Source organism: Chiroxiphia lanceolata, chromosome 3 (genome assembly GCF_009829145.1).
Source record: "Chiroxiphia lanceolata isolate bChiLan1 chromosome 3, bChiLan1.pri, whole genome shotgun sequence".
NCBI lineage: Eukaryota > Metazoa > Chordata > Aves > Passeriformes > Pipridae > Chiroxiphia > Chiroxiphia lanceolata.
Window position 1 is genome coordinate 96,794,720 of NC_045639.1, and position 144,179 is coordinate 96,938,898.

The window sequence follows — 144,179 nt, forward strand, 5'->3', positions numbered from 1 at the left end:
GAGGAAAAGATGCTGCCATTGTGCTCAGGAATATGCAAAGCTCAGGGCTTCTTCAGAGCTCAAGCTGTAACAGGCTTCAAACATGTGAGATGGCTTTTTAAATGACAGAAGTAACTGATCAGGAGAACACATAGATGGTAACATAGGAAAAAAAAAACTTAGCATGGACTGATGCAAAGCCTGTATCCTTTCTGCTAAGAATGTGAGTTACTGGAAAGCTACATTAAGAGTATGTATTGCTTGAGAGTGTGATGGCCACAGAAAAAATACTGATTGGATTGTTTTCAGAGGCATATAAATACATCAATAATCTCTGTTTTAAACTGTAATTTGAGCAGCAGTCTGGCTCCTAGTAAAGTCAGGAGAGTTATGAAGAATTTAAGTAAATGTAGCACCATTTGATATTTAGTATACCTCAAGCTACCAAAAGAATCCCACTGATGTCAAATGAGCTGGAACAGGCCCAAGTATTTTCAGCATTCCCAGAAGGAAACAAGGGGTTAGTCTTAAAAGTATGAAATCAGATATGTAGAAGGAGTGATCCCAAACATATCAAATACAATCTTCGGCTGCGAAATCTTAGGCAGCTTGTTCAGGTTCACATTTGTAACAATCCGATGGCTGACACAAAACCAATTAGAATAAGAGACTGATGTTTTGAATTTTTGGCTTAACTGGGGCCTTAACTTTGACATCAAATATGACAGAAGGAAACTGGGAAAATTAAAATACAATATGCACTAAAGGGAATACAAGGCTGAGAGCGAGTAATAGCCTGAGACAGATTTTAAAGGTAATGGGTAGATCTAGTTTCTACAAAAAATTACCACCACAGAATGTGTAGGACAAATCAAACCTAGTATTTTAACAGACATCACCTCTGCTTAAAAATAGTTCATTTTGGCCCAAATTTCTGCAGTTGCTAAAATATTACAGAATGGCACCTATTTAAGTGCCTTGATGCTTTAGTAATCAAAAATGTCTCCCAAGCAGCTAGAACTATCAATCTGTGACAATACTTTTCCATCCAGGTGCTTTATTTATTTCCCTCAATAGCATTATCTAAATTTATTGTGAAGCATAAACTCACACGTAGTTGGCATGAAAATTAGAGTCTAAAATTATTTAAAACCCTCAGAGAAAAGGATTTGACTAGCATTTGCCTTTGGAAAATAAACTTAAGTGTCTGAAAGTATAAAAGGACTGCAAATATTGTGAAAATACAGTGTTCAGAAACTCAGAATTCTAATAATGTTTGATGTGAGACCACATATCGGATTTGACAAAATAACAATTTTCATTTAGAAGAATACTGTGAAAATTTAGGCTGCCAAAGCCAGTTAACTAGCCTTTTTTTTTTTCCCTCCACAACTAACTATGTGGAATAGTGGTTAGCATTGCTCAAATGTTTAGAGGGAGGCCACAGGAAGGTTAGGTTTAATTGCCCTGGACCGTCTCAAACATAGTCCTCGAGCATTCAGCAAGTCAGACACTAATAGGCCACACATAGCACAGGAATAGCACAAGACTGGACAAGGATACATAGGTGGAAAAGGAGAAGAGTGGAGAAGAAAGTCTTTGCTTCAAAATGTCTAAAACCATAAAATTATTTTTACTATGATTATAATTTTTGTGAATGGAATTAATTGTATTCAAGCAGTTCTTGGATACACTCCATATACTTAAAATGCCCTTCAGGCTCATATGAGGACGATGTCCTCAGGTTTGACAAGCAAGCAGCTCCTTGTTCTTCAGCTGGACAGCTCTTCCATGTACGGTTAGCTCCTCTAGGCACTGCCCAGCTTGCTTTCTCTGCCTGTAACGGAGACTCCAGTATAAAACAACTTCTCAAGCTGAAGGCTAGAAATATGCATAAGCATGTTAGAAGTATTTGCCTCTTCCAGGAAGTTAAATGGAATGTGACCTTTGCCAGGTAAAAGGGCTCAAGAACTGTTGAAGAGAACTGCAAAGTGTTGAAGAGAACTGCTACGTAAAAGCTTTATAAAGGCAGACGCAAAGGCTCATCTTAGCAATGCAGATGGCAGAATTCCTCTGCAGTCTACAATTATCACAATTTTTAGTTTTACTGTTAAAAAAAGATTTAGGTTAAGAATTACAGGATGGATCGCAGATATAGAAGAAGATGTGGATATCAATCTAGTGTAAGGATTAGCATGCATTAGTTATACACTCCTCACATTTAAGGAACTATTTGCACTTCATTTTAAATGAAATTAACTAAAAATCTTTTCCAAAGAATGAAACTTTTTATTTATTTTTCTTACATTAGTTATGGCATGGGAAAAGCCCAAAAGGTTTTCTTTGCAGTATTTCTAATTCAATTAAGAGCAAAAACCAATTAAAATCTCAAATGGTTTCCCATGAACTTTTAGACTGAAGTGTTGGATAAATTTAGATTCCCAATAAAACCTAATTTAATTTCAAAATGTTCTGGCCAAGTTTTTTTAGAAATAGATGCTTATAGGTAGGATGCTATGTCTATATTTTTAGGCAACACAGAAGAAGGATCTAAATTTCAAAAGTTCTGTGCATCTAAGAATCCTAAAATAAATCAACTGAAATAAACTGAAATAAATCAGCTGAAGTTCAGTTTCCTGCACATCAGACAATTTTTTAAAAGATGTATTGCAAACACGAACAACTCTTTTTGTCTTCCTTATGAACCTATAGGCATAGGCTATATATAGAACTGATAGAAATGTACAAAATATGGATTTAAGTCTCTAAATTTTGATTCAATTTGTAAAAATCTTGTTTAAACATTTGTACAGACATAATTAGAGTTACTGTAGAAATTTATTGAGCTTTCAAGGGAAAAATGCAGTCATTTTTCAGGCAGATGCCAGCACTAAATCAAGAATTTCTGTCTGCCATCCTACTCCCAATTTATTGAGGCCAACAGAACAGAACATCACTGAGGAAGACATTCAGTCAGATTTGGCTTATCCTTATCCAAACAGATCCAAAATAACAACTCAGTGTGTGTGTGTGTGTACACAAATACAGGAAAAGTGAAATTAAACAGTTAATCAAGAAAGACCGGCCTGAGGAGTTTTTGTGAAAGGTTCAATAAACAGGAATGTTTGCCCTGATATGCGAAGGGAGAGTGAGATTACATGTGTACTTGTTGCTGAAGACATGGAGACATCAGGGAACTTCACACCTACATCTAACGGAAATATTTTTTGGTCAGCAATGGTCTGCAAGGAAAAAAAAGAATGGAGGTAAAAATTTTGCAGTTACAGCTATTAGCAATGTAACTTTTAAAATTATGAGTTAAATTACTAGTAAATTAACAGTTGGTGTTTTTTTTTAAAGATATCATAAAGAATAGAATCTGAACACTGTCTAATTATGGTTTTGGCCATGTATTTAGAGTATTGCAAACAAACATAAAGGGAAAAAAATATGTAAACTGCCAAACACACATTAGGAATCACAGAATCACAGAATGGGCCACGTTGAAAGGGACCACAGTGGGTGGTGTCTGATTAGCTGTGCTTCAACAATAAAAACAGTTGTTTTACGTGCTGAAGGTAACTGCTTATAAAAGCAAGATGATGAATTGAACCTGCTCAACACCAGAAGTACTTCACCTGTAACCTCTGTACCTTTTATTAACTATCCTCTTGAGGGAATCCCATGGCTCCATAACTAATTTTTTCTTTTCTAGAACAGATTCCTACTGATTTGGTGCTACAGACATCTATTCTCCTAGCCCCCACTAAAAGCTGGATGTCAGATACCTCATAAATGGTCGACAAACACATTAAATACTTTGTGCCACAGGCACCATCTTCTTCAATATCTTCTCTTTCTTCTGGATCTGAGTCAGGTATCCAGTAGCAAAGGAACACATACATGGATTTTCTTTGATGGAAAACCTCTCTTACCAGAACATGTCTCATGGATGACTCTGTATCTCTAGGTTTTTGTTCCTAGACCTACTGCAGAGAACCTGCAATACCACTACCTGTTCTTTACAGATCTCTTAGTTTACCCAAACATGCAGGCTGCCTTTTACTGTAAAGTGTTTTTGCTGTAAAAACACCTTTGGAATTAAGCCTAAGCCCACTGAGCTGATCCAGCCTGTGTCAATGACATTTGGAATCTGGCAGTAGATTTCTCTAGTGCTCCAAGAAGGTTTGTTTTTGACAACCAATGGCTTTTCTTGCATTAGGCTCATTTGCTGAATCTTCTCTCTCCTATATGATATCTAAACAAAGTAAGACGTATTCCAGTTATGAGATAGGCTTCCCATTTAATATTTTCCCCCTCAAAATGCAGCTTGGATTTAGTAATTAGTCAGTGATATCCTGCAGAGTCTACAGACTATCATGAATACTTAAACAATCCACATATTTCCCCAAACTCAGCTAAGGCAATTCAAGAAACTGAATTTATATAAAAAAAAAAAAAGATTTTTCCATGCAAGTTCATAAATTCTGAGAGTTTCATGGAAGAAGACACTTGAGATGAGTAAAGAAGCTTTAACAACTCTACACAAAGGCAAGTATTGGCTGAAAAAGTAGTCAGCATTCTGGAAATGACTAATGAAGTATTACGGCACAATTCTGCTAGTGGATGCTTCAGCTTACACTGCACAGCTAAAGAGCAGCAACATGGTATCATAAATGCAGGAGTCATTCTTTGTGAATATGTGACATATCCAGCTTCTGAACATTATAAATCCTGTTCACTGAGTCTTGATAGTGGATTATTTAGTGTTTTCTGGATTAAGAAGCAATAGATGCAGTCTGTCAAAGATAGGTAAATGCAGAACCCGCTTTCTCACCTCAAACTGGCAGATGCTACAACAGTCCTTCTAAAGGCATATATTAACACTTCCAGTGCAGCTACATAAAGGTTATATAACACATCCCTGCTGGTTGGAAAGTATTTTCTAAAAAAATACCTGCAAGCAGCATGGATTTGTTTGATGATTGTATCTATGTGAAGACAGATCACACACACACATCTGTCTGGTCTATGAGGAAAAGTCTAGGAAGGATTTTCATTGAGAGGTAGTAAACACGTTTGACTATGGTTTCAGTCTCTTCCGTCTCATTTTAAGTTTGTTTATCAAACATGTGTGGGCCCAGTCTGAAAGAAATCCAGAAATTTTTGTCAATGAGTAGAATGGAATGATTTCCTAATGATGCTAAATCTTCATCTACACTAGGCTTAGCCTTGCCATTCAGATGAGATAACTTGAGGTTAAACATTATCTGATAGATTAGTGGATCATAACAACAGATCAACTGTAACTTGCTTGCTGGAAATATCATACATACTAATTTTCTGGTACTTACAGCACTGCTAGAAGAAACAAGGATTTAACAAAATACATTTTCAAGTGGGGAAAAGCTGAAACTGAAGGAGCATAATTATCATTTTGTCCTTAACTCCAAATAAGAGGCAAATTCAGCATATTCAGCATTGAGAAGGAAACTAAACTGGTTCTCAAAAACTCCAAGTCTCATTCTCACCTCTGCTCTGATTTGTCACATCAACTTTAAAGTTGTATCTGTAAAATGAAGTTGATTTAGAAATATATTCAAAATTAAGCTGAAATATGAGAATGATAGTGCTATACATTACTATTACATACATCCTACAGAAATACCTTCCCTTTCTTACTTATATATCCCTTACTTATTTATACTTTACCTTATAAATTTACTCTGTTTACTCTGCAGTTTACTCAATGTTGCTCTTTCCTTAAAGATTAAACATTATAAAAGTCTTAAATGAGAAGAAGCAGGCAGAATTCAAGCTTACTTATGTACCAGGCAGAAATTTCTCTATCTTGTCTTCCACCTGTGGAACAAGCTCCTACAGGAATCAAGGATAAGCCTATATATGTTCTGAGGGACTATTCATGCATTTTATTAAAAAAAACCTTTAAATTCTTCAAAGATGAGGGCAATATGAGACAAGCTGTCAGAGAAGCTGAACTGCTTAACTGTTAGAATTTAAAAAAAGGTCTTTGTATGCCTAACAATGACAAACATTAGAGACCAGACCTAAAATAGTTACTAAGAAAACCTGCAATATCTACAGTGATTTTTAAAACCAAGTATAAAGGCAATTTCATCTGCCATATCTGTGAAAAAATATCTGTATTTAGTAAAAGTAAGGAACTCCAACTCAGAGACGGTTTGAAGTAAATTTAGAGCACATTTATTAAAGAAAGAGACCATAAATTTTATTTTAATAAAAATCAGCATTTTTTCAGCATGTCTAGTTATAAGTTGTTTACAGTTTTTTCTCTCATGTAAAAAATAAATCCACACAGCAAGACTGAATTGAAACTAGACACAAATTGGATTACTTTTTATATGGCAACTCGCTCAAAAATAAAACTCTCATCAATTGATTATCACTTACTGTTTATTTAAGAAATAAGTTTAGGGGAAAGTTATGATCATTCAATGCATTCCATTTTTTTTTGTTAGAACAGTCTTGGTTGAGAATCTCATTTTAATAAAATCTGAAAAGTTAAAATATATTTTTGAGTATGAATATATTACTACCTCAACATTTTATGCTGTACAAATTTAGTTGTTACTTATGGCAACATAATTGGCTGGAAAGATGCCAGTTTGTCCTCCTATTGTTCCTTCCCACCAATCAAACTGGGAATTTGTTTTAGTTGTGACTGTAATTTTGTCTCCAGCTTTGAAAGTCAAGTCACCTGGCTGTTGTCCTTCAAATGAATAAAGTGCTGTCACTTCCACTGGATCACTCCAAGAGTTATCTGAAATGAAAGAAATTAAATAAGAAGAAAATTACTAAAAGGAAATGACTAGTGTCTGCACATACACTAAGTTCTTAAATACAGTATTCTTAAACAGTAATAGAAAGCAGTGACAAAGACACCAAAATAATCTGAGCATATAAACCACTAATGAAAAAACCCTTCCATTTTCACTATATTCTTAAGTAAGTGAAATTTGAATTCCAACCTATTGGCACCATCTATTTAATAAAGTAGTACTCTATACAAAATAAAGATCAGCCATTTTTTCTGTATGCCTCATACAGTCAGAGACAGTGAAAAGTGTGTTGAAGAAAGCATGAGTGCTTCCTGAACGATTGCTAATGGAACCCCTGCTCAGATTTTAGTTTTAGTATGTGTTGTGACAGTTTCTTCACAGAAAAGCAGAGAAATTGATTTTTTACTCGAAACTCAGCATACAGGATGGCAAAACACAAAATATCCACACCACTTTCCCTTCTCTTTCCATAGGGTTTGCAGTGCCTGGGATTTTCGTGTATCTTGCATGTTAAACAAAACACACAAAATGTGCCAGTGGAAAAAACTGATTATAGTTTGATGTATTGGAAGTGAGTTAGTTTGCATAGTGGTATTTTAGACCGCATATACAAGTGGCTTTTTTTCTGTTTACACCTGGTTTTACATATTTCCTTCAGTCCTTAGCTGGTGTTGGAATCATGCCATGAGTCTTCCGATCTAGTTTTAAAATCATCAAAATCTTGGATATCATTATCTAGCCTCGATTCCTGTTGAAAATTTTTAGCCAATGTCTCAATGTTTATTACTACTGAACTTTTAATCTAAGTGAATATCCTCAATTTACTAATACTTCTGTTTTCTCTCAATTTCTTTAACTGTCTGAACTATATGCGGTAGTTGCCTTTGTTTAACGTTGATTTAGAAAACAGTTAAATCTCTTGCATGAATGCATCTAGAAGTGAAAAACTGAAGGTGCAATGAAAGACTAGTTAAGAGGAAATAATGATGTTTACACAGTCAGGTGGAGAGATTTCAGGATGTACTTCTCATATGGACATGATGGCTGCACAAATGCTCAAGCATGCAAGATTAAAGGCTTTTAGCATTAGCTACACCTGCTTGCTGTCAAAACTGTTGCAAAATAGGAAACCCAAGCTCTTATTAATCTACACATTGCAAGCACAGAGTTAGAAAGGATGGTGAGAGAAGCATTGATACATTTTTTTTTGCAGTCTGTCTTCAACAACTGATACCCACAGATCTTTTCTTCTTGCTTTTATCATTTCAAAAGAAAGAGGAAAAATTCTTTCCCCCCAAGGCTCACAAACAAAAACAGCATCTAAAAGAAGACAGAGAAGAAAATTGGGCTACAAAGGTATGCATAAAGAGCAGAGGTTTTTTCCCCCAGCATCTGTCAATATATATGTTCATTCTACAGGTCAGTTCTTTCCTTTCAAGATCTGGATTTGATGCAATCATCAAGGACTAATACAAAATTATTTGGCCATGCGCTGGAAGATAGTTGGTTGCAGAGAAGTCAAATGCTGTCTTTCTTGATCACACAATCTCCCTCTCCTGATATCTGTATTCATGATCTAAAATCACACAACACTATTTCTTTTAATGTGAAAATGTTTATGAGGTCCATATCTTCACCAGTTACTCCTACCAAAAAAGGCAGCATTACAGCTTTTCTAAATAGCTCTTTTACTTTCACACTTGAAAGACTGACAGACTGAGTATTCAGCAATTACATGATATTCCTCCAAGAATTCAAGCATTTGACGCAGTTGGGATGATATGATGTGGTCCTATGCAATGTGTGGTTTGAACATAGATATTTTGATTGAGAAAATCATAGCAAAACCCACAGAAGTAAAAGACTGACTTTTTATTCCTAGTATTAAATAACAGTCAGAAAATACTGTGGCTTGGGACTCTCTAGGTGTTAAGGCATGGAAACAGTTATTACTCAGTTGCGTGTAAGAAGGAAGAGGGTGTGTTCTACCTCTCTGCCACATTTAGGCAGCACACGCGGATAAAAGTACATTTATATGTTACGACGAAGGCAACAAATTCCTATACTTTGAGTTCTTAACCATATGTGTTTCCATCACCTAAATGTTCAAATGAATCATCACTCAAAGAGAATTAGAGTTATTATGTATTTATAACTGCCCAAAATCCGTTAATAAACTTGGAAAACATAAATATTTGACAGAGCAAAAGAAGAAACGAAAGTGCTAAAAGTGATGTGAGAGCTTCTTTTCCTTACATTCAAAAAAAGAGCTGTCAAGACCACTATAATATGCTGGACGTAGCAATGGCAGCAACTAATAGTTACCTCCTCCATGGCTGAACTTGCATTAAGACTATAACTCCTTTTCCACAAACTCCCGAGTATTCTGAAATTAGCTTAGTAAAAGTAGGAAGAAAAATGAAGGGAAACTAGACACAACTTAAAGCATGAAAAGATGGAAAAAAAGAAGCATGTGTGAGATATTAAACTGTAGGAGAGCATTCAGTGCACCACAACTATTCCTCCAACTATTGTTTGCTCTGTCATATGAACAAGATTATTTTACGTGTTTCTCTTCTCACTTTTTGTCCCTGTACATGTGTATCTTTCAAAACATACAAAAACATCAAAGCACTGCAGCTGAATATGAACATTCAGTTCCGTGTCCTTGCCCCATTTGCTACCTGCTGTCATTTAAAAGTATTTTACAGCTTTATTCCTGTCAGATATTTCATAACCATTTCTACTTAATTTTCCCTAGCAGCTTTTCCTGTATTATAGTTTCATTTCATTTCATTTTATGTTATTTCTCACAAAGATTCTAATTTCTGTGCTTAAATTCTGTAGTTTTGTAGCATAAAGCAGATAGAATGCATATTTATCACCTCCAGATTGCAGCATCCCATGTCTCATATTTATACGGATCATCCAAACAAACAGGTATCTTAAATGAATGCACTGTTACAAAATCTACTATAGATTATGAGGGGGAGCTATTTCATGTTCTCATTTCCCAATTTCAGTTGCATATAAAAGCGTTTTAAATAAAATTGTTTTATTCAACGTGAAGATTGCTGAATGCATATACAGAAAACACATTTGCAGCTCACACAAGATGGTGCTACAGTCCTACATACAGCATATGATACTGAAATCATTGAGATTTATGAGTATGCACACTGCAATAAAAACAAACTACACTGTGGGAAATCCTTAATTATTGGTATTTGAATACACACATCACACTTCCAAAAACACGGTGGTCAAACCAGAAATATAGAAATTTTGGTTGAAGATCAATTAGTGCAGCAGCCAGCATATATATATATACTTTAGCATACATGGGTATGGCATATGCTCGACAACAACCTACTCTGATCACAATATCCTTTCATTTTTATTCATCTTTAGATAATGTAATGATTTGAAGTTTTTGCTAAGGATTACTTCTATGGATAAAAGACTTGGTGGGGCAGAAATTAGAGTGAATTTACAGCCTCTTGGGTGTGCTGTAGTACCAGCCTCAGGGTGAACGAAAGAGCGACAAAACTATCTTTAATTATGGTACATTTGCTGCAGAACAAAAGCATTTTTTAAAAAGTTACAGATACACTGTCTACATTTCTATGAATAAGTTCAAGAGTGCCAGAGTCTTTGACTGTAAGGCCAACTGGCATAGACTGGCCACACAGATGCTAGCAAGCACTCACCACCCAGAGAGGAGAGCCACAATCAAACTGCCTACTGGTTTCTATTCTGGAGTAACAACTAAATCACATATAAGAATTATTTAGAAAACTGCAAGGTGAGAATAATGCCAAGGAGTTTTCTAACAACACAACCACATAGGTAAATGAGTTATAGTGCTTGGGCCCATGCCTTCACACTGCTTAATTTACTAGGAGATATAGTAGCCACTACTTTCACATTCTAATGTGAACATATAAAATATTAGTAAAGCCATAGGCTGTTTCTAAAACTGGTTTTCAGAGAAGATTAGGAATTTTACATAATTTTGGCTTGATCTTTTTGTACTTTCAAACCCCAAATTTGTGTTGGAACACAGAATAGTGGAGTCCAGCTGTGGGTCCCAAATTTAATTTTACTAGCATAGATGTATATATTCCCTAGCCACCAAATGCTTGATGCTGAACAGCTTGCAGGATATACGCTGATTTTGGCCATGGACACAGCAGTAAAACTGAAATAAGTTTCATGTACTTGAGGTTAGTGGTGAGATTGCTAAACATCCACTTTGTAAAATTTGCTAATTGTCAGTAATTTGAGAACTAGCATGATTTTGTGGGTCATTCATGTGTGCACCTATGTCATGGTTTAATGCCAGCTGGCAACTAAGCGCCACACAGTTTATTCCCTGCCCCCTCAGTGGAATGCAGCAGAAAACTGGAAGGTTAAAACTAAGAAAACTCATGAACTTATGGGTTGAGATAAGAACAGTTAAATAATTGAAATAAAATAACAATAATTTAATAAAAAATTAATGAAAAGGAAAATAACAAAAAGAGAGAGAAATAAAATCCGAGAAAAACAAGTGATGCAAATGAACAGCAATTGCTCACCACCAACCAAATGATGCTAAGCCCATTCCCAGGCAGTGGCCCCCCAGGCAGCTTTCCCCTGAGCTTATATACTGAGCATGACACCGTATGGTGTGGAATACCCCTTCGGTAGTTGGGGTCAGCTATGTGTCCAACTGTGTCCCCTCCCAACTTCTTGTGCACCCCCAGCCCACTTGCTGATAAAACAGCATGAGAGGCTGAAAAGTCCTCAACTTAGGGTAACCCCTACTCTGCAACACCTAAAACATCAGTATATTACCAACATCATTCTCATCTTAAATCCAAAACACAACACTGCACCAGCTACTAAGAGGAAAATTACCCCAGACAAAACCAGGACAAACTATGATAGCAACTATAACTGAACTACCATAAACTATTACAGTTGATTTTGGGTTCATCTAAATCATATTAAGAAGCTTGCAAAAAACCAGCCCTGCAACTCAGTTGTCACCACCAATGGGCCATCTGATCAAGGGTACTGATCACTGACAGGGTGTCCCTGTTGCTGACTGTCCATATATTATGCATGTTCTGCTAAATACCTCCTTCAGTAAATGGACTGTGGGTCCAGTTTCTTTTGAAGTTGAAAGGTTATAACATTTCTTTTATTGGAACAAAACATATCATATGAAAATGTGTCTATGTAGATATACTGAATAGTGTCTCTATCTTACTCAAAATTTTTGTGCAACCTTTAGAATGCATGGGTATAGTAACTGCTATTTAAAACTCCATCTGAATGAGCAACACATTTTATATTCTGACTCCTACTTTCTTTGTGTTTTTTAAAGTAGACAGAAGTGACTGGAATTGCCACAAAATGTTTCAAGTCTGATGAGTCTCTAGCATCAGAACTGACAGAAGTTGTACAGTGCTGGCATAAAAGCTCCACCAAAAATTGTCAACTTACAGAAAAGCTCTAATAGAATTCTCATCATTTAAATGGAGACCTAGAAAACTAAGCAACTCCATGGACCCTGTTTGTGCAGAAGTAAGAGAAAAGCAACAAACAGACCAAATGATGGAAAACAACCAATGGATTAGGTAGATGCAAACACCTATGCTTTTGAAAACAAACATATCAAGTATCAGAAAACATATCAATGTATCAGAACATATCAAGTATATCAAAACATATCAAGTATCAGAAAGGTTTAGAATATTAGTACACTGCTCAGAGGCATTGAAAGGATCAGGTACTGCTCATAGGTTGAGGATGACAGATGTTACTAGCAGTGAACAGACAAATCTTAGTTTTTTTACCCATTATGGGACGCTGGGCTTTTGTTTGGAAAGGATTAGTATTGAGTTTATAATCACAGTTCAGGAAAGAATCCAAAGTAGGCTGAAGAACTAGGTTAATTACTGGGCCCATTGCAAATCTCTGAGTAAAAAATGATAGTCGGTGCCAGCGAAAATGAAGACTTCATAGGAAATTTTAATGGCCACCCTTGGAAAATGGTCTGGACAACACCACCTGTTAAGATATGCCTATGAGTGTAAATACTGTGTGTTTATACATATATTGGTTATACTAAAATGGCCAAAAGACGTTTGCCCTAAATTAGCACATTAAAAAGGAAGACTATTGTCAGGCCCCAACTACCAGTGATGCCCAGTGACAGAGGCAATGGGCACATACAGAAACAAGTAAGGTGCCATCTGAACATCATGTTTGCTGAGCTCTAACTAGTAGTTATAATGAAAGGACTTATTTAACTGCTGGTCTAGTAAGGAGGGTAAGTATGTGTTGTGATGATACAACTGGGCTGAGAGTAGAAATTCAAATATATAATAAAAAGCTCTAGCAGTTCCCTGAGAAAGCTAGAATGACTGTCCTTTTTTTGTAAAAACAGATCAGTTTAGCCTAGGACTGACAGAGCGACTGGGGTTACTGTTATGATTAAGGCAAGGATGAGAGTTTAATAAAATAAGGGTCTGAAGAGAAAGATTCATTGGTGGACAAGCAATACCAGAAATGAGATGAGGCATTAAATGGCAAGAGTAAGGATCTTACAGATACGTCTGCATTTGCTGTGTTCCTCAACAGATAGAGCTAGATTTGAAAACTAAAAGATAACACTGGATCCTTCCAGGAGAAGTGAAGGATAGAAAAGAGCAACAATTATCTTACTGCTCATTGAGAGGCATACAAGTTACTGCATTACAGTCAAAGCCAGCTTTAAGGGTGGAACTAGAATATGAGTACAGAATCCAGATAGCAACAGTTATTCAGCACTCACTGTTACTAGGGGTCTGAACTGGACCAGTTCTTTCAGTGACTACACTGCCCTTCCTTCTTTATATTGCCTTCACTAAACCTTGAGATAACGGGTGGATCTGTCAGAGAATGCTTTTGGATCTGTGAGAGCTCAACAAGCCTTGAGGTTTATTGAACTACATTTCAGGAAGGGTAGGGACTGCAGGCACCAGAAAGATACATTTTCTGCTGGATCCAGCATACTACGCAATAAAATGTGAAAGGCAAGGGGTGGGCAAAGAAAATGGCATATAGTAAATTCTGAAGGCATCAAGGTAACTAATGACAGAGATAGCTTCTGAAGTAGTGCTAGGGCTCCTGATAGTAGGAAGTGAAGATATAAAATTCTGATTTGAGGAATGCAGAAGCATTGGGCCACAATCGTGCCTAAAGGCAGGTGGAGAAACAGCTTAAGTTCAACTTTGAAGTAGGCAGGTGAACTAAGTTAAATCTGTAATGCTAATAAGACTGAAATGAAAGCTGGATCTGCCAGGGAGTGCTTTATGTTCTGTTTGAGCTCAAAGACATACTTAACATGAGAGCCAGTGGAGGAATGTGAAGGATGGACAAAATGATAGGGAAGGAAATTAACTGTGATGTAAGAACTGAATCTAGATGAGAGTAAAGGAATATTGAATTTGCAAAGGTCACAGAGAAGGATGTTGCAACAATTGAATCATAACAGGACAAAAGCGTAGACACAAGTGGAGACAAGGAAAAGGCTGCACCTTTAAAATAGTATTCAGAGAACATCTATAGGACTCATTGCTCCTATAGCAAAAGTGAGAACTTCTAAAGAAATTCAAGTTGAAGAACACACAAGCTCTGCAATGGTCAGCAACAGGAAGTTTCAGATTCTATTTGGCCATTTTTAGCTTGAATTCATAATTAGTTAAGAGAAGAGTACCAAAGTCAGGGAGAAACAGAAATATTTCTTTGCAGCAAATGTTATCTAGCAAATTAAAGGGACAAAGGATAGCTATCTGGGAAATCTTAGAAAAAGAGAGGGTTGATATGGAAGCCTTCTCAGTGAGACACTCAAAATATACATGTAAATGTAATTACAGACACAGCTCAGCAACAGAATTCAGGGATCACAGATATTACCAAAGAAAACAGAAGATGAAAATTAATCTATCAGGTTGCATACAGGAGGATGGAATGTAATTTCTAATATGTGATTATAAAGAAGTCAGCAGAGACTTGGTAGTAACAGTAACATTTACATCAGTGAATGGAGCAGTACTGTTATGTTCCCTTTTCCATATTAACTCGATGTCTCCAAATCAGAGTACCTTCATTCCTATTGATTACTGGGGAAAGTCTCTGGCACATGCTAACTTCCCACTTACTAAGGACAGTCATACTAAAATCATCAAAATCATGGATACCTGGGACAGAGAGAGAGAGAGGGGGAGGGGGGATAAAACAATGAAAATCTTCTGCATCTGTGAAAGCTATATAGTATAGAGAAGATATGAGATGAGGATGAATAGAACCATTATATCTGTATCAGAATCCTCCTGAAATATACACTATGGACTGGTCTGAGGGGACAGACCCTGGCTAGAACCTGAAGAACAGTCTGGTAATGCAAGGCCTCCATACAGGTGAGACTGGCAGCACATAACAAAATGACATTCTCTGAGATCTATGTCAGAGTCTGGTGTGTAGCCAGACAATAAACCACCTTTTTGGCCACTCCTCTTTTTACCCCCATTAGTCATCTTGGAAGGCTATTTCAGAGCTGTACTCTCCCTGTTGCTAAGATGGCTCCCTTAACGTCTAGTGTCAAGTAATTCAGTACTAGTATAAATCCTTTTTTCGTTTGTTTGTTTGCCAACACTGTCCTTTGGCTGAAACTTTTCTTTCTTGACATTTATCTTCCTTAAGTTTTGTAAACATTCAGACTGTTACACTAAAAATCAGTGACTCCTTGCTCCACTCATTGAACTTATTGTTCTCCACATCTATTCAGATGAACCTATTGTTTCCTGAAAATGAGTAAACAGAATATTATCATTGGGTAAAAGGCCTTTAGGTAACTGACCTCTCACAGTACCATTAAATAAGAGTTGTTTAAATGGAAATGTGAAAGAATTGAAGGAACAGAGAACTCATTTTGTGGAGATCACGGATTTATTTCTGAATGTGAAAATAGTAATTAAAAAAAATTGGGATGAATCAGCACAGCACTCTGTCAGAACGTTTTTTGTTGATGAGGAGATAGTCATGAATGAAGAAATCAGCAAATGTAAAATGGAAGGGGAAGGAGAGCAGAAAACACTGGAAGAACTGGAAGCCACAGAAAGCTGAGGTACAAGAACAGAAGAGATATTAGTGACGTAGCAGAGACATTCTTTCAGCTGAAGATTGAGCTGAATGCAGAATATGTAATAAAGCTAGACAACAGCTAGCTAAGGGGTCAAATCTATTTAGCAGAATCTTAATGAAGTTACAAAAACTAACAACAAAGATGGAGAAAAATAAAGGGGATGTGTACACAATTCACTGCAATATAAGAAAGATATTAAGCTCTTAGAGAGCATCCAAAGGAGGGTAATGAAGATGGTGAAGGACCTTGAGGGGACGCTGTATGAGGAGTGACTGAGGTCACTTGGTCTGCTCAGCCTGGAGAAGAGGAGACTGAGGGCAGACCTCATTGCAGTGACAACTTCCTTGTGAGGGGAGAGAAGGGGCGGGCACTGATCTCCTCTCTATGGTGACCAGTGACAGGACCCGAGGGAATGGACTAAAGCTGAGTCAGGGGAGGTTTAGGTTGGATATCAGAAGGATCTTCACCCAGAGGGTGGTTGAGCACTGGAGCAGGCTCCCCACAGAAGTGGTCACAGGACCTAACAGAGTTCAAGCCTGACAGAGTTCAAGAAGCATTTAGACAATGCTCTCAGGCACACGGTGTGACCCTTAGGGATGGTCCTGTGCAGGGCTAAGGGTTGGACTCAATGATCCTTGTGGGTCCCTTCCAACTCAGAATGTTCAGTGATTCTGTGTAAAGAAACTTAAATATATATAGAGAGATCTTGAATACGAATGGATGTATTCCGTATCCCAGAACTGTAAACCCAGGGCCATATTAGAATACAACATAATACAATATTGAACATAGATGTTACTCATTAAATTGATGAGTGTTAATCCAACAAAAAGTCATTGGTTCTACAAACTGCTTTAATATTAGTCGGTTCTGAAAGGAGAGAAATCTCTGTGTACAACAATGGAACCTATTCCAAGGTTACAAAAAAATAACAACAAAAAAAGGAAGCTAGCAAACAGAAAACTAGAGAGGTGCAAAGTTAGGAGGGAAAATAAATATGTCTTCGTGATTAGTGCCTTTATCTGTTCCCTGACTGTAAGAAGAAATATGAGCACATGATGTAAAAGGTGCAGCTGTTTCAAAGAGTCTAAGGAAACAGGCCTAAAACTGACCTGTTGATATTAATTTAGAAAATAGTTAAGAAAAGCATTAATCAAGTTGAAGCCAAAGTATTAATTGTGTACTGGACCACCAATACAGAGAAATTGGATGGTGTGTTGTTCAATACAATGCTAATTCTTCATCTCTCTTTTCTCCGAAGAATTATAAAGTTGAAAGTACTAATAGCCTCAGTGATACAGCACCTTTTTCAAGAATGAGGCAAATCCAACGTCTGGGTTATGTATAATCACTCATACTGGGGAGTATCGACCTTTTACTATATCTAAACTTACCTTCTTGGTTTCCATTACATTTTAAGTCTATTTCTGAACTATTTTGTAGAAGAGCAGCTATGAAAATAACTTATGAACATAAAGTAATGCCCTACAGAGATTTGATTTCTTAGGTGAATTGCATCAGGGATACTCAAAGAAGCACTGGAAGGGAACTGAGAGGGGGTGTGTGGCAACAAGATATAATAAACAGTTTAGTGCTCGGTTTTTGAGGAAACCACTAATTATTTAACAGACCAATTTTCTGAAAGCTGCTCAGTTTAATGTTAAGGATCTCACACCTTAGGTCACTATTACATTTTATAATTGTCTTAAAGCATTTTAAATCGGGAATGAATACTAGGAAATTATAGGAATAAATGAAAAGTTTAAATTCAAAATACGTGAACTGACAGTGGTCTTGATCGTAATAAGTCTATGAGTCACACTATGAATTAGAACAAAGGAACAAGTGAAGACACACTTTGTTGATATTCTAAAAGCAATCTTAGAAATTTTTCAGTATCTGAAAGCATACATGTATGCTAAACTTGTCTCCTTAGAAACAAAGCAAGGGAAATTATTTCATTTACATTACCTTAAGAGTCAAACATGCATAGAATACCTCTGAAAACACATATGAAGATACTCATATGTAAAGAAATAAAGCTACAAAAGTACATAATTTTACATTTATTGCTACATGCACACACACAAAAAAATAATCTTTTTCTACAACTAATTTTTCCACTCATGAGTTTAGAAAGCAATGGAAAATTATGAAAACTACAATTGAAAACAGTATTCTGAAATAGTAAATACATGTCTTGCAATGGATGTGACTACCAGTTTGAGTATCTCCTCAAATCTATAAACCTCTTGCACATATGTAATTCCTTTATTAAAAAGGACTAGATCAGTTACCTCCTGGAATGAAATGGAAAATAAAAGAAAAAAAATTCCAAAGTGATATTATGAAATATTGAAAGAGCACTGCCTCAAAATATCCCCTTTATGATCACATGCAATAGTACAAACATGACAGATACAGAGTCTCATTCCATGTGACTTTTAGAAAATTGACATCTTGGAGACAGGGACTTCATTAGGTCTTAAACATTTTTAATGTTTAATGGATGCAGAAGTTTAATATAATTAATAGACCACAGTCTGATGATATTTAATTCCAAGGCCTTACTATTTTTAAGTAGTTTCTAACAAATATTGTTTAGGTAATGTCAGCTTTGGCTCAAAGTTAGGGCTCAGAGCCACAAAGGTGATGATGTTGAGTTCATGTTCACAGCTAGGATGCACAAAAGTCAAATTACCGAATTACCTAAGTTACAATGTCATGATAAGCAGAAACAAAATATTCACTTAGTAGGCCCTTATTGGTCTGTTCTCAGGCTTTATCATTCATTATGCCTGGCAACAGGCCTAAAGCAGCAGCATCTTTGGAAAGTGGCAAATGATCTGTTCAAAGACTTAAGATAGAAATGAAGTAAGGAAAGTTAGAGAAAGGATGAAGGAAAGTCCCATACGAGTTATTACACAGAGAACAAAAGGGCAATAAACTAAAAGACATCATAGCTTTCTTCTCTCATGACAAGAAAAAACATCAGCCAGTGGGGCCTAAGGAAAAGGGAGTAAAGAAGAACCATATTGTAGTATATTACACAGTGTGACCCTGAATAAACTAACATTTCAGCTCTTATATGGCAACAAAATATTACACATTCTAATGGCTACTTAGAAAAAAAAGTCTTCAAACAACTCTCATTTAGAAAGAAAAATAGTAGCCTATCTCTATCCTAAATACTAGAAGTCATGAAAATAATTTCAGTTCTTGAATCACACCAGTACAGACATGAGCTCTTTTCTCCACCTAATGTGCTCATTTTCCATATTCTTAGCTCTCACCTCTCAGCTTTTAGCTTAAGAGAAAAGGGGTTTATCTTAGTTTCTAGAGCAGAACAGATGTATATCTACTTACAAATTTCATTTCAGTTTCTGGACAAATCACAAACCAAGTGAAAACAAACATAAGTGAAATATCAAATGTTCTATTCAGATTAAACTACTAATTTCCTTAATGGCTTTTTAAATTTTTTTTTTTTAAAGTAGACTCACCTCAAAAACCCCTCAGCATACACAAAACAACAACCTCAGATCTCACTGAACAGATGTTTGGGAAGGCCTAAATATGCACAGTAGATTTGACATTTTACATCTACAGGTACTAATCTGCTATAATCAGATATATTCTGTACAGATACTGGAAGTATGTCATATGCCACCATTGATCCAAATAACCTCCAATAATGCTCATCTGATCAAAGGTCAGGAGACATGATATTCAGCAAATCACACTCAGAACAAATAATCTCTTGCCTTAGCTTGTTTTTTTGTCAAATATGGTTTGTTTGGGTTAGTAAACAAAACCACTTTTCTCTACTTTCTGGAAAATAAAAAAGCTTCTTAAGAAACTCAAAATATTTAAATTCAACATCGAAATCTGAAAATAATCAATTCTTCATGTCTAAGAAACAAGGATGGACTTTTGGGGTTAAGTGAGTTTCACTATCACTGTGGTAAAACAGTATTTCTTAAATGCCTCATAAAGGCCTATTTTGCTATCAGTTACAAAAACCTGCTCTGAAAAGGGATAGAAAGCATGAGTTGCATTGCTCTATACTACTGTCACTTATGGGCAAAGAATTGTTCTATACCCAGAACACATGATGCCTGTTTTGTTACAGCAGCTGTAGATTTAAGCAATTTCAAAATCAAAGAATCATAGAATGGCTTGGGTTGGAAGTTCATACAGTTCCAACCCCCCTGCCATGAGCAGGGACACCTTCCACGTAGATCAGGTTTGTTCAGGTCCCCACCCAACCTGGCCTTGAATGCTTTCAGGGGCAGGGCATCCACAACTTCTCTGGGCAACCTGTGCCAGTGCCTCATCACCCTCACAGTAAAGACTTTCTTCTAAATATCTAATACAAACCTATCCTCTCTTAGTTTGAAGTCATCCCCCCCAGCAGTCATTCCTACTTGCCCTTGTAAAAAGTCCTTCTTTATCTCTCTTGTAGGTCCCCTTTGAGTACTGACAGACAGTTAGGTCACCCCAAAGCCTTCCCTTCTCCAGGCTGAACAACTCCAACTCTCTCAGCCTTTCCCCATAGGAGAGGTGCTCCACCCCTCTAATCAAATTGGTGGCCTCCTCTGGACTTGCTCCAACAGGCTGATGCCCTTCTTGTGCTGGAAACCCTAGAGCTGGATGCAGCACTCCAGGTGGGGTCTCACAAGAGCAGACTAGAGGGGCAGAATCCCCTTCCTTGACCTGCTGGCCATGCTGCTTTCGATGCAGTCCAGGACATGTCTGGCTTTCTGGGCTGTGAGTGCACATTGCCAGCTCATATCCATCCTCTCACCCACCAGGACCCCCAAGTCCTTCTCAGCAGGGCCGCTCTCGATCTGTTCATCCTCCAGCCTGTATTGATACCGGGGGTTGTCCTGACCCTAGTGCAGCACCTTGCACTTGGTCTTGTTAAATCTCATGAGGTTCCCCTGGGCCCACTTCTCAAGTTCGTCCAGGTCCCTCTGGATGGCATCCCATCCTTCAGGTGTGTCAACTGCACCACTCAGCGTGGTGTCATCTGCTAATTTGCTAAGGGTCCACTCGATCCCTTCGTCTAGGTCATTAATGAAGACATTAAATAACAGTTGTCCCAATATGGACTCCCAAGGGACACCACTTGTCATTGATGTCCATCAGGACTCTGGATGTGACAATCCAACCAAATCTTATTCATCAAACAGTCCACCCATCAAATCCATGTCTCCAATTTAGAGAGAAGGATGTTATGTGGGATCACGTCAAAAGTTTCACAGAAGTTGAGAGAAATGACATCTGTAGCCCTTCCTTTGTCCACTGATGAAATCACTCCATCATAGAAGGCCACTGGGTTGGTCAGGCAGGACTTGCCCTTGGTGATGCCATGCTGACTTTCTTGAATCACCTCCCTGTTCTCCATGTACCTTAGCATAGCTTGCAGGAGGATCTGTTCCATGATCTTCCCAGGCACGGAGGTGAGGCTGAAAGGTCTGTAGTTACTGGGGTCCTCCTTCTCACCCTATTTAAAGAAGGGTACAATGTTTCCCTTTATTCAGTGGAATATGTGTTCAAAGTACATGGATGATATCAAGGAAGGCCCGTATCATTCCAGGAACTACACTCTTTAGTATGCCTTGGTACTAAACGTATACCCCACTTCTTGAAAGGAGAGCAAAATGAAATGTTAAGCCCTCTTCCTCTTCCATGGGGACTGTCTCAGCCAACCCTATTTTCTGAATTAGTTGCCAAGATAGATGTTATATATTACTTCAACTGGGTACTTTGTCCAGGTTTCCAGTGTTACAAAGCCTTCCAGTTGATTTTCAGAATAACTTAATAACTACATTCTCCCTTAACAAAGAAATGGTGGCTGGAAAAAAACTGTTCAACGCAAAGTTAGCCAGAGATGTACCATACCAAGGTACACCACCCTCAATTTTGCTCCACAGCCTCAACAGATGAGAAATTCATCATCAGCTGAAAATTTGTATGCATGGAATGGAGGTATTATACACACTTTTAATATAAGAGGTTCACAAAACCCAGAAAATGGCTCAAGTATTTTTGACCTCTTCTATATAAGCCGGAAATGGATCCTTTCAAAGCAGATTCCAAGTCACCAACTCATGCCGCTACTGAACAGTGTCATGTCTAGCAAACAAAACTGATGGTTGAAACAGACTCGACTATATTTAAAGTTTAAGTTACTGTGCAAATTTAGCTCATTCAGTATAAAACGTATTTCGCTGGTTTTGAGTTTCTGGCCTAGTAGAGAACATGCTGGCTCATCATCTTCATGTGCTGATGGAATGCTTTCTATCTTTGTTTCAGCACACTCAGCTTTTGCATTAAAGAAGTGCCTTTTTTGTTAAGCATCTGTGGATGTATTTGATATTTAGGATACAAAACTCCCCACCTCCTGCTTGCAAGAGTCAATTCCATAACAGTACTTTTGCTGATTACTTTTTGGATTTTTCTGACTTTTCAAAAAATAATTACATTTTAATTCAAACTGAAATGGTCAAATAAACTGTATCAATGTCAAGGGTTTTATTATGTTCAAGACTACATTAATGCAAATAATGCCTGTGATGAAATCACACTGCAAAAGCTGAGGTGTATAACCTTCATGTTCTGAAAAGTAAAGTACAGTGACAAGAACTGAGCTCTGTTTTATTCAGGTCAAACTGATGATTTAGGAATGATTTGCAGATCTTTTATGTTGACAAGCTTCTCCATGTTTCCTCTACATACACCAAGTTAGCATCTCAACCTGAATACACTGTCTCTGCATTTTGATTCTCAAATCTCTGTACTGTCAGATTCAAATGGTATTATTGGCACATAAGCTAGTTCACTTGATAGAAGTCTTAGCTTTTACTCTAGTCTAGGAAACAATCTACAACCTCAAAAAAAAAAAAAAGTAGTAAATGCAACAATTCTATATAGTTTCTGCCCGTTTTCTAGGGAAGTGTTTTGTGATTGAAATTTTATAATTTCAGCCTTGCACAGAGAAATACTTCTCTGGACTGGTTAGAAAAATGGCTAAAAATAATAAAATTATATGAGACAAAGAGGTATTTCATATGGAAACATACCAAATAATATTATTGTAAAAGGCCTCATCTGAAGGTCTGTTCACAGTCCTCATCATCAATATTTTAAACTGGTTGAGGAAGTAGATGACCAAGAACATAAAACCTGTTTTCAAGGGGACATCAAAATGAGCTTCAGAGAAAGAAAGAGGTTATTTCACAGCTTCACAGATGAAAGAGGTTACTACTACGAGACAAAGAAATCAGACAGAAAAGTATTTTAGCTAAAGAACAGGAAAGCATGAGAAAAAAAAATGATTTAATCTTTCTAAGAAAAAATATAGATGAAAAGCAGGAAGAAGTTTCAAGTAATTATGGGAGATTCAGAAACTGCTTTCTGTAACAGGAACTAGTGAGTATCTGCTAACTGTCTTACTAAGAAGTCTAGCACTTTAATGATAACATTTATATTATATGAACACCTGCAATATATAGAAAACTCTTTGTTAACTTTGGTTGTGCTACAGGGCTCAAGGGCTGCTGGTATCTATGTTAGGATTTATTCTTGCCACAGTTACTTATTTTCATTGCTTTTATGTTACTCCAACACCAGTACAGCCATTATTAACTCTACCTATACCACAGGCTCCATCAAGTAATAACTTCAAAAGGTATTCAATAGATGTTCCTCTCCTCTGCCAAATGGTGACCCAAGTAATTGTACTTCCACTTACAGTGTCCCACGGTGCAATCCTGTAATCATTCTATCACAGCCTAAACTGTAAGGAGAAAGGTAGATACCCCTGTTCATCACAGAACAACCTCAGTAAGAATTAGAAACAGCACAAACCCATGAACTAGAGCCTAAACTGATCAGTGAAAACTCTGCAACCTGCAACTTCCACCACCAGGAGGATGAAGCATCTTGGACTGTCATCATCACCTACGGTTCATGTTACACTTCCCAGCTGAGCAGAGCCAAATACTCACTACATTTGCAGAATACTCACTACATTGGCCTGGCCAAAAAGTACAGTTATGAAAAAAGTATTGAAATGAAACAACGAATAGTTCTGGAATTTTCAGTTGAAATTTAAAAATGGTATTAACAGTATTTTTCATACTTCTATGAACATGATGAAATGCTATGTATGCTTTTAAGTCAAGTGGATGTGTAGATGCTCTTCCAAAAGAAAAAGCTTACAGTAACTACATTTGTGAAAAAAAAATATCCCTTAGTTCAAGCATGAGGAAATTCAAGCTTCCAGATGGCATTCAGCCACTAACTCAAATTTGCCCAACATGCAACAAATGTGAAGACAGATTTTTCCCCCAACAGTACCTCCAAACTTTCTCTACTGTCCCATACCCAGCTGTACCACTAATCTCAAATCCTTCCTCATCCTTCTGTAGTTGTTGACAAACAGCAGAATTGGCAGGAGTAGAGAAGACACAGTCTGAACCTTACGGCAGGGACTAATACATAAAATTGTGTACCAGAGCTAGTTTTTCCATTCCATTTTTCCTCGCAGAGGAGTTTTCTATTTTTCTTATTTTTAATCTTCTTTTGACACCTTCCTTGCTAAAGAGCAAAGGAGTTTCTAAAAGTACAAACATGCACCACTGAGGGAAAAGGGGGAAGAGGCGTTCAACTCTCATAGTACATGGAAAAATTAATACTTCACTTCCTTTCCATGGGAGTAATTTTCAGTTGAGGTTGCCTAATATGGTAATAAGATTGCTAATAAGAAAGAGAAACCCAACGGAATGTAACCAGAGAAGCCTTGATGCAATCCTTGCTAGACCTCCCCATGAACTGGTAAGAAGTTTCTTGAAACCTTGTCTTTTTGTAAAAGTGAGAACCATTATTGCACCATTTCTAGAACAGTTATTTCTCATACTAACTTTGCTTACACTAGTGTTTGCCTTACTGATTTCTTTTTGCATGGCCTTCTATTTCTTAATCAGGAACTAACAGTTTTTCCAGAAAAGGTGAATGATCTTCTTGGTTTAATCAGCAATATCCAGCTGGAGGATCTGCAAGACGTAACACTGAACCAGCATAGCTATGGTAGATGTAGGACTCCAGGTCCCATCATGACAGAGAACACATCACTTTTTGGGGAACCGTGGCACTTAATTCTACTGCTCGTGGAAAAATATATTTAAAGTGGGTGCTCAACTGGGGTAAAAAATAATCAATTTCCAAAGAAAGGAAAGTATTATCAGAATCTTCCCTTAGCATTTAGTATAAATTAGATGTTTTGTCTCTGCTATCAAGATGGATCGCTAAAGCATCACTCTACCCTTTACTGCAAAAAGATCGCCATTCCTTAGAACACTATTAGCTTTTGTCTCATGTCAATCATGCACAAGGCATTTTACCACAGTCTGGATAGAAATTCTGTGTATCTATCACTTCCTTGAGGTAGTCAACATTTTTGTTTGGCTTCTATTACTATTAATGAAGCACAAGCTCCCATACTCCCAAAGGCTTTTCTAGATAAATAGATAGGAAAGTAATTTAAACTTGCTTTTGTCCTACTACTTCAACAACACAAAGAAAATACTAATACAGTATACAGCTTTGAAAAAGCTTTTTAAGCATATATTTTACAAATACAGTAAAGCATTAATCTCTCTGTGTTACAATGGCTTCAGACAAGATTTTAACCTGTACCATTTAACATTTGTATGTTACTGTGAAGAATTTCATATTTTAATGCTATGAATCAGAATTATTGCTTTAATGGTGTTTTACACTTAAAAAATAAGCATAGATTGCATTGAAATTTTCTATGCTTTAGCTCTAATTTCCAAATTTTTATTCCAAGCCATTAAAAAATGCCAAGAAAAAATAGTCACTCATGCCAGAGTATCTGTTTCATATTTAGCACAACAGCTCTCTGCCCACGCATGTACACATCAGGAAGACCCTAGTTTCATTCTAGCATGTCTGACCTCAATCTCTCTGTGCCGTGTTGTATTTTGAGTTAGCTGATTATATGCATCAAGTTCTTTGTTTCAGTATGGCCAGTGAAGTCCTGCATGCTACATATATCCTCCCAGCTTGCCACAACATAAGCCATAAGCAGCTTGATTATCTGACTTATCACATTCATGATAGTAATAGTACGATCCTAGTAAAAGTGAATCAGGGATAAAAATAGCCTCAAAAATAATTTCCTGGGATTTCCTAGGTTTGGTTAGTATTAAGAAAGAGCTCATAATAGCAAGAAAATGAATACTGTGGGGAACCACCAGATGGATGTTTTATTTTTCTGGTAACTAAATATAAACATGTCACAAGTCTTGCCACGAAAAACACAAAAACAGACGAAGCTTAGTTAAAATGCTTAAAACAAAACAAAAACTCCCATACTTTAGTTTACAAAATTAGTAGACGATGTCATGAAGGATTATGGCAGAAACATGGCAGAAATATCTCACTTTGTAAAAATTTTGTAAAACAAATACCTATTTGTCACACTGAGCTGTCTTACTGATTGTACAGTTTATAATCTGCTAGAGTTCCTCATCAAATTATAGTATAGAAGGAACGGATTACTGCACAGCTTAATGAGGGTGCTTCCTTACAATGTGAAACAGTTCTACTTGATCCTACAGCAAATCTCTTCCTTTCTTGGAAAAGGAGTAATTAATAAACAGAAGAATAAAAAGTGGCCCTTTTTCCAGTTTCAAATACACAGCACATATCCAGAGTACCTAAAGGAATATGCACATATCTGATTTTATCATGTTTCCATGGATGATTTAATTTCCAATTTAAAAGCAAAATGGATTCTTCCCTTCACGGTGAACCATGGAGTCTTCTCCCATCCTTAAAAACAATAGGTTCTGGATTCCAGGTCTATGCAGATATCAGGTTCAAAAAACCCACTTAGTAATCTTACTTAAAGTCTTTTAATTCAGTTTAACTACAATTCAAGTTGGCAAAGGAAACTTCAGAATGATTACATCATTTTAAATAATCTTGATCCAGAAGAGACTGAAAGAAGAAAATGCTGAAACGTTGACAATATCCCAGAAAGGTAGACTTTAAGGATATGCTTTCTGACAACACAGAAAAACAAAAATTCAGGTAATATACTGGGAAGAAGTTAGCCTGAGACCACAGAGACAGCTGAATTTTATTGGCTTCAGATGAAATATTTTTACTTTCCTGTTGTGGTGTTTAGTCTTAATGAAAATAAAAATGCCCAAGTCAAACGTCACTCATCAAGAGGAGATTTGGACACACATTTTTCTTATAGCACACTTGTCAAAATTTTTTTGTCAGTGGGTATTTCTAAACATGGAACTGCACAGCTGATACAAATAATTGTATGCTAGATTTCCAGTTAAATTTGAGTTGTTCTAAAATAGGTTTTGTTAAACCTAAGTTGAGAAGCATATTAAAAAAATAAAGTGACTGCCTCAATGCATATTTAGCAAAGCAAGCCTATTTTAAAGTTGCAAGCACACACAATGATGCTTGCTTTCATAAGTTCTAACTAAAAATTCCATTGTTTCATTACACGGTGTTAAACAAGCTCAGCAGTACACATAATTAGAGGTATTAATTAATGCAGAGACTGCTAGAATGGTGTCCACGTTCCAGGTCATATTTTGTTTTTCAATTTTGAGCAATATTATCCTAGTGGGTAGTAGCTCTAAAAATAACAAGATAATAAGTCAGATGGAAACTGAACTGCAGAACAGGCATGCAAATAAAATAAGTGAAACAGGAGGTGAATTCACAAGTAAAAATTATATTATTGTCCTCAGAGAGCTGTAAACCAGATTTTTTTTTAAAGCTTTTTACCTCAGAAGCAGTCTATGAATTCTTAGTCCATATAATTGTGTTGGCTTATTTAACACATTTTTGACTGGCCACAAAAACGTACGAAGAAAAGCAAATTCATATACAGACCCTCAAGTTTCCTTGACAAAATATATTTCAGACGGCATGAAAATCTGTCTTGGAATTCTCTCAGGAAATAGATTTTCACAGATTCACTGAACCATCTGGCATTCATAGATTACTGAAAGAAACACAGATCATCTCGGAAATTGTGGAGAACTGGGCCAGACTTGGTTACTGGAGAACTGTAACAATGAAAAGCAGCATCTCTGAGATAGATTTAGCTAACACAAACTGCATTTACCCCCTCATGGTACCACCAAATCAAAAAGGGTTGATATTGTGTTTTAACATAGATTAGTAACGTGCAAGAAGGTTAAAATAAATGAATAAATAAATAATAAAAAAGATAAGGACTGGAGTTTAGTCCAAATTCATTAGAGCTTTTAGGAGCCCAAATCTTACTGATCTCAGGGAGTTCACAACTCAGAATTTGCTATTTTTAACACTACTTAAAATTTGAGAGGAAAGAGAAAATGACTTATGACAAGGAGCTCATCAATCTGTTTATCATCAAGAGAAAGATCAAGGAAGACCAAAAAGTGATTTGATTACAGCACAAATGTCTCAAAGGGAAACAAGAAGGGAACAAAAAAAAGCCCCTCTGGGTAGGGAAGTGCTCTTTAATATAGTGAAGAAAGCCACAACAAACATTGTCTAAAAGCTGCAGACAAATTCATATGGGAAAGCATAAATTTTTAATAATGAGTTTCACAAATCACTCAGATTATCATTGAAGGAAGAAGTGGTGCTTTAGCTTCTTAAAAACAGTGACAAATTTGTCATCTGCTTCTGTGTCTTCATCAGTATGCTTGATACAGCTCTGCTTTCAGTATGCATGAATACAAATATATGCCTAATGGGACAATAAGAATCTGTTAATATTTTATTTTATTTCAAAGTTAAAGGTTTCTGCAGGAAAAAACCTAGATACAATTAATATTTTAGTTTTTTTTTCTTTAATTTTACTGTAATCAATTTTGGGTGTGCTGATTTTATGCACAATAGCTAAAGAGTTCAATGTCTGCAGATATATAATTTATTCAGTTCAAAAATCAAAACAAGAGGGTATATATTTTTTTGCTCAAGATAAAATTTAAAAATATTTAGCTCAAGTACTTGTGGGAGATAAGAAAGCCAGTGTTTCTGAGAAAAATCTAGAAAAAAAAAAATCCTTGAACACTTAGGCTTCACAGCCACAAGTTCTTATGGGGTTTTTAAGCAAATCATATGACTGCTTAAAAAATGCATACAGCATCATTATTTTCTCCAAATTATGATAAAATACTTACACTGTTACCAAAAGAAATGATTTTGTGTTTAGTATGAGCATTTTGTCTTACAGTATTGTAAGAATTCAAACCCATATCGACTTTTGAGAATTGTGAATGAACAGTGAAAGAACACTGATTGGAAGGAAAAACTTTCTTGCATTTTCATCCCCACTTCTGTCTCAAGTCTATTTCCTGATTGTTTCAGCATCTTGGCAATTTTAAGTGATTCTTTTCCAAACATGTGAAACAGTCCTTTTCTGATTAGCTGAGTTGAAGAAAAAGTGAAAAAAAAAATCTGATATCTGATTTGAACAAATTGCCTGTTAACGATTCAGTTCTCACAAACATTCACCTCAACCCAGCTCCTATTTTTGCTAGCAGATCACTACTCTTGCTCCTACCACTTCAGCTGGGAAACCACATCACTGTCACATTTTCAGAATTGTTCATTATTCATCAAACTGTTAAGAGGATAGGCAAGTAAGTCAAGTAACCACTTATCTACATGTTTCATTACTTGCTGCTCCATGGCAGAAACCCAAGCACAAAAAAACTAGAAATCATAACAATAATGAAGAACTAATATTTAGAATTAGATAGTCTAGTGTAACAAACTATGAACCTAATGTGTCTAAAAAAATTGTCCTAGTAAAATAAACTTCTCCCTAGTCTACAATGTCCAGGTAGTCGCTCAAGAATCAGGAGTCATTTGTCTTACAGACATGGTGCAGAACTCCAAAGAAATCATGTGCCCAGAAAAATAAAAGCTAGATTGTGGTAGTAAAGCTTGGAAGGACCAGTCAGCCCTTTCAGTAGATTTTACAACAGTAGATTTTTACAACAAAGAGGGGACAACTAGAAAAATGAAGACGCAAATCCCTAATTCTAGTAAGGGAGGAGGCATGAACTTTCCTACTCATAAGCAAGTCTAGTTTCTTTATTTAAACAGCCTCCAGAAAAATCTCTACTACTATAGAAACTTCATACATCACTGAATCACAATAACTGTATCAGCTATTAGTTTGTTGTGGGTTTTTGTTGTGGTCGTTTTGGGTTTTTATTTCCCAGAATTGTAAAAGGTCTCTCCAATTTTTAAATTGCATTTAAATAAAATCTGTGGCATTCCCAAGTTTCTGGAAACATTTAAGGCATTACTGAACCTTGTTTTACAACTAAATGCATTACCTTAAGCACTATTCAGTTACAAGAAAACAATCTCCTTGCATCTGAGTTCAAGTATCACATTATCAATTTAGAAAACCATGTTTTTCATTTATCATTCTTTTTACATTTGAAATAGGTTATATTACATTACTTATCTAGATAATTCAGGTCCACAGAAAATAATTAAAAATGTTTCATTCACAAGTCTAGCTCTTCTTCCGTCTAATGAGAAGAACTAATGTTTCAACCTTTCTACTACTTGTATAACTGTTGCAAAACCAAATCTTGGTAACACAATGCCAACTTCCCCAATCAAAGGCAAGTTCTTATTACTTGCAACCTGGACAAGCTTGTTGCTCAACATCAAAACCTATCCCTGCATCAGCCATTATACCTAAAATGTAGCTTCCTAAAGATTAGATTCATTCACTCTTCTATTAGTCACCTAAATGTATTTTTTAAACTAGAAAGACACAAAAATTTTGAATATTTTTTTTTTCAGCTCACTGTAGAAAAACAGCTGTTGCAGCACTACTCCTGCAATAAAGATGGACTAGTACATGCTACAGCTGCTTGGTAGCTCTGATGAAATAATTTGGACTACAAACAGTCAGAAACATTATTGACAGGAGGTATGGCCTCAAGGCTCCTTCTATTGCATCCCCCAGCATTAGTACACCCTTCGTTTCTGATGTGAAAGGGACTGAAACTCTTTTCCAGGCTCCCATCAACATGCACGTAGGCTATAGTGTTGAAACACTCATGAAAACTGACTTCAGCCTTGATTGCTCCCTGTGATAAGAAAACTTTAGCCTTCAGAAACATACAGTACTCCTGTGGATTCAGACAGCATTTGAACTGTTACCTATGGAAATATAATCTGCAAAAGAAAGCAAATTATACCATGCAATCATTTACACAAGATCCTACTGCCTCTTGCATTTCTCAAAGATAAGCTTGTGTATTTCTAGAAATTGTTATAAATCCTCAGCATTAGACTGATTAAGTCTATATTTTGATTTCAAAGAATCTTGAAAGCCATCAACAGATGGCTTTGTAAGATTTTTACCTTGTCACTTGAACCTGAATAGAAGAACACTCCCTTCAATATAGCAAACGCGTGCAAGCTTTAGAAACCTGTTCTCAGTTGGTCAGGGCTTTTTTAAGACTGAGAAAGCTTAGTTTCAATGGCCAGAAGGCAAATTCTTCTTTCTTTCTGGATGATAGCTAGTGAGTACAGACCACTAGAGCATCATTGTTCTCCTGGTAAAAGTCCTACCACACAATAACAAATCTTGATTCTCAGAAGTCACATCAAAAGCTCAGCTTAAGATCCTCCTACTTTGGTCGCCTCAATAGACGCACATATCAACCACATGTGTGGAGAGAAGATATGAAAAGGAACGTAAAGACAATGCCACATACAATTTATCTTAATTTTTAGTGAAAACCTCTAATTACTCTCTGCCTGAAACAGACTTTCCATTGTGATCTATTATCAAGCTTGATTTTAGCTCTATTTGCAAAAGTAAAAAAGTGATATTTTGATTAATTTTATTTTCAAGGAGGCACGCAATATGCGAAAATGTGAGTACATATTCATATATATAAACATATCATAGAATCATAGAATCAGCCAGGTTGGAAGGGACCTCCAAGATCATCAAGTCCAACCCTTGATCCACTCACCGTGGTTACTAGACCATGGCACTAAGTGCCACATCCAGTCTCATCTTAAAAACCTCCAGGGACGGAGAATCCACCACTTCCCTGGGCAGCCACTCTGTCCCCAGCCCATAGTGCTGCATGGGGTTGTTGTGGCCAAAGTGCAGGACCCGGCACTTGGCCTTGTTGCACTTCATCCTGCTGGAATCAGCCCAAGTCTCCAGCATGTCCAGGTCCCTCTGCAGAGCCCTCCTGCCTTCCAGCCGATCAACACTCCCCTGCAACTTAGTGTCATCTGCAAATTTGCTAATGGTGGACTCAATCCCCTCATCCAGATCATCAATAAAGATATTAAACAGAACTGGGCCCAACATTGATCCCTGGGGGACACCACTGGTGACCGGACACCAACTGGATGCAGCCCCGTTCACCACCACTCTCTGGGACCGGCCCTCCAGCCAGTTCCTAACCCAGCACAGAGTGCCCCTGTCCAAGCCATGGGATGCCAGCTTTTTCAGGAGTGTGCTGTGGGAGACAGTGTCAAAGGCTTTGCTGAAGTCCAGATAGATCACAGCCACAGCCTTCCCCTCATCCACCAGGGGGGTCACCTGATCATAAAAGGAGATCAGGTTGTTCAGACAGGACCTGCCCTTCTTAGACCCGTGCTGGCTGGGTCTGATCCCTTGACCATTCTGTAGGTGCTGTGTGATATGTAACATGGAATGCTTCGGTCTTGGTTTTGATCCTAGCAGAAGCCACTAACACATTTATTTATCAATATATTTCATGGGAGAAACAATTTATTTCACTGACTTCGAAACAGCTAACAGTCTTTTACCTGTAAATGAACCTAACTAATTATTTTGTAATAAAACTTCTCCTAAGTTTTCAGACGATGACCCCACCATTCAAGAGTTACATTGCAAATATGACAGAGTCAAATTCTCCTATTAGAGTTGAAACTACTTTAAATGTAAGAAAATCAGAATAGAACAACAAACAAGTAGTATCTTTAGTATAATGCAGAATTATTTCAATATAAAAATCTCAACAAGCAATGTAAATCTGTGCTTATGTCAGCATAATCAGATACGATCCGTGGAAGGACTTTTAATATTAAAAGAGAAATTACAGGACATTGCATAAGGACTTGGACAAAAGCTTATTATGCAAGATTTCTTTTTTATTTCTAGTAGGTGGTAACATACAACAATTTTACTACTTCCAGTGCATTTTTCAAGCTCACAGAATAAAACAAAAGAAGTTTTGCTGTTCAGAAAAAGAACATCGTTGTTGGAATCTAAAGCCAGGGAATAAGATGTATATGGAATATTTTCAGGAGAGCATACAAGACCTGAATCTCATTTTAACACATAGACAATAATGAAAAATACTTTTAGGTATCTTTCAAAGTACTTTTAGGACTTCTCAGATTCCACGCTGCATTAGTAACATTAGTGTAAGCTTAGTACTTACCTTCAGATGCATTGGGAAGTTCAGGATAAAGTTTGTTTGTATTCTTTTTAGCTGGAAGAGAAAATAAAGCAGCAACTTACATGGTATGCTAACATATATTATTATATTTTGTATACTACTTTTCTAATATAAGCTCAATAGTTATTAAATGATTGCAGTTATATAAGGAGCTGTGCAGAACTAAAAAATAAGGACTTTACCTTATATCCTTGACTAGAAAAATAAGTTAACAGGAGATGCACAGTAAAGCCTCACTTTCAATGAAAGCACTTTGCCAGACAAACTGCCAAAGAGCCAAATTCTGCCTCTTCTGCTCTACTGTAAGACACCTACCAATTAAAAGATATTGAGAAACTCTGATTTCTAGAAACCAGAAGTTTCTAGAACTAGGACTAGTGGTTTCTAGAAGGACTGTTCTTTTTACTAAGAAGTTTCATTGTGGTGCTTCTACATATTCAAGAAACATGAATATTTCCTTTGAACTATTATATGAATCTGTAACTATAAAAACACTAAAGTAAATCTGTCAGAGAGAAAAGGTTTGTTAATATAAAGCAAACAGACAAACCCTTTATAGTTTATCACTCATGGCACTATCCTAACATGCTTTAAGTGTTTGTCCAAGAAAGAGTATTAAAAAACATTTTTATAGAGGCAGCTATTATAATAAATGCATAATATCAATAAGCTTTAGTGCTCTAATTTTATAATGAGAATTAATTAATCATTATAAAAATATTTTAACCTGGTGGCGTAGGTCTAACAGTGGGTTTAGGTGGCTCTGGTCTAGATGATGGTCTAGCAGGTGGGTCATTTACCTAAAATACACAAATTTTTACAAAATGTTGCATCACATCTGGATGTAGATTGTGACTTCAGGGCCTAGAAGTATGTCAAGTTACACTGAAAAAAAATTTAAAATCGCTCTTTCTCCACTGAACTGGTAGGAATTCAAGAAGCGTACAAAAAACTACTGACATACACATGACACTGAAGCAATTCACTACAGTTTTAATGAAGCTGAAAGTAAATGATTGTCTATCAGTAATATCAACATCTACAAGAAATCATCTTCTACACTCCTAGTATTACATTATAAATGTGATTGTTTGAATGGAAGACACAAAAAGCAGAAAAATTAAGAGTATCCACATCAACCTGCAATTAACTTGATTAGGAATATTTGATGAAACATTTCTATTCGTCACCTCAGATTTGATAATGTACAATTATAAAACAAGGATTTACTTTGTTATTCTGGAGGATGCAAAGGAAACCCAGCAACATTCTTGTCCACAAGAGCCTATCAAGGGAATATTCGAACAAATGTATTATGTGCAGCATCTGCAACGTGCTACACCTTTAATCATCCAGTAGAGAAGCTAAGAATGCCACATGAACATCAACATTAACACCGACTAGCAACAGTTCAGGAACAGAAAAAGCCTATGTGAAAAAGAACTGCACAAACCCTTCTTTGTTCTCTTACAGATTTTCCTGGATTATTTTTTTGCTCTTCGTTTTCATACACTTCAGTGAAGGATGCTAGAGTTTCATAAAGATCATCTGCTTGAGCAGGAAAAGGCACATCACCAAGCAGGATGGCACTAGCACGAATATCCTGCCCATAAAACCTGATATAAAAAAAAGAAGATGTCAGGTATTTGATAATTATTACATTTCAAATTCTAGATAAAATTACCTTGTGCAAATGCTTTCCCTCTCCATCCCTGGCTCTGAATTTTTCCTGCTGATCATATATTGAGAAATGACAGAATTGGTACAATGCTGTAAATTTGGAATACTGACCACAACCCTCATTCCCCATTCCCCTGCACTGCTTGGGAGGACGGTGTAGTGAAGCTGTGAGTGAAGTTGAGCCCAGTAAGATGGAAGGTGTGGGGAGAAAGGTGTTGCTTTTTAGATTTGTTCTTATTTCTTATTATTCTATCCTTTTATTAACTGACAATAAATTAAACTAATTTCCCCATGTTGAAGGGGTTTTTTTGACGGGTAAGTGATCTCACTGCCTTTATCTCAGCTCTTGAGTTTGTCATCATACTTTTTCTTGTCCCATCCTATTGAGGAACAGGAGTGACAAAGCACCTTGATTGGCATGTGGTGTCTAGCAAAGGTCAACCTGCCACAGATAACCTCTAAACATTCAGCATCATCTCAATACCCATTGCAAGATGTCTAAATTGAAGAAACCCTTGTACCCCAAAAAACTCTAAACCAACCATAGTATGTTCGTATAAAAAACTCTTTTTCCAAATTGAATGTGTCCTAGTTAATTTTGTCACTATGCCTTCACTGAATCACAGAATATTCTGAGTTGGAAGGGACCCACAAGAATCACTGAGTCCAGTTCTCAAGTGAATGGCTCATGCAGAGATCAAACCCACAACCTTGTAGTTATAGCATTATGATCTAACCAGCTGAGCTAATCTCAGGGTCTTCTAGATTTGGAGAGAACTTACTTGCGATTTGTTTCTTTCCTTTCAATTAAACAGGTTCCTTCTAGAGATACACCTGCAAACAGTCCTCGAGATTTGCAGTATGTATAGACAGCCGCAGAGCTTCTTAGAGCAACATCCCCTTCTAAGTTTCTAGAAGAAAAATTTTGGTTGATATTCTTCAATATGGCTTTGTAGCATGAACAGCAGTCTTTTTCTTTACATTCTTTATTTTACTTTAATCCTATTTTCAGAAGGGACCCAGTAAAAAGTAATTAATTGGTTTGATAAGGTTTCCTCTGAAGCACAGAACAATGGTGCCTCATGTGAATGCTTCCCATTAGGCTTCCTCTGAAAAGTATTAACCCACATTTTAATCACATTTTAAAATTACTAGATTATGTTTGGATTGGTGACTGGAACTCTACTCAATATATTCAAATCCTTCTAGATTTTATGGTCAGTACAAAGTAATTCAAGTAAGGCTTCATGAGACCTCAACAGATCTGGAAGATTATAGTATTTGTCCTACCCAGGATCACATTTTAGGTTTGAAGACACTTCAGGCAGTCACCTCAGAATGGATACAACATCAAATTGAGAGCAGGTTGTCTGGACTTTTTGTAGCCAGTTTCTTATGAATTCTAAAGATATAATTACACTGTGAGCAACCTGTATCGGTGCTCAATTTTGTTCATGTCAAATTTTTTTTCTCATATCCAGACAGAAACTTATGACTACCACCTCTCATTGTCTTGCCATGCACCTCAGTAAAGAACTGTGGTCCATCTTCTTGGTGATTCCCTGTTGGGAATGCAGTCCTTTAGAAGATTTCATGGTCTTCTCTCATCTAGGTTAAACAAGCCTCATTGTTCACATGCTGCATGTCCCAGGCTATTTAGGTAGCTGTTCACTGTACACACTCTAGTTTATAAACTACTTTCTACAGGGCTGAAACTGAACACAATATTCTAGTCACAGTCTATGAAATGTGAAGCAAAGGGGAACAGTCACTCCCCTTATCTACTTGGTACAGTCCTGTTGATGCAGCCCCCTACACTGTTCACTGTCTTTTCCGTCAGGAATCAACTGCTGGCTCAGCCCACTGCCTACGAGGACCCCAGCACCTTCTCAACAGAGCAGCTGCCCAGCCTGCTGCCCATAACTGCAGGGGTTCATCCAATTGGGGCTGCAGAACTTAGCACTTGTCCTTAATTTCATGAGGTTTCCTACTGGATCCTTCCTCCCCACTCTCTAGGTCCATTGCTCTGAATGGCAGCCCCACTCTGAACTGTATTGGCTGCACCTCCTGATTTGGTGTCATCCACAAACTTGAAGAGGATATTTTGCATCTGCTCCTCCAGGTCATTGATAAAACTACCAAGCAGGAGAGGTCCCAGAAGAGTCTCCTGAGGAATTCCACAGAAACCTGGCTTCAGACTACAACATGACTCATTTACTCTTCAAACCTGATGATCTGGTTCTTCACCTGTTTGAGATAGCAATTGGTCAGTGACTGTTTGCTAGTCTGCCCCACCCTGACCTATGTCCCAGCTTGGACACAGACATGTTGCAGGACAGTGTACTGAATGTCTTTGCAGGGCAGATGACATTCATTGCCCTCCCCTGACCCACAGATCTCTCTCTCTTCTGTGAAATAGGTATCATCCTTTTATTTTGTCAGAAAAGATAAAAAGAAAGACATAAGGAGGCACATGTCCCATAAAGAGAGCTTGAGGCAACTGGGCTTGGTAAGCCTGGAGAAGAGAAGATTTAGGAGGAACCTAATGGTAGGCTTCAAGTATCTATGAAGAGGTAATCAAGAACATGAAGCCAGGCTCTTTATAGCAGTGTATGGTAGAAGAATAAAATGTTATGGACTTATATAGAAATAAGAAATGCTTCAACTGGATATAAAGCAAAATTTTTCCCCATGACAACAGCTGACCAGAAGAGCAGGCTGCCCAGAGAGACCAAGCAGTCTCCATCTTTGGAGATTTTCAAGACCCAACTGGAAAAAAGGACTGAGCAACATGATCTAAAGTCATAACAGACCTTGCTTTAAGCAGGTTTGGAGTAGTGATCTGGTTTCCAATTTCAATTATTCTATGATTATTTCATCTTATCCTTCAAAGTAAGCTGGCTTAATCACTTAAAGGTTTAAAAGAAATTTTTTGGTGTAGTTTTTATTTACTGTCAGGCAGATCAGTGGTGACAGAGAGCACAGACCCGCACAACAATGAAAATAATAGTTCTATCAGGCACAGTAGCATCTGTGTTCTTCATTGAGCCTAGCCAAGCAGTCTCCTGCAAAGAGAGTAAATCTCAGAACACTTTCCTTCTACCAGTAAATGACTTAATCAGGAATGAAAAAGAAAAAAGAGAAAAAAGTGATTGGCAAGAACAATATGGTCCAGTCAACATACAGGTTGCCCAGTTTGTTCTGTAACATAGCAAAAAAAGCCATATCAATGTTTATATGTAGCTTTTAAAATTATCTTCCATATACCCCATATTAGGAAAGTATTTTACCCACCTCCCCAGAGGTCCAATTGCCACAGTAAGATTTCCTCCAAGTGTAAGATTCCCTCCTTTGGCAAAAGCTTCCACTGCTCTTTCGTGATTCAGTATTATCACTAAGTCTGAAACCTATAAAATATCAAATAGTATGTATTTGCACTATGTTTTTGTATTATGTTTTACTATGTACTATTTTGTACTATGCTTTTTAAGAAGAAAGAATAGCACAGGAGAAGCACTTCCTTTCTTGTAAAGGATTCTTTTGAAACAGCTTTCACAACAAAGTTGATTCTTTTTCTGCAAGGTATTTTGAAACAAAAATTCCTCCCAACTAACTTTTTAATCAAATTTGACTGATTTTTTTCAAAGTGCTGATATGGTCAGTATGATATAAACAACAGTTATAACAGAAACTCTATTTTAATTCAAAATTTCCTAATTAACAATTTCTTATTTTCTATGGCTTATGCAAACAATTATGAAGGCATTTTCAGATGCAAATAATTTTGATCCTTCCATAATTAAACTAATAAAAGCAAGACAGAAATTACTAACAAAAATTACTGTCCAAAGAATAAAAAGCAAAAAGGATACAGGTCTTCTCGCTATGGATAAAATTTTATTTTCTTGACAGGGGTTTTATATATAATATGTGCGTGTGTGTGTGTATGTGTGTGTGTGTGTGCATGTATGAATTATTAACTAACTTTTTAAGACTTGAACATTAGATGTAGTCAGTTCCTTCAAGAACCTATTAAATTAAATAACTGAAGATGTAGCAATGTATTTTCAAAAGATGTAAAATGGAAAAAAAAAATCACTATTTTTAAAAGACTTTATTTTGCCTGAATTCTGACATAAGATGCATGTATCAAAGTACTCCTACTACTATTTAAGCTGATGCCTATTACCATCAGTACTGTAAAACTGTAACTCTTCAATTTAATAAATTTTAATGTCTCCTATGAAGATCCCTCTATTGTACCTGAAAGCTCAGTAAACACACTAAATGTTGTAAAAACCCCCACAAAACTACAGCACTGTCAGCCTGTTCAATACAGCAGATTACACTTCAATAGCTAACAGTGATGGATTATCTTTTCAACAGGTATCTTGACTACCCAAGGACTACTGCACCTGATCTTTCATTTGGTGGACTTGACTGAAAGCCAGGTTCAGAAAAAACTTTTAACTTACCCCAAATTCCAAACAGTGACAGCAGGGAATACAAGAGGAAATACCAGATTATTTGCAAAACAAGGTTGGCCCTGAAGTATTACACACAGCATAAGAGAGGTCTTTGTTATTAGCCCCTGTGGTAGCCTCCACCCCATCCCAAATAAAAATCATCCAGGGATAGAGAAAGAATGTCATTCAGGATACCTCTACTTCCTTTTACCCATTAAGAGGATGATTCCACTGCTAAAGCTAAGTGAATCCATAGTGAGAAAACCTTCAAGGAAAGCATTTATATAAATTTTAAAATTGGTCTTTAATTGAGGTACCAATTTGTTCACTGTGACTTCCGAAGTCTGTGATTTCCTTCGTGTTATTTAAAACATCCATAACTACCACTACAACTATGTTAACTGTAATCTCCCCCACAGGAATAAAATTCTCCCAGTTTCTAAAACATTTAAGTTTACATGTGACTAAAAGAGTGCTGAAATTGGACTCTAGGCTCCTTGGTCACTCAGGTATTTCTGAATAGTATATATTTTCTAGAAGAAATAAATAAGACTGTGTTATAATAATATCAGTAAGGAAAGAGCATTTTGTAAGCTGACTAAAATTTCAAATGAAGAGCACAATATTACCCAGAAAAAAACCCTCTCACAAATAGCTTCTGTATTGAAATTGCTTAAGTGTCAACAGTAAATGGCTACATTATTTAAAATATCAGATGGGGATGGTTAAAGGAAATTTTTTACAGATTAATCAAAGCATATGAATAGTCTGTTTCATTGTCTTAAAAGGAAAAAAACCCCAACCTTAAATCCCACAAAAAAACAAACTCTGGGGCTCAAACTGAATGTTTTATAATGCATTCAGATCATGTAGTCATGAAAATCAAAGAAAATCCCTCACAAAATTTAATGATTTTGTATTCACAGCATCCTTTAAAAAGTGCACTGCAATAACAGCTGAGATCACACAGTGAACAAGGAGGATACAATAAAATACTGATCTGTTGCTCATTATGTGAGTGCTGGCTGAGTGGCTGCCAGGACAGGGATAGCTGGTTAGTTGTAGGAGATGTGCTGGGGGCTGACGTGGACCATCCAGATCAGCTATATGTGGATTCTTCTGAGGAGCAGAATGCCCACTGCAAGAGATCTTGTTGGCAACATATTGTTACTCTGATGTTCTTTGGGAATAAGCAGAACAGAAGCTAAACAGAAAAAAAAGAGAAGGACGAGCCTGGAGACTAGTGTGGGAAAGAGAAGGAAAGATGAAAACAAACAAGTGTGAAGGAGCTGTGAGAAAGAAGAAACGGGAAGAAGAGGCAGAGCGCTGTCAGGACTAAGCACACCAGGATTTCTCTGAACATGTTGAGAGTCCTTTACTTAACCATTTCTGCTGTCTGGAAATTGGCTCCTCTTCTGTAGCAATCCAGAAGGGGCACCACTAGTTTTGGTGCTTTCAAACTGAAGGGTCATGGTCAGTAGCCACAAGTGTGAGTGGGAAATGCGAGAAGTACAGTAACATTAGCTAGTCTCCATTTTACTACACCTTCAGTTCCTTTCACTGTTTCTTGCCAGATGGAGTCTTTGTGCTCTTTAACAAAGCATTTTATACAGTATTATGTATAGGATACTGTTTTAACTAACTCCAATGTGAACACTGACAGGAAGCTTTCCATACGTGAAAGTTTCTAGAAGTGAGAAATCAAGGAAACAAGTGCTATGCCACTTCTTTTCATCTAAATGTCTTCAAACAATTAGACTGATAGGATCAAATCCCCTATTTTGTTTGTCTTGCATAAGTGAATTTTATAACTTTTTTTCGTACAGAAAAGTAGATTCTACTATTTCACTAGCATTTAGATCTTTGTCAATGCATTTTAATTTCTTGCAAAAAAAGTTACCAACAAGTATTTCAAATGCAAAATCATACCTCAATTCCAATTTCAAATCCACCACCAAGGCCAGCAATTCCTATTGCAGAAGGAGCAGACCAGGCTGTCATTCAAAACAAGATAAATTTACAGAATTTTAACCACATGTCACAAGAAATACTCATTTTATTATTGCAGTTAAAAAACAGTAACAAATTCTCTGTTTAAAACTATGTTCAAAACTACAACAACAGAATCATGTAACTATAATGCCTCATCCCACAGGAAAGAATTTAAGAAATACAAACACTCATAATCCAAACCAATCTTTGTTACAAATTATTTATCACACAGTTGTTCCCAATCAGATATAATTAATTTTTCTAATGAGTTTTAAACTATGCACTATTTTATTTTATCCTTTTACACTAAGATACTGAAAGCATTTACATCTGGTCAGAAGAGGTACAAAAATTTGAAAACAGCTTTCAAACGAAGCACTGTTACCTACTGGCCTGACTCCTCACACATTTCCCACTTTATGCTATGAAAAGAAATAATGAAGAAAAATATTTTTATTTCTTTTAATTCTCCTGTGAACTACAAAAGGAAAATATCCACTTACTTCCATTAGGAAGACGAGCTAATACAATTCCACTTCCTCCCCGAGCAGTCACCAAAAATCCAGCTTTGATAACAGACAAAACTGCAAGGCCTTTGGCTTTAGCTATTACGTGAGCTGAAACAGCAAAATCATTTATTCAAAACCTTGGAAGAGAAGTTGTAAGAGAAGGGGAAACCAAAACTCTACATTTAACAATTCTGGACACATAAGAGTCAAATAATCGAAGCAAGAGCTTAAAGAAAACTGAAGAAAGTTGAACTGATAATGACACCTTCATTCCAAAGTGAACCACGAAGTCAGCTGCAGGTCATATTAGCCTGTGACAATCTGTATACTGCCACAACTCCTTCACCTATACTGATTAGCTCATAAAGAATTAGTTTCCTTAGTGCCACACACATAGTGTGTCAGTACCCTTAGCAAGATAAACAGAAAAAAGGCAGTGAATAGCTGCGAAGAATCTCGTCTCCACAAATTTCTGAAGAAGTGTAAATTTAAATCACAGCAACACACAACAGCCTAATCAGCTTATATCATTAGGCAGTGTTAGTGGCAAGTACAGTGTCAGCATCCTGCAAGTCTTACTGCAGACCTTCCGGAAAATAACAGTTATGAATTCAAAGCCACAAACAGCAACTCCAGATGGAGGAAGACACTAGGAGAAACACAGAGTAACAACTGCAAAAATAAAGAGGACAGCAGCAAATAAGAGTCAAATCAGCATCAAATGAGAACAGTGCCCCAATCTCTTCACTTCAACTTATTGTCATCTAGCTAATTTTAATAAATACAGATATTCAAGAACTAGAGTTACTATTCTAGGTCCTCTCTTAAGAACATATATTTACAGGGTGGGCATGAGACAGTCCATCCATTCATCCTTCCAGTGCAGGAACCCTGTGGTTGTAAACATTCTAAAGATCTCTCCCAGTAAGTAACATCTGCTAAGAATACAGCAAACTGAAACCCTTTACTTCCAAAATATTTTCAAAGAAGCTATGGCACCTGAAATCTTCATTCATCTCTAAGTTGTGGTCAGTGAAAGCAGAGAGAATTGATAAAGAGAGCATGACTGCAACACAGGGGAGCGGTGAAGGTTTTAGCTGAATCAAAACATTTTCTTTACTCACGAGGTATGATTTTATCTGGTCCATTTCTAGAAGTTATTTCTGTAAATTCTCGCAATATTTTAGCTGCCTTTTTAGCTTCTGACTTCAGGTTGGAAGGTATAGGGTTGTTCACTGTAAAACATGAAAGAAATAAATTATATCTATGGTAAGTTCAGGATATCTCATACAAAAACCCCAGTATAATTTGTATGGGAAAACTGATTCTTTACAAATAAAGAGGAAACCATAGAGACACGGAAACAGGAAGCATAAGAAATGATCTTCTGCATCAGACCCACATTTTGCCTCTGACAATTTTAACGGAAGGCACCACTTAAAAAAACCCACAAGCCCAGCTCTTTCTTCCAATCTATTTCTCTTGTACTTGCTCAGAATCCACACTGGTAACCACAGGGGGGTTGGAGATACATCCTCAGTTGTTCCTGTCTCTGTTTATGGGCGTATTGCATATGAATTTGTCTAATACCTTTTCAAACCTATTGATACTCTGCCTTCAGAATTCTTGCTGCACCAGTTGACCACCTGCTACTTAAAAAAATATGTGATCTATTTTAAATTAATTTACTAGTTACAGTTAATGCCTGCTAGCTCAAGTCTCTCAGGTTCTGGTGAACACCTAATGCATTCAACTTGTCCACTACCTTCATGCCTTTATATATAGCCATGGCCCCCAGCCTTCTCCACTTTTTCAGGAGTCTCAGCCTTAGTCTCTCCTCAAGGTAGTTGCTCCATCACTGATCACTCTAATTGCTCTTCTCTGTACTACCATGAACTCTGCTGTCCTTCAAATTGGCAACTATTGACTGGTGAACTCTAAATTGTTCACATCTCTTCAGGACACTTTTCTTACAGAGCTAAACTTGCAGCATGTTTTGTAAGCGAATAAAATTCTGTTTCAGACCAAGAAATTTCCTTTAGAAATCTACTTCCTGTGGAAGTAGATTATCAATATTTTCTTTCTAATGTGATCCAACATAAGCTCGTTGTACATTTCAAATGAGGAAAAAGTACATACTAGAGATAAATTATGTTTACTTTATAAAGCTGCAGTCAACAGTAACAGATGCAAAAAATCTTGGTATTTACCACCCAAATCCATGAAATCATAAATTCTATGGAAGTGCATTGATCCCACTCAGATCTACCAGATATGCTGTCATTAGTCAACGACTGAAAAGAGACAAGTATTATAAAATATTAATATTCTGCAACAGTATAAATACAATTTTATGTATGAATAGTATGTTTCACCTGTAGATTTCCAAAAAGACACCTTAGTGCAGATAAAAAGATATGAGTTAGTCTTGATTGTTACATGTACTAAAATCCCTAAAAGCTATCACTTCAATTATTCTTATTTTCCTCTCTGGACATATCAATACTCACTATTTCCAAGTTTATCAGCAGCAAACTGCCCAGGTAACACATGAATATATTGCCAGACCAAAGACATACCTAGTCTCATGTCATGTCTCTGAAAAAAACTAGAGACAGCATTTACATAAAATTCTACTGTTCTTAAATTCATAAAAACATAGAAAAGACCATGTATAAAGAAAAAGTATTCTGTCAAAAGTGGCCTAGTTTTTCAATTGGCGTTCCCTGAACATTCATTCATCTCTTCACTCTTCATGGGCAACATTCCCATCCAAAAGAGGACTAAATAGATTTTGAGATTAAATCAATGTTGCTTGGAGAGCAATTCAGTTCAGACTTGAAGCACAAAGCAGCAAGTCAGCCAAGTTTCTGTTCAGGCTCCACTGACTAGAATAGGAAGTACACCTCCACTTTCCAAAATGAAGAATATTCCTCTAGTATGTTTTTCAGGCAAGAAGGAAGACTCCCAGAACAAGAGAGATTTTGACATCTGAATCTCTGGACTACCGTTCCCTGTGAAGTCTTGTAGCAACATTTGGCTTTGGCAAAAATGCAGCAGGTGTAACATTGGAGAGTTTGAAGTGACAGCAGACATCACAAGGCTATCCAGAAATATCAGCCTCTCTGGGAGCAAAAGGAAGTAGATGCATAGAAAGCAACAGACTCTAAACCATGGTGCTGTACCAGAGAAGAAATACTAATTCTATCTCCCGATCATCCCTTCTCAGAAAATTAAGATGATAGCCAAGTCCCTGAGTGTGAAAGGATAGGAGAAGGTGAAGCTCTGCGTGCTCGGGACCTTCTGAAAAAGCTCTTGGCATGTGAAATTTTCTGTGACTGTTATGGCACTAAAATTGTCAGAATGCTTGCAGGAGTTTTGAACATACATTTCTTCTGTGATTTGAAGGCTTCACCAGGCTGGAATCTGGTTACACAGCAAGTAGAGAGGCCAGTGTAGCCCAAACAAAACATGAACAGACAATTGATTTTGGTAGATTAAGCTGAGTTGGAACAAATGTTTCCATTGCTTCTGTTGTTTGTACTTCACAACTGCATTTTCAAGGTCAGAGGGTAAACATTACCAGTATAAGAGAAAAATAAGAAGATTTTTGCTTTTGTATGGAGATACATTGAGTCAGTCCCAAAAAGCATATGGAAACAGCACTCTTCTCAAGAAGGTACGAAAAATAAACTTAGCATATTATAATTTGTAATTAATAATTAACATTGTAATACACAGAGCATGTCCAGTTACAAAATCAGATGAACACTTCTATATGTAGTTTTTCAGTTAAGATACTTTGCAAGTCTAGAGGTCTGGATTTTGGGAAGGGTCACCTACCCAGTCTATCCAAAATACACATATCATGGTACTTAATTATTCTTATGTTTCAATAACATTAAAGTGGAAGATATGCTTCATTCTAACTGTGGTAAAATGGACAGTTATGTGCCTGACCATGCAGGACTTCTAGCAAAGTGATCAAGACAATGAAAATAAGATGTGTACATTAGAGACAAAAAAACTTTAGGGAGATAAAAACATTGTGAAGATAAAAAACACGATGGAGTAAAAGCAAGCATTATCAAGCTTTTAGATTAGAGAAATAAAATAAACTTCTGTGCTTTTCTCTCACTCTTCTTTCCTGTCTTTGCATGCATTCCTTCCTCCCTTTTGCTTCTTTTTGGCTAATCTCAGAATCCGGAGAAAGATCTCCAACTAATTCTTTCTACTACTAAAAAAATAAAAAAAGCAAAAGCTCTCATTTCGTACGGATTAAAGAGAAATCCCTTAGCTAAGTCCATTGAGAAAACATGAGATGTTTTCAGACCTAAAGGTCTGCAAACAGGAAGAATAGTGGCGGGGAAAAAAAATCACTTCACAGTTTTCATACGCTTTTCCGATTCAGAATTGGTTCAGAAGTATTTGATGGTTACCAGACAACACCGTGGCCATGCCTCTGGGCACGGAGAAGTTAACTGAAGACAACTCAAAGCTAAACTTCAGGAGTCAGCAAAAGTAATGCGGTTACTACTTCACTGTCCTTTCACCTCTCGAAACGTAATTGGTTTCAAAATCAGGTTTCGGTTGCATCTTGGGTCAGGATGGAGGATGTTTAAGTAAGACTTTCAAGTGTTTACTTTGAAAGTTTCACAAGGTACCGAGGATGACTTCATGATTTTCCTACCTGGCTTATTTTTATCCTAGTGTTCCTATACTGGAAAAAATCAGGAAGATTTTTTTTACAACAAGGATGGTATTTTTATGAACTGGTTGCCCAGGGAGGTGGTAGATGCTCCATCCATGAAAACATTCAAGGTCAGGCTGGATGGGTCTCTGGGCAACCTGCTCTAGTTGAAGATGTCCCTGCCCATTGCACGAAGAGTTGGACTAGATGTCCTTTTCCCTTCCAACACAAACCATGACTTACCTGCACTATGATTCCAAATATTGTATTCCAAAATACAAACTTTGGACAGCAAAACAGCATTACCTAAGAAAACTGAAAAGTAGGTATATCCACTCCAATCCCTCTAAAAGGGTGGGGTTTTTTTTGTTAGTGGATTTTTTTGGGGGTTTTTTTTGGGTTTTTTTTGGTGCCACACAGTGTGGGGTACCTTTATTACCACGGTACAGAGAAGATGGAGAGAGATTCCTCATCTAGCTGTACACCACAACAGCAAGCACAAGAATAGCTTAACTTCGCATCCTTAAACTAACAGCAGAAACTTCACTTTCTCCCTGTATCATTTGTTTCCTACATCAATATTGCTTCTGCAGTCTCTGGGTAGCTACAGGAATTCACTCCTCCAGTGTCCTTTGCTTTTTCCCTTCCTGCCACAGACTGAAGCAATGCAGGGTTATTTTTCTGGACTATGACACAGCAGGTGGATTTGACATTATTCTGTCAGTTACTTTGCATGCAGGCACACTTCAGTGCTTTCAGAAGTGGGCTAAGAAATGGGTGATATTTCTAAAGCACAGTAGAGATACAGAGAGGGGAAAAAAGGAAGGAAAAAATAAAGAGGTTGAACACGCTACCAACTGAAGAGCTCAAAGCTACACATTGTAGAGAAAGGTTGCAAGTAAGATAACTTACATCCACATTTTAATTTAGACAGTAGCAGGTATGAAAATTAGAGTGACTTTATTTGGCAAGCAAGCATGGCACAGAAAGGTTTTAATAACAAGGGGCAGGATCAACAAGCCAACTGATTAAACACTTTCATGCTGAAAACCAACACAGTTACTCAAAGTGGCTACTATATGATTCTTTCCACAGTGGCTCATTTAAAGTTTCTTTATTTACTTTCATAATGTTGTGTAGATACTAAGGAACTGGTAGGAGGCCTACAGGGGTCTTGACTTGTTTAAAAAAACCCTCAAACAAGTCCACATCCTGACCTTAATTATGTATAATACAATGCCTGATAAAGCCTGGCTGGACTTGCATTTTGCTAGGATTGTTAGAGCCACAGCAAAAGAAATATAATATTTTTTACCACTGAGGAGAGGGGGAAGTTTGGTTCTCTGTCTTGGGCTATGCCACACTCAAGATTTTGTTGACAGAATTCAAGATTAAATAAGAACAACGGTCAACACTAAAAAGGCAAAGTTTAATGGTTTACTATATAGTACAGGTGAGGCCTCACTCTTACTATTAAAATTTAGATCAATCAATTTCATAAACCTTTGTCTAAAGGCAAAGAAAATTATGGGTTTTTTTAGTAAAAAAACCCTAGTAAATGGAAAATAGCACAAATATGTCAAAGACAATGCATAATTAGTTATTCACTTAAAAAAAAAACAAAACTACATGGGGCTTTGCACTATGAAATAGTGACATCTGCCCCAAAATACAGTAGAAATAAAATAAATAAAGATTACGGTGAAGGTTGAGAAGTAAATTCTTGCTTCTGCTTATTTTAATCACTGTATAAACAGACAAAACTGTAAGTGAGATTTCTGTGACATCAAAAATGGTTTCAGCTTCTGTTCATCTGTCATATTGTCCTCTTCCCCCTCAAGCTTACCTTATGATTTGAACTGTAAAATTAGTTCCTTAAAAACTAATTTAATACTGGAAGTCTATTGGAAAGGTATTATAGACATATCTGCTTTTTAACAAAAATACTGTATGAAATACTTAGACATAAGCCAAATTTCTGTGTTCACTTTACCCTGTCAATAACATAAGGAATCATCGTGCAGCACTGTCTTCACTATTAGCTTTTAAGTATGCATTTATAATTGTCTGCTTTGTATTCAAGCAATGCTCAGGAAAGAAGTAACCAGGAGCAATAAGACAATAATATCTATCAAGGGGATACACTGACTGATGGATTTGGAATGCCGTGACCAGCGAACGCTCAGCTGGGAGCAAGCTTCATTTGCACTCCTGCTTGTTGTTGAAAGGAGAAGATATTGAGCATATGTGAGTCAGCAACACAAACCCCATGGGGGAATATCACACCAAAATTGATTAACTGCTTAATTCGTAAGCTGATGAGGTAAGTGCGTCAGCCTCTAATTTACATTCTGACTAACAGTAATAGCGTGTTGGCTGAACATTTGGTGAAATTATCTGAGCAAGGTGCAATAAAGAATAAATAAAGCCTTTTTACTTAAAAGCTATAACTAATTCTGATATAATCAAAATTCTGCTGAATATGAACAGATGAAATAAAGCATGGTTGCATTATGAAAACCCAAACATCAAAAGTACAGTTTCGAAGAATTGATGACAAAGGGGAGACAAAGCTTTGCATGCAGACTTCATACATTTGTTGCCCCTGTACATATGAGCTCTGAAATATTTGGTGCTGGAAGGTGGTTTTGTGGGGGTTTTTTTGGTTACGAAAAGAACAAAAAAACCAATGACAAATAGCTCTGTGAGCCTCAGTCAGTAACTCAGTCTTCACTTTCACTTCACTAAAAAGTTCAGAAACAGCACAACAATACATTGAAGTATAGATGCTTTGGAAATACTGTTACATGAGCTACGTAAATGCTAAAAAGCTTGTATGAACAGAGAACATTCAAAATTATGATCATGAACATTCATCAATGTGAAAATTAGCATAGTCAAGAAAAGTTGAAGAACAACATCGTACGGGAAAGAGAAACCTGAAAAACAAGAATTTGCAGCATTGGAAAAGAGCCTAAACAAGAGATTTCAATTTGGCATTACGATCAAAGAGATTAATGTAATTTTGGTTTCACAAATGTGTAACAACATGATACTGTGGCAGCCAGCTCCAGCCTTGGGCTTCATCTGGTACTTGGAATTCCTTAAACAGCCTGCGAGATGTGCACTGTAAGCATTTTGCCTAGTCCAAGAAAAAGTGATGCAATACAGAGCAGTGGATGACAGGCAGCAGACTATGCTAAACACGTCTCTGTCAGTACCTCTCCATTTACTACTTCCAACACCTGAAGACAATGATAGACAGTAAAGAAGCCAGTTCAATGAAATGTCAAGAAAACACATCTGGATTTCAAGGAAATAGTGACACAAGTTGAAAAGGAACCTGGAAGAAAAGGATGTAATGAAATGAAGGTAATAACCACACTCTTTAGTTGAAATCCAGCAGACTACTGCTGTCAGAGTCTGAGCTCCTTGCTCCTGGTTTTGGAATCAACAGCAACAAGCAGATACTGTTTCCTCAAGACTCTAAGGACCAGAAACAGGAAAGGCTCAGAATGTACACTTTGATCGTTCTGCTGGAAAGGGCTAATGGTACAGCAAAAAGGAATATAGGAAAGCAGTGGAAGGGAATGACAAAGCATTACTGACACAGCAGTTCACGTCTTGGCTGTGTTATACAATTCTGCCATAGGCACCTGGAACAGCAAGTGAAACAGGAGACAACAGAAAATACATCAGTGTAAGGCAATGGAAGCAGACCAGAAAAGTAGAAAACACGGTCTCTGTACAGTGAAGCTCTGCACTAATCTCATGTATTTCTACCATGATTTTTATCACTTGGATTCCTGAAGTTTTACCAACTTTCATCCTGTTCCTCAACAACACTGGTGTGAGAAGTTAGCGATGCATCAGTGACACAGGAGTTATGGTAGGATACAAGTACTACAGCAGGCACTTCATGGCGTTGCAGATGCCAGCTGAGCTGCACTGGAAGACTCTAATGTGTGCTTTCACAACCTTGATGGTTTTTACACTATGAATTAATGTAACTACACTTTCCTGCTTCCCCACCCTGGATAACAAGCTGTTTACTGGATCGCACTACACTAAGCTGGTGCTGGTAGTGGTGAGGGAGGGAGAACAGACCAGAAAGGCCTGTAAAACCTGCAGCCTTTAGCATACAGAAATCTAGGAGCTGGAAGTATTTTAAGGTTTACCTAAGACAGATGGAAATATATTCTGTCCAAACACTACACTGGAAGTGAAATAGTGCTTAAAAATAAAGCCAAAAATTAAAAAAAACCACTCTTATCCATGTTAAAACCAGTCTGTTTCTCCTTGTTTTACCTGCAATAACCTGCTAAAGTTAGCTGTTGATGACAGCCTGTGTACAGGAAAAACCTCACGAAGATACTCAAACATGAAAAAGGAATGACACATAACAGAAGAGAGCACCTTCTCTAAAAGGAAAGCAGCCCAACAGTCCTTATTTCAAAAAGGGGAATCTCACAGACATTTCTATCAATATAAAAACCTGAGATATTTACGGTATTTCGAAGCATTTTTTAATGAAGGAAGAGGGTTATAATAAGAAATTATTATTGAATTTATGAAGCTTATATTTCAAAAATTACATATATTTTTATATTTAAATCATAGTAATGGGGGGGAGAAATGAAAAATGTAATTTTAAAGATTAGTACTTCTGAAAACCTTTATGGAAACTTACATTGCATCTGCATCTTTATTGCAAGACAGCTAAGAAGTCAGACAATGACAAGAAACTCAGCCATCTACATTTAGATTTTGGTGTACAAATACACAGTATGAAATCAAATCAAAACCTAAAAAATCACAAGTCTTTATGAAAGAGAAAACCATTTCAAACATGGAAGGCTTTTTATTCATAGAAATGAAGTAACGGAGATGGAGAGCAGATGAACAGATTTCTTCCTTTATTCGCACCTCTGAAAGTCTGTGGTTTTGAGGTTTAGGGGGTTTTTTTGTGTGTGTGTTTTGATTTTTTTTTAAATATATTACTATGAGTTACAAAAATCAAAATACCTGTAAAAATAACTCATAGGAAACATGTATTATTGGAAGCATATAACTGTGGTGACTCTAAAGCAAACTGCCTCACCCCAACCTGCACTTTCACTGCCTCTACCATTGGCCTGTACTCCAAGGCAAATAACTCTTTGCAACCTTTATTAAGGAATCATAGCCTTTATTATAGAATCATTGAATGGTTTCCATTGGCAGGGACTTGAAAGATCACCCTGTTCCAAGCCCCCTGCCCTCCTCCGGATTCGCTTCAACAGGTCCACATTTGTCTTGTGCTAAGACTTTCAGCAGTCCTGAAAATCCTCCTTAGCAGTGCTGTTCTTAATGAGTTCTTCTCCCAGTCTGTACTTGTGTCTGGGATTGCCCTGATCCAGGTGTAGCACCTTGCACTTGGACCTGTTGAACGTCATTGAGTTCTCATGGTCCCACTTCTGAAGTTTGTCCAGGTCGCTCTCGATGGCATCCCGTCCTTCTGTTGGATCAACGGCACTGCTCAGCTTCGCGTCATGGGCAAACTTGCTGAGGGTAAGCACCTAACTTCGGTTTAAGGCTTTCTGCTGTGACTTTTTTAAAGGAGTAAACTTCTTCATGGTCAAGTTAAGTTTTTAGGCTGTTGTCCTCTAGGCATAGGTATTTTATAAACTCGGGCTTACAGAGATAGAAACTGATATGTTAGCTGATGACCTTTTTGAAAGCAAAGCAAAATTTATTTGAAATGCCATAACTAAATAAAATAACACAGACAAAATAAGCTTAGCCTCTACACAGGCTATCTGATATAAATTAAATTGTATGAAATGTGATAAAAGTATTTATGTCTGTTAGCTGTGTCATGTATAGTATCTAAAAGCATACAAGATTTTTGGTCAGCTCTAGTGTTTACAAACTGCCTTTTCAAATTTTGCTACCAATTATGTATGCACTTCTAGACCATGGGAGCTCAATATTTTTTACATGGAATATCAATTTTGTTAGTGCTAAAATAACCCTACAACATGTGAAAAACCCATGCCCCAGTTTCACTGTGTGCATATTTTTATTACTTTTCTCCACAAAGAGGAAAGGACTTAACTGATTCAAACACAAAGTTTATGTCTTTGTGACTTCATGTGATATCAGTCCTCAGTCCCACTTTGAATTAACTATTTCCTTGAGAAAAGTCAAGGAAAAAAACCCACCCTGTAACAGTCTCACCTGCATTATCAAAAGCATTTGACAAGTTGGGTTCCCAGCAGTTTTTGTACTCAAGTCAGCTTGGAGAAAATTCCAATTAGGGACAATGTTAATTTCCTCTCATATCCTTTTCTGATGAGAGGTGGAATACATAAGGGTAAAATGATAGTGACAAAGCTGAACAATGCATTTTAAAGAAAAATATGTTTCCTTTGTATATGCAAGATGTTTCAACTAGGTGCTGCCTCCTTATTTCTAAAACAGTGGCATGTGAAGACAGGCGCCAACTGCCTGAGGCACAGAGGATTCGTTCCAAAAAGCACACAGACATCTGTTCAACTGCACAGGAGAGAGAGCAGTGGAACACCTCTAGCTAAAAGTCTTCAAAAATCCTTGTAACTTTTAGCAATTACAATATCTAAAATCCTGTGTCCACAGTTCTACAAGCCTTTGCTCCAGGAGAAAGGATAAACACAAGAGGCATGGGAAAGAAATTGCTCTGTTTGTACAAAGATACCCAGAAAACAGCATTTTCAATAATATAGAGACAGTGGTGTGCTCTAGAACAAGCATCAAAGGCAAAGTTATCCTGGGGGTTGTCTGAGACTAGCATGTGAACTCTTTCAAGAATTTTTACTATGAAAATTGCCCACTTTTGCTCAAAACATGTCACCACAACTATCCACCCTGCCACCCATCCCGTAGGAAACCAAGTACCTGAAATCCTTTTAGCAAGTCTTTCATATACACTTATTGTACCATGTTTGATTTGTAAACAGCTGGCACCAAAGGGGTGCTGCCCATCAAGCATGATAAGTAGCATGACTGAAGCTAAGCCAGAGCTACAAAGTCAGTTCTACCTGTCTCTTCTCATGTTAATACAAGAGTCGGCATGATATGTGAAATTTAGACACGGGGTAAGGCAAAAATCCCAAAGGGTATCCCAGCTTTGGCTTGCTAGCTCTATTTTAATCACCAAGAATACACTTCAAGGCAATCCAAGCAGATAAACAAGTACATTAATCTTTGTAGATAAAAGCTTTAACTAAAACAAAGCTGTTCTTTTTAGATGAAAATCCTAAACAAACATCTTGTTTATCTTCTCACCAGGTACAGAGAGAACAAAAATGCAACAGACTACAACCCCGATGTGCACTACACAATACCCCTGTATGCTACCACAATAATCTACATGAAAATACATTAGCCACCTTAAAAAATTACAGATGCCAGATATTTCCTGCTGAAAATATTTGACACTCCTGTCAGTAAAGTTGTCACCATCATTCTGACTCTCACATTTCCCCGCTTTCTACATGTCCCATCGCTATGTGCGTGCATCAAATCCAAGAAGTTACTAATTCCCAAAATGAATGAATTCCTACAATTAATCACACAAGAAACATTTCTTCAAACTAAAAGGAATAAACATGTAAAAAGTGCAGGGGCTTGATATTTATTAAGAGTTTGAAGAGTCCAAGTTCTACCTCAGCTCTTGAGTTACCTTGTTCGCAATAGTGTTTCTCTCCCACCAAGTCATGCAGCTTATCCTTCATAGCAGTCCTGCATGAAAGGCTCTTTTAGAGCAATGTAATGGTTATTTCAAATCCCTCGAAAATATAAAGTGTTCATTACATCAGAAATATTAATTCTTAATGAAGAGAAACTGTTGCAAAGAACAACAGTGAATTCTGCTATGGTTAATTTCAAAAGCAGGAAGTTGACATTAACTGAAGAAGGCACAAACTGTGACTTTCTTCCACTACTGAGGGACGAAAATCACAGAATCACAGACTCATTTAGGTTGGAAAAGACCTTTGAGATCATTGAGTCCAACCTCTGACTCATCACCACTTTGTCAACTAGACCATGGGACTAAATGCCACATCCAGTCATTTCCTGAATGCCTCCAGAGATGGTGATTCCACCACCTCCCTGGGCAGCCTGTTCCAATGCTTGACAACCCTTTCAGTGAAGAATGTAAGACAACAATCCTCCCCACTTCCCTCCCTAAGACATGGAACCATGAAATACTTTGCCTCAAAATTACTGCTAGGCATGTACCTACATGTAACATACACAGACACAAATACCGGGATGGTTTTTCAAAGCGCTCTTATATACACCCTCACTTTCCCAGACCCTAAAATGCATAGAAGATAGTGCTGGGGAATCTGCTTCCAACATCAACAGATCCTGGGACTCCAGTTGCCAGCAAGCAGGCACTCTACATTGCTTGGTTATACAGAATAGCAGAGCTCCACCTGAGAATGACACAACTGATTCATCTACCCCCCCTCCCCTCGCCTCCTTTGCCAAGGCCACCTCTGACAACCAAGCAGAGCCTGGGCCGCTGCCTGGCTCCAGCACCCTGCACTGCTGACAGCCTTGTGGACAGCAGAGCACTGCAGGGCCTGAGCAAGGTACAGAAACGATGCTTCTGATACCAATCACTTACACTGTGAAGTAAAATTAATAAACAATTTTAAAAAATGCGTATGCAGGACAGTGTTTCAAGCTGCATAAAAGAAAATGTTCTGTATGTTCCATTCCACAGCAAATATTATATAAGCTCTTCAGTTTTTGTTTGAAAGGCACACATCTGGCATGAAAATTGAGAATCTAGCATTTTTTATTTAACCTCCTAAATGCTGCGTTTTTACGGGAAAAGCAGGTAATCAAGTCTTTAAAAAACAGAGCAGAGGAATCTGGTCCTAGCCACACCCTGCCACGGTGGGGCTGTGGCTGCCGATGTTACAAAACCCAGCCAGGTACACGGGATAACCCAGCAGGAAAAAAAATATACAGAAACAAATAACAAAAATATAAATAAATAAACAACACATTAATATATAATATATATACATATGTAATATATACCATATATTATATATATAGTATACACATGTATTATAGATACATAATATATTAATATATAAAATATATGTATATATATCTTATATATATCATATATATATCATATATATATTATATATATCTTATATATAACATACTCGATATATATCTATATCTATTACAGATATAAAACATAACAAAAAATAAATAAATAAACTAACACTTGATCTCCCCTATAAAGCGAAGCGTCCGTGTGCTCAGTTTCACCGGCAGCCTGGCGAGGCCAAAGCCTCATTCGACGCTTCCTAAATTTCTCCCAGGAGGAAGCAGCACATGCTGCAGCACCGGGCGAGAGGGGCAGTCGATGGCCAAGCGAAGCCTTGCCGGCCGCGTACGTCCGCCTTCGGTCGGACCGGCCCCATGCCCGCCGCGGCTCCCCCGCTCGGAGCTCCCCTGTTTCCCGGGTACCCACTCCCGCCTCCTGGGTACTCACTCCTGCCCGGCCGGGCGCCCCCGCTCCCTCTCACTGCTGCTGCTTCTTCTCCTGCCGCCGCAGCCTCACTGGGCGGCGCCAGGGCGGCCCCGCCGAGCCGTTCACCTGCCGCAGGTGAGGCGGGCGGGGCCAGGTCGCCTGCGAACAGCCCGCTCCCCTTCCTGCCCTGCCCGGTCCTGTCCCATCCCGCCTCGTCTCGTCCTCCTCTCCCCACCTCTCCCCGGTTCGCGCTTCGCCCCTTTTTCCGCCTCCAAACAGGCGAATCCCGTGGCCGCCCCTAACGGCCGGTGCCGTAAAGCGCGGCGCGGGCTGCGCGACAGCCGCGAGGTCCCCGTGTGGAAGATGGCGGCGGGGGAGGCGAAGTCGGTGCTGTTCGTCTGTTTGGGTGAGCGTGGCGGGGGCGCGTTAGGGACGGCACTGCTCCCGCTCCCTGACCGCCGCTAATCCCGCCCGCCTTTTCTCGGCCCGGGGCGCCGGCGGGGAAGGCTGGGAGCGCGGGGAGACGAGGGCCCGCGGCGAGGTCGGCGCGGCCCGCCCGCCCCGGTGCCGCGGGCGTCTCGCCCGAGGGAGCTCCGACCGTTTCCCTTGTTGGGGAGAGCCGGAGCAGTGGCCAGGAAGGCAGAAAGCGTAATCTGTCTGCTCCCTGGTTCTGATAGGTCGGAGTAATGAGGAGAAATTTTACACAGAGCGTGGCAGAGCACGGGAACAGGCGGACCAGAAAGGTGGAGTCTCCCACTCTGGAGACAGTCCAAACCCACGTGGACGCGTTCCTGTGTCACCTGCTCTGGGTGACGTTGCCTTGCCAGGGGGATTGGACTGGGTGATCTCCAGAGGCCCCCTTCCAACCCTAGCAATTCTCTGGAATCAGTAGGAAATAACAGGCGAAGTCCGGTGTTGAAAAGCGCGAAGGTTGTGCGTGGGGAAGAGCAGCAGCTAAACACGCATAAACCACCACCAGGGGTGGTGACTGTGAACAGCCTTCTGAGTTGTGCAGCTCTTGGCTCCTGGAACAGCCAGTGGGGAACAAGGAGCCTGCCCATAGGTTTGCTGTTTGGAACACCTGGCACGGAAAAGGGAGAGAAAACTGCAACAAAAATGACTGAAGTTAATGAAACAACCTCTGCAAAAAGAGGAAAAGTACGTTAGGACTTTAAGAAAAAGAATTTAGTGGAGGCTGATCTGTCATGATGTAATAATGAAATCTTGATCTGTCATGAAAATGAGGGAAAAGAATAAGAATTTTTTGAAAGGCTACCAAAAGGAAGAAATAGAAAACTTGTGTTTTACAGATATTCTGTATGTTTATGTTGTAAATGCTGTCATGCAGAGTCATAGGAAATAGAAGTGTAGATGGGATCAGAAATGACTTGCATGTTTTTCTGAAGCTTAAGACAGTCAATTACTGATAAACAAGATGATCACAACCAACAAATTGCTGAATTGGCTGCATGGATTACAGAACCATGCCCCATTTTGTACACAGTTCCATCAGGGGATAACAAGCTGGATGGTGCTCTACTCTAATCTAGGAGTGCTTTTAACATTACCTGTGTTCCAGCCTGTATAATCTTACCTGTGTGCTGTGAATCCCTGGCATTTTGCCAGGTTTGTTACAAAACTATTGATTTATGTTTGGGCTTTTCATTATCTGCTTTTCTGTTGTAACAGGAGACATGCAGATTAAGTGAATAGCAAAACAAGAGTTTAGTTTTGTGAAATATGTTCTGATGTTTACCTTAGAGTAAAGTCAGCCTCTAATAATAATTCAGGAAAAACATCCTTCACTAAGGGATTATCAGTTGCTGTATGTTTGGAAACCAGTGGCCTATACAAATGTTTTTGTATAAAAACATCTTAATTAACGTGAATCCTTCTTCCCAAACATGATGTTCCAAAGGCTGTAGTAATCACCATCGCCATGTGCTGAAAGATGAGCCAGCGGAGAAGGAGATCGGCCTGGCTGGACAGGGAACTTAGGCTGGAACTGAGGGAAGAAAGGAGAGATTATGACCTCTGGAAGAAGGGGCAGGCAGCTCAGGAGGTCTATAAGCATGTTATGAAATTACGCAGAGAGAAAAATTAGAAGACCCAAAGACCTGTTAGTACTTAATCTGGATACTGCTGTTAAAGATAACAAAAATGTTTTTGTAAATACATCAGCAACAAAAGGAGTGCTCAGTAGAATCTCCATCCTTTATTGGATGCAGGAGGAAATAGTGACTAAGGGTGAGGAAAAGGCTGACTTACCTAATGCCTTGTTTGCCTCAGTATTGAACAGTAAGACCAGTTGTTCTCCAGGTACCAGCCCCCTGGGCTGGAAGACGGGGATGGGGAGCAGTATCACAGAATCATTAAGGTTGGAAAGTACTTCCAAGATCATCAAGTACAACCTTTAACCAAGCAGCAGTCTCTCAACTAAACCACAGTACTAAGTGCCATGTCCAGTAATTTCTTGAATACTTTGGCGATTGTGACTCCTCCACCTCTCTGGGAAGCCCCTTTCAATTCTTAACCAGCCTTTTGGTGAAAAAAATTCCTCCTGATGTCCATCCTGAAGTTCCCCTCTTGCGCAGCTTGAGGCCATTTCCTCCTGTCCTGTTGTGAGTTGGCTTGGAGGAAGGATTGACCCCCTCCTAGCTACAACCTCCTTACAGGTAATTTAGAGAGCGATAGGGTCTCCCCTCAGCTTCCTTCTGTCCAGGCTAAACAAGCCCACCTCCCTCAGCTGCTCCTCATAGGACTGTGTTCCAGACTCTTCAGTTCAGGCAACTGTTCTATCTCAGTTGCCCTTCTCTGGGCATACTTCAGCACCTCCATGTCTTTCTGGAAGTAAAGGACCCAAAACTAAACTCAGGATTCGAGCTGTGGCCTCACCACTGCTGAGTACAGGGGGATGATCACTGCCCTAGTTCTGCTGGCAACACTATTCCTGATATAAGCCAGGATACCGTTGGCCTTCTTGGCCACCTGGGCACACTGCTGGCTCATGCTCAGCCAGCTGTAAAACAGCAACTCTAGGTCCTTTTCTGCCAGGCTACTTTCCAGCCACTTTTCCTCCACTGAGGGAGCTGCTGGAAGTGCTCACTGAGCCACTTTCCATCATTTATGAGCAGTCCTGGTCAACTGGGGAGGTCCTTGTTGTCTGGAGGTTGGCATATGTGATGCCCATCTAAAGGGAGGGTTGGAAGGACGATCTGGGGGAGCTACAGGACTGTCAGCCTGATGCTGATGCCAGAGAAGGTCATGGAGCAGATCATTATGAGTGTCGTCACGTGGCACATACAGGGCATCAGGTCCAGGCAGCATGGGTTTAGGAACAGCAGGTCCTGCTTGACTGACTTGATCTTCCGTGACCAGATGATCCACCTAGTAGATGTTGTCTACCTGGACTTCAATAAAGCCTTTGTCACCATTTCCCAAAGCATTCTCCTGGAGAAACTGGCTGCTAATGGCTGGGACAGATGCACTGTTTCCTGGGTAAAAAACTGTCTGGATGGTCAGGCCTAGAGAGCGTTGGTGAAGCTGGAGGCCAGTCATGAGTGGTGTTCCCCAGAGCTCAGTATTGGGATCAGTCCTGTTTAATATCTATCAGTGATCTGGTTGAGGGGATTGAGGGCAACCACAGTAATTTCACAGGCAACACTAGGTTGGGTGGGAGTGTTGATCTATTGGAGGGTAGGAAGGCTCTGCAGAGGGATCTGGTCAGGCTGGATTGATGGGCCAAAGCCAAAGGTTCAGTAAGGTCAAGTGCTGGGTCCTGCACTTGGGTCACAACCCTGTGCAGAGCTACAGGCTTGGGGAAGAGTGTCTGGAAAGCTGCCCAGTGGCAAAGGACCTGAAGGTGCTGGTTGACAGCCAGCTGAACATGAGCCAGCGGTGCGCCCAGGAGGCCAAGAAGGCCAACGGGACCCTTGACTGTATCAGCAACAGTGTGGCCAGCGGGACCAGGGAGGTGATTGTTCCCCTGTACTCAGCACTGGTGAGACCGCGCCTCAAATCCTGCATTCAGTGCTGGGCCCCTCACTACAAGAAAAACATTGATGGAGAGTATCCAGAGAAGAGCAATGAAGCTGGTGAATGGAGAGGAAGTCTTACGAGGAGCAGCTGAGGGAGGTGGGGTTGTTTAGCCTAGAGAAAAGGAGGCTGAGGGCAGACCTCATCACTCTCTGCAAGTACCTGAAGTAAGTTACAAGCGATAGGATCGGAAGAAACGGCCTTAAGTTGCACCAGGGAAGGTTTAGTTGGGTATTAGGAAAAGTTTCATTACCAAAAAATTGTCAAGCATTGGAAGGGCTGCCCAGGGAGATGGTTGAGGCTCTGGAGGTATTTAACAGACTTGTAGACGTGGTGCTTTGGGACATGGATTAATGGTCAATTTAGGAGTGCTGGGTTAACAACTGGACTCAGTGATCTTCAGGGTCTTTTCCAACCTAAAGTGTACTCTGCTTTTGTGAAACAATTCATACATATGAGTTTGTAAGCCCATGATGATTTACACTGTAACAAGTTTCTAATGCAGGTTGGTGTCTGAGGAGCTCTTATTAGTGTAAGATAATATAATAATTTATATTAATTAATTATTAATTTTAAGCCTGAGGACTGGGTGGACAAGTCAGGACAAGTGTTAGTGGGATGGCTTTTTTAATCAAATCATATATTGTAAATAGCTTTTAAATTTCCTCTTCTGTGTTACTGGGCTATAAAAAATAGCCATAATGGTATGTGGTGTGAAAAAGCTAATTGACATGATAAGCAGTTCTTTTTTTCTGGTGAAATACAGACTCTTTTCAGTTAAATTTTGTAGGCAAGTTGTTTCTTCTTCCTGCTTTAAGTTTGCTTAATTTTCTCTGGTTGTTCTTGAAGAGTGCTACTTTTTACTCATAAATTTTGTTAGAAATAATAGCTGAGATTATTGCTGAAAAGAGTACTAAACAGATTTCTAGAACCACATTTATCTGTAGTATTCTTTGCTGGTTAATGAAGTATATTAATTCTTAAATTTGCCACATCCAGTGAGAGTGGATCCCAGAAAGTACAATTCTTACATTTTCTTTCTACATTGTTGTGAAAGAACCGTATTACTGAAGTATCTCTCAATTGTGTTCTTTGTAATGAAATAAGCAGATATTCATTACACAACAAAATACAATCTAGTTAATGTGCATAACTACATTAATGATAAGGGTTCCTCATCACTGAGAGAATAATGAAATACTCAGCAAAATATGTAATTACAGTATATGAGAAGACACTAGGAAAGAATTTTTTTCCATTTAAGCAAAGAAATAATTAAAAGTGGAGGTGAACCAAAATGCAGTTTGCTCATTTTACACTTACATAACTCATGTAATTAATGATTGAGCTCCAGAAATGAGCTTAATATGATGCTGTGTTATATAAGTCAGCCTCATCCTCTCTGTTGACTTGTCCACTATAACATAACAAGCTGAATGGGCGCTCTAGGCCAGGCACTGGCTTACTGATCTCGTCCTTGGATGGAGGAACAGTTGGAAGACAGGTGGACTGTTTAGCAACGTGGTTTTGGCTGAGTCCTCAGAAGATTAATGCTTGTTGTGAATCACTGAGTATGAGTACTGTCACCAGGGATCCAGACTGCATAAAATCATTTCTGAAATGGCAATTAACTTGTTGGGTATAGGACATTAGATGACAGAGAGATTTGAGTTTCCTGGCTCATTTGTCACAATCTATTATATGTGTTTAGATATAGCCAAATACTAGGCTTCATGGGACAAAATGCTATTTTTAGCTGCAGAACAGGAAAGCAATAGGTTGGGTAAGACATTGAAGAAGTCATGAAAAGGAGATGCTGTAATGAGGATTCTTAGCAAGCTGACAAAAAGAAATAATGGCATTTTTTTGGATAAAGAGGAGAATGTTAGATAAATGTAAGGAAAATGACTTGTGCAGCACTGGTAATATAGCTGTAAGAATACAATGTCTTATTTAATCTGTGTTTCAGAATGATGCAGAAGTACTAGAGAGTTGAAAGCATGGTTGTAAAAGAGATCTTGGAATTGAAAAACAAGATATATGCTTAAAACATACTAAGAGTCTGATTGTTGTGAGTAGGTGCTTATGTGTTGAAAACTTGTATTTTCCTGGTCAACCTTTAGGTTGCTGAGAAAAGCATAATGTTCCAGCAGTTGATAATTCAGTATAACTAACCTTACTGCAAGGAAAGTTTTCACACACACACACACACACACACACACACACACACACACACACACACACACACACACACACAGATGAAAAGATCAGGGAATCTGAACTAAAATCAGTGCCTTGAATGCTTCCTTACAAAGGTAATTGAATGCTAAGTGTGACAAGATAGACTTAACTGTAAAGAATTATGAGCAGTTTTAAACACTTGCTTATGAAGGGGAACTGCTGAATGATGCAAATGATGCCAGGAAGCATTATTACAATTTCTAGGATGAACTGACCATGTGTGGAAAGATAAGAGCAGTTTTTTGAATGTGAGAGGATGAAATGTAGTAAAACTTGTTACAATCAGCAGACAGGAAAAGAAAGGAACAAAAGAAAAGCATTGTTGTTTTCATTTGGGAAGGTCTGAAAGAAGTGGGGAGCTGAATAAAGAACAGCCAAGATACAAAACCAATTGAGGGAATAGATGATTGGATCAATGCACGTAAGAATGGGCAATGAACTTGAGCGTGAAATGGATTCAAGTTGTCTTTCCTGCCAGGAGAACCAGTGCTACCATTTCTGTCTGGGAATAGGTCAAAGATTAGTGCAGAGACTGGAGTAAGAACTCAAAAATTAAGCATTGGCTTAGATAACCATCAGAGAAGTCCTTGTTCCTAGAAAATGAGTGACAAAGCTTGGCTTCTTAGAAGTGATTGACAAATGGTTCCAGTACTGATTCTGTGATTCAAATTTCTTATCCTTGTATTGTCGTATTGGGGATGTTTGTGGGATTAATTTCAATGGGTCAGCACTGTCTGGGTACCTTGGGTACTAGTTTTCTGCGATTGAAAATGTCACTACAACTTAAATAGCTTGAAATGTAAAAAAATGAAGGGAGAAGATGGAGATTCAGCGAATTTGAATACTGTTATCTTCTACGTAAAATCAGCATGATCAGATCAGTCAGAAATACAACAAAGGAGAAAGGAACACTAGAGGAGGATAGGTAGCAAAGAGGAAGTGTAGATAACATTTAAGGAAATATGGTTCAAGTCCAAGGAGGAAGGTAATTGCCCTATGATTCTTTTTGTGAAATTTCCCCCTTCACTCCCCAAATACGGCTGTCAGTCCATAGCTTAGGGAATACTGTGCGTCTGCAAGGGATCTCAGAAAGCCTGGAAAGACCAATGTGGGATGTAAAACTGGATGTGAAGTGGATAGAAATTATAGTGGGAGAGGTGACTGGAAAACAGTGATTGAAATTTGCATATGTCAGTGGGATGAGATAGGACTTTACATCAATGTTGAGATGAACGATAACTGTTGCAAGGAGTAGTGTGGGTAAAAGAGTTGGTTAGGATGAAAATAATATTGCAGAGTGTGCAGGTAGAAGAGCGGCTAAGTCAGTTCTGTGGTTCTGTCTGTAGTTGCCAAGAATAGATCTGAATGATGATTGCAGTTCCCTAACAATGCTGATACCTCTGGTAATATCTGGAATGTGTTGTCCTGGAAGACATTAATTTTTAAGTCACAAACTAGGTTAGATGTATGTTTCAAAAATGATGTAACTAATTTCTAGTTATTGCTAGAAGTGATAGTTAATAAGTTTAATCAGCTGGTGATCATGGTGTTTGTTCATCATGGTCTTTTATATGATATCATTAAAGATTACATTTATAGCATTTAAGTAGTGAGTAGGTTACAGAAGAGTGAAAATTTGGAACAAGTAATTCAATCCATATGAAGCAGAAGGATAAACAAATGGAAAAAACCATGAAATTTTATTTCAAAACCAGCATTTTGAAATTCTGGGAGCTAGTTAAGGAGTTATGAGGACCAATAGTATTAATAATTTTTTTGCCAAAATGTTGACTGTAGTAATGAAAGTTACTGTTCACACATAGTTGTGTGGGATCATTCATACAGAGGAATGATTTTGTACAGGATCAAATAGATGGCCTCAACAGCTGGTGTAAAGGAAACAGAATTTAAGTTTAGAAAGAAGACTTAAAGAATACCTGTTTGAAGCAGCACAGAAAGAGGGGAAATGCACAAATTAGGAGATGATGATTGTAAATTTGATACTGATGAACTTGTCAAATGTTGTAGTAATCTCAGGTTATTTTCAAAAGAACTAAGTACATATGTCAGACTTTCTTTTCTTTTATAAGACAAATTGGAACAAACTTTTCCTGCAGTGTAGTCTGTGATTTTATTTGTCAGCATTCAAGAAAAATAAATTCAAATTAGAACAAGTGCAGAGTTGACTTAACTGGAATGATTAGATAAGGGTCAGTTAATTTCATGAGGAGATTGAGAGCTTGGTTTGTTTAGTTCAGCACAGCTATGCTTGGCAAGAGTTCTGTATCTCTTGAAGGAAAGAAAGGTTTTTAAGGTAGAGAGTGATGTTAACCAAGATCAGATGAGCACAGGCTTAAGTGGAAATTAGAAGATTTCAGGAAATTAGTATCTGGAATAGCCTTTAAAGATAGATGATGCTTTTTGAAAGGGAGCTGGATGTGTTTTTAAGAGAAGTGATGCTGTATATGTTTGCAATATTGAAGGACTGGGCTCACTGATACAAAGGTTATATTCTATCTTATGCTGTACCGCGTTCCCTGTTGAAATTGTATTGTTTAATGCTTAACTCATGTACTCAAGTAAAGAAATGAGATTTTTTGATTTATTACCATATTTTAAAACATTTTTATAATTAATAATACTAACCTATTTTCTCACTTAACTGTTTAAGAAAACCCAAAATTTTACCGTTTTATTTTTCTTCCAAGACTGATATCCTTTCTGTGCATGGAATAAGCTAATTCAAACAATAGAAATAGTATGTCTTCTCCTGGAAGATCTACTGCCATCAGAATTCACCTAGTATTTCAGCAAGATCAATTTCTCAATGATTAGCCCATTCCTTTTGCCATTTAGTGATTCGATGTTCTCTAAATCTTTGACAGCCAATTTGTATTGCTTCAGTTCTTCACTTCCCTCTTTGTGATTTTTCTAGTTGGCATGAGTGACAGCACGTTATTAAACATCCAGATCATACCACCTTTTCTCTCTTTAGAAGTGAAGTGTCTACCTTGGTGCTTTGTTTGAAAATACAGGCATGAAAATGAGCTTAAGTGCCCGATCTGAAAATTTCTTTTTGCTGATGGAAATTTAGCTTTGTTCATGGGCATTGTTTTTTTTTTTTTTTACTGTTTGAGATTTGGAAAGAATCAGTAGCAGAAGAGTACTCTATTCAGAGGTACAGAAGTGAGTTTTACCATTTCTGGTATTTTGTACTTGCCTGCTCAAAAGTCAGTAATGAGCAAAGTTACATATTCTGTTTGATGGAAAGTGAAGATTTGAGCGTATGAGTTATTGTCATCTTGGTGACATCTCAAATATTATGAATATCTGTCTAGTTACTCAAAATTTCTGAAGGATGAAAAGGTAGAAAGACTTAAAGTAATCGCCAAATAGGCTTTTTGTTTTTGTTGAGACACTTAATTCTTTTTCCAAGAATATGACTTTCTGAATTCATTTTTAAGAGGTCTACCATAGATGGTTAACTTAGTTACAACTTCAGCAGTGGAGCAAAAATGCTATAGCTCCATCATTTCTAGTTTTTTAATGGGCCAGTACTGCATTGTTGAAACAGGTTCTTTCTAAAAATAAGGTCAGATCAAGTGGCTAGTGCAATTGGAGGCCACTGGAAGGGAACACTGATTATGTATGTATATAATTAAGTACCTTAACTGTTTGTTAGCTGATTGACAGCACTTCAGCTTTACCACGTGTTATGTTTTGTTCCTAACCCTCCATATTTTGGACTAAAAGAGTTTGGAATCTTTTTTTCTGAGTTGTTTTTAGTGCTTGTGTCATTGAATTCTTTTTGAGGGGGATTTGGAATTGGTGTCTGGAAGCTGCTCTTGGTGAGGGTTCTGTTTGACCTGCAGTGACTTCAGTTATCAAGAGCATTTTATACTACAGGTTGTTCAGTCATTTCACTGTGTTGTTTTCACAATGGTGGTGGCTGTGTTTTGGAGTTGTCCAAAAGTTTTTGTTCACAGGTAGGTAGTAATGTAAATACTTTAGGCAAATATTCATGATTCTTCATGCATTATTGAAAGTGGTATGTAGTGGGTTGACCCTGGCTGGATGCCAAGTACCCATTAAAGCCACTCTCTCACTCTCCCTCTGCAACTGGACAGAGGAGAGAAAAACATACAGCTAAGGATTCATGAGTTGAGATAAGAGCTGGGAGAGGTCAGTGACTGATTACCTTCACAGGCAAAACAGACTCATAGTGGGGATATTATTTAAATTTATTACTAACAGGATAGGAGCCAAAGAGTGAGGAAAAAAAAAAATCCTAAAAACACCTTCCCCTCACCCCTCCTTCCTTCCACGTTCTCCCTCCTCCCCCCCAGTGGTGCAGGGGGACAGGAAATGGCGGTTGCGGTCAGTTGTTGTTTCTGCTGCTGCTCAGAGAGAGGAGTCCTTCCCCTGCTCCCATGGGGTCCCATGGGAGACAGTCCTTGATGGACCTCTCCAGCATAAGTCCGTCCCATGGGCAACAGCTCTTCCCAAACTGCTGTCCCATGGGTCACTTCTCCATGGGGTGCAGTCCTTCACAAATGAGCTGTACCAGCATGGGTTCCCCACAGGGGCCACAAGTCCTACCCAGGAAAACCTGCTCCAGTGTGGGTTTCCCTCTCCACGGGCTGCAGGTCTCCAGCAGGACCCTGCTCCAGTGTGGACCTCCCATGGGGTCACAGCCTCCTTCATGCATTCACCTGCTCCAGCAAGGGCTCCTCCATGGGCTGCAGGTGGGTCTCTGCACCCCGATGGTCCTCCATGGGCTGCAGGGGCACAGCTGCTCCACCATGGTCTGCACCACGGGCTGCAGGGGCCTCAGCTCCGGTGCCTGGAGCATCTTCTCCCCCTCCTTCTGCACTGACCTTGGTGTCTGCCTTGTTCCCATGTTCTCACTCCGCTCTTCCCTGGCTGGAATTCTTTCTGTGCCACAACCTTCTGTTCTTAAATATGTTATCACAGAGGCGTTACTATTACTCCTGATTGGCTTGGCCTTGGCCAGTGGCAGCAAGTCCCTCCTGGAGTCGGCTGGCATTGACTCCGCCAGACAGGGGAAGCTTCTAGCAACTTCGAACAGAAGCCACCCCTGTAGCCCCTGCTACCAAAACCCAACCACAGAAACCCACTACATGGTATTAGTTAAAATTTGGCAGTGTGTAGGAAAATTTGAAGATAAAAATTATACGCTGCCATTTAAATTTCGTAATTTTGTCTGGTCTTCTGTGATCACATATTCTTTGTGAAGGAGAAGAGAGTGATGTGCTTACACAATATTCCTCCTAATGATTTGTTTGCATATATTATGTTTCATATAATAATATGCATTTCAAGAGACTGATGGATAGCACAGAATCATAGAATGATTTGGGTGGGAAGGGATCATCAGCTAGATGATCTAGTTCCAACCTCCCTGCCATAGGCAGGGAAACCTTCCACTAGACCAGGTTGCTCAAAGCTCCATCCAGCCTGGCCTTGAACACTTCCAATGATGGAGCATCCACAACTTCTCTAGGCAACCTGTTCCAGGGTCTCACTACCCCTATTGTAAAAAAAAAAAAAAAAAAAAATTTCTCGCTCGTGTCCAATACAAATCTTCTCCATTTCTGTTTAAAACAGTTGTCCCTTGTCCTGTCACTACAGCACTATTTATATATAGAAAGGCTGCACTAGGATCTCCCTAGTCCTTCTCTTCTCCAGGCTGCACAACCTCAGTTCTCACTGAGAGGTGCTCCAGCCCTCTGATGATCTTCATGGTCCTCCTTTGGACCCACCCCAGCAGGTTCATGTCCTTCTTGTGCTGGGGGCCCCAGAGTTGAATGTACTAGTTCAGGTCGGGTCTCATGAGAGCTGAGTAGAGGGGCAGACTCACATCCCTTGATCTGCTGCCCAGGCTGCTTTAGATGTAGCCAAGGATTGCATTTCTGGGCTGCAGGTGCACACCACTGGCTGATATCCAATTTTTCATCCAGTGGTGTCCCCAAGTCCTCAATCCCTTCATGCCACAGTCTGTATTGATACTGGAGATTGCTCCAACCCAGGTGCAGGACTCTGGGTTTTCACATAAGCAATATACATTCTATTTAAGTAAATAAAATCTTTAATCTGATTTGCGCTGAAAAATCCACACAGTTATTGATATTTTTGTTTCAATAGTCTGAAAATTCACTTTAATCTCTTGTTTCCATAGGAAACATCTGTCGCTCTCCAATAGCTGAAGCAGTTTTTAGAAAACTTGTAACTGATGAAAAAGTTGAACATAAGGTAAGCTATTTATTTCTCTTCCTGCCTAAGAAATTACTGTCTTGTAGCCAGTTAGAATTGTAAGCAGTGAGAAAGGAAACTTAAAAATATAAATTTGTTTTTCTGTAGTGGAGGATAGACAGTGCAGCAACATCTACCTATGAAATAGGAAGCCCTCCTGACTATCGAGGACAGAATTGCATGAAGAAGCATGGCATTCCCATGAATCATATTGCCAGGCAGGTACTGTACTTTAATTTTCTTTAAATATGTGTATGTATTTGTTTTGTTGTTACAGTGGAGGACAGACAGTGCTGCTGTTTCAGACTGGAACGTGGGGCGCTCCCCAGATTCAAGGGCTTTAAGCTGTCTAAGAAATCATGGCATTGAGACAGCCCATAAAGCACGGCAGGTAGAAGAGAGTATATTTTCTTTTTTATTCATACCCATGCTTTGTTTAGCCCTAACCATTGCAATCACGGAAGTCATTTGACCAATGCATGGTTAAGCATCAAGTAATAAATACTATATGTAGTTTTTCAAAGGACTTCAAAGTGGTCTTACTTTTCTAGTTGAGCTTAATGAGTTTCCTGTTACCAAACTTCATTGGAGGTATAACTAGGAAGCATTGGAGCAGTTTGTGCATTATGGAAAAATCTTGCCTTTAAATGTTTAGTATTTTGGGAATTTTTTAAATACTTTTTAAAAATGGATTTACTCTAGTAATCTGTGATGCATCCTTCAGCAAAAAATTGCATATTTATTTAACAAGTCCAAAAAGAAGTAGAATACCTGTTCATCTGTCACAAAAAGCTTCTGCTCTTGCATGAAGATCTTTTAAAAATATTTAAAGTGCTAAATTAGAATGAAAGCACTCAAACCCAAGATTAGTAGCACAGTTGGTGGTAACTTCAGAGGAAAACATACCCTTGAAGCATTCTTAAGGATAAGACAGGTTTGTCACTTAGTGAAATCCTCTAAGTTTTACCAAAACTCGTATCTGTTTTCATTAACAAAAGAACATGTATTTCCATGCTGCATTCCAGACAGATTGGAAGTACTGTCTGCATCTATTTAAATAATTCAGACACTCAAATAAATGCACATAATTTACTTCAGTTAACTATTCTCTGGATATAAGATATTCCTTTAGGGCTTGACCTTTACTTAGTTTGAGTTTATGCCACTAGTTCTTGTACTGACAAAAAGATCAAATAGTCTTGGTATTATCTTAAATTTCTGTTCCCTTCAGAATTTTACTAGACCATACTGAGGTCATATTTACTTTCTTCACTTTCAAAGACCACATGTTTAGTTTTTTGACTTTTAAAAATAAATTCTCTCAATTAGTCAATTGCCCTCTGCTGACCTCTCCTGATGTTAATCTCCATTTATATAATAAACAGAATTAGGCACAGCAACATTTCAGATTTTTCATTATTTTACTATTAGAATAATTACTAAAAAAAGTCTGTTGTAATCTTTTCCTGTTACAAGTTCTGGATTTACTATTTATCAGTGCTTACAAACATCATTATTTGTCGATATACAAGCTAAATGGTACTGAAACTATTCAGCCAGTGTTTCAGTCACAACAGTGTAACATGTTTGTCTTTTTAGAAGATATGCCTTGGAAACTTAAGAACTGTTCTTGGATGTTCCTAGAGTAGTTTGTGAGCAGTTAAACTAAAGCAAAGGACCCAAAATGACTTGATCCTCTGCCTTGAAACAAATCTATATATCCTCCTTTGGCAGAGAGGGAATGAAAACACTTTAATGAAGACATTTGCTTATACATTCTGGCAAATGAAGAGATTTTTAAAGCAGAAGACCCTAAAATGTTACATATACAGAGAAAGAAAATTAACAAGAATGAGACAATAAAATGAAAGACTAACAGGATGAAAATTTGTCTAAAACATCCCAGTACAAGCAGTTTCTTTTATAAATTTAAAGAAAATCTTCAAATCCCTGAGCTGCAGGTAACTGTTCATTTTGCAGTGATGTTAACTATGTAACTCCAGTTTACTTTTTTTTCCAAACTTCTGTCAAATGGTCTCTGTTGATTCTCTAAACTGCAGACCTGTTATGGTCTTGTCGTACTTCTGAAGAGAGACTCAAGAGTGTAAAATAGGACTTTTCAGAGTGGTCAGATAAATACAAGTGGAACTGTGTTTGTTTTACTCTTAGAGACAAACTCAAGGATAGAATTTTGTGTGAAACTTGTTTCAGAACAGATTAAGGAAAATTTAATACAGAAGCTGCAGAAATAGAGAGCAGGGATTTATCTTAGTTGCCTTTGAAATACTGTCTTAAGATAAGTACCTCATACAATTATCCTCTTCACTCCTGTGGAATACTGGTACCCTCCCAGTGAAAGTCACTTTCTTTCATGTAATTTTGTACATAATTATGATAATCATGGATTTTACCTTTTTTTAGTTCAAAACTACAAGAATGGTTTATGTAAAAGGGAATGTTAAGTTGATTGCATCCTACCATCATATGCAGTGATCTTTTAAGTGAAAGGTGAAGTATAGAAATAAATGTATATATAAAATAAAGAGTTGTTAACATTTTAGCCGATGGTGGGCTGCTGTGTGTTTATGTACCCATTGCAGTTCTCTAAGCTCTTAGTCTTCATGCACAAACCAGATAAGTTTTAATCAGTTTCACTTTTATTCATGCTGAGGCCAAAATTGATTTTCCTATGACTCATACCGTGCATTTGCCTTAAATATGAAATTGAGATTAGAAGCAGGTTGTATTAAACACTGTTTCACAACTGGATAAATTTGAGGATTATTGCTTCTCTTGGGGTTTTAGACGGAGAAAATGAGATTTTCCTTCTGTAAATAAAGGGAAATGTTTAACAAATAAATTAATAATGGTTATATGCATTTTTTTAATGTAAGGTTATTCTTGTCTGCGTAGTTCCATCCAAAGCTGAACTTGAACTCTCCACTAATCTTCTCAAAATGTACATAAATTTTTATGTTCTCAATTCCCCCAAAATACTAGTTTTCATAATTTTGAGGAATATCTTCAGTTCCCTGGAGTTTGCTCAATTAGGCTTTTTGTATCTGATGCTGCTGTAGGGCTTAAGAGCACAAACCAAATGGTAATCTTGGTTTTAGGGCTGCATTTGCACCTGTGTTAGTGCTGGTCATAGCATAATAACTGCAACACTGTCAAGTGGGAAGTGTGGCAGGTGTTTTTCCTTTTTTTCTTAATTTTTCTTCTTACATATGTCTGTATAACAAAGAAATCTGTGCCCTCATATTTTCATAGGGGCCTGTATTTAGCTGTGTGGAGCAATCAGAAGCAGCTTGTAGAGGTACTGCTTAGATTTGCCAGGAAAACAGAGCTATTTCCACTGCAAAAATATTTTCATAGGTCAAAGGCACTGCATGAATACAGCAAATATTTTTACAGTGAAAATAAACAAGTCTGTTAGTTTTCACCATTAACCCTTTCTTTTCTCATACTTCCCTGACACACCTCACCCCTTCAATTCTCTTTGTGTGGAATGTTTCATTTATAGCTTTATTCTGGTGATAATTTCTGTCTGTCTTTTCTTACTCCCTGTTATGGGAGCTTAATCAGTATCTATTTGCTGTTTGCACAAAATGGATGTTTTGCCATCTACATCTTTTTTTAGTATGTAAGTAATTTTTACAAGTTAAACCTCTGACTTACAGTATGTTTTGTCTTTTTGTCTGTTTACTTGCTTACTCACCTCTCTAGCCCATCCTTCCCAGAGATGCCTGCCAGAAAAACTTGTTCTGAACAAACTTTCCAAGTTTATTGGTTATGATACTTCACATAGGACACATAGGTCACTGTGTGAAATGCAGTCTTAATGTGAACTCATTATAGATTTTATTCCTTTTATTCATCCTCATTATGGACACTTGGTTCAAAACCCTATACTAGCATTGTGGGCATGGGCTGGGAACATTTTAGCTAAGGCTGGGAACTAAGGCTTAAATGTAAACTGAAATACAATGACAGGTAAATATCTGCAACTGTCTTTATAACAGTAGAGATGACATTAGTACTTAAGTTAGTGGTTTATCTGCTATGTTTGCCTATCTGCCTCTGAACTCAGATCTCTGAATTTAGTTAATATTCATGTTTAGGGGTCAGTAAACTACAGGAAAGAAAAAGAACAGATTGTATTGTGGTAGGAAGATTACAATAGGTTTTTTCACATCATACTATAAATTTTGTGAATTTACATGGCCTAAAATATTGTAGATGCATTTGTTTTTAAGAGATTGTAACTCACACCATCATACTTCAGCTTTGAATTTCACCTGGTAACTTTTCCTGTGCAGTGGCAAATTTCTAGACTGGAAGTATTGCAAGTGATTCCAGGTTACCTACATTTTTGTTGTTCTATCCAGAAAGTAATTTTTCTATTTTATTTTTTAACCATTTTTATTGCATAGTTTCCACAGTTGGAAATCTGCTTTAGTTTTAGTAGTTGAAAAGTACTAGAAATGTCACTTGTAATGATGTCTAAGTTGCTGCATGAAATGTAAAAAAATAAAGAATAAAAAAAAGGAAAGATTGGTTGAATAGCTGACTCGGAGTTTTTTATGGAATACCTGCAGAAATGGATAAATAATCATGGTAAAGTATATTTAAAATGCCACAACTTATTGTAAAAATTTATGAAGATGCAGTTTTATTCTTTCCACCTGTGTCTTTTTTAGTAAATCAGAGATATAGAATTTGAAAATACTTTTTTTCCTCTTCTTATAAATCAAATGAAGCTTGTAGGCTAAAGCATCTGGTTTTAATTCTAGGTTACTAAAGAGGATTTCCAGACCTTTGATTATATACTTTGCATGGATGAGAACAATCTAAGGTAATGTATGAAGAAATTGAACAAATTCATGTGGATTACTTATAGCGATGTCTCATAAGTCACTTTGAAGACAGATGTCACATTTTACTGCTTAGCTTGTCTTGGTGTTCTTTTGTTTTGGTTTTTTTTTTTTTCAAATGTGTATGTGAATGATATCCTATTAGGATAGACTCTTCACTTCTAATAAGTTTAATGAGCTAGAAGTCAATGGTTTATTTGTGTGATATGTGCCACTCAAGGATTAAGGATGGAAATTTAGGTACTTTGTGCTATATACAGCTGATGCCTGTATAGTTAAGAATGAGGGTGTACTTAATGTCTTGATTGAAGTGATCTGTTTTTCTAATTGCATGGTACTTAACAGACAAACTGTGGCAACTTGGAAAGGATTAAATACGGTAACAGGTTTTTTACTTTTTTTATAGAAATAGAATGAGCTCTGAAATAAGCAGAGTTGTTAGCTGGGGGAAATCTTGTTTTATTGTTAACTGTGTTCTAATTAAGTGCTCTTTAGAAAGATTTGGTGAAGTAGCTGCCTAGTGTAAAAATTTGGGTATCACTAACAAAATTTCTGCTCAAGTATATACATATTGAGTATTAAGGAGCTGAGCTTTCAAAGCGCTTGTAAGGGCTATTGTAAAGTTAGTTTAAAAAAGCCGAAACCACCACAACCAACAACAAAACAAAACCTAAATGAAACCCTGTTAGTAGCACATAAAGACTTCTAGAAGAAGCATCACTTAACTAAGTATGATTTTGTTGAATTTTCTAGAGTATGCTGAATGACCTCTCTTCCAGAGTCTGCATGAACAAAGGGTATATAACACTTGACTTGATTGCAGTGTCTCAGGCAATGACGTGACTAGGCTTACTTCTATTTTCACTTGAATTCTTAAACAGAAACTTCAATTAACAATTTATATGATATGAACTATAGAGCAGAAGAAATGTCAGAACTACAACTGGGATATTGCTACTGCTACACTACAGTTTCACCTTAAACTTGCACTGAGTTCAGCCATTTGTAGCACTAGGAGGGCAAGCTGATTACAGGTGTTGATGGAATGCCTCATGTCAGAAAAGGAAGATTTGGGACATCCCTTTTCTTTAGTACCAGAGCCATCTGGCCCTCTCCTGTTCACTAAGTGGTCTGCCAGAAGCCTTTAAGAAAATGGTTTGACGTTTTTTCCAATAATAAAAGGCTAGAGAATTTATTGAAAATCTGTAAATTCAAGCAATACCTTCTTGGTTGAAAGAGGAGCCCTGATTTTTCTTCCAGCAAAACCAGTATTGTGGTCTCATTGCTATTTCTAAACTAATTGAAATTAATTTATCAGAATGAGTAATTAGAATTTAATTTCTGAACACTGATATGCTTATGACTAAGTATTCACAGGGGCTTTTTTGCCTTTTTTAATGTTAAGTAAAATGATGATTTGGTATGGAAATGTGTAATATTAAAAGAATTTAGTATGTTCTGGCAGTTCATTGTGAAAATCATAGTACTGAGCTGCCTTTACTCTGGAGATGATGAGAGGTGCATTTTAACTGCCTTTGGGATCATAGATGGCCATTTGTAAGTAGATGGGGAGAATGCCATCTCAAAACCAGAATGTTTTATCAATGAGAGGTGATGTAGAAGGAAGAGGATGTGACGACTGATAAAATGTTACAGTATATCAAAAAGAAAACATGTATATCACTCATTTACCGTTTTCTGTTAACTGACTGTAGTAGGACTTCACATGAGTTGGAGGTAGTATTGATAGAACTTGCAGTATACCAATTTAATCTGGCTTTGAACAGGTAGGAGATGCTCACTCATACTTCTGGAGAAATATCTGGATAATTTCCATTGTTTTTTGTTCAACACAAGCTAAGGGTAGATATTGAAAGTACTAATAATTGATTTGAGGAAGAAGTTGCTGAACTTACAAAGTTTTGTTAAGCTATAGGTTGAGTGCCTGACTGTTTATGCTCTGAATTAAGTTTATGTGTATGTCTTCCATACTCAATTAAACAAGACCCCACACAACAGGAAAGAAACAAAACCAAGCAGCAGCGTAGGGTCCACAGGATTGAGTCCAGACATGAGTTATTTTCCTGTGTTGTCTAGAAATGGTCATGAACATCTTGTGTTGATGCCAAAATTCTGGCGAAAAATTCAGGGGAAAATTTTATGTTCTCTTTTACAGAGATCTGAACAGGAAAAGCAACCAAGTTAAAGACTGCAAGGCCAAAATTGAGCTACTTGGAAGTTACGATCCACAGAAACAGCTTATTATTGAAGATCCGTACTATGTATGTGTAAGAAATTCTTTGGGTGGCTTGATTAAAAATTGTGTATGTGTACTATATAATCTTTCCAGATCCCACAGTTGGCATGTGACATATAATGTAAAGTTATACGAAGCCAAGTGTAAACATTTTTTTTTTTTTATGACAAGGAAACAATATAAATTACTGGATTAGGAAAGGATAACATGTTTTTATGCTTGCATTTATTTACATTTAAATGCAGTGCACCTATATTTTCAATACTGGGTGAAGCCCTGATTGATCAGCCTCCTTGCAGAGGATGTAATGAGGAAAGATAGAGACAAAGGCATGGACACAGGTAGTCAAAGAAATTGAATAATATGAGCCAAGAGCAAACAATTAGATTAATATTCTTCAGTTTAGCAAACAGAAGTGGATAAAGATGCAGTAGGGTTCTATAAAATCTGGGAAAAACTAAATAAGGAATTGCTCTTCATTACCCAGAAAGTAGAGAATATGAAATAGTTTTTATGGGGGAAGCAGATTGAAAACAAAAAGAGTTTTGTTTTGGTTTTTTTTTTCTGCACAGTGCTTCATTAAACTGTGAAACTCAACTAGACAGGTTAGTGTGAATGTAAACTAAAAAGGAAAAGATTTATAAGGGCTAAAAAAATGAATGGAAGAAAAATGTGTGAAGAAAATATGTGAAGGAAAGTCATCTGGGACTGTTGAATACAAAGTCACAGCATTTGTCTGTGGAAATTCTTGAGTTCAAATTAGAGAGAAATATGCAAAAACTGTCACCATGTATTTGCACCATTTTTATTCTTTCCTCGTGTCTGTTATTTGGCATTAATGACAATGGAGAAACCAGTATGCAATTTTTATTTTTTTTTAGTTAGTATTGTTGTTCTTACAGTCTTTTTCCTCTCTTCTTTTCTAGGGGAATGAAAAGGACTTTGAAACTGTTTACGAGCAGTGTCTTAGATGTTGTAAAGCATTTTTGGAGAAACCTCATTAATGCTTCATCATTTAATTTCTAAAAGAAAATAATTAGCTTTTCCCGAAATACGTAAAGTTTACTTGATTGATACATTTAAATTGTAAAATTATGCCTCTGTGTTCAATACTTATTCAGTTGAATTTTGTATTTTAGCTTTTCTGTCATCTAATGAAAAAATATAGAAACGTTTTAATTGGATTACATGATCAACCATTTTGTCACTCATCAGTGTAGTAATAAAGTATATAATTCAGGATTAATTCATCTGTAAACTCTTCCAGTGCTTTCTCACAAGCACTGCAAAAGTAACATCTCGCTTCTTTATGTGCTGTATTAACTAAACTGAGGTCTTGTCATTGTGTCCTTAGTGAGTTAATTTCAGTCAACTTTGAGTGGGAATCTGAGATAATGGTTGATGTGTAACTTTGATGTGTCAGTATCGTGAGGCAACCTTTGAATGGAAGGTGTTTCACAGGAAGCCTTCTAGACTCAAAGAACTGCTGCCTGACAGACATTGCTCTTAGCACTATTTGAAAGCTTAAGCAAGCAAAACCTCCTTGTGTGTGATCAGGATCCAGTGAAAATAGCTTTTTCTGTCAGTTTAAATCCTTAGTTATTCAAAGAAGAAATAATTTTTGTTCCAGTTCACTTTTATACTATTGAAGATGAACAGAGTTCAGAAACTGATTAGGACTTCTAGTCTTCCTTTGGTCTTCTGGGCGATTCGTAGCACATTGACACAAGTACAAGTACATAGCATTTACTTTGATGACAAAACATATCAGCTTAAAAGCTGAAATGTGAAATCACATTTTGTATCTTATAGTAGTAAAATACTCAAATCCATGCAATATAATAGATGAGAAATTTGCTATAATTCCAGTTCCTACATGAGGGTCAGACAGTATTTACAGATTTATTCAGGAGAATGGACAGCCTTTCAGAAATGTTCTCTGAGAGCATAGTTCAACCCAAACAGAGTTCATCTTTACTATAGTACAAAGTAAACCAAAGGCCAGTAAGTAGATAGTTCTGCTCTTGGACAAAATGCTTTGTAAAAATCTGTACCTGCTTGTCTGAACATCACCTTTCTTGTCTGCCTTAGAAATGTAAATGCACTGAGATCAGTAATGTAACTGGTACCATGATGATTTTTCCTATTTTGACTAGTATCAGCATTGGTATGGACTAGCATTACCACATTATCTGTAAAACTGGATCTATAAAATTTGGTTTCATATTTATTTAGCCTTTTTTTTGTGTCTCTTCCTGCCTTCCAAAGTAGTAGTCTCTGTATTTGTCACCTACTTTATCTTCTGGGGGAGAGATGTATTTCAATAGAGGATACTGTTACTCCTGAGGAAGTTGGAATCCTGGTGTCACTCTGTGTGTGTTGAAGCCTTCACGATATGAATTAAATTTCTTGGGACTTTTGCTGTAGAACAGCTATTTTGTGTTAGGGAGGTTTCTGTTTTGTGCTAAAATTTCAGTCACACCTATAACTTACGAACCTGCTTACAAAGAGGCAGGTGGTACAGGGAACACTTAAACACAGAAATCAGAATCTTTGTGCATTATTGCATTACCAGTAGTTTTGACTTCTGAAAAACAAGCTAGAAATTTGCAAGTTAATAGCTGTTTCACTTCAGGGACAAAGAATAATACAATATTTCAGGTCCGACTAAGCACTGACTCTGGAAAAATTATTGTCCTTTGCTTTTATGCATGCTTTTACAAAGTAAATGGGAAAAAATGATGGGCAGTTAGGGACAAACCCTCTTAAATGTGGTTTTATGCATTAACCTCAAAGGTGGAAGTGTTTAGGCGTAATCTAATGTTATTCTCTGCCTGAATGACCATTTCAAAGATTCCAGTGAAATTAAAATAACTCACAAGATTTAGAACATGACGACTTGTACTTTCCCATTCATGGCTGTGTAGGAATTCAACAGTTTCATACATATTAAAGCTAAGATTTAAAGGTCTTAAATCTTTATCTTTGAGCTGCTGGGGTAACAGAAAGGACATAAAAAGATATGGTTGTTTACCTTTACTAGGCTTAGCAGTCTTCCTGTAAAGTGATACAAACTATTTGTGTTAAATTCAGTTCAGATTTATAAGTTTCAGCCTTGAGATACATATTCAGCAAGTAATCTGTTGGCTAAATAATTCACTAACTCTACTAGGAGAAGTAAGGTGATAGATTGATTTTTATCATTAGTAGTTTTTTTTCTGGAAGAGGGGAAGGAGATGACCATGGTATTATATACAAATTTGTAGAAGCCAAGAATAGAGAACTGGAATTGCCTTCAGGAGGGACAGTTGCACGGTACTGTTTGTTCAGTGGAACCACAGTGAAGCACAGAGTTCCACCGACATGTTTACTGCAGGTGAGCAGCTGAGTGAATCCTGTAGAAGTAGATTCCTTAAATTACCACGTTTCCTGTAGCCATATATTGCATCCACTGAGAGATGAAACTTTAACATTTAGTGTGCACTGAAAGCAAATAAAAATTCATAATTCTCTCCTGCTAAACATTCTTGCATGGGATTTTGTACTTCTGCCATTTTCTCTTTTCTTCTAAAGAGCTGGATGCTGAAGGCTCTTAAGTGTCCCTTTCAAGAATCCCAGCTCCCGGAGTTTTCAGGGTGGGGAGGGATGTTAGTTTCGGTTTTACATTTTGTGGTTCAAACTGAGGATAGAAAGAAAACTAAATGCTGGTATAAGTTAAAAGTACATGTGGTTCATCTACAGATTGCACATAAAAAATTTCTTCCTGTTTGAACCATTTTATTTTGTCAACTGAATTTAATATCTGATTTAAGGAAGAAAGGGAAATGTGTATCAAGGCTTCTCAAGTAAGTGTTCACTGACTTCTTAAAAATTCTACAATAGTAAAATGATTTACTGGACGTTTGCTGATTATATTGCCTTGCAGTATCATGAATAGACTGCAGATTATTAACAAAACCCACAAAACCAAACAAAACCCCAAAACCAAACATGAACAGAAAGCCCCTCCCAAACCAAACCCCAAACAAACAAAAAATCCTAAAACAACTGTTATTCATAAAAAACATTCCATCTTATAATGCTGGAGAGAATTGGAGCAGTCTTGTGGACTTGGAAGACACACAGAGAGTGTCCAGAACTTCTCTGAGGTGGATATAACTTTCCTTCTTACACTAGTGAGCTCTTACTGGAAAGAGGTTTAAGTGTGGATAAATGACAGTACCTACCCGAGGGTAGCTTGTTTACCTGGATTCAATGAACAGAAAGCAAATTGAGAACAACTTAATACCAAACACTTTATTACTTACGCTTGTTATTTACAGTATTTACATATTGCACGTTCGCTGGAATGTTTTATACATTTATTATATAAAGTAAATTAATGGCAGCTTGTGTTTGTGTACAAAATCCATGCTCCACTGTCCCAAAAAGTATGTCTACTTGGAATTACGTTCCTGTTTGTCATGCAGTTTGTACTCCCAGGGTACAATGTGACCCCAATGCAAGTCTGTTTTAACCAAACTTTTAAAAAAATTGCATAAGCATGAAGGGTGTCAAGTGACCACAACTACCGTGGAGCAGATCTTTAGTAGTTCTAGATATACAAACAAACATTCCTTAAAATTTTAGAATTAAGCAATAGAACATCAATTTTCTTGGTGAAATATTTGTGTTTACATAATTTTTGGCAGCATTACACATCAATTGTAAAGTGTGTTTTTAAGTACGGAGCATTAAGTACTACTGGCAGTTATGCTACTGTAAAGAATGTCAATCTGCAAACTTGATGGCATACAAAATGCATGTTAAAAGAATTATGGGAAGTAGTCTGTCAATCTGCAAAAATAAATCTCTTGTTCACAATGGAATTTGCTAAAAGGTAGTAAGTTCTATTTCCCTGTTGGTTTCCAAGGCACTTCTCTTGGTTCTTGGTGTTTCTTGTCATGGTAATAACATCTGGTGGATTAAAAGAAAGAAGAAAATTGCCTTTTACTATTTTTACATTCACATAGATGTGTTTTGAAATGTGTTTATCATGCTGAAAATAATAAAACTGGAGAATTCCATAATAACTTTTGAAAGATCCAGTAGCGCATTTCTGATTTAGCTCAGTTTGTATCAGCCTGGCTGTTAAATTAATGCTTTGTTAATCAAGGCGGAAATTTTGGAAAGCGTCCCTTTTTGTGGTGTTTCATTTTAGGTAGACAGATTAGGAAAATCCAGTTCTACCTTTCAAAAAGTGCTCATAGTTAAGTCTGGCCTGTTCTAGTGACTGCAGCTGTGAAGTAAAAAATTGAATAAACCTCAGGAATAGAATTAACAGATTGCAAAATTCTGTCTAGATGCCTTGGTGTCAGTCAGTTTTTGCTAGGATCTCGGAAGGATTTGATGTATCATTGGGCCCATTTGTGAAGAAACTTGGAATCATATAAACAAGAAACAAATAGAAGTAACTTTCCGAGATTTGGTCATATAAATATAGCTCCTGGAACATGCAAACACTGAGGCAGCACAAACTGAGCAGGAGCTGCAGTGGTTCAATTTGCTGGTGGTTCTAGTAACTCTTCCCAGAATAGTTTCTTGGAATGAAATCAAAACCATTTCTATGATACTGATATCAAAATCACTGATACAAAATGACAGGTTTCCACATTGCATATGTATGTATATTGTCTATACTCTAGAAATGTTGATTCAGAGGTTGAGCAGTGAAGGTTTTCAGACCCCTATTCCCCCAAACCTTTAAACCATTCTAAGAAAATGTTGTGTAACTGAGTATACGTATCTAGAAGTCCATCCTCTCTCCAGTTACTTCTGAGTTTGTTTTCTGCAACCAGATTTTCTAGATGGATGACCACTGAATGCTACAAGTCTGTCCACCCAGTGTCATGTCCTTCTAAGCCTGTTATTGTTCTTTTTTAGAAGTAAAAAATGTATGATGTCTTTTTAATCTACACAGTCGAAAGCCATTGCTCTTATATGCAAACAGATTCAGTTGAAGCTTGTGTGTCTCACAGCTGTCAAAAGTCCTTGTGGGAGATAAAAACCAGTGGTACTCTGATGCTAGAGTTCTGCTGATGACATTTTTCACAGTTAAAGCTTTCATATTGTCTGTCTGAATGTAGGTAACTCCTTCCCATGATCAGTGCAAAGTCTCTGATACTCTGAGTTTCTCTACATATTCTACTGCTTAAGTGTAATTCATAATAGAATCATTTAGATGCAAAGTCAGTTGGACTTGACATAATCCATTGGAAATCAAGCTATTGGTGCATACAGAAATACTTGTTAGTAGTATTTAAACATTTAGTTTTGCAATTTTTGAAAGCTGTTAGGAAATGTAATAATGTTAAAGAACAGCTTAATGTAATTTAGGGGTTTTCTCTGGCTTTGCAGATAGGACAATGACTTTTTTTTTTTCCCATCAGTGGAAGCTGATGTAAACTTTTCTTGCCTTGCACTGTCATCTAGCTTATTTTCTGTATGTATGGTCCTCCTGTACCCTATTTAGGCTATGATGTTTAAAAGAAATTAACATGCTTTTGGGTTGATCAGTGTGTGGTACAACTGGCAAGTTAAACACTGAAAATGTAATAAATAGTTTTTTCATTACTAATGGGAATATGCAGCTCATTGAGGGTGAAAAACACTGGATAGGATGCTTATACAGACCTGCTTTTGTATGGGTATCTGATCAAAAGCTCTGGATCTTAGATTCCCAGTGGTCAGGTAACTTACAGTTTTCTAAACCCCTGGCATTTTCAGAGACCCTTGAAAAGACCTCAGATTTTTAGCATTGATAAATCTGCTGTACTTTCTTTTAAATTTTTATTTCACATCATATGGATCAGTCTAGGAAAATTAGACTGGAATTTAGCTGAAGGGTGATGGGTAGTCTTAGTGGAGTTCCTGAACATGATTTGACTACAGCTTCTGTTGAGAGCATAGGTAACAATTCCTTTCCCCTCTTTAACTCAATTTTTAGTTCTCCTTTGCTAATGCAAGGAAAAATAAACACAAAAGCCCCCAACCAAACCAACCAACCAACCAACCCATGCAATTGTTCCAATTTTTAAAAGCACAAATGAAAGCTATTGTAAAGGCATATTACAGCTTTCCAGATTTGTTTCTGGTTATTATCTGTGCATGATGATAAACTCTGTAAGAAAAAGCTATTCTGTATGAGAAGAATTTAGTGGTATAAAGATCAATACAAATCTTAAAATACTGTGCCAGTAGGATTTTGTAGCAGAACCTCCATGTGCTTACATCAAAAAAATTCTTTCCTGAAGTGTGTGCACCCAGGTGGAAGTCTGTGATGTAATCAGAGAGATCCATGCACTGAAGACAGTAGAGCTCCTAATGTTCCATCTGGTGTTAGCCACAGACATCCCATAGTAAGCAAAACTACAAATTGCTGCTTAATAAAGTTGGACTATGCCACGCTAGTAACTTACACTGGCTGCCTATTTAATGCAAAGCAGTAGTTCTGATAAAAGTCTTCAGTTAGTTACCTTGGAAACTACTTCCTGGCGCCAGACACAGAGGTGACTGAACATGCCCTGAGAAGCTGTATGTGATGGATCAAGCTGTACATTCTAGAAAAAGAGGGTCTGCCTTCACTGAATAATACACAACTCCCTCATCTTAATTTCGCCTTCACTTTTATGAAAGCGTGTTACATTTCTTGAATGCACTCGATGTTACTCTGAATAAGAAACAGTGTAAGAGAGAAAGCAATCTGGTGTTTCCATTGTAACAAAACACTTGAAGCCAAATTTAAGTACCCAAATGTTAACTTGGTTTAAGAACAGTTTGAAAAATGGTGTATAGGAATGGGATATTCTGTGGGGTACTCTAGTTTTCATGTATAGGAAGTTTCCAACTTTAACTTGTATTTTCAGCCTTTTTCATGTACATTACTAGTATGGACAATACATCTTCAGGAGTTTACACAGATTTTTCTGAGTTCCAAAGGAAATTTCAGTTATCAGTGGGCTTTAGCTTATTAGGAATTTTATAAAGAATGTTAGACCTTTGTATGTACAAATATTAATTTTCTGTATCTGCTTCTTAAGGAAGGAAGCAACTAATAGATTTTTTCATACCCTTTTTATAGTATATAAAACCTCACTTTCTCTGCTTAGCCTGAGATTCCTACAACTTACACCAGTCTTGTATTTATTAGTGCAAAAGTGTTTGTCATTAGTTTTACTTTGTTTATTTGAAATAACTGTAGACGCTTTAAAAAAGGTAAAAAACCCCATAAAACTTGTCTGTATAGAAATGAGAAGAAATCTTCAAAACAGAGGGATGTAGTAATATGTGATTAATGCAGTCCTTAATTTTTGAACTAGTACTCACGGTACGAGGAGGTTTTCAACATATATTATGAGATCAGTACTGGGCTCTAGCAAGTACTGAAAGAACAGCTAATGGAAAAGGGAGGGCACCAACAGTAACACCTGCAGTTTTCAAACAAAAGCAGTAAAATCTGTATGACTGTAGCCAAACTGGCTGTGACAGATGTTGTCAAAGGGGACAGATTTTCAGATTCATCACCGTCTGTCACAGGAAATACTCAAGATCTGAATTGGGAACTTTATTTAGGTGAAGACTTCAGGAATTTTGTTTGTGACATTTCTTACCTACTGCAGATATGGACAACATTACAGTTGTAGGATGTATCTGCATAGGGTGGAACAAAGCAACCATGGAATATGGGAAATCCTAGGAAGCTGACTGAAGAACAGAATAAAAAACAGCATCAAGGACAGGACTCTTAGCATAGCTGTGTTGACCACAAGAAGGGGTTAGAGAATAAAATTAATCAGAAATGATGCTGGTGGCAGCCAAGGAATATGGCCTGGGTTGCTGATTGGAAAAAAAAAAAAAAAAAGACTACTGAGTAAAGTGGTAATACAAATCTGTTGCTCTGGCTTCACTCATGCAATCTCAACTGTTACTGGGCTGTTACTGGGTCCCTGCATTGCTCCTATCTGTGGGACAGGCAGAATGGGAACATACACTAAAAAACAAGAGAAGATGGAACCCAGTTATATATGTGTAGGGTAAATGAGAAAAAGTGAAGGCTCCATAAGACATGTTGTACTACAAACCCACACATGGGCCCACTCAGGTATGTGTTGTGACAGTCACAGATGTCCAATTCCTGTTTTCACATCTTATTTTCTTGTTTGATCTTAGCTCAGAGTTTCAATGTCTTGTGTGCTTTAAAGCTGTGATAGTCCAAAATGCATTTAGTGTACAAAGGAAAACAAGTCTATTTTTTTTTCCTTTAACTTGATCTCTAAACATGGATAGATGTCCACAGATCTGAAAAATCCACCAAAACTACCAGTTTGCCAGGGTAATAAGTCCATCTGTAGCCCAGCCCACTTAAAAGCCTCCAATGAAATGAAAATCAGATAATGAGCAAAACAGGAAACCTAATTTGCTTCACACAAATTGAACTGATGCAGTAGAAAAGCTTTGAGGAGAAAAGATGATTAATCTTATGGAGACATTTATGAATCTCAAAGCATATGTGGTAGAGAATAGTCTGTCCTTCTACTAACAGAGGTTGCTTAACAATTCTACCACTACTCATTTGTGTCTGTGTGGAGAATAACAGAAGTGGAGTTGTTACTGACATTGCAACATGCCTGGTAGTTGAGCAAAGGTGTTTTTTGAGAGATGGACATTTTTAAATAGACTCCCAGCTTGAGATGTGAATTACTTCCTGTTCCTTCATATTACAAGTTTATGTTTACATGACAGGATGTTAAGATACAGATAAAACTTTCTAAAGACAGGGAGAAAAAAATTTCCTACTCTGATGTATCCGCTTATTGGTAATAATACTGACCTATTTGCAAAGTTAAACAAGTTATATCTCATTTATCCACACTGGATAGAGAGGATGGCTTGTAGCAACCTTTTATGAAATGGAATAGCTCCATGATGTTTTCCTGCAGTCATCTCTTCTTTAGACTAAATAATCCCAATTCCTTTAACTGTTCTCTTAAACTTTTTCTAGGCCTTTGGTAATCCACACTGCTCTTCTTTGGACTCTTTTAAGAAGCAACAATATGTCTTCAAGTGTGGTGCTCTTAATTAAATACAGTATTCCAGAAACAGTGATTATTTCAGATGTTTCATAAACAATTATTTTATTTATAAATTCCAGTATGTTGTTTGACTTTTTTCAAGTGTAACATAGTTGACTTGTTTAGTTTGTGATCCAGTACAACCCCTATGTTTTTGACAAAACTATCTGTCTATTCACAAAGTGCCATGGATTCTGGCATTCTGGTAATTCTGAAGCTGAATACTCCTACATGACTTCATAATTCTGCTCTTTAAAATTTATCCTTGTTTTAAACTATTCAGCTTATTTTCTAAGATTATTTTAATTTCAAGATTGTACTGTATCATGGTTGCTTCTCCTACACTACTCTAATCCTTAAATATAGTATTCTATCATTCAAGTTATTAACGAAAGTATTGAACAATATCACACCCATAATGAAGCTGTGTGACGCTGCTTAATACATTTTTCCAGTTTTGACAGTGAAACACTAATAACCTAATTGTGTATCTTTTTCCAGTCATTTTTACATTTATCTTGATTACATTTCCCTAGCTTGCTTCTGAGAATGCCATGCAAAACAGTGTCAGTGCTTTAAAAAAATAAACTAAAATGCTTAATATTTATTATTTTTTCTCACTGATTCTCTCCACCATAGAGTTAAAATATCTTGGTTTGACAGCATTCGTTACTGACAAGTCCATATGGTCATTATTTATCCCTTTGTCTGAGGTCATATTTTTGTCTCAGGTAAAGGTTGAGGACAGAATGTGACTTAGTCCTTTTGTATTCTTTTCTGACAGTTTCCTAAAAATAGGTCAGTTGGTTGGCTTTTTATTTTGGTGCATGATGAAGTTTCCCAAGTATTTGTGGGAAGTAGGGGTACATGTAGGCAAAAAAGGAGGGAATTAACCCATAGACATGAGAGGTGAACACAATGAAATCCCAGGAAATCCGAGTAGCTTGAAGTTAGTTTATCAATGCTACTAATAATACATTTTAATTGAATTACTATAAAGGCACCTGCAGCCTATCTACGTTTATAAAGCTTTCATGTGTATAGCTATGTATATATTAACTCAGACTAAAGAGTACACCATAGATGTACAGCTGCACACATAAAAGGGTGGCTGCTGCTCCTGATACAGGCAATTGTGTACTGAGTCAACTCTTGAAAAATAAGCCACAGCTGTAGAGTTTTGTTCTATAACAACAAATCACTATCTGCTAACTGTATGCTGCTATAAATAATTCACAGATGATGCACATGGACTTTTATGTAATGACTTCCAGCAGGGGGTACCCTTTCCTTGATGCCAAAATTTGCCAGATTAAGCCAGTTACTTTAAGTTGTGTGAGAGGAGAATACCTTAGCTAAAGGACAGTTGTTATTATATGCCCATAAATTCTCATGTATGAAGCACAACATCCTCTGCTTTGCTATGCAGTGGAATGTCATTACTGCTAAGAAAAAGCTTACCTTTATCCTTCCATGCACATTGGGCTTACTGCCAACCGAGTAAGAAGCCTGGCACATCTTTTATAGTCTGTCATGAAAAAAGAGCATAAATAGATTACCAAAGTAACCAATTTTGCCTTTAAAAATCAACATTGATATCAGTGTCAAATTAGTATTGTAATAAAGTTTAATGAATACCTTAGTTTGCAACAGAATAAAAGTCAGCTCCTTAGACTTAGAAATGCAGTGTGTAAAAACTGTGTAACTGAAAGCCATGTCTAATGGCACATTAACCGTGCAATTGACTTTTGCATATGTTCCATCTGTAAACAAATAGCATGAATGTGCTTGGAGGCTCTCCAAGTGTTTGTATGTATGAAAATTTATATATCTGCGTCTGTGCTTACATGCAGGATCTAAACATGTGACTGTAGTATCTCCATACTAGAGGAAGAGTAAGTTGTGCTCATCCACCTTTGAAATCCAGCCCTCAACGAACAAGGCTATCAACTTAAGTAATGCCATTCTCCAGTAGATTTTCTTCAAATTAGACAAATAACATCTAGTCATAGGAATGTTAAGTCCGGCCCAAGTATGTGACCACATCACAAACATTCATAACTGTATCAAGTTTCATCTTAAAACTAGTAAAACTGTTTTTTTCCATAGTAGTCCTATTGTTAGTTGTTCATACCTTCTTCTTTTTGATGCATTTGTAATAAGGGACAGAACCAATGCAAAACTAAATAAATAATCAAAAGGGTTTTTTCTTCATTAACATGACAAACTGAAAGCAAGTATTGTGAAAGCTGGTTATGGACAGACAGAAAAATAAATTACTTTCCAGGTGTCAGTGCTATTACGGTGTACAAAGTACTAGAAAGTATGCCAACAAAATTCTTTTGTACTGGCTACCACCATGTTGCAGTCTCATAGATGCTTTTAATTTCTTTGTTGTTTAGCCTTTGAATTTCTGCACAGAATGAACAGTATTATTTGAAGGCAGGATATTATCAAAAAGTAGCATCATTCTGTGCATGAAGAAATAAGTAGGCTGTCTATGTCATTTTCCTACAAGAAAGTTACTTCAAAAGATGCTAGTCAGTCCAGTCCAGTAACTGATGTTGATTTTCGTTAGGCATTATTTCATTAATGAGTAACTACATCTAATGTTTCCTAGAGATGCAATGTTAACAATCTCTAACTCACAGCATAGTTATGCTATAATTTCCATTCATACCAATTATCCCCCATTATCCAGACATGATATTGGTGGGTATGTCACTTGTCAGAAGGAAAAAGCTAATTTAGACTTTAAGACCAACTACTTTATAGCTTCACAGCTTGGAGCTGTGCTGAGCCAAATGATGTTTGTATTGTGATCCTTATGAAAAAGGTAATATGACCATTTGCTTGTTCAAAACAGACAAGTTATGAACAACCTGTATCTCCACCCATATAAACAGAATGTGATCTGGCTAGCTATCATCTATCAATCCCTATCTTTCCAAGGCATTCCTAATCTGAAGCCTTGCAAACAGGGAAAAAGTCCACAATTCTTACCAAATATGCCTTTAAAGTTTATTGGGCTGATATATTTATTAATACTTGAAACTTGGAATCTGTAACTCTTGTTTCTATTCCCAGCTCTGCTACTGACCCAACTGGTTGACCTCAGACAAGTAAAATAAAGTGTGCTTCCATTCTGAAAAGGCTGTACTAAAATAGCATCTGCTTACTCAACAGGTCCACCTCAGTATGAATCTAGAGTCACATCTACTGACTGATAAATGTCAGTGTTTGATTTGATTGTCTCTGTGCTGCCAACAGTGAAGAGATATCATAAACTGCATTTTCTTATTTGTGTCCATCAGCACTTTTTTTTTTTCCTAAGCCTTAGGAAATTATATTTTTGTAATTCACGGAACACAAGTGTTGCAAAGATTCATTGTCAACATCACTGATAGATTGGTAGCTGAATAGTTAAAATAGAAAATATCTATAAAATATGTTCTAGATAAATAATCAATGAAAAGGAAATAATCCCACCTGGATTTCTGATCCTATATAGAATTTGTAGCACTAGAAAGTAAATATGAGATGTTTCTGAGAGGAGTCATGTTCCTGTGAAAAGCAAACACTTGGTTTGGAACCCAGGAGGCATATACTTCAGTACCTAAGGACACAGTGTTTACAGCCATTGTACACAATGTATTTGCAGTGAAAAGGTTCTGTTTCCATTTTTCTCTCTGTAATGCTGATGCTGTACTGTAATACTGTAAAGAATACTTAGTATATTTTAGAGCACTCAAAACTCTTCATTGCAAGGAATGAGTTCTGACATTGTATCACTACTGGTACCTGACAGAGCCATTAAATTTAAGTTTCCTTTTGTTTTAGGGAAGTTTCTTGTTTTGTCACTTACATGCTGGGATGGTGCAGTCCCTTGTATTGTGATAAAGTCGATGAAAATGTTTACTACATTTTGGGCTAAAGTAGAGTGGACCTGAAATATAAAGAAATAATAAGTTATGAATTAGCACAGGTCACAGAAAGAGTAGTGCAGCTTACGGTATGTACTTGAAATGATGGATACCAATGCAAAATTAAAACATACCTGTTAAATGCTTTAAGAATTTGTCTTTCATCCTCAGATCTCTGGGTACTATTTCTGTTGGATAGAAAAAAAAAATAGTCACTCTGCTGCACTGGAACTCTGCTTGCCAAGCATAGTATGAGGACAGGGAATATTCTGTCCAGCAAACATCACCACTATGTCTTGACAGGTACACAGAGGTCAAAAGCCCTTTGCATACACTAGGCCACATTTCAAGCACTTGTTTTACATAGGAACCCCTATGTAAAATGCTCTATGAAACACACGGTGATGATGAAACAATGTCTCTTAGATGTGTGGTCATTAATGATGACAGTTATTAACTAAGAGTCAGATTTTAGCTCTCTATGAATTATATTATCAAGTTGACCTAAATTTAAATTCTTCAAGAAATTTTAGTTCATGGTTGCTCAGAAATAGTGTAAAGATCCAAAGATTAAACTCAAGTTTGGGGTTGTGTCTTCTAATTCTCTTATGCAAATGTGTCCACTATTCTATCACAGGTATGTTTGTACAAACACTCTTCTGCTGTAATCATGGAACTGGATTGATCTACTTACAGGAATCTTTTTTTCCTTCCCCTTTAGCAGTAAATAAAATTCACAGGAAATGATTCCAAGCAAATTGCTCTCTTCTGGCTCTCTGTGTTTGTGGTTTACCGCCTTGCGTTTTCTGTTCAGCAGATGGCAAAATGAAACTGGTTTACTGAAATCCATTTTAGCCCTAACACTCACTTGTGACTTCCTGATTTACAGCTATCTTTGATTGCTTTCCGTTACAAACTCTATGCTGATAGCTTAGTGCTGATTGTGTATGATACACTACATGGTGCTTTATTTATTTGACCATAAATGCCTGAGCAGCCTTTTTCACTCCCCTGGTACCTCTTATCAGATATAAAGTGAGAGAGTATTTCCATCCAGATCTGATTCACTTGTAAGGTTAGACACTTCTCGAAAGTCATTCTTCATTTACTTCTAACTTTAGTCAGTGTAAGTAAAATTGACCTTATCCAATTTGACCTAATTATGTCATGAAGAGCATTAAAAACACACATGCTTCACTCAGAAATTTCTCATGGGACCAACTCACTGGGAAAGTGATGCCAAAACTGAAATGAAAGACTCTTAACTAGTAGTTCCTTTTCAGAGTTGCTGGGAATAACTCCATTATAATAACAGAATGAAAAATCCTGCCTAGGAGTCAGTAACAACACTACCAACTAATCTGCTCTGAAGCAGGTTTATTAATCAAATAGATAACTGTTCAACACAAGCCAGATGTTTCACACCAATATGCTGATGTAGGATGACCAAAAACTATGCCCATGTTCCAAGGTGAGATTTAGAGTTGTGCAGATCAGGGTTCCCTGCTTAGTCTGGCCTCTTTGACTTTTTAACATTTATAAAACAAAATGTTCTCCCTGTGATGATCTTAAGCGGAACAAAATTGTCTTCCTTTGTACATTCATTAATCATCCAGATAGAGAAGCAACATTTTCATGACAACTACCAATAAATGCAAATCACAAGGATATTTGAATATGAATGAGAATGAAGAAAAGGTACAATGAAGTTTTATGAGATCAATAAAGACAAAATAAATAGCACACAAACAAAATGAAAGCCACGTTGGGAAAAGGTGAGTAGGCATTTGCTGGAAAATACTCAGTCACTTTCAGTAGGAGGGGTAAGATGAGCAGCAGTAATGCTGTAGGGGCTTGGGAGTGACAGGGAACAGTAAATTAGACATGGCAGCAGGAGAAGCCAAATCAATTTTCAACTGGATGCACAGAGGAACATCATGGAACTGAGCAGTAACTATCCATCACTGTGTGACTGGTATGACTACTTCTGGACTGCTCATACAGCCTGAACATCTTACAAACCAACCTGGGCTTTCACTGCAGGTTAGAGAAGAGTCATTTACATGAACAGAAGTATGACTGCAGGAGTTTCTCAGATTGGTCACAGCCTCTACAGTGGCAGAGGAGTACTGGTTCAGTTCCCTAGTATTTTAAAGGTGCTACCTCTGGAGTACAAAAGGAACGAACAAGCAGGCGAAAAGTTCAATGAAGCTGAGCTTCAGGAAAGACTTCTAGATGTGGAGTCTTTAAGGACATACTATAGTCCTGCAGGGGAATTCTTGCTAGGGTCATTTCCAAGAAACACTTAAACCAATCACATTATAATAAGTGGTAACCTTCCAGGAAAAAGAGCGTTTTCATCCCTTGTTTCTTTGAGCTCATCTCATTTCAGTCTTTTCCCTTATTAATAGGTTTTGTTCAAAGCCACAGGAAGTTGGACTTTCAGTTGAGTACATTATCTAGAGCGTAAAAGACTCTGAGATGTGACTGGAGGTTTTCTACTCTGAATTTGCCATCTGTGTCTGTTTCTGATACCAAAGGGAACCTGCAGTATTTTGAGTGGTGAATTCTTGATATAAAATTAGTAACCTGATGTGCTGTCTCATTCACTAAGGCACTCTAGAGAAAAAGATCTCCTATGTCATGGACTGTGACTTACCAACTCTCTGCTCATCCTGGTATCCTCCGTAGTCAGCCACTTCCCTTCGATCCAAGTTATAGTCATGCTTGGAGAAGTACTGCACCCCACTTTCCTTCTCCAGGCGGTACCTCTTCAGTTCCTGAATGATCTCCATGATCAGATTTAAGAGACTCTGCTTGTCCTTCAAATCTGTGGAGTCAGTTTTCTCTTTGCAATATCCTGCTGAGAGCATTAAGAGTACCAGCCCCAGCAGCCCAGGAAACCTCAGTCCACTCATTGCAGTCCGACCTGAAGAGTGCACGAGGGGATGAAGAGGAAGGATCTGCTGCTGTGAGAGGCCTCCTGTTTCACTGGAAGAGAAAATCGGGGGGGTGGGTCGAAGGTGGGGAGAGTCGTGGGGATGAAACAGGAAACATTACAGGAGGAGAGAGCGGAGACCTCTCCGCAGGTTACACAAGGCAGGGGCGCAGACCGCTCCGGCAGCCCCGCGCCTGGCAGCGGGGGGCTGGCGGGGCGGAGCAGGGCGGGGGGTCCGCTGCTGCCCCCGCTGCCCGCAGCGCCCGCCCCGCGGGCAGAGCCGCCCCAGCGCCCGCCCGGCCTCCCGGATCCGAGCCCGCGGGAGGGCGGGTGCACAGCCTCGCAGCGGGGACGGGGGAGGGTGCCCGGCGGGACCCCTCGCCCGGCGCCCGGCGAAGCAGATCGGCGTTCCGCCCCGCCTCTCCCCGCCCCGCCCGCGGCCACGGAACGGAGCAGCGCGGGCGAGGGGCCACAACTTTCCCCGAAGTTTGTGCCGGAGAGCCGCGGCAGCTGCGCACCGAGCGGGTCCCCACCCTCGCTGCGGGGCTCGGCGCCCGGGCTGCGGGCAGGAGCGGCGGGACCGGCGGTGCGCGGCTGGGGGGCAGCCGTCCGGGCGCAGGGAGCGGCAGCGCCAGCCTCCCCTTTCTCTGTCCCTTTTCCCAGCTGGGGGAAGGAACGCGGGCGGCCACGGGGAGCAGCCCGGAGCGGCGGCCAGCTGCATCCCCGGAGCCGCTCTCCTTCGGACGGCTGAGCGCCCCGCGCACGCACCGCCCCGCGCACACACCGCCCCGCACTCCGCGCGGCGGCTCTGCCCCGACAACTCCGGCCGGGTCCGGCGGGGCCGCTCCCGCCTGCGGGCTGTCACCGGCCCCGCCGCACGCAGCGCTTCGGCCCCGCGGGGCGGGAGGGGTGCGGGCGTGGGGAGGGAAACGGAGGGGAAGGAGATCGCTGGCCCTCCCCGGCCACTTTACCTGTCTCTCAGTCCCAGAAGCCGAGGTGTCTTCCCCCTGGGAGCCGCTCCCCGGACGGCAGCAGCCCGCGAGTGGTGGGGAGTCCAAGTATTCCGCGGCTGGCCCGCCCGCCCCCCTCCCGTCCCTGCGCTCCCGTTGTATCCACAAACTACTCCATCGCCGCCAGCCCCAGCGCAGCCGCTTATATAGGCTATAGGATGGACATGAGACGGCAGATAGTATCGACTTGGAAGTGGGTGGAAAACAATAAAAGTCCACTTGGCAACCTCGGGAGCGTCGCTGCTCGCACAAGCCCCCCCTTCCCGCCCTCTCTCCCCTCCCGCCCCGGTCCCCCCCGTCCCTCCCCCTGCTCGGCTCTCCCGAGCAGGGCTCAGTCACTCTTTCGCCTCTCTCCGACGTAAGGAGACGGTCCCAAGTGTGTGTGTGGAGTGGGAGGGGGCGGCGGCGGGAAGATGAGGACGGGGGGGGCGCCTCGCCCGAGCCTTTAATTAGAAACGCGCTGAGGAGCCTCTGAAATATTGATGTCCCTGGCGCAGCTCCCGTCAGGCAGGTCCCGGGCCCGCGGCCGCAGCCCCGCGGGGGGCGGGCAGGGAAGCCTCCTGTTTACCGGGAACTCCGGGCCCGGCTGCGGCGGGGAAGGGGAGGTGTTGGGGCGGGGGCGAGCTGCCGGAGAAGGCTATTTCTGCTCGCGCCGGCCGGGAAGCCCGCGGAGAGGCGGCTGGAGCGGATCTGAGTGGAAGGAGTGAACAGGCGTGCCGCCTCTCTCGCCCATTCTTGGCACGGGCGGTCCCGGGTGGCGAGGCGGCTTCCTGGGCTCCCGGCGCGGCGCTGCTTGGAAGCGCTCCCAGCGGGGCCGGGGGAGGAGGACAACGAAGGCACTGCCACCGGCGGGAGCGCCCTGTCCGCTCCCGCAGCCGCCGGCCCCTCGGCAGAGGTGACAAGCAAGCGGCGAGCGCTGAGCCCGGTCCTGCAAGACCCCTCCCCAGAACACACACACGCGGCCGCCCTGACCGCGGAGCCCCTCGGGGCGTGTGGGGGGGAGGGGGGGCTGAAACACGATCCTGTTGAACTTTCCCTGTTTACTTTGATTGTGTGGATAAACCTCTCCCTTGGCAGCCGAAACGGGCAAACGCGGAGCTGGACCGCGTGTTGGGCGCGCTTCCCAAGCCCCGGGAGGCGGCGGACGGGAGCGGGCGGCGCTCGGGGCTGGGGCCGCCGGCAGGTACCGCGCCGGTCCCCTCAGGCAGCGGCCACAGCGGCCCCCAGCGGCCCCAACCCGCCCGAGCGCCTCGCGGCCGCCGCCAGGCGGCGCTGTGGGTCCCGCCGTGAGGGACGGACGGGCTGGGTAGGGAGGGACCCCAAAGACCAGTTCCAACCCCCCGCCCGGGGCAGGAACGCCTTCCGACAGACCACGTTGCTCCAAATCCCGTCCAACTTGCCCTTGAACATTTCCAGAGACGGGGCATTCGCAACTTCACCCACTGTATGTGTCTTAACTGCATGCAGTTGTGTTCCCCAACTGGTTTATTATTTTTACCTGTATTAATCGATTTATCTTCAAAAACGGCATACAAATGGCACATATGTCTGTGACAGCATGGGCTGAGATTTTTGTAGTAACAGTGAAGGTACAAAACCATTAATAAAATACCTGGAAAAATACACACCACATGATGAAGAAAAAGACCCAGAGGCAAGACTGAGCAAGACAGCTTTGTCAAGAGTCCAGAATCCTACCTCCTCTTGGCTTCATGGTTTGTTTCCAGACAACTTAAGGCTCAGGGGAAAAAAGAAATTGAACAATCAGTTCAACAGTGAGAATGAATGTCCTATTGCATGACATAACTTGGTATGGCTGTATTTACATGTTAATCATTCCAAATATTGACACATTGGGGTCACCTATTCGGGACAGAGAAGATGGAAAACAAGCCAGGCAGTATACAGCCTGATATTCTGTTCCTAAGATTACATTTCAAGTAGTGCTTCACCTGAAGTTATCTCTTTGGGAAAAGGTAGATACAACTGCAGAACTGAAAGAGGAATTCAACTAAACACCTGGACAGATTCTCCCCTTCCTTACAGCTACAATTTCCGTGTTGTTTTTGGTCATCATCCCATAAGGAAGGAGCAGCCTGTGTTTTGAGTACACACCAATTCAAGTCAGGAATGCAAGGCTGCGCCTTTCCTAGTATGTTAGATATACCCAGACATGCCTGTCATGTCTGGCACAGAGACCAGCTATCAAGGAACGACTGGCAAATTGTTAAATAATGTAACTTTCTTCCTTTTGAAGAGACATTGGACTTTATCAGGAACTGCACTAATCCCTCTTACAAGGTAATTCCACCATGAGTCCAGGAATGGGATAGCTGGAACTGGCCAAAGACACACCAAGGAAAAATTAACATTGTAAATATTTGAATTCCAATGCTCAGAAACATTCCATTTAAATTTACTAATACAGGCGTAGACTCAAAGTACAATGAAGATGTTAACTGAGAGATGAGATGAGATGAGATGAGATGAGATGAGATGAGATAGATGAACAGTTGATTGTCTTTTTTTGCATGCAGAATCTGATGCAAGGGTTTATTCTGATTTGTTTACACTGAATTATACAAAGATATATAATAGCTCCCATGTCTTCAATGGAGTTGATTGAAATTCCCACTGACAAGTTTAGGACGGTAATTTAATATTCCAACAGGTTATATTTTCTGAAGTATGTTTTCTTAGGGGTCCATCTAAGCTAACCATCTAGGTGATAACCACCTAAATGCTATCAAGTTCCTACTATGCAATATATTGCCAAAACTGCAATCCTCAAGCCTTCCACGCACTCCTGGTGTGACTCTTGAGGTTTCTAAGGTGAATAGGTGCACGGTTTGCCATGACCACGCACAGGTTCTTGGACTTCTTCCCTGGATACCGGGAAGTGCCTTTTGTCAATGCTTAGCAGCCGGGATGGTGTAGAAAGCATTGTTCCAGGATTTACAAGATGAAAGTTTTAATCTCTTCAGGCAGAGATGAAAGATGAACACACCTTCCCTGCCAGGATGAAAACCTGTTTGCTTTCTTTGAAAGAAGATGGAGAGGGAGATATGAAATTCAGTCCCAAAAAGCAACATGTACCTGGGAGAGCAGATCACTAGAGGTACTGCTATGCAATTAGTATTTTGGCTTGTCCCAGAGAGGTAGTTTTAATTTAAAGCTGGTATTATTCTTTTTGTCTTATTTTTACAGGACATCAAGTCAGTTAACCCTTCCACAATCAAAATCTATACATACATAGATCTATAATGTTATTAAAAATGCCATATCTTTAAAGTAAACTTCATGGTCCTCAGATTAAGGACCTTGTGAAATAAGCATACACAAATGTGAAGAGCAAATGCAATATTTGGTGGATAGTTTTAACCAGTGCATTACTATTTTGCTGTTCCATGTTCCCTTGGTCATTACGAAACAGAGACACTATATTTGGGATTTGGAACAGTTGCCGGGCAGAATTTCTAGCTTTGTTAAATAACACACATTAGCCACTGTTTTCACCAATTCCATTCTAGTATGCCATGCTAAGTCAGTAAAGATATCTTGACTTCTTTTACTTACATGGTGTACATGAAAACAAGAAAATGTGTTCTCTTTGGTTCTGTCGTCTAAGACTGGTGAAATTTTCATGCTAAGAGCCCTACAGTTTCAAGCATGCTCTTGTTTCAGCTGATTATAACAGACATAAGGGTTCCTATCTATATTTAATAAAAGCAAGTGCAACATTTTCTGAAGTGATTGCAGAGCAGAGCTGATTGTCTAAATCAGGCTCATAACCAATACATGAACTGAGCGTATGCTGAGGAGAAAATTCCAATGGACATTCGTATGACTAGGCTAAAAAATGCTTCTTGCATTGCTCTTTATTGACCTCAAAACCTAAAAAAATATTTTGAAACACATTTTTTTTCCTTAAACATCACATCAGCTTACAGAAGTCTTGGTTTAAAAACCAGAATTTTCACAAAAGAAAAGCAGTATTTAGTCTTCAAGTTGCACATCAATCCTAGTAGAGGTTAATATGATGGAATGATAATTCCATCATAATGGAATTATGATGGAATGGTAATTCCAATGGTTAATATGATGGAATGGTAATTCTCTTGGATGGAGTGGGTATCAGTTGGTTGACGTGGCAATTGGACTTACAAAGTGTTGACCACACACGTGGAATCTGCATGTATGATACTTAATTTTAAAATCTATATTGAAAGATATACACACTCATCTATCAGATGATACTTTCCAAAATCTCTGCTCCAAGTTATGAAAATGCAGAATATGTTTTCAGTATAATGTATTGTACATAAGTATGAAATAATATTTATGCACCTGGCTCGGTCCTTTCTGTGAGCCTCCAGCTCTCAGAGGCAATGCCCAGTGACAGCTGCTGGGGAGAGTAAAGATGAGGCGTTAAGAATTCCTGCAGCACTGAAATCAGCCAGAGAACATATATAACTAGAACAAAAACTTCAACAGATGTTAAGGGTATTAGAGCCAATTGAGCATTTTAAGGGCTTTCCCCACTTCCTACCTCATTCAAATGCCAACAAGATTAAAATCCCATTAACCATCACTGCAACCAAAACTGAAGAACTTTGATAGAGTTCCCAAATGTTTCATCAGAATTACAACCAGGGCCAGCTTGATGTTTGGTAGTAAGTTAAAAAAACCACAACAAAAATTCCCAGCAAGATTTTTGGCTAGAACTTTTCTCTTCCTGTAAATTCAAAAGTAAAAACAGTTCTGAGTTGGCCAGTGCGTCAGTTATTGAGCCAGTTTCAAGAGTATGTTCATTCATCTTTGGAGTGCTGCACCAGTGCAACAGTGGTGCACCAGTGCAAAACTCCTGTGGAAATCTTACTGAACCAACAGGAGGAAATTTAAGCCTTAAAATGATAGTCTCACTTTTTTAGTTGCCTTTCATGATCTTCAGAGTACCCCCTGAAATCTCCAGAGATCACTTCTCTGAATTACTCTGTATTTAGATTTTGAGAGATACTTTCTTTTGCACAGTAAAGATAAATGTCTCAGTGAAACAAGTCAAACCTCTCTTAACTGTAGACTATTGCCTACCTACAAGAAGATGCAAACATAGACCAGACCTTGAAGTTTTAAGCAGGTAAGGGAGGGTGGGGAGTTAATGTCACTCTAAGAAACTGCTGTCCAGGCCATAAGCAGCTCTATAACTACTGTGCAGCACTGAGCCTACTACATATGGGTTCACTGTTGACTCCTATATGTTCTCTTAGAGTTATATAGGTGTAGCCACAGAAACTCCTCCCACATCAAATCAAGATTACAAGTAAAAGCCCTAGTTGATGTCTCATCAGATGATGGAATGCATTACATTTTCTCGCCTACTCTGATCTTTCTGTGCCAAAGGAAAGAGAATGGCTTCAGCATACATAAGAACTCAGTAGTTTTAGAGGCAGAGTAGCTTTGTCTTTCATCCCAGCCATGTTTCTTATCTTGAGGAGACAAGTGGATTGCATGTGTTTTTTAGAGCCATGTTTTGATAGTGTACTCTAAATTTGAGAATGTTATCTTACATTGTGTTTACACCACTTAAAAAATTTATGCTGAAGTGCCATCTCAGGCAACATACGGATATCCCATATGACTCACTATCAGCATCTGAATGCTAAGCACAAGCATCAAGAACTTTAAAAAGCAGAGGAACTTCTTTCCTTCTGTGGGTCATCAGTAGGCAGGCCCACTGCTCATTTAGTGAGCAGACCCTGTGACTCCCCCAGTGGAGAGATGGATGATGTTTCACAGACCAGATGTAGAGCAGGCCTGTTGGCCAGATTGTATTCCAGAGACCACTTGTAGGCAAGCATCCCCTTTGGAAGATCATGTGCCTATCAAAGCTGCTAAGGGAGAGAGGGGAGTTAATCTCCTTGTAGGAAGCTCTCTTTCAGGCCATAAGCAGTTCTACAGCTACTATGTGGCACTGAGCCCCCTACACATGTGTTCACTGTTGACCATGGGTTCTCTCCTTCCAGAGACCAGCATTTCAGTCCCAAACTGTACCCAGGCAGCCTCCTCATGACCAGCTTCATAATGGGATAAGCTGCTATCCACAGTAAAGGAAGCAAGTTTATTTAACAGCAACAGAAGACTACTAAGATCTGTCTATAGATTTCAGACTTCAACTTTTAGCTTTTCTTGATTCTGCACTTGAAGTGATACAAAGCTATGAAAATGCAGAATATACTTTCAATATAATGTATTGTACATTGACTAGGCCAGGGCAGTGAATGTTGTCTCTTCTTGTATGGAAATTGTGCTGTTCTTTACAGGAGAGAAAACATCCTAGGTCAGCTGAACTGCGGGAAGTCCAGGACCTGGTATACACAGGATACATCTGCAGGAGTAAATATAATGCGGTCAAGAGCACGGATAAAGTCTGTGGCACTTAAGCCAGCTGGCACAGGATAGGCCACATCCATTCTGTCCATCCTTCTTACTGCCAGCGAGAGGACAGCCTTACGCAAAGTACTCATTAGGAACACTTTCTGGGCTGCCTGGCTTCCCAACAGTACACAGGAATCGATCAGGAGAGTTGTCACAGACTAACCACGTGCCAGGGACTGCCCTAACAATTTAGCAGTATTGATGGTTGGGTTCCAGTGCCAGGAAACCTCCCTGGCAGTGTTCAGGTTCCTCCTCTGGGCACAACCTGTGGGTCCCACCCATGTTGCAAGGGGTAGAGGCAAAAGCTTTGGAACTGCTACTGGTTGGTAGAACTGCCAGGAGCTTATTTTGCAGCACAGCCTGATTGGGAATAAAATAAGTATCAGAGTCTCGGAACTACAACAGCTTCAAAAAGCAGCTTCAGAACTTGAAATCAGCTTAAAAAATTAGTTCCATCTTTATGGTCAGGCAACTGTACACAGCTTCCACTGGAGGCAGCAAAGAATCAGTGCAAATTGGGCAGAATCACAGTGAAATCAACATAGTTACACAACAGAATAAAAAGGGACTTTTCTTCCCCTCAGGTCTATTGTCTTTATAAAAGCAAGATCTTTTAGACCTTGTATGGCAATGGCCCAAATTTGTTAATATCTTTAGTTTTTGTCCTAAAGAAAAGAAAAGGTTAAAAAATAATTTTATATGACCTTTACAAGCTGGTCTTTCTCCTAAGACAGAAAATGACTTTGTCTCACTTTACATTATTTTTAACAAGCTATAACCTACTTACTGACTGTTTTGCTATTGTGACTGCTCTCTTCTGCCTCTTTCCTGACCTGATTTTCTTGTGCAGTTTTATTTTTATATATAATTTACAATTTTATTATTATTATTTATATTTAATATAATTTATATATTACATCCTATTTATAATTGTTTATGATTTTATTATTGTATACAATTTCAGTTACTTATCTATTTTTTAATGAAGAAATTTTCACATGTAACAGAATAATACCATTTTGAGACCGATCAAAAAGTTTGATTCATTTCAGGGATTATTATTATTATTATTAACTTCATTTTTTGTCTTATTCTAAGCTAAAATGCCAAGTGTGTTCAAGTTTGTCTCAGAGCATGAAGGCCAAATGGTTTTGAAACTGGAAACTAACATGGATTTGACATTTGTCACAAAGTGGGACCAATCTTCAATTTTTATGGGTTGTTTTATTGTTGGTGTTGAAGTTTCATATTAAAAAAATCACATTATAAAAGTCTTTTCTACGATTTTCACTCTATTTAGCAAACTTGGCTAAACAAAAAAACAACAGATACAGGTATGAGAAGACCTTATGTTTTTAACCTATTTGGTTAAAAAAAATGATAAAAATCAAATTGACGAATCACTTTAAATGAATGTCATTCATTTAAACTTTACTTTGAGCTCAGCCTGAATAACAGAAGCAGTGCAATTGCTTTTGCATTTTCCACTTGGCATACTCATCTGGGCAAGTCTTCTTGCATTTTGTAACAAATACCACAAGGGAAAGGTTTCTCTCTGAAAATGTTAATTTCCAATTAAAATATTCAAGATTTTAACAAAGAGGTTATTTCTCTAATATGCAAATTTTGTAAAACGTTGTTCTGATATATCAAGAATTTGTCTCTGTGTTGCCCAATGCAGCTGTGAGGTCTGCAATTATTCTACTTGAAAACATGTAATTCAGAGTAAAGAAAAAAACCCTTGTTACAGATGGAGCTATATATCACCTTTTCTTTGTTCATTCCTCTCACGTTAGAGAAGTAAGAGAATAATGCTCAAAGGAAAAGGGTTCTGATCATAGTAATAATGATTAGAAGCTAGATGAAATCTGGAACTTTTATTCTCTGAAAAAGTCTAACATTTCAGAATATCTTACTTTTGATTTGAGGCAATCTTATGAACAAATAAAAAATCTGTCAAAGATATTGACAGTGGAAAATAAATATTAAAAGAATTTCAGGAAATCAGAATACTCTATGACTTTTCCAAAATTAAACAATGCACACAGCTTATTCAGAAGTGGGAGCGTTCTTGAGAGTTCCCCACAACTAGGACTAGCACAAGGAACATGTGGAACAGGATGACTAGCAAATCAAGTCTTGAAGACGTTTCCACAGTCTTTAAAGCTTGAATCTAGATTTCCCAAGGCTGCTGTGTTCTTGGCTCTATAATGTTCTGCAACTCCTGATTGTGCCAAGAAACTTGATCTTGAGACTGGCTGTTTAATCTGTTAAGTCCCCAGTTGCCTGACTCTGAAACAATCTGTTTGTTGCAACCTACTAGGAAGAGGCATTTGTAATTCGTCAGAGGTTGATAGAAAGTAAAATATTTCTGCAGAACTTTAACAAAGGAATGTCACTCTAATGAAATATTGCCATGTTTGAAAACTTCTTACTAGCTGTATTTATGTAGTAGGAAGTTCTCAGTCTGAGAAACTGGGTAAAGGAACAGCATGATCCATTTAGGGTATTTCTTGGTGACAGAACACTAAATATTTTTTATTTGTTTGGGGTTTTTTTTTGTTGTTCTACAGACAGGGTAAAACTCTCTCTGTTCATCAAGCAAGTCCTTGTGTAGGCAAACAGACACATATTGAACAAAAAGGCACGAAAAAACATCAGAAAAAGTTATGGTTTTTAATGTTCATGGCAAAAATATGTATTTTCATTTTATTCAGCTTAATCTGTAATCAGACAGCAGAACAGTTATCTGTTGGCAGTGTATCCCATGAGAATGGCAAATAGATCTGGCAGTCTTATGTAGCATACCTTGGAAAAGAAACATTATTCCAATATTGATCATATATGTGTCCAGAACAAATGGCTGCTCCAGATAATGTGGAAAACAGGTACATTTTGGTTGCCATGCAAGGGAAGTTGAATGGTTCTTTCTTATCTTACCCAAAGGAATACACAAAGAAGATCAAACTCAGGTGATACTTAAGTAAAACCACATTAACCTTGATCCTAGTTCTCTCAGTTGATGAAATATCCATATACTTTATGCCTCTAGAAGAAGTCTTGATGAAGCCAGCCCAATTACATATTCAGACATCAGTGGATTAATCATAGATTAATGGAAGATTACAGAGATAAGTTATTTGTTTATTATTTGCTGTTATGTTTGCCTATTTTAACTGTTTCATATTGTCTGAGGAAAGAACAACTGACTCTTGTTACAGTTTATATAGAATGTTTCTTGTCTCACTTTCTACAGCCCTTAAATTATGTTCCCTTTTTTCTAGGCCTTCCAGTTTTTTCCCCCACATCCTTCTGTAAAGGAAACATCAGAAGAATTCATAGTATACAGTAACTCACCACTGCTGTATCTGGATTTACAGTTGTGTATCTCTTGTTAGTAAACTCAAGTGCAAATTCATTTGATCATTTTGCTACAGGATGGCATTGAGTTATTATGTTAGTAGCACATATTTAATTCCTTAACAATATCATATCTGTTTGGTTAGTTTGTCAATAAAAATATATTTTCTAAAAATATTATCTAAAATATACATTCTTTAAATTATCTATATTATCTATAGAAAATCCATCCCATCTTGTTTGACAAAATTTATTCTTTTTTTGTAAAATATGTGTTGACTGAGTTTAACTAGAATTCTGTCTTTTAATTCTTTTTTTATTGATTCTGAAATAATTTTCGATTAATTTACTTCTAACTGGAATCAGACTAATCAATTATCACTCCATTTCCTCATCCCGAATGGTGACAACAAAAATAATCAGTGTTTTCAGTCTTCTACTGTTCTATTGTCATGGTAATAAATAACTAAAATTCAAATTAGGAGACCAGATATTTCCTCAGCAGTAAGTTACTAAAAGTGTTACTGGAAATGTCTTATGCACCTATAAGATGTTTATTTGGTTTTAATGTTGTCTAATATCTTTCTCAGTTACTAGTGAATTAAGAATCTTTCCTTTATTCCTATGTGATCCATGTATCTTATCTGGCTTTCTTCTAAAGACAGAACAAAAGTATTAATTGAATAAATATTCCTTTTCTGTAGTATTAATATTTTAACAATCCATGTCTAGTTAAAAGGTCCATTTCATTGCTATGATTCATTTCTTTTTCAGTGCATTTGAAGTCCTCACTCTTCGCTGTGCCACAAATGGATCTTTTTTTCCATTGTTGTTAGCTTTCCTACAGTTCAGGTGATTTCAGTTCAGGTGGTTTATTGTGTTTCAATATTATTAACACAAGTTTTGTAAAGGAAAGTCATACCTTACAATTGCATATTGTGCTTTACTTTTGAGAAATAAGCGTGCATTAGGGAAATCTGACTGATACTGTCAACAAGCTATCTCAAAAGGCTCCTACATAAATAAATATCTACTGAACAAGAACAAAAGTTTTTAAATATGTAAATGTGTAAAATAGAGAAAATGGAGATTAGAGTAAGGAGTAAATTTTCACAGTGCAAGAAGGTTATCAATAAAGCCCTTCAGATCTGCTCTGAGATTGATAATTTCTAGCATATTCATAAATGAGGCAGTCCTTGGGAAATGTGGCATTGTTTACTGACATTAAGTTATTCAGGAAAGCCTGACCATGAAAAAAAATAGGAAAGAGCCTTATAAGACTGAATGATCACTGTAATGGCAGGTGAAACTCAGTACAGATATACCCAATGTTCAGTAAAATATAGGGGGAAAATAATCTAGATTTTACAGAAAAAGGAGATTGAACTGCTTACTATTCTGAATGTTGTCTTGAAAATAGAATAGCTTGCTGTTAAAAATGTCATCGAGTTGCTCAAAATGAAGTCAATGTCAAAAACTGTTTAAAAAAGAATGGAGAACATGGTGATGTTTCACCATGGAGCGTGGTTATCTGTCTGCAGCTGTGTTCCTGCCTCCCTACCCACTGCAGAAGTATATACTAGTACTGGAGGATGTTTTCAAAAGCTTAACAGAGGTGATCAGGTACTTGAAATAGCTTCTATACAGGGAACAGCTAAGTGGATTAGGACTTTCAACATGGAAATTATGAAGGAAGGTCTATGGTAGATGTCTATGGAATCAAGAATGCTATCCGTAGAGTAGTACATAGGGAATGATTGTGCCTTCCACTGAAAGGTTTGGGGGCCTTAAGTTCAAAACAGATGATAGGAACTGGTTCTTAACCTGTGGTTATCTGCAAAATACCCTGACATAGGATGCTACCTGACACAAGGAGAGTTTAAAAGTATTCAGAAGTGAAGCCATTTTTGCCAATGCCGTTCTTGCCAATGCTGTTGCTGCCATTTGATCCTGACTGAGAACTCACAGAACCAGCAGGGGAAAGTATTGAAAGAGAAGGCGGCAAGCCTGTGCTTCTTGCAACACCTGGACAGGTGCTTGTATTACTCTGGAATTATTCTTGAAGTGATCATTCAGGACCCTGGAATATCACATTGTAGTGTCTTTTTTTGTCACCAAACATTGCCATGTGCAGAATGGACTGGCAGCGCATTCATAACACAGAAAAGACTTTTCCATGTAAAGATACTGAGGACTCTGCAAATGGTTTCAATGTCATCATGAATTTGATGAGAACTATAGTGTCGCTGAATATGTTGTAAACTGATTTTGGTACACCCAATTCCAAGGCAATCCCATATTTGATGAATAAAAGGGCAGCCTGTAGATACTTGCCTTTGCTTAAAGACCAGGCAATGTAATCACAGGTTATTTATGTTGTTACTCATGACAGCAACAAGTTACTTTATAGTCAATTTAGCAAATGTTAAGTAAAAACCATGCTTGTTAAATCCAGCCTTCACCTTACTCAGCCAAATATTTGAATTGTACAGCACTTTGTCCCAGTTCTTTACAGCCCTGAACCTTAGTCCATCTCCGGATGAAACTGTTTGCTTAACAGTAACCCAGGATGCCATCACATACACTATAATCTATTTTGAGTTATTGAAAACCAACTAAATATCTTATATCATATTGATGATCATGCTTGCTTCAGAAATAAATGTTATGGCTCCAGTCCTACAGCTATCCCTGAAGATCTTTAAAATCCCTCCTAAAAAAAAAAAAAAAGATTTTCAGCAGTTTCTGTTGAGAAGCCTTAAATGGAAGCAGAACTAACTCTACTGTAGACCAAAGACCCATGACAGCTATGATCTGTGACCCTCATTGTAATTTTGTAGACAGCTATGCTTCACTCTTCAGCTCTGGTAGTCATATAAATGACCTATCAATACTTGCCAGAAAATAAAATAAAAAACATTATATACCTACTGCTTCTGGTTTTATTCTAGCTGTGTGAGCTTTGCAGGGTTCAAGTTTAAAGCTAATTAATCTATTCTTCCTGTTCTGAATATTTTCACTTTACCAGCAATGCAGTGATGACTCACAAGAACTAATTTTGTTAGTTCCCTCAAATAGAGGTCATGTGTCTTTTTTTGATTCTAGCAAATCGACTGTTTGCATTCCATAATAAAATGATACACACATGCTTGTTAATTCCTACCTCAGTGAATTAAAGTCCAGGCTAGAAGGAGTGGGAGAACTTGCACACCAATTTTTCAAGTATTTGTGGATTTTAAAAGTGTGGGGCTGCCACTGTGAGTGTCCCGATTCTTCCATAGTAACTGAAAAAACTTCTTGGCCTACTTAAGAAAAAAAGGACTTTGTTGTTGTTCCCTGGGTAGAATTGCTGAATTTGCTGTGTGTTGAAACAGTGATCAAGAGTTGTTCAGTGGAGTGATACCAGCAGTCCTGTGATGACCATAGGCAAAGCCAGACCACCTGAGAGGGAGAATGTCTGCAGCAAGGCTGTTGTCAGTAGAAAACACAGATTCAGAGTTCCTTGATAAGAAAACCAGGAGCTAGGGGCACACCACCAGAAACACACAAATGTACCAAATGTACCTAGGCGCAGTTAAAGGTGACAGCAGCAGTCCCAGTAGAAGCTTCAAGAGGAACCTATGAGCAATTGTAAGAACTTATGGCACAATAAGAGCTAGAGCTACAGTAGCAACATTGAAAACAAGAGGCTCCAGGACTAAGGAAAAGAATTAAAAGCTGTTGCTCTGATCACCAGACCACAATGAAAAGAGAACCAACATATAGGGTAAGTACGATAATGTTGAAACTCACAGAGAACAGTTGGCTTCTAATAAAATCAGCCTGAGGGTAACCTGGAAGCATTTGTAGAGCTTTCAAGGGGCTTACTGAGATCCAGACACCCTTGGGTTGTCAAATCATCCAGTTTGTGGAAAGCAGTTTGGGAAATCTCAGACCTGCTGCAGGAATTCAAGCGGGAAGGTAAGGTCACATGTCAAAATGACTAAAACTGAAGGCTAGATCTTACTAGTTACTTTACCTGAACATAAAAAGCATTCGCTGGAGCTATTAGAGTAGCCATGGACCAATACTGTATTTTGCTTCATTTAAGACAGATTACATTGTTGATCTTCTTGGAATTCTGTGGCATGTTGTGAAGGATGACTATGATATACAGGGCCTGGATCTGCTTTTTTTGGCAAGTTCTTGATGCTTTAAATGGCACCTGATTTTCAGGAATGAGGCACAGAAACAGATGTGAAGATTCTGTCCTCAGAATAATAGAGAAGATAAGCAGCTGCCTGGAAATTTTTCAGAGACATTTGTTTGTACATTAAGGACATACATTTTTTCTTTTTACATTTCTAAACAGGTGTTTGCACAACTTCTGAATATAGAAAACCTGCAGCATAGAACAAAAGGATAGCAGAGAAGGGTGTTAAGAATATTGAAGAGTTAGATCAGGCATAGGTTAGCTTAACCGTATTAGTTACAAAGTGTGACAGGAGATCTGACTCTGTATTGACTGTGCCATAATTACCTTTTGTGGGTGTTGGAACATTTTGATGTCTTTATCTCAGTATCAGCAGGCTAAACCTTGAGGCTTCTCTCTGGCATGGACTGCAACAATGTGAACAGGGCATAAAACTGAGAAATGAGTTGTGAGACTGATATGCTTTCTTAGGTGCCTCTTTCCTGTTTGCATACATTTCATCCATTCAGCTCTCATAGTAGGAGTTTATTGCTAAAACACTGGATAGGTGTTCCCCACCTGCTCTTGTTGTCATGGCTCTGAGTGCACCAATAACAGCCTCTTCATTCCTTTCACGTCTCTGAAGTGTTTGACCACCTGTGGCCAAGGCCAATTCTGATAAAGTGCTGCTGTGTAACCTGCGATCAGATTACTGTGAAAGGTTTGGTGAAAGAGATGTGAGAAGCTGTGTCAGAGGCCTCAACTGGCTCAGGATCTGAATTCCAGTTCGGGCCCTTGTCCCTGGTCCTTATCAAACCTCTACATTCAGCCCAAACCCATCTTTACCCTACCAAAGGGTACCTCTAGTAGCTAGATAAACAGCTGTAAAACATTTACCTGTATCACATTCTGTACATTAATAATTTTGAATTTATATCTGTTATGGTCCTACGTGGAACCTTTACTAAAACCATAAACACAATTTTCAATAAATTGATAACCCTGAAATTCAATAGATGGGAATTATAGATTGGAAATTACTGCATTGAACTCATCCACCTCTGTTGTTTCAAGTTTTGCTTTTGCTGGCCCTTGAGAACTTGGGAAAATTTAAGTTTTTACTGTGTCTTATATGAGAACCTCACACCTTTTCCAAAAGCATAGAGACTTAACTGCAACCAGGAGATTTCATTCCTCCCTAAATCCTTTGGTAAGATAATAATGCCCACCAGTTTCATATATTACTCAGTGTTATCAAGTGGAACTAAATAATACAGTATTGGAATAAAGGCTTGTGCTCTCAGAATTAAAGCTGGTACCAGCAGGAGTGGGGTAGTCATGGTTCGTTCTGTGGCAGTTATGACTAATAGATGGAAATTGAGAGCAAAGATTAGGAACAGTGAAGCAATTAATTATTGCAGACATCTTGCAAGCTATGCAGACCTAAGATGAGTGTTGAAACCACCAGGGTTTTTTTTATTTTTTTATTTTTATTTCTGGTTAAAGGTAGATGAATGCTTTGATATCAGGTTAAGGAGAAACTGGATACAGGTATGCTGGACCCAGCTTTCATCCATTTTTTTGTGTGTTTAGGAAGATCCAGCAATAACCTTAAGAAATCAATCACTCATATTTTTAAATTTAATCTCAAAATTTGGGGGGGGTGAGGGGAGGGACCATAAGAGGTGCTAGAAGGGCAGGTAAAAACACCACGCATTATATGGCTATATCATCAAATTTCTATGATCTCCTCTCCCAAAACTACTACCAACATCAAAGTCAAATCTTATTTTCAGATTTATTATCAACCTAGAATAATCTAGGAATTAACCGTAAGATACAAGACCTTGCCAGTTCCAGCCCAAGTCCCAATTTGCCAAGTAGCATTCCTTAACAATATAATGAATTTTGCCATAACCCCAGCCTTTTCATTTGTCTTAACTGCACCCTAGCAGGCTGAGGTAGCCACAGAGCTATGTCCGAGAAAGTATCCTTTAGAGACTCCTTCCTATGGAACAGACTACTCTTAACAAGTTTAAAAATCAGGAGCAGGATTATAGCAGCAAGGACTACAGAGCTGGGATAATGGCTTTATCTTTCCTGCAAGATCTGTATGACCAGAAGGAATTATAGCTGAGTTTGGTCTGAATGAGATGTTAAGGTTAGTTCTGCAAGGGAAGGGATCATAGTTCTATGGAAAAGGTAAAGTCTGGGGATAGTTTTATTATATATAGTCTTTTAGATGTACTTTAAAGATGTATTTTATGAGGCAGAATGAGAGTGAGTGCTGTTAGAAGAAATTACTTCTTTCGAGTCTTTATGATGATTGAGTTGGAGAATTTACTCTTTTAATGAGCTTCAGGAGTAGAAATAAGTGAGAGAATCGGATGAAGAAATTAGGCATATTGCTACACTCAGAAGAACATACAGGACCAAGAGGTTGTGTAAGGAGTTTATGGGCCCTTAAAACATAACTGAGGAAAGGGCTAGAATGGAGGCGAGGGAAATGTAGGTTCTGTACGAGAGGTGCTGTAAACTTTTGAGGATTTTGTGTTTTTAATGCCTGCAGAATTCTGGTTCAGTTGTGCCTCACATAAATCTAGGATGGGTGCTGTAATGATTTTAAGGGAGTATAACAGTTTTCAGCAACTGAAGAAAGTTAATTGTTGCAGTCTCTGTAGACTAAAACCGCTGGTGTTTAAAGAAAAACTGTGGCTAACACTAGAGTAAAGGTAGATGTATTGGTTAGGAGCTGGTATAGAATCTGTTTGTACTGGAACTACAAGTCTCACAGAGCTGGAATAAATGTTTAGCCATAGGAGTGAGTGAGTTTTCCTTAGATTTGATACATATTTAGATTGTATATCTTATTTAAATCTATATTTATGCAGGTTTTAAAGATTAGGTGCTATAAGGCAAGGCTTCCAGAGTTAAGCTGGTAACAATATAGTTCAGGATCTTCTGAGCCAAGAGGAAGGATGGTCTTGGAAAACCTAATGTCTAATATTGATGTGGACACTGATTGTTGGTAAAAGGAGGTTATTTATTACAGTTAGGATTTTTTAAGACAGAAGATCAACAATAAGAAATTTGTTTCTACAGTTTCCAGATCTTGTTTTCTGCCTTTTTGTTGCTTCCAAAAATAGTCTCAACAATTTAACATTTTCTTTCCCTGACTCTGTGAGTTTTGTGGGTTACATATAGACCACACCTTCTGTACTTCTTAGTCTGTATCTTTGAACTGAAATTAAATATAAACCAAATTTTAATAACAGACTTGCTGGCCAGGTCCATCTCATTCTGACCTATATGACACTTAGGCTTGTAAATTACACATACTGAACTGAAAAATTCAGTTTCTGCTTTGCAAAGGTAAACTGCTACCCAAAATATAATTTTTGTTTCTACTCTTCAGTTGCAGACCAACATACCATGTTGTGTTGTGATCCACTTCAAGCCTCTGTTTCTGTGCATTCTAGAGCGTAGAGTTACAGGAACCTGAAAAGAAATAATTTCTTCGTATTCTAAAAGCTAAATCAAAGCTTTCTTCTGGTATACATATAAACATTTCTCATGCTGAATTCTGTTTATATTCTCAGGGCTGAATTTCATCCTTATTGATAACTATACCCAGAACCCAATAACATCTAGACAATTAACTAAAACCAATTTGCTGCTCCAGCACCAAGTCCTTCACAGCCCTTTGAGCTTTACAAGTGCTGTCAATAACACTATGTTCCTTCATCCCTCAAGGTTGTGATCTCGCAGCTTTTCTTAAACTAGCAGTTCACATCTGCCTTCAAAGTAAGCAGAAGCCATTGTCTGCTTATCATGGTTGGGCTTCACGAACGAAGATTTGGGAAGGGCTCTACCCACATTTGCTACAAGCGCATTGGTGGCAAAAAAGGCCAATGCGAGATAGGCAAGATTGGTTGCTAAAGGCACAGCAGAAAGACTCCTTATGTGGTATCAACAAGACACGATTCTTTCTGTGTTTTCTTTTCTCCTCTAGAGTGATCCTGCGTGCATTCTCAAAGGAAGCAGCAGCGTTGTAGATGGTGTGTCTCCAGACCTCCCGATTGGAGGCCAGAGTAGATCAGTTATGATGATCAATATGGCCAAGGCTGAGATGTTGTTTCAGGGAGTCCTTGTATCTTTTCTTCGGGGCTCCTCTCTTACGGCAGCCAGTGGCAAGTTCACCATAAAGCAAGATCTTAGGGAGGTGGTGGTCCTTCATCCTTGAGATGTGTCCTACCCAACACAGCTGTGTTCTCAGCAACATGGCCTCAATACTTGTGACTGCTGCTTGTTCTAGAACAGATGTATTGGTCACATAATCTGACCGGTGGATGTTTAGGATTGTACGGAGACAGCATTGATGGAAGCATTCTAAGAGTTGTAGGTGGTGGCGGTAGATGACCCATATAAGAGAGTAGACAGCACAATGGCTCTGTAAACACTGATCTTTGTACTTTTCTTCAAGTGTTTATTATGCCAAACTCTTTTATGGAGTTTTCCAAAAGCACTATATGCCTTTGCTAACCTGTTGTCTATCTCTCCATCAATCTTACCATCCGAGAAGATGAGGCTACCTAGGTAATTAAACTGCTGGACTGATTTGAGCTCTGATTGGCCAATGGTGATATGGGGATGATGGAAGACTTCCTGAGGTGCAGGTTGATAGAGAACTTCTATCTTCTTTAAGCTGACTTCCAACCCAAAAAGCTCAGCAGCGTCTGCAAAGCAGGATGTTAAACGCTGCAGGGCTGCTTCTGTGTGAGTGATGAGGGCAGTGTCATCAGCATAAGGCAACTCTTGGACAAGTTGGTTTAAGGTCTTGGTGTGGGCCTTCAGTCGCCTTAGGTTGAAAAGGCTTCCATCAGTACGATATCAAATGTAGATACCACCCTGATCATCGAGGTCTGCAGTGGCCCTTTGGAGCATCATGCTGAAAAAGACTGTGAATAGGGTTGGTACAAGAAAGCAGCCTTGTTTCACACCACTGGTACTTAGAAACGGCTCAGAAAGTGCATTGCCATATCTGACTTGGCCACGCTGATCCTCATGAAGTGAAATGATCATTTTAAGGAACTTGGGGGGACATCCTAAATGTTCCAAAATCTGCCATAGACCTTTTCTGCTCACAGTATCAAAAGCTTTGGTGAGATCAACAAAGGTTACATAGAGACCTCTGTTCTGCTCCCTACACTTCTCTTGCAGTTGTCTGAGAATATTAGCTCTCTAGGCACTGAAGGATCCAGAAACTAACTAGATCTTCAGCCTTCTCCAACACTACATCTATTTCTAATCCAGCCTTAGCCTTACCAATAGGCTGAATTCCCCTTCCTTAGTACTTTAATGCTATTTTCTCATGTTCTCTGGTATCTGTGTTCAGAATCCAAAAATAAAACTAGATCTTTAGTCCAACTATAACTGTAACCACAAATTTAGGCAAATAATCTCAAGAAGATAAGGAACTAGCTAGAATTATTGTTGGCTTCCACTGTTGTAACAACTTTACAGACCTTGCAAATGCATATAAGTTAATTTTTCAGATTCTTCTCTCTAGGACTTGAAAATGTGTAATGGTAAATATGTAATTGTCTAACATATAAATGTGTGTCTAATGAAAAATTTTTTTACATGCTCTTTAGACTATCATTTTTGGTGCTAACATAAATCTCTGCTGGTGCCAAACCTGGCAGCAGTGTCAGGAACCTGCCCGTATTACTACAGGGAGTACAGTGCTGGGCTAAACCTCATGTCTGTTTTCAAACACAGGACTTGCTTGATACGTGACCTGCAGTAAGTTTACTTCTGAACTGCATCATGAGGTTCACTCCCATTTGGGGTCTATTGAAGAAAAAAAATGCTTGAAACAGGTTATCTTATTATATATGTATATATATAATAAAATATCTTTATTATATATGTATATATATATCTTCCTTACAAATACATGAATCTCATTTTCCTATTAATATGATTTTTTAAAATATTCCATGACCTGAAAAAAACTTTGTCAAAACTTCTAATATGCATTAAACAATAGACTTTGCATGCCCAATTCACTGTATAAACAAGGCTGCTGCTCAACTTCAGAACAAAAATTCAGTAATAAGTTGCCAAACTTAATTAAAATTGTGTTATGTTTTCTGTATCAGAGTTAAGTGTTTATCTTTTCACAGATGCTTCCTTCTGTCATGTGTTTTCTATTCATGAATGAGTTCTTAAACGACATAACATTCCCAGGAAATTTCATAATCCGGAATTTATGCTTACTAAAAAGACTTACATTCTTTTGCTTGCTCATAAAAAAAAAGTAATACTAATCTCAGAATTGATGGACACAATTAAGATGTGTATTTTTGTTTGTTTGTTTTGTTCTGTTTTTCTGTAAGAACTGTCAAAAAGCTTACTGGATAATATGTCAAGATAAAGTGCTACCTTCCTCTTCACTATGGTAGAGCATATATATACAAATATACACTATGTGCTATGACAAAATGCTAAGTTTTAAAATACTTTGTTCATTGCCCTAGATTGTGTAACTAAACCAATTTTGGATTTATTATCTGACAGTTCAAAAAACACATTGTTTTTCGAATAATTGAGAGCTAAATCTTTAGATTCTGAGATGTTAATTTATGTTACCAATACATTTTACATTTAAAATGATGACTTACTGGTGGCTTGAAATAGCTACAAGGTTACCTGTAGACCTTACGAAAAATTACAATGCTTTATTAACATTTAATTTGCTTCCTCTTTTTTTTGGTTTACAATTACTTCAGTTATAGTGTTTCTTCACCTGCCTTCCCTAAAAATTATCCTAAACAACAGAACACAGTTGTAAAAATGATGTTTTTAATATATGAGCTCATTCCTAGAAATGGATGAAGTGTTCTAACAGGTGCTAAAAAGAAAGTTTTCCCAAGACTGATATTCCACCTACAATTTCAATGTCAATAAAGAATTTAAAAAGTGTTACTACAAATATCTATTAATTATTTACTTAATAAAAATCGCATGTATCATTGCATGCTGCTAAATATTTTTTTCATTTCAGTTTTTTTCAAATACTTTCATGTATTCATGTATTTCTTCATTTAGGAAAGAAGATTTTAATAACTTAAATGCTAAATTAACATGCAGTTTTCCTTTCCCTATACTTTACCCATTTCGTACGTGCTTAAAGCATTTAAATGTGTGGAGAACTCTGAGGAGAAATCTTTTATTTGTGTTCCACTGCATGGCTTGAGTTGATGCTGAGCTGGCCCTAAGTGCCTTTTACAAACAGAATCCTTTGCAAACAGGAGCAGGATTTTTTGCCAAACTCAACCAAGCTCAGTCCAGTCCTTCTCCTCCTCTCTATAGTGGCACATAGTTACAGCTTCCATCAAGAAAGCAGAGAACCTTAATTGTATTCCATATGCCACCCAAGGGGAATCATGTGCTCCAGGAGATTATATTTTTTTTTATTTTAAGGCTGCTTTGGGTCGTGTTGACCAGCATTTTGCATCTCTTCGGAAGCTGTGTTTCCATTCTAGAAAGGGTTCAAGATTAAGAGAGTGAGAAAGAGCCCAGAGGATGGACTGTGACTTCATAGCCTAGTGACCAGGCATTTCTGCTGAGAAGGCAGCTCCATTTTAATCCTGCTCCTTGCTCACTTTCTACATTTTATACTAAACATTTAACAATTCAATAAACAACCCTCCTCTTTTCCAGAAGATTGTCCTAGCCACCTGGTATCAATGTTATATCTTTACATCTTTGATGAAGTCTTGATTTTTTTTAGAAATTTGAAATTATGGATGATTCTTAAATCCTTCAATATAGAAAAAGTCTACAGGAAATATGAAGAGTGTCCTTTCCTCCTGCAAAATGACAACTCTTAGAAACTACCTGAGTCACTCTAAGGTGTGTGGGGGTGTGTGCGTGTGTGCATGTGTTTGTGAGGCCCTTCTGACTGAAGAACAAAGTCAAATCTTCCCACACTCTACAAGGGGTGTGCATGCACATGTGTGCAGCAATAAGGAAAAGATAGATTGATTTCTTCATATTTCTCCAGACTAAGATATGAAATCCCTCTTTGTTGGCATGGAAATAACCAGGTTATGGACAATTAAGGCAGTAGAGGTGTTCAAAGAAGGACTTTCCTCATAGTTTTTCTAGCAGGTTGAGGGAGGTGATCCTGCCCCTTTACTCAACCCTAGTGAGGCTGCATGTGGGGAGTCCAGTTCTGGGCTCCTCAGTACAAGAGAGACATGGAGATCCTGGAGTGGGTCCAGAGGAGGGCCACAAAGGTGATTAAAGGACTGGAGCATCTCTCTTTGAGGAAAGGCTGAGGGAGCTGGGCCTGGTCAACCTTGAGAACAGACAGCTGAGGGGGGACCTCATCAATGTGTACAAGCATCTGAAGGAAGGGTGTCAAGAGGACAGAGCCAGAATTCCACCTGAATAGGAGGAAAAACTTCTTTACTATGCAGATGACCAATCACTGGAACAGATTGGCCAGAGAGGTTGTGGAGTCTCCCTCACTGGAGATACCGAGGAACTGTCTGGACACAATCCTGTTCAAAGTGGTCTAGGATGACCCTGCTTGAGCAGGGAGGCTGGACCAGATGACCCACAGTTGTCCCTTCCAACCTGACCCATTCTGCGGTTCTGGAATAGTTGCTTTGAGATGGTTTCTTCTGTGTTACGTGTTTTGGGTCCGATTCTAAGGTGGTCAACATCCACAACTATTGTTGAGAGACTAGATCTAAGTTTCAGAGATCTAGAAGTTATTGGGAAAATTTAACTTTATTTGACCTAAGCTAAGCTTGATTGTAAAAATGTCCTTTTGTTTATCTAAATGCAAATAATAAAACAAAAATTATGTTTTCAGATTCATGTATCTTTTCAAGTTACTTTTGTCAATATCACAAGGGGAACCTTACTAACTGATATATTTACATTCCTCAAAATTTTATGTCTTCAAAATGAATTTTTCTTTTTTTTCTTTGTTTCCCTCATTCCTGTGTAAATTCTCACTGGAGTTCTATCATAAATAAAGAGACAGATAATCCTGGCAAAGTATTTGCATCCCTTATATGTCCATGCTTAAAGAAGTCTGACTAGATGGGATTCTGTACCCTACAGGCATTCTCTTCCTAATAGAAGACATCTGTTGAATGTGTTATGGGAGCAAGACTTCATAAGGCTACCAGGAGTTTTTCTTTGTTTAATGTGAAAAAGAATGGCAGAAGCCCCTTGGTAATTCAAAATGCAAAAATATATTTGGACTGTTTTTTTCCAAATCCCCCACAGTATGTGATCTAATTTTCTTCAGGAAGTAAAGATTTTTAGTTGCCTTTATTTAAACTGCTTTATTTGGCTTTACACTTTTTAATGGGAGAAGAGATGAATACAGATGTGAGAACCATACTTTGACACCTCAAGATAGAATCTGCAATTCGGTTATCTACACTCCCAAAGTATTCCAATATTCCAATCGCCTCTGCTATTCTGAGATATATAGTAGAATTAGTAGGGTAACCACGTCTTGCCAGGTCACTAGTCTCTTGCAAAACTTTTTTCCCACTTTCACATAATTTGCTTTATTTTGAGCCATGCAGGGTGAAAAATCATGTCTGCAGTTTTATTTAACTGCTTTCAGAATGAAACAGAAATTCCTCAAACCAGAGCCACTACCAAAGGTAACAGGGAAATCCTGTAATTTAACTTATTACTTGGGGACCAAGGGGAAGTCACAAGAACTCTTCAATACCACTTTTCCTTCTCTGTTGCACACTTCAGAGCATGGGTGTTTACTGCATTCTTCATGAGTTGGTGAAGCTACAAAGTTCTGGAAAATCACTCTTTTGAAAGCAATTTTCATTGTAAAAATACCATCAGTCATTAAGGGTTCAGACATATAGCTAAACTATTCTGACTTTCTGAAGAACCCATTCTGTTATATTTAATGACAACCAATTTGACCAAGCTTAGCCTTCATGGAAGAATTTTTTTTTAAAATTATTTTACTAACAATATGCACTTACCTGACTTAGCAAGAATTGTTTAACAAGGCAACTTAAACATTTAGATAAAGACAGCTTAATAAAAGCAAAAACAAGGACTGTCACAGAAACAAAGGAAAACAAAAGCTTTGTTCCCTACTTCCCTTCCTGGGAAGCAGAGCTTAAGTATGTGTAGTGGTTGCTCTGGAAGACAAACATTGTAATAATGAATGCTTTTGTATGTGAGCAGATGTCATATGGTATGGAATATCCCTTTGGTCAGTTTGGGTCAGCTGTCCTGGTTGTTTCCCCTCCCAAGATCTTGCCCACCACCAGCCTGGTGGTGAGGGGGAAATGTTGAGAGACAGCGCTGATGCTGTGGGGAGCACTGATCAGCAGTAGCCAGAACACTGGTTTGTTATCAACTCCTTTCTAGCTACCAATACAAAGCACAGCACTGTGAGTGCTGCTACAGGGAAAATGAACTTCATCTCAGTCAGATCCATTACAATGATAAAGAATGAGCCTCATTTTAAAAGAGCTACTTCAAAATCTAGACCTAATCTGCAACCACCCTATTTTTCTATAGATGTGATCTCTGTCTGAAACTGAACTTCATGTATCTTTAGACATATTTGACAGTGTAAATGGGATGAGATCGTTTTGCTTAAGGATTCTAGTTTAAATCTGAAGAAAGGTTCTTATGACTTAAACTTTTTCAATTATGTCTGTTATAGTCCTAATTTTGAAAGGATGCTGTCTCTAAGGACATCTGTTCTTTTCCACTGTCTCTTTTATCCACACAATTTGACAACACTTGTACAGCTCATCCTTAGCTGTAGCCACCGAGAAGTAGTTCAGAAAATCAGAGAATAAAAGAAGCTAGATCAGAGTCTAAGTTGCAACTGTTCAGTTTAGCACCACTTCATCACTGATATGTCTTCAGAACAATAGTATCATGGATGAGACAATGTTATAAAGTACGTCTGAATCATCAGAATGAGTGTTTTCTTTTCATGGGTGGTGTAGAGGCCTAGACACTGCATGCAGTTCCCTCTGTTTGTTCCCCATGCTACATGCATTAGTGTACAGCCCATAGTTGTGCTAATTTCCCAGAAGTGTGAGAGCTTGTCCCATAGTGCAGCCCTCTCATCACTCCCTTATTTATGTCATCATAAATAATGTCTTCAGCCCTGTTCTATGATTGCCCTATCTCTCCTGTCCACATCACCCTGCATCCTTTCCTTGTCATTTGTCTACCACTTCCTCATCTTATTGTTGATTATCACCTCCCTCCTCCATCTTTTGTAGTTGAAAGCTCTACTCAGCAGTCTGGTCAGCCTGTTGGCAAAGACAATTTTGTCCCACTTGCTCAGATGGTCTTGTACCTTCCTAGAAATCCTCATAAATAATCATAAAAGCTTAATCCCTGTTGTTGATACCAGCTCTGCAAACAGCTGTTTACCCACAGGTTCCTTTCACTCCTCCTTGGGTTCTTCCATCTCACAAGAAGGATTACAGAGGAAGAACCCTGGGCCACCATGCCCTTGATCATTGCCCCAAGAGCCTTGTGGTCACGCTTGGTACACTCCAGGTCTTCCCTGGTACTGTCATTACTCACCAGCATGTCCTTGTCGTTGGAACAATGAGGGGTAGTAGTCTGAGGGCTGGCAGCCACCTGACAACATCCTGGACCACATCAAACAGCAGACAGTGCAATTGCAAAAAAATAATCCTAGTTTTTACTGCAGAGCCTCACTTATCTGGGCCCACTGTATCCACACTGAGTTGTAGGCACGCTGTATCCATAGTGACAGAAAATAATCAAGATGTAAAAGAAATGTAACCCTCAAAGGTATACTCAGAAGAAGCTGTACTAGCCAAGGAAGTGGCTTTTACGTGTCTGAAGAGTGTGTCTATGCTCACAGCTGCTGGTTAGACAGAGTTTTCCAGGAGAGACTTTACAGGATTCTCATGTTCAGGCGCTGGCAGTGGGGGCTGTAGGGGGGCTCTGTGACGGGAGGCTTGGGCTGTCTGGTGCTAGATACAGTCAATTCCAGCTGTCTCCAAACCACCCACCGCAGGGCATGGCTGAGCCTGCAGCTGAGGTGGGGGTGCCTTGGGGAAAGTGTGTGCAAGAAAGGGCAAAAATACTGAACAAAATGTTGTGAGGAAAAAAAAATTGAGACCAATAACCCTGTGAACACCAAGGTGAGAATAGAGAGGGAGAGGATGTGCTCTAGGCTCTGGAGCAGAGATTCCCCTGCAATCTGAGGAGGAGCCCAAGGTGATGCAGATTGTTCCTCTGCATGGAGAGGACGAGGTTGCCTGTGGAGGACACCCCACAGAGTAAGTGGATGTCTTCTGAAGGAAGCTGTAGCCATGGATATATCACAGAATCACAGAGTACCCTGAGTTGGAAGGGACTCACAAGGATCATTGAGTCCAACTTGTGGACCTGCAGAGGACCATCCTCAAGAATCACACCATGTGCCTGAGAGTATCATCCAAATGCTTCTTGAACTCTGGCAGGCTTGGTGCTGTGACCACTGCACTGGGAAGCCTGTTCCAGTACCCTGTTCCCATGCCGGAACAGGCTCCTGGCAGGAGCTGCAGTCAGTGGATAATCCATGCTGGAGCACATTTACCCGGAAAGACTGGCAGAGGGGGAAAGTGTGAGAAGGAAGGAGCAAGAGAGAGGAGCTCATATGGACTGACCACAGTGCCCATTCCCCATTCCCCTGTGCCACTTGGGCCTGGGGGAAAGACATAGAGGAGTCAGGAATGAAGTAATGAAATTGAGCCTGGGAAAAGGGGGCATGTGCTGGGACAGTGCTTTAGTGTTTGTTTCTCACCATCCTAGTATATTTTGAATTTGCAATAAAATAAATTATTTTTTCCTAATCTGAGTCTGTTTTGCCCATGATGTTAGTCGGTAAGTGATTTCAATGTCCTTATTTGAACCCATGGGGTTTCCATCTTATTTTCTCCCCTCATCCCTGTTGAGGAGAGAGAGTGACACAGCAGATGGGTGGGGGTCTCTCCACTGGCCAAAGTCAAAAGCACCACTGTCCTCTGTCTTCTTGCCAGATGCACATGGAAACAAAATTTCTTTGAAAAATGTGTATTTCAGTGCTGATACCAAGTTTGTGATGTGAGAAATAGCCTAAAAGATGCAGCTGATTTTGTTATGAAAAATATTAGAAGACACAGGAGGAAAAAAGTAGAAATATGACTATTTCATAAACAAGGAAATACACATACAATTACACAATCATATGCAGCAGATACAGTGCAATTCTGGCTACATTGAAGTTAGTAGTAGTTTTTAATTTAGTAGGAATTTCTTTTCTTTCTAGTTGTCAAGGAATGAAGGGACTAGTTGGAACTAAACCACTGCTCTTAAATTCTTCTTGTGACTTTATGGATTTTTTCCACAGGGCGTGTCAGACTCCATATGTTTAAATTTCCAAATTAATTTTCCTGTGTGGGATCTATCATATTCCAACTAAATTATAGAATTAATCCAGTCTGGCACTCAGTTTAATAATATCAGAATTTCATCCAGTCCTTCTTGTGTTAAATTAAGGTAATCTTAATTATATCTTGCTCAAAATTTAAAAGTATGATTTCACTTTCTCACAGTTTTGACAGAGATTGTTCTAATAGCTTACTATTTCTATAATATACTGCAAAATATAGAAAGTATTGGAAAAAAATAAGTTTGAGAGTGAACAGAAAATGTGAAATCAACAATAAATAAACACTGTATCAACAATACTTCATATTATAATAGCCTGAAGGGTTTTGTATTTTCTCAAGTGCCCTTTCTTTTCATGTTAGGAAATTATTTGAGGGTTCACAAAGTTAATAGGTATCACGACATTTTTCTGGTTTTACACAGAAAGTTTTAATGTGAGAAGAGTGAGAAACGTCTTCTACCCAGGCTTTTCTGCTGGAAGGAGGGACATGGCAATTTAAAATTGTCCCAAGTTATAAACAATATATATATTTCAAAACGTGGTCTTGTCAAATGACAACATAGTGGACAAAACTTTACCAAGTATGGACAAATGGGACTATTTACTTAAACCTAATGTGAATTCTAGTTAATTTTTACTGCTTTCAATAAGACTTTTTTACTATTTTTTTATGGTGTTTTCTTCTTTTGCAAAAGAGTGACATGAACTATGTATGTCTGTGAGACACCTCCATCTAATGCACAACTTTTTGTTTATGTCTTTAAATGTCTTTGTTCTATCATCCTTATTTTCTGTCTCCCTACCTGAAAATCACATTTAAAATTCACTGTTTGGCCTAGTAGCAGACAGTTTAGGGTTTGCACTGAAAATCAAGAATTCCAGTTTATCTAAGCCACTCCCTGTGATAAAGGTCAAGAGTGACTGCTTAGGAAATAGTGTTCCTAAGTGTGTCCTGACATGAACATTTTTCATAGAAACTTCACAAGGTTCAGTATCCATACCATTATTTTTAACACTGCTATAAAAACATTTCTTCCAAAAATATGCCAAAAATTTGAATCCATTTTTATATCTTTATTATCCAGAATTTACTGTGGCAATGAGTTAGCACTGTAAGAAAATAGATGGCTTTTTCAGGCTTCAAAGTGATCATCTGTGATCACGTTGTCTGCTTTTAAATATTCATTTGTGATTTTCCACTTCAGGAGTGGCACTAAAATGCTTAAAAGCCTATAGGCATGGTCCTGACAGACAGGAAAGAAGTTTCAGCAAATGTATATCAACCTCACTCATTATCTTCCTTCTAATTCCTCTTATGGATTTATCCTTAAGAGGACTTATTAGGGAGCCAATAGAGACTCACCCATCTAAATCCCTTTGGATTTTTAAGAAGTATAATGAGCATTCTCATTTCCTATTTTGAGGTATCTCTTTACCTTCCTCCATCATGGCTTTTCCCCCTTGTCAGAAATAGATGGATGAAACAATATCTTCTGTCTTTTCAGTTTCTAGAGGCATTGTTCAATTCATCTCCTTAACACTTGTACAGTAGCTGATCAGGACTACTACAGAAAGTGGAAATACTAATCCAAAGCTCACTGAAGTTAATGAAAAGATTTCCACTGACTCCACAGGGTGCCATGTGGCTCTTGGGCTCCAGAAAGGCAAGGACCTGATAGCCTTAAAACATTTCCCTTTACATGTTTATCATAGTCTGGAGGCTTTTGTTACAAGGCTGACATCCACTCTTGGATGCTACCCTTTAAAATACTGCATGACTGTAAATAAGGACATGCTGCGAAGGCTGCTTAGCTAATGATAATACTGAAAATACAGAACTGTGCTGAGGCATCAATACCAAACATTGCATGTCACTTAACTAATGGATCATTTTATTGCAGAAGCCAGACTTTCCAATCTGTTCAATTGTATTATCTGTCAGTTGGAATGTTATAAACACAGACTCAATCATCACAAGCACAATATATCTGACATTGTAGTGTACACATGTAAATTATATAGCTGATGCCAGAGTTGCAAATTTACCTTGATGTTTATCTGAAATTCACAATACCTCTAAATGAGGAAATACTGGGGAGGTAAAAGGTAGGGAAGAACAGTTTCACAGTAATTTTCTTGCTTGTCCTATCTTGACTCAACTGAGCCATTCTCTAGGGCTGCCTGTCTTTACCTCCACAATAGGAAAAATACACATTTAGTGTATGTGTAACCCCAGCCCAGAGCCCAAACAGAACTCACAATGCTGGTTTATCCTTCAGGAAGATGCTAGGTGAGGAGGGGAAAAGATCCATCTGTGGGTTACTTATGAGCTTGGCACAAGACTTCACAGGCTAAGGGTTTCAACTTAAGGGTTTAGAGGTTTGTGAACACCTTCAAAATTTGAATAACTGACTTTCTGTTCTTCCCAGCATTTTTAACATCCTACTTCAATTTTCTAAGAGAATAGCCTGATTGCCAAGCCATAAGTAAGACTGTGTAGATGCGAGAACCTTACCCATTCTTCCAGAGGTTGTGCCACTGACTGGACAAAGGCAACAAACTATGGCGTGAGAAACAGTAAGGATATGTGAGTACATATGTCTACTACGCACTGATAATGTCCCTTCTGCCTGCTAGGATGCTGGGTAGAAACCTTAAACAAAAAATTTGCTTTTGACCTTTGTTGATAAATGGATCAAAAGAGGAATCAAAAGCTATTTAAAATTGCAGGGAAAAATTTCCCCAGGGAAACCTCCCCAGGGAAAAAGTGTTCTGCCAGCATCTGCTGGCAAGTAAAGGTACCTGCCAGAGTAGGCCAATTCTCATTTGCAAGAAAGTTATGTAAGGATTTGAGGCATTTTTAGCATTCCAGTACTCTTTATGGTTTTTGTTCACATCATAAACCTCTGTCAAGAGATCGCAGTTCATGTGTTGTCTGCAAAAATCGAATTTGTTATCCAGTGTGCAACAAGCCAATAATTACACACTCGAGAGAGACTTTGATTATCTATTTTGGAGTTGTGCAAGCCTGGATGCTCATTGGAATTCCACAAGTCAAGCACATCCGCTATCAAAACTCCTAAATCTTTATATGTTTTAACAAAAAAAGGAATTAGTGTTCATTGGCTACAAGTTGCATAGTTCTCTTCTTAATTAGTATTCCATCTTCTATTGGTTAATGATTCTCTCGCTTCCCATCCTAATTAGTCCTCATGCTCAATCTTTCTCTTCTTTGGTGTTTCTCTTCTTTTGGATCGGTTGGTTTCTTGGGTTGGTAGTTGTGAGTTGGTGGTTACCATCTCGCCCTGCCAGAATTACCCAGTTGGAACTGATTTCAGCACAGTTACTGAGTTGGGTTTATTAGTTTCTTCCTTATCTTGGGAGTTCTGCCAGTTGTCTTGGTGGCCCATAAATTGTGCATTCTCTGTGTCCGCTATCAGTAGGCATCCTTCTTCCCAGGCTTTGTTAACTTCCACCTAGATCTGAGATTACTGAAATATGTTAAGTCTTAAACTTTAACAAGGCAATTCTACCAACAATATTTTTTTTCTAATACATGGGCATCACTTAGAGCTTGTTTGTTAGCTGGTCTCTGTTTCATGGATTAAAATCACCTCTTGTTGATTAGGCTTGAAAGTAGACAAAGAGCAAACAATAAGGAACATCCTTTCACAAGAAAATTTTTATGTATTACATGTTTTGCAACAAATGGATTCGTAGGTGAATATGTAACCACACTGCAGCCTGTGACAGGATCGAGCTTAAAAAGAGTAAAATTGAGAAAATGGAAAGGGGATACCAATTTCTTTTCCCTGACATGTTAAGAATTTTAGTCAGGAGCCCCAGGTCTTCAATGCAAGAAAACCTTGCTGCATTCGCTGGAAAAAGTGGCAGATGAGTAGGGTGATAAGTACAGCAGTACAAGTCACAAGTGGTGATGGCAGTGGTAATATCATGACTGGGGCAAGAGATAAAACTTTCCAGCAGCTGAACTTCTCTATTACAGGCTGAAAAATAGAATTGGGAAATAATCTAATGGATATACATAGTGATTAGTTATTTTGCCCATTAAAACAGAAGAAAGCCTTTTTTTTCTTTTTCCAAGTGGGGAAATATTCATTACACAGTGTTACTAACTTTCCCAGTTTTCTTCAGGGTGCTTAAGACATAATATTTATATCTGTTGTGGGAATAAGTCACTAGAAATTCTACCGCCAAATGGTCAAAGGAAAATATGCATAATTGCAGTAACACTGTCACGGTTTAACCCCAGCTGCCAACCAAGCACCACACAGCTGATGGCTCGCTCCTTCACCAGCAGGATGGCGGAGAGAATCGGAAAAGAAAAAGCAAGAAAACTCATGTATTGAGATAAAGACAGTTCAATAGGTAAAGCAAAAGCAGTGCACACAAGCAAAACAAAACTCGGAATTAATTCACCACTTCTTATAAGCTGGCGGGTGTTCAGCCATCCCCAGGAAAGCAGGGCTCCATCATGCCCTGATGATATGGGAATACAAACACCATCACTCTGAATGTCTGCCCCTTCCTCCTTGTTCCTCCAGTTTTATATGCTGAGTATGATGCCATATGGTGTGGGATATCCCTTTAGTCAGTTGGGATCAGCTGTCCCAGCTGTGTCTCCTTCCACCTTTCCAAAAAATAGGAGATGCACAAGTCCACAGGATTTGATGGCGTGTGCCTACAGGTGCCAAGAGAGCTGGCCGATGCCCATGTAGGCCACTTTTAATTATCTTTAAAGGTATGGTGACTGGGGAGATTCATGGTGACTGAAGGGGAGCAAATGTCACTCCTATCTTCAAGAAGAGCCAAAATCCACAGAATTACAGGACAGTCGTTTTCTCTTCAATGCCTCAGAAGGTGTTGGAGTAAACAGTGAAAGACGAAAATATGACTGGGAGCAGTCACTATGGATTTTTAAATATTTTCTTAGTTGTATATTTTTAATAGGATGATTTTTAATCAGAATATAAATTCCATACTCACACTAAGCATGGCTGAGTGTGGTCTTATTATAGTGTCATAAACAGAGAAATTCCTACAGATATGCATCTCCCAACTTCTGAACACATTTTATCTGCTGTTTGAAGTCACCCAACATGATCTTTTATATGCATCATACATGAAGGAAGAACAAGCCTGTCAGTCATGCAGTATCTCATGCATGATCAGAAGTTCACTTGGGATTTCGTGGTGTATTCTTCATCTGTTCTCTGAAGAGTATTCATTTTAATTTGCCAACCTGTTTAAACAGGAAGATAACTATGAAGATTAAACTTCTATCTTAAAGGAATGATTCAATAACATAAATATATGAAGCTAAACACAATTCTGAAATTGTACCATGATTCCTGTGGGATGATAGAAGCATCAGGCTCTTCTTGCATGTTGAATGAATTTGAGCTGTATTTATTGTAATACTGAAAGACAACTCACACACTATCAATGAAAGACTGAGAGCAACATACCTCTGTTGGTATCTCATTTCAACAATAGCTGTGTCTATTAAAAAGAAAACTGTTCTTTGTTTTTAATTTACTGTGAGTCTGCTTTGTCAGTCTCTCTAACAAGAAGAGAAATAAAAAACATTCAAGGAACAAAAATTCCATGTTTCAGTCAAAAGAAACATGATCAAGTTTCAGCATAACACAATGATTTTAACTTAGATAAATGCTTATTCTAAGTAGCATATGACTTTTGTTTTGTGTGCCATTGGTCTGTATTTGTGCATACAAAAAAATATATTTCCATTAACAATATTAAACATAAACCTATTGTTGCCTGTCAGGAGCTGAGGAAAAAAAACTCCAGAGCAGTTAATTGAGGATGAGATAAGAAAAGGGTTTAATTCCGTTACAAGACCTGTGGCAGCGGTGTTCAGGTGTTACAATTTATAATAGTGTCTGTCCAATCCCAAGCGTTTCCACGCCATAGCTTTTGCCCTGGTCTGCCCCCAGCCCACCCCCTGGGAATTGGGTCTGGGGTGCTTTTTGGGACCACTTCTTCATCACCTTCATCTTCTTCAGAGCACAGAGGGTACGTGGTCACCCAGTTCTTGACTGTACTCTTGCGGTTCAGGACAGGATTAGATGTCCTCAAACAGAAGAGGCCTGCCTTGACAAAAGACTAAACATTTTCTACTGGAATTCAGGGGTAGGATTGGTATGGGGAACATAGAATGGGGTGATGGGGTAGGTGAATGTATAAACTACTGTGCTAAAGGGTGAGGGATATAATATAGCTTCTTCTAAAATCTACTTCTACTATAATTACATATAAAGCTTATAAAAATTAGCAAAATCAAAAAAACTAAAAGGGTCTTAAGGCATCACTATAATTTAACAGCCTACATTTGTATGGGTATCCAAGTCAGAGTTTAGTAGTGAGGAGCCAATAAAAAATTTTACCATTTTTCTTGGAGAATCAGTGCTCTCAATAGATCATATTATTATATTACGTCCCCTGAAGTATATAAAAATAATAAGAAAGATGAAGACAGGAAATGGAGATTGTGAATTTCAGCATGAAGGTGCTATACGTGGTATGTATATATTTGAACACTAACATCATTAAGGAAATAGTGGACTCACAGAATTTTTTTTTGTGAAAAGGATTTGTGCTTGATTTGGCTAGATCTCAAGTTGCACTGTATTTAATTTAATCAATCACTCTTCAACAGTAAAGACACAATCCTAGATCACTTGAAAACAAAAGTTGTTGACTCCAAGTCTCCATGTCAGACTTTGAGAAAAGGATCAAGAGTTCATATTTTTCCCAACTCAGCATGTCTAGGTGCATATTTCAACAGAACACTTTAGGGGCACTTTAATTTGTACAATTTGCTATTTTAATTTAGAAAAACAATACAAAATAAAATGGTTTGTCTGTGGGTTGCATGAGATAAGGCCAACTCTCAAAAAGTCAGTGCCAATTTGCTTCAATTTGGAGAATAAAGTGATGGGAGTTACGATGTAAAAAATCCAACTGAGTGTGAGAGAGCAAAACTTGTTTATAGTTTTTGTTTCAGAGTTCTGAAAATTAATCCTCATCCTCATTTAGGAGACATTCATGTAATAGCATAAAGCCCCTTAGTCCTTAGGGAAGTGCCATGAACAGTGCTTCTCATTACATCAGAGATTGAGCTGTCTGTACACTGAAATCAATACAGCCAAGAAGATGATTTGGTATATCCCCTTTCTCAGCTATGATTCATCATTACAAGTAATTTTGCTTTCAAAGATTTTTTTCCTAGTCTGACTGTCCTGAGCAACCAGAAATACACGTTAGGAAAACAGCACTTTATCAAATTATTTCTCCTTTGAGAAGCCAAGACCTGTTTACCTATTTCTTTTTGAAATAGGTTTACAGAAACTTCAGAAAATAAATTAAAACAATCAGGATGTGTCCCCACTTATTCTTTTTTCAACCACCGCTAACAATGTTAACAGCTTATTCACAACATAGCAGAGAAATTTACAGAAATAATGGCCAAAGGATGAATATGAGAGGTAGACAGAGGAAAAAGCTTGCAATAAAACCAATGAGATTGATCTTATTAATTCCAACCATGTAAGAATTAGGCTTCTGAGCTAATCTATTTGTCTAGAATCTTTCTGCAGTCAGAAGGGACAAATAATCACACCATTGTCGTGATTCAACTGTCGATATTCAGTGATAGTGTTCAAAATTCAGCTCCAGATTACACATTACCAGATGTCTATTTTATGGGGACCTGAATAGCTCTTTTAATTTCTATTGATTCTGTTAAATAACAGTCCATTGAACAAAATAAAAAATTATAGAAACAGCATACCTGCAGACCTCTATGTGTAAAAACCTGCATTTCAGTGTCTTAATTCCAAACTGAATTCTTTCATATTGAGTAGCAGGTAGAGAAAATCTCTGTAGAGACCTCCATTGTCAACTATCTGTTGTATGCTGCCACCTGCATATTCTTAATTCATCATAAAAGTTAAACAATTGTTTTATTTTAAGTTTCAGTAAAAGAAGTTTATTCTAATGCACTTTAAACACATTTTAGAAGGGCTAGTAATACACACAGGGTTGGGTACCTCAGTGCAATAGATTCACTCCGTTCCATCAAATCATGTTAAATCAACTTGACTTACAGAATCATAGAATGGCTTGGGTTGGAAGGGACCTTAAAGATCACCTAGTTCAAATTCCCTGCTGTGGGCAGGGACCTTTCACTACACCAGTCACTTCAGAGCTCCATGCAGCCTGGCCTTGAACACTTCCAGGGATAGGGCACCTACAACTTTTCTGGGCAACCTGTGCCAGTGCCTCGCCACCCTCACAGTAAAGAATTCCTTCCTAATGTCTAATCTAAACGTACTTTCATTTAGTTTGAAACCATCCCACCTTGTCCTGTCACTACATGCTCTTGTAAAAAGTCCTTCTCCAACTCTCTTGCAGGCTCCTGTCAGGTACTGGGAGGTGGCAACTAGGTCACTCCTAAGCTGTCTCTTTTCCAGGTTGAATAAACCTAATTCTCTTAGCCTTTCCTCATAGGAGAGGTGCTCCATCCCTCCAGCTTAGTGTCCTCCTCTGGACTCACTCCAACAGGTCAATGTCCCTCTTGGGCTGGGGACCCCAGAGCTGGATGCAGCACTCCAGGTGGGGTCTCACAAGAGCAAAGGGGCAGAATCACCCCCCTTGACCTGCTGCCCATGATGCTTTTGCTGTAGCCTGGGTGCAATTGGCTTTCTGGGCTGCAAGGCCACATTGCTGGGTCATGTCTGACATCTCATCTACCAGGACCCCCAAATCCTCAGCAGGACTGCTCTCAATCTGTTCATCCCTCAGCCTGAATTGATACCAGGGGTTGTCCTGTCCCAGGTGCAGCATCTTGCACCTGGCTTTGTTAAACCTCATGAGGCTCCCGTGGAATCACTCTTGTCCATGTTCCTCTGGATGGCACCCCATTCTTCAGATGTGCCAACTGCACCACTCGGCTTGGTGTCTTGATCCCATCATCCATGTAATTAATGAAGATATTAAGAACACTGGTCCCAGTACAGGACCCCGAGGGACACCACTTGTCACTGATGCCCTTTGGGACTCTGAGCCATTGACCACTGCCTTTGGGATGCAACAGCCTAACCACTGCTTTATCCATCTAACAGTTCACTCATCAAATCCATCTCTCTCCAATTCAGATAGAAGGATATTATGGAGGACCATATCAAAGGCTTTGCAGAAGTCCAGATAAATAACAACTGTAGTCCTTCCCTTGTTCCACTCCATCATAGAAGGCCACTGGACTGGTCAGACAGGACTTACCCTTGGTGAAGCCATGCTGGCTGTCTCAAATCGTCTCCCTTCCCTCCATGTGCCTTAGCATGGCTTTGAGCAGTAATGTTGAGTTAGTGATCATTTTTATTGATAAGTCCCCTGATTTAAGTGCCTAAACTAGAACTGGTCCTCCCTGTGTGGGAAGAGACAGAAACACACCCATTTAGGTTCATTCTCCTCATTGCCAGAAGGAAATGCAGAACTCTTTCACTCTGCATTATTTAATTACTATTTATCGAGCAGAAAGGAAGGAGAAAAAGGACAAAATGAATCACTATTCCAGTGATTAGACAATTTATCTGAAGTGTGAGAGAATTTATTTTAGTCCTTGCTTCACTGTTCTTGTGATTTAATCCAAGAAATGTGGATTAAAAGAAATGTATGCCTCAAGAATTTAATCAGCTAGATAAAGCAGAGCTTTTGAGGTTCTAATGCTTGAATTTATGTGCCTAAGGTTGAACTAATATGTAGAGCATAGTCTTAGAGACTGATAGATCTGTAGAGCATGGCAGAGTGGAGTATCACTTCTCAGATAAAAGACAACTGTATTTGTGGATCACTAAGCTTGAGAAAACATGCCCTCACTTAATAAAGCTGCTTTAACTTCCATTCCTTTGGACTCCTAGGCTCAATGGCTGGTTTGGCACACAAACCTGTGTCTGAATACATCCAGTATGATCATGGCCTTCATCATTCTGGTCAAATTAGTCTCTCAGAACCTCAGGAGACATGCTTTGAGCACCTTCAACTGTTCAGAGTGCTGCAGGTGGATGTGGACCTCCACTTCTGTGCTGTGTCTGTTGACTCCATGAGGATAGCTCAGATAATCTTCAGCATCTCTGTACAGGCACCTGAATCGTTCCTGAAATATCTAAAAGCTGTTCTTCTAAATCTAGGATAACAATAATTTTTTGGTCAGTGAAGAGAAAAATATACTTAGAGAGGGTGACTCAGGTAGCTAACTCATCTTGGACATGTATTTTATGATGCTATGAATCATTTGGTGAAGATACCTTTTATCTGCCATTATATATAAAGGGAGTAACTGAGTTAGACTTAGACATCTAACGTTTTAGACACAGTTTTTAGGTGAAATGAATATTTTCTGTACTCACAACCAACACTGTAACTTAGTGTCATAGTGTAAATATATGCTGGCCACTATTTTTGGTCTAAAACCACCAAAGGTAAGCTTGATTTTTCACCTGATTTTAATAACTGTTGAATCAATCATAGACTGAAAGATTTTTTGGGAAAAAAAAAAGATTAAAATTCTGAGAAAGGAAAAAAGGTTTTGTAAATGAAACACCTCCCCCCTCCAAAGAAAAAAACAAAAAGAAAGAAAAGAAAATTGAAAAAAAAAAAAACCACTGAAAGAGAAAACACTGAAAGCAAAATGTTGTTTTACAGAAATTGTTTGGGTTTGCAGTCCTAAATCTCATAACTGTAGAACAGAAAGTAAAATATTTGTTTCTTCTAAAATCTTACAGTGCATCCCTATTTGTGCTATCAACAAGAGACTCTGAAAAAATCATGAACAATGCATATCTACACTCTAGAAACTGAAGTCTGTAGAGGAAAATCAGGTCACGATTCCACAGCAGTGTGAAAGAATGAGCTCATGTAAAACCTACTCAGCTGTTTTTGATGTATGCTGCAAGGAATTGCCCATAGAAAAGACAAAAGAGAGACTTGACTTTGGTATAGGAGTACCTACATAAGGAACAGGAAACTGCTAATAGAAAGCTTTCCAAATGAAGCAGGTAAGGTTATAATAAAAATCTAAAGATCAGATATTGAGGTAAGTAAAATTTGGATTATGACATTAGACATGAGTGAATTAAGTACAAGAAAAAGTTAGATAAAGAAAACATGAAAATTCAGGTAAACCTGGTGGCCACAGATATGCTAGATTTCAGAGATCACAATGGTCTTCTCAGTCTTGGACTGTCTACATCAAGAAATTGCATGATGACTGAAATAGAACAGGACTGTTGCTGATCCTGGTAGCAAACTTGTTTTTTTCTCTGTGGGACTCACTGATGATCAATGTTTCATCCCCAGTGACAGGAGTTAGGAACCCAAAATAAAGTTATATCTTTAGTATTTCTTCAAAACTCTCTGGGGATTACAATTGTCACACTTGCTGTTGTGGTAAATTAAAGGAGTGGTGTGCTCTCTCCTCAATTCTTGTAGATGAAAAACAATTCTTGTTCAAAGCTGAAAAAGCCAGAATTTTAAATGTTTGTTAGACTATGCTACAATGGATATCTCCAGTAGCTCATGCTAACTTGATGTAGGATACTTCTACTCAGCTGACTCCTTCCTTGCTTACTTGCTTGCTAGCAGGATAAGTCTTCTCTGCTTTAGGTTTATTCTGATTCTGTCTCCCACTTTTTATTTTTATATCAAGTTTTGACAAAAACTGGAATAAAATGAAACCTCTTCAGAGCCTGAGTGTCCGAAATCTTAATCTCTTTATGTGGCCATGCACTCAAGCCTCAGTATAGCTAGAAGGGGCTACGTGGCTTCTATGGCCTCATGAGTCCATCAGGCTTTGTTGTAGCAACTTACACTGATAAAAAGACTTCCTTGGTAGAAATCATATGTGGGGAGCATTCTGGAAATTCAGTTTTAAATTGTTTGCTATTGTGTTCACTGCTAAACTGGAAGTTCTTCGTGACTGAGCAGACAGGGTTTATGAGCATACTTTGCCTGAAAAATGCCATAAAGATGCATTGGAATGTAATCGTAATTCTTTATTTACTTCTTGATGTCTATTAAATTCAGGACATCAATGCATAATAGATTCAACTGTTGGAAATATTGTTTGGATATATGTTTTTCAGGTGAAGTTGGGTTTGGACATTACTAATACACCCACAATATGGGACAAGGGAGAAGAGACCACAAAGACCACAAAGATTTTATTTACACAGTAGATTTATTGAGAGAAAGCACTAAGCAGGAATTTCTTAGCATATGTGAATGGACCTAGGTAAATAAAAAATACTTTAATGGTAGTTGTGGACAACCATGTGTTTTTATCAACTGAGTTTGAACACAGATTATTTTCCAATCTGCTATCACTTTGAGTAGAAAAAAAAGATACGATGAATCTCAAATCATCCCTTTGATAAAAAGGTGTGAGAATACATTTTGGAAGTTATGCAAAGATAAAGCAATAACAATAAGCAATAATGTAATACAGTTGTCTTCATTAACACTAGGCAATAGCAGATTACTCATCTTTATGCAGGCTAGCACATGAGGTGAGTGAAGCATGTGCTTTGTTAGCAAGTCTCAGTAATATGTTCTGAAAACAAAGAATTAGTAAGGATCAGAAGTACAGTTCCATTCAAGATTAGCATATGTTAGCCTGTTTATTAATCTTTCGTGTTTATACAGGTAAATGAAAGTGCACGGGTGCACATAGATTTGTGGTATTTGTAGCGCAAGTAGAATATTGTGGCTGTAATCTCATTCTCCACATATTTCTGAAAAAAAGAATGGAAAATTAGTGCTAATCCCCATGTTTCTCATTGAAGAGATTTTACTGATTGCTGTCTATATCATTATTAAAGACACTGAACAGTACTGGTCCTGATGTAGAGGTACACCACTTGATACTGTTTTCTATTTGGACATTGAATCATCGACTGCAACTCTTTGTGTGCATCCATCCAGCCAGTTCCTTCTCCATCAAATATTCTATCCATCAAATCCATCTCTCCTATTAGAGGCAAGGATGCTGTGTGGGACCATGCCAAAGACTTTACAGAGGTCCAGATGAATGACATCAGTTGCTCTTTCTTAGCCGCTCACGCAGACACTGCATCAGAGAAGGCTACTGGACTAGTCAGTCCTGAGCATACTGCTCTCTGTGACCCTTCTCTGAGTTGGAAGTTGGACTAGGCTCTCTCCAGAGATGCTATCTAAACACTTTTGTGATTTTTTGACTATGCTCATCATTTTGGAAAGTGTGAAAGTGAAGGGGAGTACTATTTCAGTTATGCTTCTTTTTTCAATTCAGAGGTAAAATTGTAAAAGTCACAAACAAACATGTAATCCTTAAAGTTATTTGAGATCTGTAAATATTTTTATTGATTATTATCTGTAGTAGGCTGCAGAATATATTAGTGAAAAATTCTGCCTTTCAAATATGAATTATTTGATGCAGCCTGATTAAAGAACTGAAAATATGTCACTTGCTCACATGTGGAGAAAACCAAATTATTCGGTGAGGCTCTTTATTAGCAACAATGCTGTGAATTGGGAAAGCCTAAATGTATTCACACCAGTAGCCCAATTGATTATCATCTTCTAGAAACTGTTATGGTTATAGAAAAATAGATGTTGTAAGTCAGGATAAACCACATTAGTGTGAAAAGTCTCAAAGTCATTGGTTTCATTAGACTTTCTCCAAGACAGTGAGTTTTCCTTCTTCAATACATACACAACATTTTGGACAGTTTTGAGATTATAAGGAAAAACCTGGAAAACTGAATTTGAGTTATGAATTTTTCTAACCAGATGCTTTATTTCACTAGGGTTCAACTTTCAAAAAGGAGTCCATTACAAATTGATGTGAACATGTTAGACATAACTGTCAAAGAATTCTCTTTGTTTTCTATTAACAAGAACTGTTATGATTATTTACTGATTATCTCAGCTAGCAAAATGGAGAGCTTTTATTCAGCACTTTGTAAAACAGAATGAAGATACAATCCCGTGTTACAATCACTTTTTCACAGTGTTGGATTTCAAAGTAACACGTGGCTGCTATCCAGTATAAATCACAAATTTAGCAAATGGGAAGAGTGAATAAAATTTTTAACAACAATTTCATAAACTAGAAAGAAGAGTATTAAGAGAAGCAATATAAACATGTACAAGCAGAGTAGCAAAACCGTGGTACTCCTTTAAAGGTACTTTAAAGCAGACCCTTAGCACTTTTAAAGGTGTAGTGCCCCTGGGACTAATAGGTCCAGATTTACCTTTCCTAGTTTCAACTGCTTAACTGAGGAACTTTGCTGTTCAATGAAGAGAGGAGATGATAGGTATTTTCAAAAGGCAATTCACTCAGATCTGTGTTCTCAGATAGATTTACTTACTGGAGACACAACTCCTAGCTGTGGAGCTGAATTTTCACTGGAACTAAAATTATTCCTCAAATTCCATCAGTGAAGGGTCTGAAACAAATGCAATCAGTGTGGATTTTTACCTGCATCCATCTTTGGGATACCAAACTCAGTGGGTCTAGAAAAGGGGAAGAGTCACAGTCCCCAACCCTTTCTCGTGCCAAACCAATTTAAGATTGCCAAACCAATTTAAGGGGGTGCCTTACAACAAGATCCTTCAGTTGTCCAGAAGTACTTTCTCCATTGCTCCCAATGACTGATGTAGCTCTACTCTGTCTTTATTTTCTGCACTGAAAAAATGCCACAAGTTTTTCCTGTTGCTGGAAACAGGCAGGAAATATTCTTTTCCATGCTGGGCAAAAAAAATTTTTAAAAAAGATATTGCTATTGTGAGTTACAGCTAACTCTGCAAACATTCATTGTTCAGTGCTTTGACAAGACCACTACTCTAATTTGCTCGCATTTAAAATCTGGAAGGGACATCAAACAGAGAAGATACATTTTTAACTATGGCAATTTCAAAGCTATAGAGAAAAAAATATCCAAAGAAGAAAATAGTTACAATTGCCTTCCTTGTGAACACTTATGCTTTGACCATACACCATTTATTATGAGAAAAGTATTTCCTTACAAAATTATTTGCTACTTTCAACCAGTACACTCCTCCCTTTTGTATTTGTGTCATTACAAAATTCCATCCTTAAGATAAGTGTCCCTTCAGGAATGGGATTGGATTGGACCTGCAAACTGTGCTGATCTCTAATTTTTGTTATTGGCACTTTCAACACAAAGATGAGATCTATTGTTGTTATGTCTATATCCTGATACTGCCACTACTGTCAGTATGGTAAATTTGAACTGCACAGCAATTCAGAACAAGAATAAAGAACAGAAAAGGCTAGCTCAGTTGTGTTTCAGAATTTGCTAGAGCATCATTTCAATGATTCAGTTCTTGTGTTGTATTTAAGCTTATTTTCCCCAAAGCATTCAGCAATTCACTGGTGGAAAGCTAGCTCTTGCATGTATAAAATTTCATATGCTTGATTCCCAGCTGTTTCAACAATCCTAAATCACTATCCACTCTTGAAAATTTAGACCACACTCCTATATTTTTAACTCTATAACTTGTTATTGGTAAAGATAGCTGAGAGTTGGAGAAATGTGGGATCAGCTGAATAACTAAAATGTGAATCAACAACACCAAGATTTGCATAGCTCTTGAGTTACCTGAAAACAAAGATAAAGATAACAAATAATACATCAATAAAATTATTTTCAAAATCAAAATGACACACTAGAATGTTGTATATAATTCAGGGGTTTTTTCAGAATTTTTAGGTGTTTGAGAGTCTTTTTAAAAATCTCGCTTCAACAGGCTATATGCACTAAAAAAAATTAGCCTTCTGTTTTGTATGAAGACAATGTCAAGACAGAAGAAAGGCATGAGAGCTTTAACAGTCCTCTCTATTTAGAAAAGAGGAAAATAGATTAAAATCCTAGGAAAAGTGTCACATTGGTACCCTGCAGAAAAGAACAACAACATGGAAGGAAGGCTTTCTGTGATTATCAACGAGGGTATAGTTGCTGTTTGCTGTTAGCAGAAACATCCCTTTTATTAATTCAAACTAAAATATTCAACTTTGGATCATCTAATGAACAGAATCCTTATCAAATATTTTTTCTTGGATGGCGCTGGCATACTTCTCTCTTGATGAACTTTGTCCTTCTGTATTGGAAGATATAATGGATGCAGAGCTTTCTAATACATCAAAGTCAGAAATAACCACTTAAGACATATGGTTTGTCTCTTATGCCCTCTACTGAGTACTGACAGATGCTGGCATGCTGGGATGAACCTGTGTTATTCTAGTGTTGGACAGCTTTCAACCGAAATGTCTTTTCTTTTACAAACACTGCCTTTGACTTTTTGAAATTTAATTAAACTATGAACACCTTTAGCGTTTCCTGACTTTTCTGATTTTAAATCAATATTTTGTTAACATACTTTAACCAAAATCATGCATAGTGTTTCACTTAAGTTTTTCTTATTGTTTCTCTTGCTCTTAGTTTTAGGAAGAGACCTGTTACTTTTCAGGAATGTAGTCATTCTCCAGATTCAAAAGTAATTTATTTATTTCTCATTTCTACATACGAGTTCATGAGGTATCATGGGGAAAATATGCATGAATTAGAGTGATTCAAAATGGCAAAATGTCTAAGTGGATGACTTTTAAGGAAATAATTTTCTTAAAATTACCTAATTTCTTTTGCCTTATGCTATATCATTTTATTTCCAAACTGAAAAAGAATTATCACACTAGAAACAAGGAGCCCCAAATGAAAGCAAGTATTGGATGAAGAATTAAAATCTCCACTAAATAGAACAGATTTGCTTTTATGTCCTGAAGCATATATGGACAAGAAACTCAATTCATTCCCAAACTTTAACTGTTGGTGGTATAGTTGTTTTTCTTTCTACATCATCTGTTTCAAATCATCTGTAAACTTAGGTCATCTAGGAGGCCAAACAGAAACAAAAAAATTTACTTTTAATATTTAAACATCTATAGTTTGGTCTTCTACCACTGAAACCAACTGTAGCTTTGTTTTTGACTTGGACAAACTACTTTGTTTGATGGAAAGCTGTCAACTACATTTCTAGTATCAGAGGTTATATGGATTATTGCTCAGTGGAAACTTGAACTAATAATATTTCAGTTCTTTATTCTGTTGCTCTGCCTATTAGATGATAACATCACATTTGGTTAATTTAGATTTTATGGTCCAGATCCTCAACTGGGATATGAACCAACAAATACAAACACAAAACCTTAGATATGGTTTGGCATTTCCATTTTAAAGGGCTGAAAGCCTGATCGTGTTTCAGCTTTCACTAGTCATTCTTTCACATTAAACAATGAAACAAGATTCACCATCCTCTAGCTTGTAGACACAGCTGAAAGAAATGAAAAAGAACAAATGTGTGGTGGTTAAGGACCATTTTTCTTCCTTCATTTTCATGGGTCAAAAACGAAAGAGTACCCTGCAATTTACAACTAAACCACTAAGAAAATAAGATGGAAGGCGTATTTTGCTGAAGCTCTAGGTTACATCAAGAACTTACAACAGTTCTCAATAACCACAGAGCTAAAATCACCATAGCATTGGCATTAAAATAAGAAGGCACTTCTTTGCTGCAGATTGGCACAGACTGTTATCTACAGTATCTGACCTGGGAAAAAATATGAAGGATTTTCTGCACAATATTTACAAATCTGAAGGTCATGGTTCACCAGGTTATTGCAAAGATGCTTGAGCGTGCCATCAAGACATCATTTAATGGGCACACTCCACTTGAGGACTGGGTTTAGAAAGATCTGTGATCCTCTGTCCATTGTCTGAGCAGATGACTTTGACCTGATCATAAATTAGGTACTTTAGTATTAAACCTCTGCTAATGAGAGAAGAATAGGTTGTTTGCATGACCACTGAGTGTTTCCACTGAGGGATTAGAAATTGACCCATCAAAGTGGATTCCTGAGTCTAAGAGAAACAAAGGAATATTTCTAAGAGAAAAAAAAGTGAGTCACCAGAGAATAAAACCAAGAAGTAAGTGTTTCAACAGGACATTTATAGAATGGATACTTGCATCAGCACATAAGGAAGCAAAGGTTTATTGTCCAAATTAATTTTGAGCTATGTGCTTTATACATTATTTACATTTTGTTAATTCCTTGCTGCTCGTGGTCTCTCTCACTGTAATGTAAAAGTTTTGGGTTTGGTTTTTTTGTTTTATTATATGTCCAAAATTATGTACTCCTTGAGAACAGGAAAGTATTGGCCTTGAGAGGAAGGATTTCCTTTTCCCAGGTGCTTGAATGAAATCTCATCTGGTTTTGTTTTGTAATTTTACAAAGAACTCACAGATTTTGAACCTGACCCTTCCTGCTGCTGACAAAACTTGGCAGAATCGTTTCAGTGATATAATACACAAATGCAACTCTGAGTTGTGCCTCTCCCTGTGATGTAATGCACCTCCAGTGACCTTGCAGAAAGTGACTCATAATATAGATTTGTCATAGACTTAAAGAAAAACAGGATTACATTTATCTGAATGAAAGTAGAGGCAAATAATTGTGCTGCAAGTGCAGCAATCTTCCTGCATCCAAGATGGACAGTAAAAATTATACTGTTAGCTTTACTTTATCAAGAGAGGAAGCTTCAGTCATTTTATTTCATTTGTAGCAAAGTATTTATTTTAAGTAGGTTATTTGGGATTTTGTCGTGGTTTAACCCCAGTCCGCCATCAAGCCCCACGCAGCTGCTCACTCACTCCCCCATCAGCAGGATCAGGGAGAGAATCATAAGGGTAAAAGCTGGAAAACTCATGGGTTGAGATAAAGACAGTTTAATAGGGAAAGCAAAAGCTGTGCACACAAGCAAAACAAAACAAGGAATTAGTTCACTGCTTCCCATGGGCAGCAGGTGTTCAGCCACCTCCAGGAGAGCAGGGCCCCGTCACACATAACGGTTACTTGGGAAGACAAACGGCATCACTCTGAACATCCCCCGTTCCTCCTTCTTACCCCCACTTTATATATTGAGCATGGTCATATGGTATGACATATCCCTTTGGTCAGTTTGGGTCATCTGTCCCAGCTGTGTCTCCTCCCAACCTCCCATGCACCCCCAAACTCCCTGGCCAGCGTGGCAGTATGAAAAGCAGAAAAGGCCTTGGCTTTGTGTAAGCCCTGCTCAGTAATAACAAAAACGTCTCTATATTATCAACCCTGTATTCAGCACAAATGCAAAACACAAGCCCATACCAGCCACTGTGAAGACAGTTAATTCTACTCCAGAAAAAATAGCACAGATTTCAGCAGAAGTTGCTCTGTTTATGCAAACTGAAATGGAGATTGGAGTTAGTATCAGAGGCAGAGGAAGAAAATGTAATATAGAGAGCCGAAGAGGATATGGAAATAAATATCCCATATGCAGGAGAATAACAGGTAATAACTTTCCCGCTATAAACATCCATGGAAATTGGGCAGTACGAAAGCCAAGAAAATCTTAATAATTCCATCATTAAAATTCTGAGTGCCTAATATTTTTGATTGGAGTACTGATTACTGAATGACGAAAAAAAGTAAAAGTTATTCAACTGAAGGCACAATTAAGAAAGAGAATTTCAGAGGAAAAGCTCTGAGTACATTTTCCTTTACATTAATTTCTTCTTGGGTGTTATTTGTGGTGGTTTAAATTATGCATATAGGAAAAAAAAGAAGGCAAATGTAATTAAAAGTACAGACTAACATGGATGTGTATGGAAAACTAGGCCATAGTATACTTGAAAATAAAGACGGATTAAATTATATCTAATGTATACCTAAAAGCAATTGCATACTTAGGTAAGTTTTATATTCCATTAAAATCTCTGCTACAAGATCACGGTAACAAAGTATCTCTGATAAGGATGACCCTACATGCTATCTCCACTTCCTTAGATTATTGCATTATATTTAATCTTTAATTGCATTAGAGCATTATATTTTTTAATTTTCAATATTATATATGACACTATGTCAGTGATTATAGTCACACATGTCTAAGAAACATATGCTTCCCAGAATATTTCTTAGAAGCCCATAAAAGTAATTTGTACAGTACACTGCTACCAGTTTCTACTTTTGGTTTTTGTCAAGGTCTCTGGATTTCCTTTATTCTGATTGTGATACCACACTCCTCTGTTCCCGTTTTCCTGCCTAGTTTTCCTACATTACTTAAATTTCTTTATCTTTTACTAGCTGGAACCACAACACGACCTACTTCCTATTCTTCACCATGTATATACTTATGTGCCCTTGAACTATCTGTTTTAACGGAGCTGAATTGCCTGCAGATGAATAGACACAGAAATTCGATGTACATGTAACAGAAAAAAATTAATTTTGCTGAATACTGAATATCTGTTTTTGGTGAGTGTATCTGTATATTCCTGAAGTGGTGGATCACATGGAGGCAAGATTTATTGCTGAGAATTGAAACTTGTGTTTAATGTCCCTGAAGAAGACTTCCCTAGCTGCTGTACATGTGAATATAATTTCTTCAGCTGGGACAGCTTTTCTTTGGACATTTTGATGGATTGACTTGTGGCCAGGGTTCTGCAAATAGTGAATCTTAAACTGTGTGTAGAGTGAGTGAAAGACAGAAGATAATGCTAGAAGCAATTGTTTCCTGAATCAGTAATTTTTAAAGGGTTATTTTTCATTGTCTTTTTACTGATAGAACATGAAACCTCACAAATATCTCTGTGATTTTGTTGTGAGACAGTATAGAGGTAGGTAGAAAAAGCTGGTAAGAGGGGAGGGGGAGAAGGGTATGTTATCTGCATCCACTAACCCTTAGCTGAAGGAAGTTGCATTTAAGCATAACTTGGGACTTCTTAGAGTGGATTCCCTAAACAACAGTCACGCTTATGTATTCATTTCTGAGTTTTGTGACTTTATTCTGTCCCCACCTTTTTCCCCACTTAATAATAGTTTCAAGATTCAGATTTTGATTGAGGAAACGTTGTTTGATAATAATAACCATGGAAGCTAATTTGCTGCCCAAATTCCTGGTAAGGGAATTCAAGACTTTCTTCATTTGCTGAAGAATCATTATTTATAATGAAGTACATGTTTTTGTCTATTTTGTTTTGTCTGATTATTTTATGATTCAGTGTATTAAAGGAATCAATATAGTCTTGAAGCACTAATGAAGAACCAGGTGAGGGAATATACAAGGCCACTAATCTGGATGGTGTAATTCTTATACCAAGTGACTTTTAAAAATTTGAAAATTGGAAAATTGGACATACCTTACCACTTTTCCATTTATGTCTATAGTTCTAACAAATTAAGTTATACCTTTCTTCAAATTTTGACTCAAATATAAATGTGAATGTTTGATTTTACTGGAAAGAGAAGCCTCTTCCTTACATTGTCACAGAGGAATTCCCAGCTGTAAGCTCTGAATTCATGCTTTTCTACATAGAAACTCTGTGTTTAGTGAATTAAAGACGAAAGTACTTGATAAAATTTGCTGACAAGGCCAATCTTGGAGGGATCTCAAGAACCTTGGGAGACTCATAATGTTTTTGATAAATTGAAGAATTAATGTGTATAACAGTAAGAGGAAAACTAGTGTAAACAGACTCTATTCAGAAGAAAAGAGTCAGTAACAAAATATAGACTAATAAATATAAAATGTATCAAAATAAGGCCTGCTTTTTTAAGATCCTGGATATTATAAATAAAAGGAAAGAAGGCAGGCTTTATAACTGGATTTACAAATGAAGTAATGGATGAGTTTTACTAATAACAAAATACTTGTGCTAGAAATGTTTTTAGACACTGTAACCTCAATCCTGTTACTTCTTAAACTAAAGCTTTTGAGAAAGCTCTAATGAAATCTAGACCAAATTAGATGGTAGAAAGGGGTCTAAGTTGAACATAAAATATCTACCTTTTTGTTGTCACAAGGAAAAGTATCCATATTCTAATGAGAATTTTGCAGAGAAATGTTTATGGGAATATTTTTTTATTCAATGATTGCTCATCTGTCAGCTAAATCTTAAGAAAAAGACACACATACAATGTTCAGTTAGCCTTGGCCAGCAGCCAAACTCCCGTCCAGCTGCTCACTCACTTCCCACCCTCAGTGGGACAAGGGAAGAAAATAGGATGGGAGAGCCCGTGGGTTGAGATAAATTCGAGATCACTTATGAGTAACCATTACAGGCAAACCATGTTTGACTTGAGGAAAAATAATTTAACTTGTTTCCAATAAAAATAGGTACAGATAGTGAGAAACGTACATTAAACCAACACTTTTCCTCCCCCCTCCCCTGTCTCCTCTCTTGCTCCCTGGGAAGCACAGGGGAGTTCTGGAGCAGAGGTCTGTGACCGGTACATGGTGTTTCCTCTCTGCTGCTCCTTCCTCCTCTTCCTCTTAACTCTTTTCTTCTGCTCTGGCATGGGTCCTTTTCGTGGGCTGCAGTCACTCAGGGTGAGTCTGCTCTGGTATGGGGTCTTCATGAGCTGCAGTTCTTTAGGGAATATCTCCCTACTCTAATGTGGGGTCTTCCATGGGCTACACTGTGGGTATATCTGCTCCCCCATATTCTCTACACAGGCTGCAGGAGAATCCCTGCTCTGGTGCC

The 144,179-nt window shown here is 38.2% G+C and overlaps 3 protein-coding genes across 7 annotated transcripts; 1 reads left to right on the plus strand and 2 right to left on the minus strand.

Moving 5' to 3' along the window:
- Positions 1-6,179: 6,179 nt before the first annotated feature.
- On the minus strand, positions 6,180-56,679 carry SH3YL1 (SH3 and SYLF domain containing 1). Of its 2 annotated transcripts, none has more exons than XM_032681291.1 (10): positions 56,409-56,679; positions 43,296-43,406; positions 42,166-42,279; positions 41,600-41,664; positions 38,499-38,611; positions 35,987-36,115; positions 34,978-35,140; positions 34,252-34,324; positions 33,507-33,557; positions 6,180-6,781 (listed from the first exon to the last, which is right to left on the minus strand). In XM_032681291.1, coding segments are annotated over exons 1-10 (1,020 nt in total). In that variant the 5' UTR covers positions 56,410-56,679; the 3' UTR covers positions 6,180-6,581. The 2 variants fall into 2 exon arrangements, with proteins under 2 accessions (XP_032537182.1, XP_032537181.1); XM_032681290.1 differs by having other exon boundaries at positions 34,996-35,140; positions 56,409-56,662.
- Positions 56,583-78,498, plus strand: ACP1 (acid phosphatase 1). 2 transcript variants are annotated; one of them, XM_032681293.1, is made up of 6 exons: positions 56,583-56,793; positions 68,863-68,936; positions 69,214-69,327; positions 73,730-73,791; positions 75,987-76,092; positions 76,994-78,498. In XM_032681293.1, the coding sequence occupies exons 1-6, from the start codon at positions 56,751-56,753 to the stop codon at positions 77,069-77,071; spliced, it is 477 nt and encodes a 158-aa protein (XP_032537184.1). In that variant the 5' UTR covers positions 56,583-56,750; the 3' UTR covers positions 77,072-78,498. The 2 variants fall into 2 exon arrangements, with proteins under 2 accessions (XP_032537184.1, XP_032537183.1); XM_032681292.1 differs by lacking the exon at positions 69,214-69,327 and adding an exon at positions 69,045-69,158 and having other exon boundaries at positions 56,665-56,793.
- A 1,693-nt stretch (positions 78,499-80,191) lies between these two features.
- On the minus strand, positions 80,192-95,167 carry ALKAL2 (ALK and LTK ligand 2). Of its 3 annotated transcripts, none has more exons than XM_032681295.1 (6): positions 95,092-95,167; positions 92,759-93,090; positions 90,234-90,287; positions 90,042-90,122; positions 87,638-87,704; positions 80,192-81,023 (listed from the first exon to the last, which is right to left on the minus strand). In XM_032681295.1, the coding sequence occupies exons 2-5, from the start codon at positions 93,015-93,017 to the stop codon at positions 87,640-87,642; spliced, it is 459 nt and encodes a 152-aa protein (XP_032537186.1). In that variant the 5' UTR covers positions 93,018-93,090; positions 95,092-95,167; the 3' UTR covers positions 80,192-81,023; positions 87,638-87,639. The 3 variants fall into 3 exon arrangements, with proteins under 3 accessions (XP_032537186.1, XP_032537188.1, XP_032537187.1); XM_032681297.1 differs by lacking the exon at positions 95,092-95,167 and adding an exon at positions 94,009-94,257; XM_032681296.1 differs by lacking the exons at positions 80,192-81,023; positions 95,092-95,167 and adding exons at positions 84,745-84,809; positions 94,009-94,104.
- Positions 95,168-144,179: the final 49,012 nt, after the last annotated feature.

Bases quoted from the DNA above. Each gene is read 5' to 3' on its own strand.
- ALKAL2 (XM_032681295.1), bottom strand. From the start codon at position 93,017: ATGAGTGGACTGAGGTTTCCTGGGCTGCTGGGGCTGGTACTCTTAATG. The intron at 90,288-92,758 runs GTAAGTCACAGT...TCTATCCAACAG, and splicing joins CCAGGATGAGCAGAGAGTTG to AAATAGTACCCAGAGATCTG. The intron at 90,123-90,233 runs GTATGTTTTAAT...TTTATATTTCAG, and splicing joins ATTCTTAAAGCATTTAACAG to GTCCACTCTACTTTAGCCCA.
- SH3YL1 (XM_032681291.1), bottom strand. The intron at 41,665-42,165 runs GTAAGTGGATAT...TTTGAATGACAG, and splicing joins AGCTCGTCTTCCTAATGGAA to CCTGGTCTGCTCCTTCTGCA. The intron at 33,558-34,251 runs GTTAAAATATTT...TTTCTCTTCCAG, and splicing joins TGTTAGACCTACGCCACCAG to CTAAAAAGAATACAAACAAA.
- ACP1 (XM_032681293.1), top strand. From the start codon at position 56,751: ATGGCGGCGGGGGAGGCGAAGTCGGTGCTGTTCGTCTGTTTGG. The intron at 56,794-68,862 runs GTGAGCGTGGCG...TTGTTTCCATAG, and splicing joins GGTGCTGTTCGTCTGTTTGG to GAAACATCTGTCGCTCTCCA. The intron at 73,792-75,986 runs GTAATGTATGAA...TCTCTTTTACAG, and splicing joins ATGGATGAGAACAATCTAAG to AGATCTGAACAGGAAAAGCA.